This window comes from Marmota flaviventris, chromosome 4, assembly GCF_047511675.1.
Source record: "Marmota flaviventris isolate mMarFla1 chromosome 4, mMarFla1.hap1, whole genome shotgun sequence".
Taxonomy (NCBI): Eukaryota; Metazoa; Chordata; class Mammalia; order Rodentia; family Sciuridae; genus Marmota; species Marmota flaviventris.
In genome coordinates this window covers 53,239,131-53,350,079 of record NC_092501.1, presented here as the reverse complement: position 1 = coordinate 53,350,079, position 110,949 = coordinate 53,239,131, and the positions used below count along the sequence as shown (strand labels likewise).

General features: G+C 47.0%; 4 protein-coding genes across 7 annotated transcripts; 1 reads left to right on the top strand and 3 right to left on the bottom strand.

Moving 5' to 3' along the window:
- Nucleotides 1-352: 352 nt before the first annotated feature.
- Nucleotides 353-53,736, top strand: Macroh2a2 (macroH2A.2 histone). The gene is made up of 9 exons (XM_027931292.2): nucleotides 353-408; nucleotides 19,750-19,978; nucleotides 32,310-32,416; nucleotides 33,794-33,991; nucleotides 35,965-36,075; nucleotides 38,034-38,133; nucleotides 43,748-43,837; nucleotides 50,097-50,271; nucleotides 53,061-53,736. The coding sequence occupies exons 2-9, from the start codon at nucleotides 19,807-19,809 to the stop codon at nucleotides 53,224-53,226; spliced, it is 1,119 nt and encodes a 372-aa protein (XP_027787093.1). The 5' UTR covers nucleotides 353-408; nucleotides 19,750-19,806; the 3' UTR covers nucleotides 53,227-53,736.
- Nucleotides 53,737-55,340: 1,604 nt separating this feature from the next.
- Aifm2 (AIF family member 2) lies at nucleotides 55,341-70,374 on the bottom strand. Of its 2 annotated transcripts, XM_071611210.1 has the most exons (10): nucleotides 70,268-70,337; nucleotides 64,883-65,014; nucleotides 63,386-63,584; nucleotides 62,932-63,047; nucleotides 61,235-61,354; nucleotides 60,702-60,794; nucleotides 59,390-59,498; nucleotides 57,560-57,712; nucleotides 55,961-56,161; nucleotides 55,341-55,686 (listed from the first exon to the last, which is right to left on the bottom strand). In XM_071611210.1, the coding sequence occupies exons 3-10, from the start codon at nucleotides 63,561-63,563 to the stop codon at nucleotides 55,535-55,537; spliced, it is 1,122 nt and encodes a 373-aa protein (XP_071467311.1). In that variant the 5' UTR covers nucleotides 63,564-63,584; nucleotides 64,883-65,014; nucleotides 70,268-70,337; the 3' UTR covers nucleotides 55,341-55,534. The 2 variants fall into 2 exon arrangements, with proteins under 2 accessions (XP_071467311.1, XP_027787089.2); XM_027931288.2 differs by lacking the exon at nucleotides 64,883-65,014 and having other exon boundaries at nucleotides 70,268-70,374.
- Nucleotides 70,375-80,455: 10,081 nt separating this feature from the next.
- On the bottom strand, nucleotides 80,456-88,907 carry Tysnd1 (trypsin like peroxisomal matrix peptidase 1). 2 transcript variants are annotated; one of them, XM_027931318.2, is made up of 4 exons: nucleotides 87,602-88,907; nucleotides 85,819-85,949; nucleotides 84,519-84,704; nucleotides 80,456-81,224 (listed from the first exon to the last, which is right to left on the bottom strand). In XM_027931318.2, exons 1-4 carry the CDS (start codon nucleotides 88,762-88,764, stop codon nucleotides 81,007-81,009), a joined length of 1,698 nt encoding a protein of 565 aa, XP_027787119.2. In that variant the 5' UTR covers nucleotides 88,765-88,907; the 3' UTR covers nucleotides 80,456-81,006. The 2 variants fall into 2 exon arrangements, with proteins under 2 accessions (XP_027787119.2, XP_027787120.1); XM_027931319.2 differs by having other exon boundaries at nucleotides 81,080-81,224; nucleotides 84,616-84,704.
- Nucleotides 88,908-91,498: 2,591 nt separating this feature from the next.
- Nucleotides 91,499-108,945, bottom strand: Sar1a (secretion associated Ras related GTPase 1A). Of its 2 annotated transcripts, none has more exons than XM_071611209.1 (7): nucleotides 108,917-108,945; nucleotides 103,614-103,687; nucleotides 103,364-103,483; nucleotides 102,857-102,922; nucleotides 99,570-99,673; nucleotides 94,755-94,886; nucleotides 91,499-93,938 (listed from the first exon to the last, which is right to left on the bottom strand). In XM_071611209.1, exons 2-7 carry the CDS (start codon nucleotides 103,669-103,671, stop codon nucleotides 93,822-93,824), a joined length of 597 nt encoding a protein of 198 aa, XP_071467310.1. In that variant the 5' UTR covers nucleotides 103,672-103,687; nucleotides 108,917-108,945; the 3' UTR covers nucleotides 91,499-93,821. The 2 variants fall into 2 exon arrangements, with proteins under 2 accessions (XP_071467310.1, XP_027787035.1); XM_027931234.2 differs by lacking the exon at nucleotides 108,917-108,945 and adding an exon at nucleotides 108,826-108,910.
- Nucleotides 108,946-110,949: the final 2,004 nt, after the last annotated feature.

Genomic DNA, 110,949 nt, shown 5'->3' with positions numbered 1-110,949 from the left:
ACCTTTAGCCTCATCTTAGCAAGTGGTCCTCTGCGGATCCAACAGATCCGCCAGCTACGCGGAGGCCGCGCGGTTTCATCATTAACGCTCCTGAAGGACAATAGCTCATCAAGCCCCACCGAAAGCCCCGGACCCATCGCGGAGCCAGGGCTGGCGGGGGATGAGGCTGAGCGACTCCTCCTAGAGGTGGTTATGTGGAGAAGGAGCAATCCCTTCTCCCTCCTCCTCCTCCCCCCGCTACTATCCGCGGCCCAGAGAACTGCCGCTTGCCGCCATTGACACGCACAGATAAAACCCAAAGAAAGGCAAAGAGTCCTGCCCGGCACCGGCGCCGCGCGGGCCGAACCTGCGCCCGGGGAGGGGCGCGCAGAGGGCACCGGGCGCCCGGAGCCGGCGGCGCAGCACCAGGTGAGCCCGCCATGGCGATGGCATTATTGTTTAGGGGCTCCGGGGTCTGGAAACAAAACGCGCTGCCAGGGCAGTGCAGGGGCCGGACAGAGCCACCCCTTCCTCTCCCCCAGCCCCTGCGGGCGCATCCCCAATAGCCAGCCCACCCTCCGCATATAAAGAAAAATTAATAAACCAAACTGCCCAACTTGCTTCCTCGGGAAATAAGGGGGGAGGGGGTGCTAAAGAAGCGGCAAAATTCCTGCGGCCGGCGAGGGGCCGGGGGCAGCTTGGGCATTGAGGCAGGGAGGAAGGAGGGATGCGCGGTCCAGCTGCGGGCCCCGGGCGAGGCTGGCCCTGGAGGGAGCCGAGGGCTCCCAGGGATGCGGAGTTTGGGGTGCAGAAGAGGGAGGCGCCCAGTCGCCAAGGGGGGCTGCGCCGGGTGCTGGGGGCTGCGCCAGGGCCGAGGGCGCCGGAATAGGGCCGCTCGGGGCCTCCAAAGGTGCCCGGTGGGCTCCGGCTGCGCCGAGCTGACAATGGAAGGGGCGCGGAGGCTCCGGGTGGAGGGAAGGGACCGGGGTCCGTGGGCGGGCCGCGCTGGGGAAGGTCAGGCCGGGGACGCCGGGCGGCGCGGGCGAGGGCCGGGGGCTGCTGCGCGGGCGGGCGCACGCCCCGGGGACGACGCGGAGGAGGGCGCGGGGCCGGGCACTCCCCTCCGGTTCCCTTTCCGGGGCGCCCGGTGCCGACGCGCGCTGCGCCTTCACCGGGAAATGGCGGCAGATCCGCGGCTCGCCCCGGCAGTCCCGGCTTCCCGCTTTGCGCGGGAAAATAATAATAATAATAACAACAACAAGAACAGTCGCAATATAAAGAAAAAGGAAATAAAAGTAAAGTGGCTGCGGCGCCGCAAAGGGCTGTGGGGTGGGAGAGGGCTGCGCCGGGCGCACGACACGGTGCGAATCGCACTCGGGGCGCGGCGGGTGGGGACCAGCCCTGCCTCTCCAGGCGCCCGGCCGGCCACCCAGGTGCACCCTAGATCCAGTCTGGCCAGCCCCCCGTCGCGCCTGTGGGTGTTTTTTCTCGCCTTTCCTCGTGGGGGCGCCCTCCGCTCCTGCCCTCTTTGTTCCTCACAACAATGGTCAAAGGTGCATTGGTCCTCCAAGGGCCTAAGAGCCTTTTCCAGGAGTTTCCCATCGCCAATAGTTCCTAGGTGACAGGGGCCACCGTGGCTTGTTTGAGGCCTACTCATTGCTGAGGCTTTTATGGCAATGGCCCCTTGATGGGTGATGGGATGGAAGGAGCCAGAAAAAAATGGGCTGAGAAAAAGAGCGAGTCCCTGCGTGTTTGACAGAGTGCGATGGACCCAGGCTCCAGAGCCTGATTTTCGGGTATTCCGGTGATGTGATGGCGCTGGGGAACTGTTGGGCCAGCCTTGCCAGCTCAGCAGAATTCAAGACCCAGGAGCCTCTAGGGACCATCAGTCCACCATGGCAAATGGTGGCCTCACTTTTCTCATTTGTGTTTGAGTTGAAATACAATCGTTCTCTCGCTGAGCTGCACAGTTGCTACTGAAACGGGTCAATAGGTGAGAGGAAAAGAAAACATTATTAAGAACGAGAACGTATTCATTTACGTTGTTTCAAAACACAAACTAAGCTGTATATAATTCTCAGTCCATTCATATTTAACTGAAAGTCATCTCTTTCCCCATTAGCAAACTCTTCTTATATTCAAATTAAATATTCAGAGCTACAAGATTTGTACTGCGCTTGTGAATTTCAAAATTGCTTTAGCCTAAGATTATCATATAAATACACACAGCCATTGCCGGGTGGGAAAATGTATCTTAAGTTGCGCAATTCACATCTTCAAACTCCCTCTGTCCTACATCCATATTTCCTCCTAAAATAAGCCCACTTTTCCTCTCTGTTTTTTCCTACCCTAGTAATTCTGCCTTACCTGGATCCATTCCTTGTCAGACTTTGGACATTATTGATGGCTTCCACTATTTCAAACTCTATAAAAGAATTTGCTTCCTTGGATCCAGAATATCCTAAAGATTCTAACCCTACTGCCTCACCATTCCATCCTCTGTGAGTTCCCAGAGTTTGTGCAGAGCCTTTGGTGTGCTGTTTCCAGCTGGGGGGGACACCCCGCTAGCTATTGTCTGAGACAACCACAGTCTGTTTTCTCTGCCTCCTGCCAGCAAAGCAGGAGGTGAATTCTGTCGCAGGCAACTTTAAAGGAAAGATGTCTGTAACTTGTTCTCAGGGAGGGATGTGCAGAAATTCAACGGACTTTCTTAAGAATGTTTTTCATTCTTAAGAAATAACCTCAGCCAGGCTGTTGTAATCCGAGAGGTTAGGCAGGCTGAGGCGGGAGGATCACAAGTTCAAGACCAGCTTAAACAATTCAGCAAGATCCTCAGTGATTTAGTGAGATGCTGTCTCAAAAAAATATAAAGGACTAGGGATGTAGCTCAATGGTAAAACGCCTCTGGGCTCAATCCCCGTTACAAAGAAATCAAGAAAGAACTTCAAACTTAGACACAGGCTTGGGAAATGATTTTGAAAAATATGTATTGCTTAAAGATGAGCAAAAAAACTTAGGGTTGAAGATCATTCCGCAAACATTCACAAAGCACTAATTCTTAAACACCTCTGAAAGGGGGAAGCAAATGTAAAAGAAGTCAGGGTCCTGTTCTCATTGAGCTTACACCCCAAGCCTCAGAAATCAAATAGAAAGTTGAGCAAACCAAGGGGAAATGTGATGTTGGTAAACTAGTCGGGACCCAGGACCTCGGAGATCTATCGGCAGGTGTGTAATTGATAATCAACTTGGAGAGCAGTTTGGGCACTACTAAATGGATAATGAACACATTCTGAGACCAGGATTTCATTTCTTGTTATATATCCTAAAAAAAGCCAGGCATGGTGGCACATGCCTATAATTCCAGCAACAAGGGAGGCTGAGGCAGGAGGTTCTCAAGTTCGAGACCAGCCTCAGCAACACAGCATGACCCCCTCCTCAAAACTGTGTGTGTGTGTGTGTGTATGTGTGTGTGTGTGTGGAGAGACTGGGAATGTAGCTTAGTGGTAGAATGTCCCTGGGTTCAATCCTTAGTAATACAAAAAGAAAAATAAAAGTAGGTACACACGTGCTCAGCATGTATAAGGATGTTCGTTGCAGAGTCTTGGTTCATTGCTGAAATTGAAAACAACCTAACAGCCATAAATGGAGAATGACTAAATAAACTCTAGTACATCTATCTTCTGGAATATTAGACAGCAGTTAAAAAGAATAAAACAAGTGTATAAAAACTGAGACAGAGAAAGATCTCCAAGACACAACTAATGAAAAAAAGCAAAATTACCAAACAGTACCTATCATATGGTACTACTGATATAAAAACAAAATGAAACTTTAAATTTCTATAAATTAAAATGCTATATAAATGGACAAACAAGGTGCAAAAGAAGATCCCTCCTAAAAGACAAGAAGTGAAGGAACTGTCAGGAAGGGCTCTAGTCATCATTATTCATACCCATTTGTTATCATTTTTGAAATTTTACACCTTGGTTTAATTTATATAATGCTTGGATAACTGAATACAATTAATATTTTTAATAATTAATAAAAAAAGATCAGTAGATGACCTGCATTGAAGGTCAAAAAAGCTACAGTACTTTTTAAAGAGAAAAGAGAACGACAAAGGTGCATTTAAAAAGGAATCCAGGTGGACCATGAGATAGAGAATGTTTTTCCCATAGGGACACATTGGGGTGTCTATTGGGAATTAGGTTAGATGGAAAGAAAAGTATTTGAGAAGATAATTCATTTCGAAATAAATCACAGAAGGAAACTAAAGATGCTTTTGAAACAATATTTAATGTTGGTTTCCTTTACTCATTCACTCATTTAATTACCTAATACTAAGCTCATTCAGGGTCGAAATGGAACAGAATATAGGAAAAGCACCCTCACACCAGCAGTTCAGGGGGGTTCTAGGTGGGATGTCACAGATGTGGCATGGACTGGCCTTTCGATGCCCTCTGCCTCTTCCAAGCCACACTTTTCATTGTAGATAAAATAAGGCAGGGGAGTAACTCAGTCATTGACCACTCAGGTCCCTTCCAGCCTGTGGTTCCAACATGGAGGTGATTGTGAATCCCAGGCAGATAGAATTTGGAAAATATGGAATTAGATGAGGAAGGGTCCAAACGAGCCCAACCTTAGGAGAAACAAAGTACTTGCTGACCCAAGGGTGTAGATCATGTGACTTGTGCGCACCACTTCAAGCACCCTAGTATTGCAGTAGCCTACTTTGAAATGGAGTAGAAACATACTGGAGGAAACGCTAGAGCACTGTACCCCACAAAGAATAGCTCTCTACAACGGCTTCTTTTGAGGAGTAAACCCTAATGGTTGATGTTTATTAAGTGCCAGGTGCTGGCCTAAACATAATAGTGTTAATAATAGTTAATAAACTCATTTAATTCTGACAACAGCCTTACAGATAGAGAATTTTTTATACCCATCTTACAGAAAAGAGATGCCCAGAACCTGGCGTGGTGACGCACACACCTGTAATCCCGCAGCTCTGGAGGCTGAGGCAGGAGGATCACAAATTCAAAGCCAGCCTCAGCAACTTAAGCGAGGCCCTAAGCAACTCAGCAAGACCCTGTCTCAAAATAAAATACAAAAAAAGTGCTGAGGATGTGCTCAGTGGTTAAGCACCCCTGAGTTCAATCCCTGGTACAAAAAAAAAAAAAAAAACCCTGCTCAGAGTCACTACTCAGGGACTCCAGCCACGTAGCCTGACCACGCAGCCCTGCATCTCCCGGCCGGGCAGTAAGGTTGAGGAGCTACTAGCCTCCCGGGGATCCTCAGGCTGTGTCGTTTGAATACTAGGATGTGCAATTTTTTTATTAAAAAAAAAAAAAACCTTTATTTGCATCACTGTTTTCCCCAACGATGAAAAATGAAAGATAAGGAGTTTCAGATTGAGCCACATGACACTGTACTTTAAACTGTCTTGTCACAAAGTATTAAATAAGATAAATCTGGTGGTTTCTCTGAAGCCCTTACTGTTCATTTATCCGTCTCACCATCCATCATACTTTACCCGATTTATTTGACTGACATTGCCAATTTGGACCTGGAATGGAGTAAGTAATTCAAGTCAAAATTCTCATGCTTTGACAGAAATGTGGGTGAAAATATGCATCGACACCGGTCCAGGGACATCTACTCCAGCTGATCCTGCGATGGCAGGAGAGTTAGCTACGGGGACTGTATTTTTTTTTTTTAAACCCAAAATGACAACCGATGGTCTGACCAGAGATTTGGGGATTGTTTCTGGATGAGGGAGGCAGTCCTAATGATTTTTGGATTCCTAAATGGAGGGTGGGGTTTCCATGACAACAGGACAAACTTATAATCAGATAAAATCAGCCTGATCCTGGAACCCAGGCCCTGTGTCTGCGGGCCACACCCCTAATGGCATAGACAGAGAATATCGAGGTATTATTTTGAGCTGCCTTTGCAGCTCAATAAAGCATTAAAATTAAACAGTTGTGGTGGCACACAGAGGGGTCAATTCCAATAGTTTATGCGCTGTACAGCATAAACTTTTAGGTCAGATGATAATTCACCGCGTGGTAAACTTCCAAATTGATCATCTGATCAGCCTTGCAGAATGTCAATGAAGTGGTGACCCACTCCGATGCCCCTGCCCCCGGCCGCTGCCGCCGCCAGAAAAAAAAATAAAACGAATTTTTCTTCAGCTCTTCTGCCGTCCATGTCCAGGCCGTCCTAAAGCAAAATGAAAGAAAATTTTTCAGGTCCACCTTTTCTTTTCCATCAATCTCATGGACAATGAAACAGTGACTACAAAGGACAGATCCCCTGGATCTGTTTTCCCAGGTGTCACTCCTCTGTGAACCTTAGTACCAGGTGAGCACCCGCCGGGAGCATCTTCGTGGACAGCAGCATCTTCTCAGCTGGAGACCTGGGAGGCCATCAGGTGGTGGGCTCTCGGGTGAGGCTCCCTAGAGCCAGGGTGGGAAAGGGGGACACACAGCCCTCCAGGTCCCCCACCCCTCACGGTCTGTGTTATACATAAGAGCTCCTATAAATGTTCATTCAAGCCCCAAAGAAATGTTTTTAAAAACAAGGAAAACAGGGTGGGGAGGTGCAGGCAGGGAAAGGGTTCCAGATCGGCTGCCTCTGCTCAGGGCAGTCTGTGGCTCAAGGTTGGACAGCAGACACCTGGCCCTCCAGAGTGCTCAGTGGCCCACACGGATGTCTCTGGAAGTCCCTGCTGGATCGGCAGCACCTGCTGTGCGGTACTGGTACCCTCAGCCCCACCCCGCATCCTGCATCCTTCATCCCACCTGAGATGCTCTCGCAGCTCAAAGAAGCCCAGAGGCTGCTGCTGCTCACAAGGAACTACCTACTGACTGCAAACTACCAGATTCTGAGGAAGTGACATAGTTTGCCCAAAGCTCCTATTTGTCAAATTCTCCAAGAGCAAAAACACGAGAGACCAGGCTGGACCCCGTGAAGGTTTGGGGGTGTTTTGTTTTGTTTTTGTTGGTTTGTTTTTATTTTCCACGAATGAATAGATTCAAGAAGGCAAACCAGTTCATTGTCTGGGTGACTTTCTCCTGGGACGTCTTCCTAACTCAGATTCAAACAAAACTAAAATTGTCATCTCTTTCTTATCCAACTATCCCATCGCCCATGGCCACACATTTATATTAGTAAGTAGCTCATGCTAAAAATGAAGAATCAAACTGTATAGCCACAACTTCTGCCTTTTGCTGAAGAAAACCATAGCTCAAGTTCAACAAAGATTAAAAAAAAAAAAAGTTAAAGTGTCAGTGCACTGACAGCCAGGAGGTCTCCTAAGTCCCCCACCCCATGCCCCTCCCCCAGCTCCTCTGGAATGACCCAGATGGCCACACTGTTCTCTGCCTCTGAACTGCGAGGACTGTGCAGGCAGTGGAGCTTCCCACTCCAAGACATGAATGGAAATATTCATTTTAAAAAGGGAATGATTTGTTATCCAATAGTATAATTTAAGTAAATTGGATTAATGCTTGGTTCTCACGTTCATGGTTGGTTAATTTGGTTAATTTGATCCCATGTCATTTTGATGAAACCGCATTTGATATAGCTCTTTACGTTATAAATTGTTAATGTGCTTTAACATATATGACGATAAAATTATTGACTATTCTCATTCACTTAAAGGTGGCCCTAGAAGAAAATGGTTTGGAAAGTATTACTTGTGCAATAATGATTTGCCCTTGGAGTTCATAAATGGAAGTGTAATAGAGCAAGTGATTTAGCTGGTATTACTGAAAATGGTTTTTACAGCTACAAAATAATGCTAATAAACTATTATTATTTTAATACAGTACTTAGGGTAACACACCAAAATATAATAGAATGCTATTAGGTGTGAAACTAAGAGATTTTTTTTCAGACCCTTTAAAATATATTTCTACATATAGTTAATGTATTTATTTTGAATTCCCTTAGGTCCTACTTCATTTTATTTCATCTCATTTTATTCTCCCAAAGGATGGTTTTGAACTGACAGAGTAAAGATGCCTCATCGCAGCATCGGCTTCATTTTTCATAAATATTTACAATATCAGATATTCCAAAGCACAGTACTAGATGAGGGAAATATCCTAGGTAATAACAATAAATAAATTGGAAATTTTTCTGCAATTTTAAAACAGTACACGGATCCATTGGGGTTGACACTATAAATTTCATGTCCATGAACATTTCAGAAAACAGTGTTTAAAGTTTTTTTAAAAATCATTTTCATCATTAAAAAGCTGTAAGACCTCTGATTTCTAGAGTTAACATATGCAAAGGCATTTTGATCTGTATGCTTCTGAAGAGCTTGATCTCAAAAGATGTCTTATAATCTTAGATCCTGTAGCAAATGGTTCATCAGCCTGACCTTTCCTCTGGCCTGTGAATACTGCACCCACCCTCTAGTTACTGATTTCTCTCTGTGTCTCTCCCTCTGTCTCTGTCTCTCTGTCTCTCCCTAACTTCCACAACCATGTTCTTTTTTTTTTAATTTTTTTTGTAGTTGTAGTTGGACACAATACCTTTATTTAATTTATTTATTTTTATGTGGTGCTGAGGATCGAACCCAGGGCCTTGCATGTGCAAGTCGAGCACTCTACTGCTGAGCCACAATCCCAGCCCATGTTCTGTCTTTTTAAAAACCTCTGTATAGAAATTTACTGTTAAAAAAAAAAAAAAAAGGTCATTTAAATTGAAGCACTGGCCAGGTATAGTGGCACACTCCCACAGTCTCAACAACTCCAGAGGCTAAGGCAGGAGGATCACAAGTTCAAGGTCAGCCTCAGCATTTATTTAGAGTCTCTAAATAAAGTATTAAAAAGGGCTGGGGGTGTTGCTCAGTGGTTAAGCACCCCTGGGTTCAATCCCTGGTACAAGATAAAACAAAACAAAACAAAACCTCAGGGCACTGGAGGCTTCTAATGGACTATTGTGGTCTTTATCAGTTTACAAAAACCAAAAAATTAAAATGTCATGGAGTGGGGCTGGGTTTGTGGCTGAGTGGTAGAGCGCTCACCTAGCACATGCGAAGCCCTGGGTTCGATCCTCAGCAGCACATAAAAATAAATAAATAAAATAAAAGTATTGTATCCAACTACAACTAAAAAAATAAATATAAAAAAAAAGTCATGGAGTGTTTGAGGCATAAAAAAATGCTTCATTCTTTATTAACTCTTTATATTTGAAAAGAACTTATTTGAATTAGAAGAAAAAATGTTGGTCTAAAGAATCCAGACTAGGGCTGGGGTTGTTGTGGCTCAGTGACAGAGCATTTTCCTAGCATGTTGTGAGGCGCTGGGTTCAATTCTCAGCACCACATATAAATGAATAAATAAAATAAAGGTCCATGGTCAACTTAAAAAAAAAAAAGAATCTAGACTGTCTTTTTATTAAGGCATTGAGAGTGTTAAATGAAGTTAGTCAGCTCTTTGTCACCAAAAGCAATTATTCATTTGCCTCAATTATCTCCAGACCAGTTAGTTTTCAATGACTCACCTGATGATAGAAGTGGTGTTAATTTTTTAACATGACATTATTATTCAATTATAAGACAGTTGAACTATTTCTCCTTACCAACATATTCATCTCTAGGCTAATCTGCAAATGAGGTGTGTTTAAGGTATTAAATGAAAATGACTCTTCAGGCTTCCAGTTCAAAGTGACGGACTGAACACGTGAGCTGTGATTCAGCTCCTTCCCCACAGAAATAATGGGAAATAAACATTTAAGAACAAAGGAATAAGGTGTAGGTCATCAGCAAATTGACACTGTCAAGAAATTTCCGGAAGACTAAATGCACTGTCACAGGGGAAGCCACAGCTAAGAATGAACACAGGAGACAGCCGCAGTGAAGGTGGGCAGGTCACAACTAGGGACAGCTGAGTGATTTGACCTCTGTCCCTGCCCCGGGAGAATCTCTGGAAATGTGGTGTTCATTCACCAAGCAAACCACCTGAGGGTTCCGGGTAAAGAAATCCAACTACAGGACTCATCTAGAACTTCTGGGATGGAGATGGCTCTCAAAGCTCCCTCATTCTGATGTTGGGGGCTCTTATTTCCTAAGGGGATAATCTAAGCTAGGCCTGCTGGTCGGCATGACCACACGCACACCCCAAAGCTCCAAGCAGGTGCGGGCCTGCCTAAGCAAAGCTCTTCTATCTACCTGTGATAATCACTCGGTCCTTCCTTCTTAAACACAAGTGTGTAACCAGAGACTCCCGGACATTTAAGGAAAGCCGTCATGTAAGGGAAAGATGAAGATGAGTAAACAGGACAACTGCTGGGGAGAAACAGACATTTCCTTTAACACGTTCTAATTAGTTGCAAAGAGATTTGAAGAGATGGCACATTCAAAAAAGAACAGGATGCTTCGAAAAAGGAACAAACAAAACAAGGAAGAGCTCCTGGAAATTAAAAATGTGATTCCCAGAATGAGATGTTGAAAGGACTGAAAAAAGAAAGAGAAAAATAATGTAAGAGACGTAGAGAGTAAATAGGAGGTTCACATCTGGTTTACAGGTGTTTCCGGAAGAGACTAGTAAAGGGAGACGTGAGGGAAATAAAGGGGTACTGGGGTGAGGGGAGAGTCACACCTAACAGGGGGAGGTCCCCGAGTAAGGAAAACCCCCAAGTTTTCAAACTAAACAGGCTAATTGCCAAGTGCCCAGCAGAATGGATGGGGTGGGGTGGGGTGGGGTGATCGACGACTTCAATCATAGACCCCACTGAGTGATAATTCAAGATCGCTCAATTAAGACAGTTCCATTTGTGTAAGAAAACAGTCTGCTCTTCTGTACACTTCCTGAAGAGTTCCACGAGGTAGACACCAACAGAATAAGAGAAAACCAAGGAAGGGATTCCTGGGGTCAAGGATGAGCAGGAAGACACCCCAGGGTGATCCCTAGGTAAAGTGACTTCCATTCCAAACCACAGCTGGAGGCCCTCAGGAACGATGGTTCTGGGAAGAATACAGTTTCTGCAAAAAAAAAAAAAAAAAAAACGGTATAATTGTATAATTGAGAAGCTGGGTGATTTGAGGGATATGACAGTGGTGTATTTTTCTTTAATCAACAAGAACAAAGAGGAATATAAGCTGAGTGTGGCAGCACACACCTGTAATCCAAGTGACTTTGGAGGCTGAGGCTGGAGGATCATAAATTCAAGGCCAGCCTCAGCAATTTAGTGAGACCTTGTGTCAAAGTTTTAAAAAAGTAAAAAGGACTGAGGATGTAGTTCAGGGATAGAGTGTCCCTGGACTCAATGGTTTAATCCGTGGTACTGCAAAAAAAAAAAAAAAAAAGAAAAAGAAAAACAGAGTCCATTCTCATTGTTCACTGATTCCATATATGCAAATTTCTTACTGGCCAAAATGTATTTGCAACCCCAAAATCAGCACTTATGGCGCTACTGCTGTCACTCAAGGACTTGTGCTTGTACAAAGCTACAAACAGTCTGCAACTCCCATGTGCACATTCCCTGCCAAGGGTGAGCAGGGCAAGGGCCTCCCTTCTTGTGTCCACTCAGACTGTAAATAAGCATCTCTCAGTCTGTTTAGTGCCCTGCTTCTCCGCATCTTTGTGGGGTTTGTTGGTGTTCACAGTTGAAGATGCCCACATGCTTAGTGCTGCGGGCTGTCTTGTGTTTCCATATGGAAAAAATATGGGTGTTAGATGAGCCGCGTTCAGGCATGAGTTACAGCGCTGCTGACCGTGAGCTCAGTGTTAATGACCAGCAATGTATATGAGATAAGATGTCTTTAAACAGAAACATACCCACACAGAGAGCTTGGCTGGGTTCAATCCCCAGCACCGAAAAATAAAAAAGTCCAGAAGATTGGCTGAGTCACAAAATTGTGACTGTAGCCCTGCTGGAACCCAAGGCTGTCTTTCTCCCAGGAATAAGGGTGCTAATTCTGTGTTCCGGCTTCTTTGCAGAACATAACGACCACATTTAACAAAAATCAACTGTAGTTAGTGAATTCAGGGGTTCGGGAGGAAATTATGTAAGAAAGATGAGGTCCCAATGCGAAGCCAAGTAACACATGGAATGATCTCGAAAGAGAATCCATTCTTCTTGAGGCTGGACCACAGAGAAATAAATAGATGCCCACAGCCCCCTTGAATATGAAGGAAACATTGAAAAAGTCTTAGTCACATAAGTGCTGCCTATTGGTATTTAATTTTCAAAATAAATCTAGAGAAAAACTGTGGACGATTTTGTTGTGACTGTCAAACAAAATATAAAATGTAATGGACCAGAGCGATGGAAAGTCCAGGAGACGGTGGAACTAGGAGGTTGTGTGGAGGGGAGGGTGGGGAGAGAGCGGCTCAGTCCTCATCTCACGATGATGGCATGAGAAAGGCCTCGAATTGATGGAGTCGGAAATAGAGACAGAGATGGACAGTCAGTGGAGGAAATAAAACTGAAAACTATAACCATCAACAGTTGGGAAAAGGAGCTGGGTGTGGTGACGCACACCTGTAATCCCAACAGCTCGGGAGGCTGAGGGACGAGGATCGCAAGTTTGAGGCCAGCCTCAGCAGCAACTTAGTGAGACCCTGTCTCAAAATAAAAAGTGCGGGGGATGTGGCTCAGTGGTTAAGCACCCCAGGTTCAATCCCTGGTACTAGAAAAAAAAAAAAAAGGAGAAGAAAGATGAATTAATTTCTCATTCTTCTTAGGCCCAGGTGGAAACTGTGGGAAAGTGAAAATGGTCTGAGATAGATAGAGGTGTAAACTGGAGTTTGAAGGTAGTCGCCAGAACTAAAATTTTAAATTGCTACATGTAGTTGCATCTGGAAGTGAGACTGAGGATAGAAAGTAGAATGGGAGACAGTTGCTTTTCATTTTATGCATTTCTGTACCTTTTGGCTTTTTGACTCTATGCAAGTATTACTTAGATTAAAATAAACTCAAAGTCGGGTGCAGTGGTACACCCCTGCAATCCCAGCAACTGAGGAGGCTGAGGCAGGAGGATTGTAAGTTCGAGGCCAGCCTCACCAATGTAGTGAGACTCTGTCTCAAAATAAAAAGTAACAAGGGCTGGGGATGAAGCCCAGTGGTAAAGTGCTGGCCTAACCTGTGTGAGGCCCTGAGTTCAATCTCTAGCACTAAAAATAAAGAGACTAACATTAAACACACACACACAAAAACAAAACAAACAAAAAAAAAACATTAAAGTAACTCTTTTAATGTTATTTTCCTTGCTTCAGGGTAAACAGAGTATCTACAGATGTTCCTCCACTTACACTGGTATTATGATCCAATAAACCCATCATAAGTTTAAAATATCTGAGTCCAAATTGCATTCAATACACCTGATCCACCCGACAGCCTAGCGTAGTGACACAGCACACTGGAGTCTTGGTGGTTTCCTCTCGTGTTAGTGTGGCTGACGGGGACTTCAGCCCACCACCCAGCAGCACAAGAAACGACTGGACTGCATATCACTAGTTCAAGAAAAGATCCAAATTCAAAATTGGGGCAGAGGGTGCTGGGTGTCAAACCCAGGGCATCACACATGCTAAGCAGGTACTCTACCACAGAGCTACACCCACACCCCCAAATCATAAATTTCAAGCATTCTTTCTTGTGAATTCTTAAATTAATTTATAAAGTAAAACATCCTAAGTCAAACCACTGAAAGTCAGGGGCCATGGGAGTATGGTTAAGCTTGTGGGTGGTCGGCTCTAACACAGAACGCCCACACTTTCTCAGCTCACAGAATCATAGTGTCTGTTGTGTGTCCTTGATGCCACTGGACCAAAAGAAATGTCTGTCGGTGCCATTTAGGAAGTCCAAAGAATTTATGCCTACCAATGTACTAGGAGTTTGAAAAATAACAATGAATTAAAAGCCAGGCACAGTAGCACTCGTCTCTAATCCCAGCCGCTCAGGAGTCTGAAGCAGGAGGTTCACAAGTTCAAGGCCAGCCTCAGCCATTTAGCAAGGCCCTAAGCAACTCAGTGAGACCCTGTGTCTAAATAAAATACAAAATGGGGCTGGGGATGTGGCTCAGGGGTTAAGCACCCCTGGGTTCAATCCCCGGTACCCCGCCCCCAAAGAAGAATATTTTCATTCTATTCTTTTTTTTAAAATTTAATTTTATTTTTGTTTATATATTTAGGTTCTGGGGACTGAACCCAGGGGTACCCTATCACTGAGTTATATCCCCAGCCCTTTTATTTATTTTATTTTATTTTATTTATTTTATTTTATTTTATTTATTTTGGAGACAGGGTCTCACTGAGTTGCCTGGCACCTGGGACGCCCTGCCTCAGCCTCCCAAGTCACTGGGTTTACAGGCTGTGCTGCCACTCCAGCTCCAATTTCTTCACTTTTTAAATTTTATTTTACTTATTTACATGCGGTGCTAAGGATCAAACCCAGTGCCTCACCCGTGCTAGGCAAGCGCTCTAGCACCGAGCCACCACCCCAGCCCTGTTTCAAGTTTTTTAATTATTTTATTTATTTATTTACACAAATGGAGCACTGCTTTTCATTTCTCTGGTTGTACGTGACGGGCGGTCGCACCATCCGTGCAGTCATACGTGTACATAGGGGTGATAATGTCCATCTCATCCCACCATCTCCCCCACTCCACTCTTCATTAACCTCAAGGGGTGGCAGATGGGCTGTGTGCACCTGTCGGACTTTCCACCGGTTCTCAGACCTTGGAATCAGATTTTCTGTCCCGTGTCAGTTTTCACTCACCAAGTTTAATCCCAGCAACCATCAAAAACAGATCTGGCATTATTAAAAGAAACCTAATGCCACCTGAAACCCTGCCCCATCCTAAGCTGGCAGCGGCGGGGGCCAGCAGAAGTCAAGAAGCCAAAGCTCAAGCTTCCTCCAATGCTGCGGGCTCACCCAGGGGCCTCGTGAGTTTGGGGCCCGGGGCTCTCACATCTGCCTGAAGCTTTACTGTGGTTCATCATGACCTTTATTAGGGTATTACGGTTTACTTATTTTCCAATGCAACTTCATTGGAAAATATTTAAAGACAAGGATCGTGTAAATTCCACAGCATCTAATGTAGCTTCTTGTTCGATAACAAATGCTCCATAGATGCTACTTTCATTGACACTCTGGGTCATTGATTGCATGATGCATACCAATTTCTAGAGATAGTAAAATGTTAAAAAAAAAAAAAGGTGCACCATAAAATCAGTGAAATACAGTAGTTATTGGAATAGGCTGCTGTGAGTTTATTGCCCGTGTCTGAATCAGGGCTGCAATTTAATATTTACCCTGTGTTGTCTATAAAATCTAACCCATCGGTGGCCCTATAGGCTTAAAACCCAATCGGAGGAATAAATCCTAAAACAACAGAGCCTGATCGCCCTCTGACCCCAGCTCGCACACCAGCGCTGGTCTTTGCTGTGCCCTGGGGGTAGAGCGGAGGGGCAGACAGCCTGTGTTCTCCCCCCTTCTCTGCATTTGGAGTTTTATTTTCCTGCCTCCCACCGCCTACAGCTTAAAACTCTCAGATTCACTTTGGAAAGACTTACAAGAGTTTATACCTGGGTCTTTCAACAGTATGGACCAGGTATACAGATACATCGCAGATCTGAGCTTTTTTTTCTTTTGGTACTGGGGATGGAATCCAGGGGAGCTTGACTAACACTGAGCCCCATCCCCAGCCCTTTTTTGTATTTTATTCAGAGACAGGGTCTCACTGAGTTGCTTAGCACCTCACTTAACTGCTGAAGCTGGCTTTGAACTCGTGATCCTCCTGCCTCAGCCTCCAGAGATGCTGGGATTACAGGCGCGTGCCACTGCGCCTGGCAGTCTAGGCTTTACCTGGTCCCTATGTGCCCCACTGCAGCCCGGAGGATAGGGCCCCCTGACCGCCCAGTGGCCACCAGGCCCCAAGCAGTGTGGCTGTGCCTCACTGAGCCCCATCGGTCTGTTTTTTCTACAAACATGGAAACAAACATCATGTATTATAGTCTTTAAGTCTCGCCTACTCGGAGCAATATTGTTTTAGAGCAGAAGGTAAATAAATGTAAACATTTAAGTGTTAATCAGACGGAAACAAATTTCCCTGTTTCAGTGATTCTTTTCTCTTTAGACAGTAGACTATTTCAGACTCAAACTTGCAGAATGTGGATAAAAATATATTCGAGTTTTTAACTCCTGACTTCCCAAGACTGAATAAAAAAATATATATATATATGTATGTATGTATATATACATATATATATATATTTTTTTTCTTTTTGAGAGAAAAGGGTGGCCTGAAAAATAAAGGAAGTGAGGGATTGTCATTTCTCCTAACCCAAGACATAGGCTTAGGGGAGGTGTGGTCTTAGGATGCAGGGCCCTCCAGTGTAACATTCAACTCCCCCCACACACACACACTTCCCCTGGGGATTCCTGGATGTGGCCTGATCTTTACTGAGAGTGTCCAGGGCTTCATGTCCTTGACACCCAGCAAGGGCCCAGAGGTAGGCACCTGGCTGCTTAAAAGCAGCACCACACCAAGAATTCTCCGGTCCTGGTTGAAGGACATCAGTCCATCATCTCACACTGAGACCTCACCTGGGGCTGCATCCCCATCTTGTCCAAGGCCCTGATCTAGAAAACGGTCTGAAGCACAGAGTGAATCTCGGTATAAACTACTACATTTGGGATGATCCCTAAGGTTAAGCACCTTTTTGCAATTTGCAACTGGTATGTTTCTCTGCTTGAGCCCACCTCGATTTTCCTTCCTTGGCTATTTTAGCTTCATGAGTGTTCAGCGTGCAGCCTAATTTAGGCATCGTCAGTCCCCTGAAGTCACTTACTTTTCTTCTACCACTGGTCCTGATTTCTAATTTTCAGGACCATGGTGACTGCTCTTGGCTACTAACACTGGGGAATTTCCCAAGTAGCTGTATTATGTTTCATTTGAGAAAAGTGTGTGTGTGTATGTGTGTGTGTGTGTGTGTGTGTGTGTGTGTGTCGGGTGCCCTGCCCTGTGGCATCTGCACGTCATGCATCATGGTGGAAGGATGGTTCTGGGAGAGGGTCTGACCTCCGGATCCACAGGGCATGTCCACCCTGTGATGGGCTTTTCAGGTGGTTTCCTTGGCAACCAGACTCACTAATCCTCCCTCCACACAGACCCACACTTACCAGGAATGGCGGGGGGAGCACATAATTGGCTTAGTGGATTCACCAGTACATCTTTGTAAACCTGCAGTCTCTTAACTCTTGAGAGCCAGCTTCTTAAGGGGACTAAGCTGCTTTTCTAAAACCATTTGAAAGTGCATTTCAGAAAAATGAGAAAGTTTAAGACCAGAAGGACCTTAAGGATCAATTAGCCTCCTCCCTTGTTCTATAGATGAGGCTCTGGGAGCCCAAGCAAGTGACATAGTGAGCTCACATAGTCAGTTACATAGAGGTGGGACCACACTGGGGGTTCCTGCTCCCCAACCTGGGCTCTTTCCACTCCACCAAGAGCCACCTGCATTCTGAGCACCCTCCTGGCTAACATGTGCACTATGAGGACAGGGACTACTTAACACTGCTGGGCGTGTTCCCCGCCCCCAGGACAGCTCTAGCCAACAGCAGGTATTCCACGCCGTTACACACCTGGCCTTGGTTTCCTCGACACACATTGAGACAGACACCCCACACCCCACACCCCACACGGTTCTCTTCTGCTAGCAGAGCACGTCCGTCAGCGGGTTGGCTGGAGTGAGCAGCCTCCGACAGCAGCACCGGAGACTCGGAGGTTCTGAACACAAGCTGCTGTTGTCTCCCTGTGTCCTGCTGTCAAAGAGGGGACATCCTAAGGCTACTTTTGCATGTACTTAACTCATGAAAACCTACATCCTTTGGTGGCAAATGACATATAAATAGGAAAGTGATAAGTACTCGTGAGCCTTCTAAAATAATGTATGTCAATAAAATGCCCCCAACTCCCCTCGTTCACCTGGAGGACAGGTGGGTGTCGAGAAAAGGGCTTGTGCCTCATTCCAGAGTTTCTATGTAAAACTTCTCAGTCATACAAAGTCCTCAAATCCTACAGAAAGTTGAACTTTCTGTTCACGCTTTTGTCCAGATTCAGTAAGTCGCAGTTCCGTGTCCATTTCTCATTAGCTGTGCGTCTGTTCAGCCCTTTCCTCCATCAGCTTGGTCCCACTCCTGGCCCTCCTTCCTCCTGGCCACCTTGGCTGTTGGTGGGATGACCTGTTCAGAATTTACACGGCCTCCTCGGTGGGTGCCAACCATTTCCATTTACTTTGACTTGCTCATTTTCCATCTCCAAAGAATGCCATGGCTCTGGAGCAGACAGCTTTGATTCCTTAACGTGTTTCAGAGAAAGTCTCCATCTCCATCTCTTTGGTCCTGTTTTGGTTTCTTGTTGTTTTGTTTGTTTGTTTGTTTGTTTTGTTGGTCCATCATAATTTCCTTATTTTGAATCATATTGCATTTTGGGTCCCAATAGTCCCTCAACCAACAGTTCAAACACACCTAAGTTCTATTACAAATTATTTTTGACCTCACAAAGACTTGGTCCAAGAGGATGTAGCTGTTTTATTATCCCCCAATGATGGCTTCCTAAGTAGCGGTGAGTTATACACCTGCATCCTGGGGCACTCTAAGAAGCCACCTCTTCATGCTGACTTGAAATCCATCCCCCAGGTCAATCTGGATTCCCCATTCCTGGGAGCAGACGCTTGGGTTGTTTTATGGCTTTTCATTTGCATGTCTGGCTACTTCACAGGAGCATACTCAATAAAACTGCCTCTTCCGGCCTGTTTCTGGGTTTGGTTCTGTTTTGTTTTGTTTTTTGTAGATGGACACAATAACTTGTTTTATTTATTTATGTGGTGCTGAGGATCCAACCCAGTGCCCCATACCTGTGAGGCAAGCGCTCTGCCACTGAGCCACAACCCCAGCCCCTGTTTCTGTTTTTAAGATTGCTACGCCGTTGTTGAACTTAGAAAGGTGTTTCCGTCTGAGAAATGCCTATCAGCTTCAATATGGATCAAAGCTAACAATAATGGTGCAGTCACCTGGGCAAATAGGAGCCATATTTGATTTCCTGATGCTGCTGTATGATTCACCTCAAACTCAGTGGTTCCAATCAACACAGACAGGTGGGGTGCCACATGCCCGTGATCCCAGCTACTCAGGAGCCTGGGGCAGGAGGACTGCCTGAGCCCGGGAGTTCAAGGCCAGTCTGGGCAACACAGCAATTCCCTGTCTCAAAACATAAAATAAACAGTAAAGTAATGCAAATTTGTTACCTTGCACTATTGAGGTCCCACATCTAACATGTGGGAAGGTGTTGGCAGGGCTGGACCCTTCTGGAGGCGCAGGGATAATGATTCCTTCTCTGCGTACGTCTCTTTACTCACTCTGATTCCCGGTCTCTCTTGTAAGGATCCTGGTGATGGCATTAGGTCCACCCAGATGATCCACGATGATCTCCTGATCTCAAGACCCTCAGCTGTGTCACATCTGCAAAGTCCCTTTGTCCTACACAGTCACGTCCACAGGTTCTGGGGTGAGGAAATGGACGTCTTTGGGGATCACTGTTCAGCTGACCACACACCCATATCCTGCCTCTCAGTGACAGTTTACTTTGGCCTGTCCTCTCGAGGCCCTGCTAGCCTGGCAGGGAGGGGTGTTTGTGGGTGGCCTGATGATGCCTGGCTCCCCACCTGCCGCCAGTCACCGTGGTGCCCTAGGGCCACAGCAGTGTGCCCCCGGTGTTTCCGACTCCTCACTCCTGCCTTCTTTCCTCCCCAGCATTGTGAGTGCCAGGAGGCCAGTGTGTCAGCAAGCTGAGAGGGAAACTGAGGCAAGATGTCAGGTCGGAGCGGGAAGAAGAAAATGTCCAAGCTGTCCCGGTCAGCCAGGGCCGGGGTCATCTTCCCGGTGGGGAGGCTGATGCGATACCTGAAGAAAGGGACGTTCAAGTACCGGATCAGCGTGGGTGCCCCCGTCTACATGGCTGCAGTCATCGAGTACCTGGCAGGTAAGGTCCAGGTCAGCCACTCCCAGCTCTCCACCTCCAGGGGCCCCTTTCACACTGGCCAGGGAGGGACACTATGAATCACCCTGAGCCTGACTCAAGGCTACTGTGGGTAGTGACAGGGTTTCGCCTGGCCTGCTTGGCCCGGGGCCTAGGAAAGATGGGTGGAAGACCAAGAACCCACAGTTAGCTGGGCACGGTGGCACATGCCTGTAATTCCAGCGGCTTGGAAGGCTGAGGCAGGAGGATCGCAAGTTCGAGGCCAGCATCAGCAAAAGTGAGGCCCTAAGCAACTCAGTGAGACCCCTGTCTCTAAATAAAATACAAAATACAGCTGGGGATGTGGCTCAGTGGTTGAATGCTATTGAGTTGGATCCCAAGTACCCCCCTCAAAAAAAAAAGAACCCACAGTTAAATGGCTCTTCCAGGTCTGTACCCTGCAGGTGTGTCTAGATTTTAAGCAAATGCAATACCGCATTCTACCACAGAATTGTCACCATGTCATTAACATATATTCACGGGTATTCTGTGCATCCTAATCTTGCACCAAAGACAGTTTAGTAATAAATGGTTTTTACTTAATCATTTAAGTGTTATTTAATACTGACGCTTCTTTAAAAAAAAAAAAAGCTTCACATAATGGTTGCATCTCATATTTTTGCAAAAATAAAAATTTTTTAGACACAATCTGCAAGGATTCTGTGGTGAACTATGATATGTAAATATGTAGGCTCCTGAAGAAGAAACTTCAGGGAGAATTTTATTATCAGGGATTTTTCCTTTATATCAAATTGCTCATTAAACATCAGTTTTCCTGGTATATTTAAATTAGGGCTCAATGTCTATCAGTAATAGGTACCTGAACATCAAAAGCATCTTCATGTGGTTCTATAAAGCCAATGTAATGTTTGAATTTTGTCCTCTATTGAGGCAGTTCTCTGTCTTTTGTGGGTACACAGGAGATAATTTCCATATCTATTGTTAAATTATTTGTTTTTGCCAAGAGAGAGATTTTTACTGTGTGTGTTCTTTCTTCCTATTTAACTTTTTGTTACTTTTCTCATATGTAATAGTGAAATCAAAACCAAGCTTCACAATATCAGGAATGTTTTTTAAGAAATATATAGTATCTTAAAAATATAAAAATAAATAAGTGTGATTAGTTCCTCATGGGGTCATTTTCAATGAGCAACACTGTCTCTAACTTTGCCCAAGATTAAAAAAATACCTGGACACCAAGGATAAGTGCCTTGGAAATCCTACCAGGTTAAAAGCCAGACTGCCTTGCGGGACGTGGTGGTGCATGCCTATAATCCCAGCAGCTCAGGAGGCTGAGGCAGGAGGATCACAAGTTCAAAGCCAGCCTCAGCAACAGCAAGGCACTAAGCAACTCAGTGAGACCCTGTCTCTAAATAAAATATAAAATAGGGCTGGGGAGGGGGCTCAGTGGTTCAGTGCCCCTGAGTTCCCCAGTCCATCCCCCCAACCCCCACCAAAAAAAAAAAAAGCCAGACTCAGCAAACTGTCCCTGGCAAGCCCAGCCCTACACTGTACCATGCAAACCCCGGGGAAGGTCCCTGCTTCCTGTTTTCTTTCTTTCTTTCTTTCTTTTTTTTTTTTGTTGTTGTTGTTGTTGTTGTTGGTCCTAGGGAATCAAACTAGGGCCTCACTCGTGCTAGGCAAGGGGACTCTGCCACTGAGCTACATCCCCAGCCCCTGTTCCGTCTTCCCTCCAGTTCCTCCCTTGGGAGGATGGCTTCCCCTGCTAGCCACTCCCCAGTCAGCATTTGCTGAACAGTCTGCCTTGGTCCACGCGTGGACACATTCTCCCTGGGAGTTTCCAACAGGCAGGCCTCAGCACCTGACCTGTTGCAAACTGAAGGCCAGTTCCTGGGCTGAACACCTTTCTGGATCCTCCAGGAGTTGGAAAAACGACTTGGGGGGCTCCAGGACTCAGCCCATCAAGTGCTGCAGAGAAGAGCTTTTCAAAGTGGGGACCCCACAAGGGGGTCACATTGATAAAGTTGAGACTCCAGTAGTGCTGCTGCTGCTCCAGAGACCACACTTTGCGTAGCAAGACTGCAGCCACCCTCTAGCCACAAGTCCACAGACCTGGGGGACGCTTGTTTCAAATGCAGGTCTGTCTATCTGTGTCCCCAGGTGGTCTGAGTCACTGAGTCTGAGATGGCACTCAGAAATCAATGGGAACCAGGCATGGTGGCACACGCTATAATCCCAGTGACTTTGGAGTCAGAGGAGGAGAATAGAAAGTTCAAGGCCAGCCTCAGCAACTTAGCAAGACCCTAAACAACTTAGCAAAACCCCTGTTTCAAAATTTAAAAAATGGAAAGGACTGAGTATGAGTGGTAGAGTATCCTGGGTTCAATCCCCAGTACCCAAAATAAAAATAAAAGAAAGAAGGGCTGGGGTTGTGGCTCAGCAGTAGAGCGCTCACTTAGCATGTGCGAGGCGCTGGGTTCGATCCTTAGCACCACATAAAAATAAATTAAATAAAGGTCTAAAAAAAGAGTTTAAAAATAAATAAAAGAAAGAAAAATTGATGGGGAAATCCAGCTCAGGAAGGGAGTGAAGGAACTTTGAGAGAGGTCTATGAAGTTTCAAAATAACCCACTGAGTCTAGAAGACACTAAGCAACTTGAAGACTCCCTCAGCTTCCAAGTGGGGAGCTGGGATTCGGGGCCTTTGACCCCAGGCTGTGTACTTTTTTGCTACGTGACACACTGCCCCAGTGCTTTTATAAATGAAAATAATTATGCTTTTCCTATGTCTCCACTTGGTGCAAATACAAAATCTGGCCTTTTGGATACTGGCCTCTCTGTTCTTGGTTCAGATGTGTTAGATGGGAAATGCTGAGTTTTCCTACTCCACAGTATTTGCTGAGTCAGCGTTCGTTAGTCTCCGCACATCAGAGCCCACAGCAAGGCCTTGGCATGTGAGTCCTGGTGGTAGAACTGGGTCATTGATGCTGGGCAGGAAGGAGAAGTGAGAGAAGAGATTAGGTGAGCAGAGCAGGATGCCATGCCCATGACATCCTTCCCCCAGCCAGTCCCACAATCCATCCCTGTCCTCTGCCCTGGGGAGAGGACCTGTCCTCTCTGTGACTTGTGTTTTGTGCCTTTCTCCCCCACCAGGTATTAGGGATTGGATCCAGGCAAAGACTTGCTAGGCAAACACTCCATCACTGAGCTACACCCCCCAGCCCTTTTAAGTTTATTAATTTTTTTAAATTTAGAGATAGGGATTTGCTAAATTGCTAAGGTTGGCCAAGAGCCTGTGATCCTCCTGCCTCAGCCTCCTTGTTGGGATTACAGGCATCGGCCGCCCCACCTGGCTCTTTGTGCCTTTTCTCCCCTCTAAGCTTAGGATGGAATTGGAGGCACAGACTTAGATGTCACTTCAAATCCAGGTTTATCCAGGAGCTGAGGTTGTGGCTCAGCGGTAGAGCACTTGCCTAGCATGGGTGAGGCCCTGGGTTCAATCCTCAGCACCACATAAAAATAAAATAAGTAAAATAAAGGTATTGTGTCCAACTACAACTAAAAAAAAAAAAATCCAGATTTGTCCATTCATCAGCTGTTACCTCAACCTCTCTGAGCTTTGGAGTTTTCCAGAGCCAACTCATTTAACTTAATTAAATGAGGTCATTTATGTACATTGCCTGGTGCATAGAATACACTCCATAACAGTACTTCTTCTCTTCCCTCTCTTAAGTGTTGATAAAATCATTCGGGGCACAGTACAAATGACTAATTCTGTTAAGGTGGTGTATGCTTGAGCTGAATGTGCATTTTCATGGGACAAGGAGTTTTAATTCAAATTCCACTAATTTTAATTATATTGGTGCAATTGCAGGCCACCATTGACTAAGTGAAACGGAGGATTTTTGTTTGTTGATTGGTGCTATGAGTTGAACCTGGAATGTCCCCACTAAACCTCATGCCTTGAAGGCTCAGGCCTCCAATGCAGCAGGTAGGGCTTTGAGAAAATGACTAGATCATGAGGGCTTTAACCTCCACAATGGATTAATTCATTTGATGGATTAATAATTTGAATACTTCTGAGAGGTAGTAGAAATCAGGAAGGTAGTGTATGATTAGAGGAAGTATGTCACTGGGGGCCATGCCCTTGGGGACACTGGTCCCTAGCCCCTTCCTTCCTCTGTTTCTCATGCTGTAAGCTACACTCTCTGCTACACCCTTCCACCATGATGTTCTGCCTTGGCCCAGAACAAGGCCAACCAGCCACGGGCTGAAACCACAAGGCAAAATCTTTCTTCTGCAAAGTTGTTCCTTTCTGGTATTTTGGTCACAGCAATGAAAAGCTAATACACCTAGTCAGTTTGTTTTATGAAGGAGCTTCAATTGACTGTGGAAGAAAGGGTGTCCAACGTGTAGAAACCTCCTGTCACCCTTGAAATGACCTTCACATTCATGGAACAATCCTGACTGACGCTGCCTTTGGATCAGACCTTGACGATGTTGAGAAAACAGGCAGACGTGGTCCCACCTTTGCTGGGTCCACTGTCCGGCAGGGAGGACAAGCAGGAAGCACATCACAGGAGGGGAGGTCACGCTGGGCGGGGAGCCAGAGGGCGGTGGAAGGGCAGGGGTGGGACGCACCGTCTGATAGGGAGCAAGGGCCCGGTAGGCCGTAACCGGGCTCCCAACTGTTTTAGTCAGCTTTTTCGCTGCTGTGACTGAAAGACCCAACCAGCATAACTGTCGATGAGGGAAAGTTTATTTGAGGACTCACAGTTTCCAAGTTCTCAGTCCATAGACGGCAGACTCCAATCCTCCGGAATTGAGGTGAGGCAGAACATCATGGCAGAAGAGTGTGGGAGGGGAGCAGTTCACATGATGATCAGAAGCAGAGAGAGAGATCTCCACTGGCCAGGTACAAATATACACCCCAAAGCCACACCCCAATTCCCACCTCCTCCAGCCACACCCCCCACTTCAGTCACCACTCAGTTCATCCCTATCAGGGGATTAATTCACTGATTGGGTTAAGGCTCTAACAACCCAATCATTTCTCCTCCGAACCTTCTTCCATTGTCTCACCTGTGAGCTTTTGGGGGTCACCTCACCTCCAAACGATAACACCAACCCTGGCTCAAGTCAATCAATGTTAAATCATGGCTCCTAGTCCCACCCCCAGAGACTCCGAGGAATGTTCTGGGCATTGGGATTTTAAAACTTCCCCCAAGTGATGCTGATGGAGGCCAGGGTGGGAATGAGCTGATCAACTCCAATGGGATGGATGAAGTAGGAGGAAGGAAATTGGGAGAGGTGGAGTGGGGGTGAAACCCCAAAGTTCAGAGCGGGTATGTGGGCCTTTTCATGCATGTGTCCAGAACAGAGCTGAGAAATGGGTGTGGGTGTGGGTAAGAGAGGAGATGGAGGCCCCGTGGCCAAGGTTAGATTCTGATGGTCCTTGAATTATGTGAGAATGTGCACTTTTTACATGTACAGGTGTGTGTGTGTGTGGGATGGGGGGGACATTAAAGGCCAGAGCTGGCATTTGGGAGGTTTTGAGTGAAGAACTGTTGACAAGAAGTCAGTGCTCAGGATACCAGTGGGAGCTGTTCTAGTGTCACTTCTGAGAACTGACAGTGGCCAGGTCTAGGGCTGCACGGAGGGCTGGTGAGAAGAAAAGTGAGCTGGGAGATGAGCGGGGGTAGAGTCCTCTCTGGGCAGTCCTGGACAGGCCAGTGGGAGGGGTGTCAATGATGTCAGGCGTGGACTGGCTACCTTCCTGCAGGCCAGGCTGCACTGTATGTTAATCATCTTGTCATCGCTGTCCCCAGAATACCTGGCAACTTAGAGGAGACAGGTTCATCTGGGCTCACTGCTTCAGGGGTTCAGTGGATCCCATTGCTCTGGGCCCAAGTGAATCAGAACACATTGGCAGAAGGCCGGGACTGAGGAGCCTGGCCCTGCTCATGGACACGAGGAAGCAGACAGAGAGGGGAAGGAGCCACAGGGAAGATGAGCCCTTCTAGAATGTACTCCCTGGGACTCACCTCCTCTAGCCACGCCCCACCTGCCTACAGTTACCACCTAGTTGGTCCATTCAGACTAGGATGGACCGATTAGGCCACAGCTCTCATCATCCAATCATTTCACCCCTGAACATTCCTGCATGAACACAGGAGCTTTTGGGGGGTCACCTTGTATCCAAACCATAACACACAGGTCGAGGAGTGGCCGTGTGGGCTAGCAGCTAGTGGCCTGCGGCTCAAGGAGGGAGTCGAGAGGGACAGCACAGGCAGGCTGCAGGCTGCATTTGGGATCTGCTGAGTTTGGGTGTCTGTAAGATGCCCAGGAGGGCAGGGTGCTCAGGAAACTAGATCCAGCCAGGCCTGGACTCCGACTCGGCCATTTACCAGCTACGAATCCCTGGTCCCCGTGTTACTGTGAGTGCCACATGTTAGCACCTCTGCGGAGAAGGCCACCTAGGTCTGTCACAGGCCCCAGAGTGATCTCAGGGCTGGGGCACAGTGGCAGGTTTCAGGCCCTGGGAGTGAGCAAGGTCACAGAGAGAGAGCAAGCGCCAAGAGCCCAGGACCCAGCCCAGGGGACACCAGAGTGCCCAGGTAGAGGGGGAGACGTGGCAGAGGGGACTAGAGGGAAAGGCAGGAGTGGGTGATGCCAGGAAAGCCAGCGAGGGGGTGAGAGGCGCGACCCTAAGGGATCTGCCACCCCAAGGTCATGGCCACCCTCCTTGGCCAGGATGGGGCAGGAGGTCAGAGCCAAACTGCAGTAGGTCAGGAGAGAAAGGTGGAGATGAGGGAGGAGGGACGGAGGCGTTGTTGTTGAGTGGGGACAGAATTCCCACTGGGGACTCTCCAAAAATTCGAGCAACAGCGTCGATGGTTCCACAACTTTATGAATACACCGGACACCACCAGGTCGTATGCCCAAAATAATTAAAACAGGAAATTTTATGTAAAACCAAACACCTTATGAGAGACAAGGCAGCTTGGGCCTTCCCAGGCTACCAAAAGGTTAGTCCCAGCACCAACAAGTCCCAGCCCCTGCAGGATGGAGAGAGGCCGGGGTGTAGCAGACAGGGAGCTGGTGGGGAAGCCAAACCAAGGACAATATCGTCCCAGTCCACATCTCCAATGTAAGTTGGGGAAATGCACTGAAAACCAAGCCTAAATTCTGGGAAAAGCATTTTGTATTTATACACACACACATGCATATATATATATATAATATATATTGATCAACCATACATAATGTATATATATTTACCAAACATATACATATTCTGAATGCAAGATGGGGAGAATGAATTATTTATAACTATTTTATGGTGATAAAGTGTTCAGTAATATATTTTTATAGGGCAGACAAGTCTTAAAACAGGGATGAATTCCAGGGCACTCTGGTTAACTCGTCATTGACACACCATCCCTAGATAATTAGGTCTCTCCACTTAATACCAAGCATTTTCTTCTCTAAAAAATTTCATTTATTGCACTTGTATTTTGTTTTGTTTGGTACCAGGGATTGAACTCAGAGGCAAGGGACCACTGGGCCACATCCCCAGCCCTATTTTGTATTTTATTTAGAGACAGGGATTCCAGGTGTGCACCACCGCGCCCAGCCCAGGAACGATCCTCCCCAAAGGCGTGTCCTTGTGCAGTGTGTGACCTGCACAATTAAAACATGACCCTGGCTGACAAAGCACTCTTTTCAAAACACAAGTGCAGCAGCTTGGGAGGCTGAGGCAGGAGGATTGTGAGTTCAAAGCCAGCCTCAGCAAAAGCGAGGCACTGATCAACTCGGTGAGACTCTGTCTCTAAATAAAATAGAAAATAGGGCTGGGGATGTGGCTCAGTGGTCGAGGAGTGCCCTAAGTTCAATCCCCCATACCCAAAACCCAAAAAGTATACTTGCCATCAGAGTGCAAAGAATTGCACATTTGTTTTAGGGATGTCCGGCAGATGGCAGTAACCTGTCTTAAGGAAGGGGCGTCTTTTTCTTCTTTGCACAAATGTACCTATGGGCCAGCAGTGGCCTCCTTAGCATGGATCTATAGGAGGACAGAACAAGGGGTGAGGAAGCCGTTTAGATGCCATTACAATTACCTGGGCTGGAAGAGAAGAGTGGCTTCAGGTAATGGGACAAGAGGAGGATGGCGTGTGTAGGATTGGTGATGCCCGTAGGAGCCCATGTGGTGACAGGGAGAAGGGGAAAGGGGAACAGGAAGGGCAGGAATGACTGGCAGGTCTCAGGGGAGCCATATGTGGCCAGAGCTGCAGTCCCCAGAGAGGAGAGGGGGTCAGGGGATGATATGATTTTGATTCGGGGATGTGGTGACTTGGCTGGCCCGTGGACCCCTTGGTAGGCAGTCCAGGTTGCACATGGGGACGTAGCATGGTCAGGGTGGAGGCTGGGCCATGAACGGGATAGGATTTCCCAGAAGACTGCAGAGCCCAAGCAGAACAGGGGGTACAGACAGAGCCCTGGGCCACCCCTACTTTGGGGGCAAGCAAACACAAAGATAAAGGGATCAGGAGAGGAAATAGGGCCTTGAAGGGATGGCCACTCAGTGTCCCCTGTCCCAGCCCTACATTTAATGTGGTAGTTCCCATCTTCTCTGGGCTGGAGAAATCCAGGCTTGTGTGCAAGATGAAAGGTCACGGACTCTCCCAAAATAATGTGCATGCGCTTTACAACACCTTTTAGCTAAAGAAACCATTCCCTGCACTATCAGACCCTTGGCCGTATTCCACGTGGTCACTATGGCTGGACCCCAAGTGAGGGGACTGCTCCAGAGCTCTCTGGGCTCATGTGGGCGTTTCAACCACTTAGCAGAATAACAGTCTTCCCACAAATTGTTCAGCAAAACAAATATGTATAAATCCAGGCTGGAGATGTAGCTCAGTTGGTAGAGTGCCAGCCTTGCGTGCACAAGGCCCTGGGTTCCATCCCCAGCACCAAAAAAAAAAAAAAAAAAACAACAACAACAACAAAAAAAAAAATATGTATAAATCAGTTCCCTGTGGATTACCAGTGTAAAGATTCTTTTGCCCCCAGGGTCCATAAAGTAACTCAAGAATGTAGCAAACTTTATTAACCCACATAACAAAAATGTCATAATAACATTTGACACTTGAAGGATGATTGATGTCATTTAAATGGTGACATACCTGTCCAAAGATGCCCTGAATGGAATATCCGAAGAGATAAGCACCGGTTGATCTAGATTTTCTATTCTGTATTATTAAGAAGATTTTTAAAGAAGTCCCACCTCTGGTTTTGCACTAGAGCACATAATCAAGTTTTCCTTTCCACAGATTATTTCAGAAGGGCTGGTTCAAGAGTCTGGTTGCACTTTCACCGAGCTCTGCCAGCGCGCCCCTTGTTGCGATGTGCTCAGTCGCTGCTTTTCCCCTCTTCCTGTGCTGCTTTGATTGCAGCAGATTCTCTGTCTGTAGATCTAATGTCTGGGCATCTGTCTGAAAAGCTGAAAGCAACCTGATCTTCCTCGGGGGCTTCCTGAAGGCTCCAAGCATGTGGGGCTTCCCATTAGCCCTCCGTTCACAGTCTGTTTGATGAATTTGGGGAGGACGCTCATCCTCTCTCTATAAATGCAGGGAACAGGAGCCCATGGTCCACGATGCTAAGTCCAGTTCAATTACTCAGAAGCTTCAAATTGAGAGGCTCCTGGATCCCCTCTAGAAAAGGGGATTTAGAAAAAGGGGGTGAGCTGAGTTCCTTCCTCCAGAGTGTGCACCTGGAAGTGACAGTCCCCAAGAGAACAGGTGCTGCAAACCCCACTTCATGTACCTGGGACCCTAGAGTCTGCAAGCCGACTCATGCAGGTTCCATGGCCACATTTCTTGATGTGTATCTTTATTTATTTATTTATTTAGGTCCTGGGAATTGAATTCAAAGGCACTTAACCACTGAGCCACATCCCAGCCCTATTTTGTATTTTATTTAGAGACAGGGTCTCACTGAGTTGCTCAGCGCCTCGCAGTTGCTGAGACTGGCTTTGAACTCACCATCCTCCTGCCTCAGGCTCCCAAGCCACTGAGATGATGTGTGTCATTTTTAAGAGAAAGAAAAGGAGAGAGGAACAAATGGAGCAAATCAGACAATCAGCATTAATGCAGCATTAATTTCAATGATCTGTCCCATTGTCCTAATGAGCATGCTCATACTTCTTCTATTTAGAAAACATGGTCACTGTATAAATGAATTGTCGGTAAACACAATATACGTTGCTTACTAATCTGGGAAAGATGGGAGAATGAATTTGCAGCGATTTAGCATTTTTCATTATGGAAATGCCACATAAATATTTAACTCTAATGTTTATTTTATTCTAATTTTTGTTAATCACATTTGCTTAGTTAACATGGCATACTTATGCCAAGTTTTTATTATTGCCACAGATTTTAAAATGATGGCAATTTCGTGTGCTATTTTATTTGAAATTAGGTTGATTGTGAAGACTCACACAGAATAGCCTATTAATTTTAGGGCTTAGTATTTATGCCACTGTACCAGCAGATTCCCCAGCAAACACACATGCGACACACACAACATATTCACACAAGTGCACAGACACACACTTGCTCGCCCCCGTTACCAGTGAGACAGCACGTGGGCACATTGCTTCTTCTCCAAGGGGAGGAATTTTTCTTTAAAGCCTCCTTCATACTTTTTAAAAAACATTTTTTTAGTTGTAGATGGACACGATACCTTTATTTTATTTATTTTTATGTGGTGACGAGGATCGAACCCAGTGCCTCACGCTTGCTAAGCAAGCGCTGTACCCCTGAGCTATAGCCCCAGACCCCTTCATACTTTTTATGACAAATTTGATTCAGCACAAAATCCTTCTAAAATTAAGGAAGAAAGAAAAATAACAAAACAGAGGAGGAAGGAGAGAAGCATCCAGATGGTATAAACGCTATCAATTTTCACGTTTGACCACTAAATTGTGATAGCGTGTAAAAGAATGTTGGGACAATTCCTTTTTATTGGCAATTTTTTTTAAATTTTTTTAGTTGTCCATGGACCTTTTATTTATTTATTCATTTATTTATTTATATGTGGTGCTGAGAATCAATCCCAGGGCCTCACACATGCCAGGCAAGCGCTTTACTACCCAGCCACCACCCCAGCCCTTATCAATATTCTTAATTAACATTTTCACATTTACCAATTGCCATGCTTAAATCCCGAGAGATGCCTTCCTACCCAGGACTCTCGGCTCTCATCTTTAGGAATTCTTTTTTTTTTTTTTTTTTTTTGTGGGGGGAGGAAGTACTGGGGACTGAACTCAGAGCCACATCCCAGCCCTCTTTTGTATTTTACTTAGAGACAGGGTCTCTCTGAGTTGCTTAGGCCCTCTCTAAATGCTGAGGCTGGCTTTGACCTCTCGATCCTCCTCCTCAGCCTCGCGAGCTGCTGGGATCACAGGTGTGCACCACGCACCTGGCCAGGAATTCCTTTTTTAAGCTAAGTATTTCCTCGTCCCACAGGGAAAACCTCTTCTTCCACCCACTCGCTCAAAACAGAAGGGATCTGAGGAATGAGCAAAGCGGGAAGGAGAGTCTAGAGGGATCCCAACGGGTCCTGAAGGCCGACTTTACCTCTGTCCCTGTTGTCCAGAGTTGGCCCTGCTCTCTATAGACTGCAATCCAGATCCTGTGTTAGCATTCTGTTTTGGTCAGGATTCACTTCTGCTTACAGAACCTTAAAGAAGAGAGTTTATTCCACTCTCCTAGTCCCAATAGTAAGAAGACTGAGTTTCCTTCTGTCTTGTTGCTCTATCATCTGCAACTTCTTCTTGGTCAAAGATGGTTGCCCAAATTCCAGCCATTACATCCTCAGTCCACGAGTAGGAAGGGAAAAAGGGTGCAGCTCTCCTTCATCGATAGCCTCTTCTCACAAGCCCCATACCTCATAACTGCTTGCTTCCCACTGGCCAGAACTCAGTTACATGATCATGTTTATCAACAGGGAGGATGGGAAATCAGTCTTTGTTCCTGTGGTTATGGGGTCAGCCAAAAAAGAAAAAAAAATAAATCAGAGGCTGGTGTACTAAGGAAGAAGAGGGAGAATTAATTTTGAGGGACAACTAGAAGACTTTGCTACAGGATCATATGTGAGGTCTTGGTAAGGTGCCTTACCCACCTATAACTTGAGTTCATTTCAGCTTTCTGCATTTCTCAGGCCCAGGCACAAGAATCACAAAGCTATGAAGGCGGCTAACTTGAAGGCCAAAGAAAAGGCACTCCGACCCCATTCTGTGACTGTCTATTAACGCCCCCTTGTAATTTCAGCGGAAATCTTAGAATTGGCGGGGAATGCCGCGAGGGACAACAAGAAGGCCCGGATAGCGCCGAGACACATCCTCCTGGCTGTGGCCAATGACGAGGAGCTCAACCAGGTACGTCCGCAGCTCAGACAGCCCCGGGAGGTGGACCCAGCCAGCCAGGATCTTCCCTGTGACAGTTCCTAACCCCATCTATGCAAAGAAAAAAAAAAAAAAGACCTCAGACTGGTTAAGAGAAGGAGAAATTCTGCTAACTCTGTCAAAATTCAGTTGCCCCCAGAATAGATCCCATTATATGTTCCAGATCTTGCCAGACTTTCCCCAGTGAAGATGAGCTCCACATTGCTGAGAAGGGGCAGCACAGGTTCCTCTCCTGAGTTTCTTCACCCAAATCATGCTGACGATTTATTCTCTTGAGAACAGGAGACTCCTTAGTTCATGTTAGAACTGACCCTTTATATTTTGGAACTAGCTCCAAAGTCCGGTGAGTGCCCCACCCCCACCTCAGGGTACACAAGGTGGTGGGTAAATGGTAGAATTTTTATATTTGTTTTCTATCTCATTCTTCTCAAACTATGGTGGAGAACCCTTTTCTATTGCCAAGCTGTCATAGACTGATCATTTCAAACTATGGAATAAAAATGGATTACTAGAGGGGCTGGGGCTGGGGCTCAGTGGTAGAACACTTGCCTCACACGTGAGAGGCACTGGGCTCGATCGATCCTCAGCACCAAATAAAAATGAATTAAAAAAACCAAACAAACAAAATGATGTGATGTATTTAAAAAAGGATTACTAGAAAAGTTTCAAAAAGACCTACGAACTACAAGCCACGAGTGTTCATTATCAGATTTAACAGGTCTACAGTGACCAGTCAATTTGCTCTAAACATTTCTAGAGTCTTACTCCCAAATTCTATGTCTCTCTCTCATCCCAAATGGAGAACTAACAGATCAGAGATGAGCTGTGGTCTCAGATCACCCTTGGTGTCCTGATGGTTTGGGATACACAGAATATATTAGTGTAGGGGGAAAATGTCAATTATTTGCAAATAAATAAACCTCTCCGTGGGGAGGTACGTGGCTAAACGCGTTGACTGATGAACGCATGCTGGACAGTGTGCAGACTGGACGGTTGTTATTGGTCCGGTCTTTGTGTTGACCTTTGAACCTAGTCTTGTCCAGCTGGGCTCCTCTGAGGTGAAGCCCTTCATCCTCTGTTGTCCTCTGGAATTCCAGAGCCCTGGGCAGCATCCCTGGCTTCAACTGGCCTGACCCTTTTGTTTTGCTTACTGTATGAGATCCCGGGAGGCCTTGCTACCTGCAAAGAAATGCTCTCCAAGTCAAAGAGGAGAAGCCGGTTCAATATGTATCGTGTCATTTCATCAGGAAAACCAAGACCAGATTTAAGCCTAGTTTTGCCAACAGAACTGTTTTAAACCCAGAACCAGGGAGCCCTTGGCTGTATGAGTGCATGCATTTCTCTCTTCAGCTGCTCAAAGGAGTCACCATCGCCAGCGGAGGTGTCCTGCCCAGAATTCACCCTGAACTGCTGGCCAAAAAGCGAGGGACCAAAGGCAAGTCGGAAACTATCCTCTCTCCACCCCCAGAGAAAAGAGGCAGGAAGGCCACGTCGGGCAAGAAGGGAGGCAAGAAGTCCAAGGCCGCCAAGCCACGGACATCCAAAAAGGTGAGCCCAGCGCGCTTCACAGACCAGTCACTGCCCCTGCAGTGGTTCAGGTGTTTGTGTCCTCCCAAATTCATCTGCAGAAACCGACCCCCCGAGGGATGGGGTTCAGAGATTGGGCCTCTGGGAGGTGATGATCTTGATGGTACAACCTCATACACGAGATCAGAAGAGCCCGAGGGAGCTGGGCACGGTAGCTCATGCCTGTCATCCCAGCAGCTCAGGAGGCTGAGGCAGGAGGATCGCTAGCTCAAAGCCAGCCTCAGCAACTTTGCAAGGTCCTAAGCAACTCAGAGAGACCCTGTCTCTAAATAAAATACAAAAAAGGGGGTGCTAGGGATGTGGCTCAGTGGTTGAGCTCCCCTGGGTTCAATCCCCAGTACTAAGAAGAAGAGGCCTGAGGGAGCTTGTCCTGTTCTCCACCATGGGAGGACCCAGCAAGAGGGCCTCCTCCGTGTGGAAGGGGCCCTCACCAGAGCCTTGATCTTGAATTTCCAGTCTCCAGAGCAATAAAAATACATTTTTGATGTTTATAAGTCACCCAGTCAGGGGTCTTTTGTTATAGCAGCCTGGATAGACTAAGACAGCCCAGAATGAGAAAGAAGTTTAGGGACAGGATGATGAGGGCGCAGTTGGCATCTCCAGAGGACTGAGGACTCTGTAGCTTGGTGCTTGAGGAAGGAGTAGGTAGAAGAAAGGACCTTTGAGATTAGAGCTCATGTCATCCAACGGGGTTTGCCAGAGATTTCCAACCCCAAGATAAGTGGGGGTGGTTCTCAGATCCCTTTTACAGCCTCACCAAAACTGTAAGTGAAAGACAGCAGTGTGGAGTCCTGCTTCTCATCTCCCCACAGAGCCCCACTCTGCATGCTGAACAATCCCCGGTCTCCCATGGACCCTTCCCTGGGTTGGCAGGTTGCATGCCAGATGTCGTGGGCAGCTTGCTAACTAAGTGCCTTAGCTCGCTGACACCACTTATGGAATGATATTTTCTTTTTTTTTTTTTTATTTCTCTTTTTGTGATACTGGGGATCGAACCCAGGGCCTTGCCTGTGTTAGGCAAGCTCTCTACCACAAAGCTGAATCCCCAGCCCTAGAGTAATCAATATTTTCACATGCAGCCCAGTGCAGTAACCACCCGTCACGTGCGGCCATTTCAACTTGAATAAAAACTAAGCCACGTTAAAAATTCAGCACCGGATGCGCTAGCCACATTTCCAGCACTCGATAGCACTCAGCAGCAGAGACAGAGGAGCTGCATCACAGGGACAGCCTAGGACAGCAGGGCTGCTCTAGAGGTGGACTTTTCACTCTGCAGACCTCCTAATGTAAGAGATCGGGCAGGACTTGGTGCCATTACCACTGGCCCCAGGGAAACCCTGGGGAGGGGATGTTTGAGCAAGGCGCTGGGGACCAGTCACTTGGCTCTGATGTTTGTCATCAAAAGCTGCAGACAGGTGAACGCATGCAGACAAATGAGGACTCCAAGGACCAGTGAACGCCTTTAATACGCTTTATTTTTTTGCAGGACACTTTTCCTCACGTCACAGAACATCCCTTGCTTTCCTCCATCACAGAACAGCAGAGGGCGGGGGTGAGCTCAGTGGTGGAGTCTGAGCTTAGCGTACACCAGGCCCTAGGTTTGATCAAAAGAAAAGCTTCCGGGCGGGCATGGCGGTGCTCCCATGCATCCCAGCAATTTGTGAGGCTGAGGCAGGAGGATCGTAAGTGGGAGGCCAGCTTCAGCACCTTAACTAGACCCTGGCTCAAAATTTTTAAAAGTTTATAAAAAGAACTGGGGGCGTAGCTCAGTGGCACAGCACCCACGGGTTCTGTCCTCCATTCCACCAAATAAGAAAACAGCAGAACGTAACTCCTGGCGACCCCTTTCCAGTCAGAGTCGGCAGCCGTCGTCGCAGCCACATCCGACTTCCTCTGAATTGTTCTCATCTGTCCTTCTGATTTTCTACCAACAGTCCAAACCAAAGGACAGCGACAAAGAAGGAACTTCAAATTCCACCTCAGAAGATGGGCCAGGGGATGGATTCACCATCCTGTCTTCTAAGAGCCTTGTTCTAGGGCAGAAGGTAATAAAGAGAATCGTAATGTGCTGTAGTAAAACACGATTACACTTTTATAACCTGCTGTTTACAAGCAATGATGCCGCCTTCGTCCCTCCCTTCCTTAATGCGACTTCCACTCTAGTCTTGAATTATTCATTTTTAAACTAACGAACTATGGTGGTTTCTGCACCATGAAAATGAACACAAATATTTTAGTGCTGAGGTTGTCCATGCCGACCTTGGTCAGCCAAAGTAATAGAGAGAAGCTTTCTGGTCAGTAGATAGGATGACATGATGTCCCCCAGGTCCCAGATAGCTATGGATATTTTGGGTGGGTGCAGAACTAACTGCCTCCAACAGCCTCAGAGAGACCTGTCTTCATGGTCTGATGTCATTTATCAGAGAAGGAAAATAGAAATATATGCTTCCTGAATACCCCTGGTGTTCGAAATGAATTATTTGCCAATAATTCAGTCTGCCTGCCTTCCCTGGCTGCAGAAAGAAAACAAACAGGATTGTGCATTTGAACAGTCTCTAGCAACACAGCAGCCACCCAGTCAGACATGCAAATAATTCATTCCCAAGAGCATAAAGTTTACTGAGCAGACAATTTATCTACCAAGTCAACTGATACTGAAATAAGACACACGAGGAGAGAGCCGGTTAATCATATCTCCGGCCTCTGAGCTTTCGCAGCCTGCCAGTGGAGTGCACCGCCAACGCAGCAGCTGGGAAAGCTTGTGGAAAGAAGAGCATCAATGTGGCCGGTTCCTAATTCATCTCTGATGAAGCAGAGCAGGAAGCTAAGAGGTGGAATTTATGTCCCCTCCAGGGGTTCTCCCTGGTTACATGAGGTTTAGCTTTCTCTCTCTTATCTAGGGGATGGCCAAGTTCTTGCTCTCCTGGAGAAACAAAGGAGATTTCCCTTAACTCCCCACCAATGTGGTCCCCAAAAGGCAAGGTAGAGCCAGGCGTGGTGACACACGCGTGTCCTCCTAGCTGCTCTGGAGGCTGAGGCAGGAGGATCGCGAGTTCAAAGCCAGCCTCAGCAAAAGAGAGGTGCTAAGCAACTCAGCGAGACCCTGTCTCTATATAAAATACAAAATAGGGCTGGGGTTGTGGCTCAGTGGTCGAGGGCCCCTGAATTCAATTCCCAGTACAATAAATAAATAAATGGCAAGGTGGCCAGACAGAGGTAGGTTGGAAGCCCAGAGCCAAAATTACATCCCTCCTGCAAGATTCTAGACCTCAGTGCCCTACCCCAAAACTTCAGGGCTGCTCAGGGGGAAATGCAGAACCCTGGGAAGAGAAGGCAAGCCCTGAGCATCTCTCCCTCACAGGAGCTGCTCAGAGGGTGTTGCACCCAAAACCAAGGCCACCAAGGGTGGGAGCCAAAGGCACAAACAATAAAAGAAAGAAATGAGAAGTTCCATTCTTGTTCCCGAAAGAGAAGGCAGATTTGTTGCATTCTCTAGCCTCAAAGTGAAAAATCCACTGAGCTCACAGGAGCCTCTTCGAACCCAAACACCAGCTGGGCGCAGTGGTGCCATGTCTCGAAATAAAATAAAGTCAAATAAACAGGGCTGAGAATGGAGTTCAGTGGTAGAGTGTCCCTGGGTTCAACCCCCCCAAAATAAAAATAAATGTAAAGGGCATGGTGGCACATGCCTGTAATCCCAGCAACTCAGGAGACTGAGGCAAGAGGATGGCAAGTTCAAGGCTAGCTTGGGCTACTTAGCAAGGTCCTGTCTCTAAATAAAATGAAAAGGGCCTCAAGTGCAGTTCAGGGGTAGAGCGCTTGCCTAGCATGCAGAGGCCTTGGGTGCAATCCCCAGCACCATCAGAGGAAAAGAAACCTGGGAAACGTTTGCTCCATGTGCAGTCCTTGTGTCGATGTTTGGTGTGAATTATTGAGAGTCAGTGGGAGATTTTCCATGGGATTTGATCTTTCCCATATTTTCCATCTTTTCTTCCTAACTCAGCTGTCCCTGACCCAGAGTGACATCAGCCATATTGGCTCCATGAGAGTGGAGGGCATTGTCCACCCAACCACAGCCGAAATTGACCTCAAGGAAGATATAGGTAAGGTCCTGAGACTTCAGGAGAGGTGCCATGGGGTGGCACCTGTTCACGCAAGTCCTCACGAAGTCAGCCATTGTCCACGGGGTCCCCTGTCAAGCTCTGTCTTTGTACTAATGGAACAGCATCACTACAGAGTAACTCAGCCACATATTTCGAGAAATTTATATTGAAATATAGTCTAGAGACAGATCATTACTGTACAATTTGATGAAATTTTCTCAAAGCAAATACCACCGGGCAACCAGCACCTAGGTCAGGAAGCAGACCCTATGGCACCCAGCAGTCTCCCCAGACCCCTCCCAGCCATCATCTTCTCCAGGGGGAACCACTATCCTGTCTTCTCACACACGGAGGGGCTTCATCTCTTGAACTTGTTTAAGTGAAATCGTGGACTCTCCCAAGTCTGGCTCCTGTTACTTGGCAGAGCGTTTGTGGAATCCAGCTGTGCTACTGAGTGTGGCTGTGTCCGTTCATTTTCTGTGTGGAAGACCCCAATTTATCAATCCATTCTGCCATTGATGGCATCTGAGTAGTTTCCAGATTGGAAATATTCTACATGTTTTGGACGAAACCTCGTGCACTTTTCAAGTGTAAATATTGAGAATGCTCTTGGTAAAAAGGAAAGAGAGCGCTAGAAAAACTTCGGTGGTCTGTAAGGCCGCCAGCACTGGGTTATTTCACCAGTGGTTTTCCACCTGTCCCATGAGTGGGGAGGGCATTGCAAATAACAGCACATGAAATGGGTACACCTCACCCATTTTTACAAGACAGAACGGCCTCTACTCCCCACTAGAAGGGTAAAGTGAACAAAGGAAAGGCCTGTTGTCCCTGGGGTGCGGATTGCCTCTTGTGGGGGTCTGGAGAGGAGAGATGGGTGGAAAGGTGGTCAGGTGGTTAAGAGAGCAGATTTTGAGTCCACCTGGTGTGTGTCCCGGCTTTTACAAATCCCTTCCTAGGGCTGGGGATATAGCTCAGTTGGTAAAATGCTTGCCTAGCAGATATAAACCCTGGGTTCAATTTCCAGCACCAATAAATAAATAAGCAAGCAAGCAAACAAACAAGCGCCTCCTAGCTCTGTGACCTTAGGCAGTTTTCTTAACTTGGCTAACCCTCAGTTTCCTCATCCGCAATTGAGAATAACAAGAGAACTTGCTATGAAGATTAGGGAGGCATACTTGGGGCTTGGCCAAGAGTTGAGCTCATTGGCATTTAAAAATTGAGAGTCTTTATTATTGCTGCTGTGTTATCAGGAGGCCCACCCATCACCATTCAGTTCTCCCCCACCAACCCAAACCAAGCATCCCATGCAGCTAAGACCTTTTTTTTTTAAACTGCACTAGGAATTGAACCCAGGGGAGCTCTAACCCAATTTTTAGGTCTATATTGAGACAGGGTCTCACTAAGTAACTGAGGCTGACCTCGATCTTGCAATCTTCCTGCCTCAGCCTCCTGCGTTGCTGGGATTATAGGCATGCATCACCATGCCCAGCACCATGCTTTATTCTTTTAAAATATTATGTTAGAGGCTGCAGGTGTAGTTCAGTGGTGGAGTGTGTGCATAAGGTCCTGAATTTGATCCCCAATTCCCTCTGCATGCAAAATAAAATGAGTTATTACAAAAATGTTTAAGCATACACACAAACAAGAAAGTGTAATGAACCCCTCTGCAGATGCAATAATCAGTTACGAGTGTGATCAAGCGTGTTTCAGCTTTTAACACCTCCACATATTTCCAGACAACATATTATTTTAACTGTGAGTAGTTCAGAACAACCTCTAAAAGATAACCAGTGCTGGGCATGGTGGCACACGCCTGTAATCCCAGCAGCTCTAGAGGCTGAGGCAGGAGGATCACGAGTTCAAAGCCAGCCTCAGCATTTAGCAAGGCCCTAAGCAAGTCAGTAAGACCCCGTCTCTAAATAAAATATAAAAAAGGGCTAGGGATGTGTCTCAGTGGTTAAGCACCCCTGGCTTCAATCCCCAGTGCCAAAAAAAAAAAAAAAAAAGATAAGGGCTAATTTTTAATAACATAAGCATAGTACCATTATTACAGCTAAAAAAATTAACTTCATATCAACTATAATGAATGTTGAGATTCCAATTATGTCATGAATATTATTTTTTAAAATTGATTTAGGACCCAAATGAGTCCACAGACTGCAATTGGTTGATAAGTCTTTGAACTCACAGGTTCCCCCTTTATCTGTCTTTTTTATTTCTTTGCAATTTATTTGTTGAGGAAACCAGGCCATTTGTCCTGGAGGGTCTCACACAATCTGGATTTTGTTGTTTGCATCCTCATTAAACATCTTTTCTTCGCTGTGTATTTTTGTTGTTTTCTTTTGTTTTTATAAGTTGGTAGTTAGAGCTAGAAGCTTAATGAGATTCAGGTTCAAGAAATTTGGGACTGGGGACGAAGCTCAGTGGTGAAGTGCAGGAGGCCTTGAGTTCAAGTCCCAGCGCCATAAATAATAACTTGAGTAAGACTCCTTGGAAGTCTTATTTTTGGAACAGGGTGCTTGTTGTCTCTCTTTGCATGACCTTAGCAGCCGCAGATGCCCCTTCCTGGACTGTCCGTTTGCCCACGGTTGCTAAGTGTGGATCCTCTAATTCTAGCGTTCCTTCATTTCTTCATGGGAATGCTTTCCCAGAGTGAAGCTGCCTCTCTGCTTCTCCAGCTGCTTTGTTCTTAAGTGTTTAGTGGACAGGATGCACTCTTCTTGCCTTCTGCACATCTCCACTGGGTCCCTGGCCTGAATTCAGGGACAGCAGCTTCAATTTCTCTGCTTCTCTGTATGAATGAGCTACCACCTTGGTTACCAGGCTTCCTCAGGTTCTGGACCCAGCAGATCAATACTGACCGAGAGTCTGGGAGCCAGAAAGAAGACTCAGAGGTGGTTGGCGTAGCCTGCAACCACCATTTCCTAGTCATATCATTGAAACCCAAGTACCAGCTGGGCGTGGTGGCACACACCTACAATCCCAGGGACTCAGGAGGCTGAGGCAGGAGGACTTCAAGTTCCAGGCCAGCCTCAGCAATTTAGTGAGGCCCTAAGCAACTTAGGAAGACCCTGTCTCAAAATAAAAAAAAATTAAAAGGACTGAGGATGTAACCCAGGGGTAAAGGTCCCCTGGGTTCAATCCCCAGTACCAAAAAAAAAGAAGAGAAACCCAAGTACCTGGCTGAGGAGCAAAGCAGAGGAGGGAGGCAGCAGGTGAGACTCCGAATTCAGCAGCTGCAGCCCAAGCCCGAGGTTCCCGCATGCCCTGTGGTTTCACACAAGTGCCCCGCTGGCTAGAGGAAGATGCCAAGATAGTGACCAGCAACTACTTAGGACTCACCCACAGCAGGCACAGCTGTGGCTAAGTGTAGCCAGGAGCTAGTTCAGGTGTAGCCTGTTCTCGTTCAACCACAGTTGCTAGCTCCACTGTCCATCGGGCCCCAGTAGTGCTCACACAGTTAGTGCTGCCCAGGCACCCGCAGCCACCACGGCTGCAGTGGCCCGGCCCAATCCTACAACAGCTGCTGCTCGCAGAGCCTTCCCCACAGCACACACAGCACCTGCTCTGACTGCACCCACCACCACCCCCAGCAACTACACAAAACTACCAGGACTTGTGTGTAAGAGCCACAGCTCCTGGCTGGGTGCAATGGCGCACGTCTGTAATCAGAGCAGCTTGGGAGGCTGAGGGAGGAGGATTGCCAGTTCAAAGCCAGCCTCAGCAACTGAGCAAGTAACATAACCAAAGTAGTGAGACCCTGTCTCTAAAAAATAAAAAGGGATGGGGATATGGCTCAGTGGTTTAATGCCCCAGGGTTCAACAATTCCTGGTGCAAAAAAAGATCCACAGCTCCTGTTGTAACTTACAACAGTAAGCCATTCAACCAACAGCCAACAAAATTGCTGCTGCTGTGGCTGCTGCTGCCCAGCCTCAACTGTCTATTGCTGAAACCTACTGTCACACAGGTCCCAAAGCAGGTGAGAGCCAAGGCACAAGTCAGTATACTCAAGCCCAGGAAAAAGGAAACACAAGCACCTTCATGAAGAAGCCCCTCCCCAGCCCCATGGAGAGTGACTGCTAGAATAGACATTTGTCCTAAATAAAAATGTGCACAAAGTATTGTGGCTTTCCAAAGATACTTGAGTGTCTTGAGTGTAGAAAGTCTATCCCTGAGGCCCTAGGGAAGCCTCTGAACAGATGAGGATGGTGGTGGTGGTGGCTGAGTAGTCCTTATCCAAAATGTTTGGAACCAAAAGTGTTTCAGATATTTTTTGGTTTTTATTTGTTTGTTTATTTGTTTGTTTTGTGGTGCTGAAGATTGATCCCAGGGCCTTGTGCAAGGCAAGCTCTTTACCAACTAAGGTTTATCCCCAGCCCGTGTTTCAGATTTTTTTTATGTTTTCAGATTTTGGAATATTTTCACATACACAAGATATCTTGTAGAGTGGACCCAAGTTTAAATACAAAACTATTTAGATTTTATATACACCTCATACACATAACCTAAAAGTAATTTTATACAATATTTTCATTGCACTTGAGTTTTGACGGTGGCCCACCCATCACGTGAGGTCAAGTAGGGAATTTTCCATGTGGTGTCATGTGGATGCTCAGAAACTTTTGGATTTTGAAGCAATTTAGATTTGGGATTTTCATATTAAGAATGCTCAATCCATAATGATAATTAATAAAGAGAGATCTGAGACTCTCCCCAGATGGCCAGATGGCCACATTCACTAGGAGATGGGAACGTCTGAGGGCAAACACCTTGTCTCCCGTGGAGAACAGCCGTCACCCTAGTCCGAACACCCATGTCATCTCAGACATGAATGAGAGCGTGGGAAGAGGTGCTGGGTCCCCTGGTGCACTCAGGTGAGGTTCCTGCTTGACCGGGAACCTCTGTAGAGGCCAGACCCTGAGATATTGCAGAACTTGCCCTAACAGCAGTGCCTGGGATGATGTTCCCACAGGAAGTCCGTGGAGATGAGCCTCCCAAATCTCTGCATGTTTCCATTGCAAATCAAGGCCTCAGTTGGAAGAACAAGATATTAGGCTGCCCTAGGCCTGTGTCTGTCCTCTGACCCAAGGGCTTACAACTTGCTGCTGAACCTGTAGAACAGAATACTGGCATCTTGGCCAAAATAAAGAATGAAATAAATCATCTCCAGGACTGGAAATCACCCCTTAAAAGGTCCTTTAAAGTAGCTTGCTAACCAGCTGGACATGGGGGCACATGCCAGTAATCACAGCAACGTGGGAGGCTCAGGCGGGAGGATTACAAGTTCAAGGCCAGCCTCAGCAACTTAGCACGACCTTGTATCAAAATTAAAAATGAAAAGTCTGGAGATGTGGCTCAGTGAGAGTGCATCCCTGGGTCCTGTCCCCAACACCAGTACTGGGGGAAAAAGAGAGAGAGACTTACTAACTAAATCTGTTACACCAGAGGCCCAAAGACCCCTAGACCAGCAATCAGTGGCAGACCAGGATGACAGCTGGGAAGTGAGATTCCTAGTGTCTAAGGATGCCCTCCCCCAGGCCTCCTGAGAATCTGTCCTACCGGGGGATTATGTTGAAAACACACCACGTGGCCTCCCCCTGTTCTCCTTTGCAGGTAAAGCCCTGGAAAAGGCGGGGGGCAAAGAGTTCTTGGAAACAGTGAAGGAGCTACGTAAATCCCAGGGCCCTTTGGAAGTGGCTGAAGGTAAGCATAGACCTGGCTCCGCGACCCAGCACGGCCCCACCCTGTCCCCGCCAGTCTCTGGCCAAACTCACAGGGATCCAGTCTCTGCCACGAAATATGCCCTAACTATCCCAAAGCTATTTCAGCATCTCTGATGATTTGAGCAGGCCCCTTGAGGTCATTCCATATGCTCTGGGGTCTACAAGTGTCTGGATCGTTCATGTTCACGTACATACCTCAGATCCCCCACAATGATCTCGAGCCATTGGGTTGATTTTGTATGTGTGCAGTAAGATACACAGGGCTTAAGTCTTGCCATTGTAACCATTTTTTTTTTAATTTTTTGGAAGTTGAATATGGCAGCATGTCTTTATTTTATTTGTTTATTTTTATGTGGTGCTAAGAATCGAACTCAGTGCCTCATATGTGCAAGGCAAGCACTCTGCCACTGAGCTACAGCCCCAGCCCCATTGTAACCATTTTTCAGTAGCATTAAGTCTTTCACAATGTTGTACAGCCATCCCCATGACCTAGTTCCACAGCGTTTGGATCACCTTGAAATTGAACAGAAGCCCTGTCCCCATTGAGCAGTCCCCCCACCTGCCTTCCCCAGGCCCTGGCATCCACTCATCTACTTTCTGCCTCTGCACATTTGCCCACTCTGGACCTTTCACGTAAATGGAATCATACAGCGATGGGTGGCCCTTTGTGTCTGGCTTCTTTCACTTAACATGGGATTTTTTTAATATTTATTTTTCAGTTGTAGGTGGACACAATAGCTTTATTTTATTAATTTTTATGTGGTGCCGAGGATCGAACCCAGGGCCTCACTCATGCTAGGCGAGCGCTCTACCGCTGAGCCACACCCCAGCCCTTAACATGGTACTTTTGAATCCCACTCGTGTGGTAGCATGTGTTGGTACTTCTCTCCCTTTTATGGCCAAATGATATTCCACTTTGTTTATCCACTCAACCGTGGATGGGTGTCTGGGTTGTTTCCAACTTTGGCAACTGTGAATGGAGCCCCTGTGCACATCTGTGCAGAGGTTTTTGTGTGGGCACCTGTTGTCATGGCTACTGGTAAGTGATTCCCTTTCAGAGCCATGTTCCCACCACACCATCCCCAGGCCATTCCCTGTCTGTGCTGCACTCATGCTACGACTGCCGAGGACAGCGAAACCTCCTGCTGTCCCCAGACACAATAAACGGGCACCAAGAGGGAGCCCTTGGGGGAGGAGGTGCAGCCCACTGGGGGACTGTGGCCGTGGACATGAGCAAGCAAGGGGGAGAGAACAGCAGCCAAAGGTGAGTCGAGCCTTTGGGGCTGTGTGACGGGGTTTGGATCTGACTATCTGGACCAGAAAGGCCACCTTGAAGTTAAGGCAGGGGACTGTCATGATCAGACTAGATTATTAGAAAAATAATGGGAGCTCCCAGTCAAGAAAGAACAAGAGTCCACACTTGAGAGCTGGTACACGCCCCTCCCCAGACATGCAATGGTGGGCCAAATTTCCTTTTTAAATTTTTTAAGACAGCCACCCTCAAACGTAAGATCGGCATGTGTGTAGACGGAAGTAAAAGACAGGCAGCAGCAACGGGGGAGTTGCAGCCCAGGCCACCGGGATGCAGGGCAGGGACTATGCAGAGCCACTAGGCCACTCTTGCTTATAAAGGACTGCAGTCACTGGTGGAAGGAGCAGGGCCAGGCTCGCTGCTCACAGCAAGGGGCTGGAGAGAACTCCTTGGCCTTTCTGAAGGCAAAGTTCTGACCATCCCCCAGGGCTATGGCTTGGGTAAAACTGGACTTTCTAGGGTAGAGGAAGGATCCGATCCCCTCACCCAGGCCCAAGGCCACATTGCCCACTGACCTCAGAGTCTGGAGGACCCTCATCCCCATGACCTTGAGACAGAACTCAGATCAGCCATTTAAGAACTGCACCTGGTCTGGGGGCTTGGGTTTGGGGGAGGCTTCCAGCCAATTGCCTGACGGGGTGAGGAGGAGAGAAAATAGCTGCTCTCCACAGAATGAGGGGTGCTGGCGCATTTCTCAACAGAGTCCCAGAGGTAGAAAACAGAGGTGTAGAAGCAGTATTTTAAAAGATCGTAGCTGGGAATTTTCTAGAATTAAACATGAGCCCTGGGGTTGAAAATAGCAGGCATTATAAATAAAAATAGACCTCAAACCTGACCCATGATAATGAAGGGTCAAAGGTTCAAAACCCAAGAGAAACCTCCAAGGCAACCCAAGAGAAGAGGTAGATCATCCGTAAAGAACTGAGAAGTCTGATGGCTACAGACGCCTCATCAGCAACCCGAAACTGGAAACAGGAAAGAAATGTCTTCAAAGCACTGAAGGGAAACACGCCACCAAGAATTCCACAGTGCTGTTTTTCATTCAAGAGTGAGGGCCAGGGGCTGGGGCTGTAGCTCAGTGGTAGAGTGCTTGCCTGGAAATATATATATATATATAAAACTGCACATATGGTATGACGCTACATTGTGTATAACCAGAGAAATGAAAAGTTGTACTGCAATTGTGTACAATGAATCAAAATGCATTCTGCTGTCATATATAACCAATTAAAATAAGTAAATTAAAAAGAAAGTACATATATATAGTGCACAATTTCAAACATGCAAAAGTTGAGAGGCAGCAATTCAGACCCTTCTGGAAGGAACCAGAAGTCAATCTGAAGTAAGTAGAGGGCTTCAGGAAACAGTTGTGATTTGGCACAAATATGTTGAGTCTAAGTATGTGTAGTCTGGGGCCTTCAGGGCTAGAAAGAACACGAGTCCACATTTTAAAGTTGGTACATGCCCTGGGAAGAAGAGAAAAGGGGAGACGATCCTTTAGGATCTGACTTCGTGTTTCATTTAATTTCAAGACACCATCAGTTTTAATATATGCCTTTATTGTTTGGGCCACTAAGATTAAACTTCATAAGTGGGCTAATAGGAGACCCCTCATGAGGCTGGGACATTCAGATTAAGAGCATGGTGACCCACCCTGCAGAAAGGACAGCAAGTACATGTCTTGACTTTGGTGTTGGGAGGAAAGGCCTCTTGCTGGCGAACCTGAACTGCAGGCCAGTACTTCTGCAGGTTTACAGCCAAATCCAGTGCTGCCCAAAACCTCAGGCAGAGAAGACAGTGGCGTGCAACCTCCGTTTGGTAGTGTCCCCAAGTGATGTAGAAGGAAATGCAACTTTATCTCTGAAAGAACTCAGCTTCAATCTTGGCTGACAGCAACTGTAAGATGCATCCTGATTTAAAAAAAAAAAAAAAAAGTTTAAATAAGTAAAAGGATATTAAATGGCCTGGGCGTGTGGCTCAGTGGCAGAATGGTCACCTAGTGTGCAGGGCCCTAGGTTCAGTCCCAGCACCACCACAACAAAAAAGATGATAATGATTTTTAAGTGCATCTTGGGGTGGGCAAAGCAGACCAAATACAGTGCAGGTCCCCGGTGCACAGGGTGTGGAGAGGGTGCGTCAGGAAATATTTTAGGAGCAGCACCAGTGAGGGGTAGCACCAGATAGCGGCTTCGTCGGAAGGAGATGCCGAATGAGGAAATGCCACATGCTGCCCTGGGAAGTGACAGAGGCTGTGTGGTAAACACATCCATGAATTTGTCGTAAGGGTAAGAGCCAGTTTGTGTTAATACCTTCAGTGCACACTGTAGGGTGGGAACACGGGATGTGGTTGTGAATGAGGCCCCTGAACATTCCTTTGGGAACTTGACGAGTGAACGATAATTTTGCTGGACACACACTGGGCCTGGGGCACCAGCAAGGTCACCAGTGTGCAGGGTGCTATTGAAAGCTGAGGGGGCGATGGGGCTGCAGATGGTTGCTTAGCAGCCAGGGCTGAACGCCTCCTGCAGCAGGGAAGAGCAGTGGACCCCGCAGGCAGGAAGAACAGAGGTTGCTCTGGGGAACTGAAGTCCACGGTGTCATGGTGGCCAGGGATCAATGGTAGCTCTCCAGCAGGACAAGAGGCCACCCTGGGGTCCCTTTTTTGCTATGGTGATGCCTAAGAATATGTCTGGTCTTCCACACTGCGATGATCACCAGAGGGAAGGTTCTAGAAGCTTCTAGCAGCAGAATGCACCTAGTAGGTGAAAGAGTTCCACCAGGGGGCATCACATCAGATCAGAGATGGCTGCGAGCCATTTGGTTAGCAGCGTTAGTCGGTGCTTATAACAAATACCTCCCAACAGCCTGACCCCTGTCCTTGGCACCTCCAGAGAGCATCACAAACCACAGCAGCTGTGAGCCGCGTTTCCCATCTCCAGTTGCCATGGAGATGCTTTGCTTTGGATTGAAATGTTATCAGGGGCTACCTCGAAAATCATTTTCTTCCTTGGTTGGTTGTTTCACACCACCAGTAAACACATTCCTCTTGTTTAAAAATGACTTTAGATTCAAAAGAATATCATTCGGCTGATAACATGACTATCGTTTAACATATATATAAAATAAATCAGCCGTGGGTGTGAAGAACCAGCTTCTCCAGCACATGAGATCAGTAAGAGCCTTGGAAAAATTGCCCCGATCAGGCCAAACCCCGGGGTCCTAGGTTCTCTGCAGGACAGTCCCAGGTTCCGGGTTCCAGGGCCCATTGTCCAGGCCCAACAGCCACATTCCGCATCTGTGTACAGACCCACAAGGCTGCAGGGTCAGTCCTCGAGCTGTGAGGCCCCCTGTTCACACGTCTTGCATGGACTGGCTCATTCCTGTCTGATTGTCTTTAGACCCACTCAGCGCTGGGAAGGCGAGGAGCTCACAGCACCCCCTCCCTGACCCGGGTTCCAGCAGCTCAGTCCCCACCCACCCAAGCAAGTACAGTCACAGCGCCTCTGACACCGTCAGGTCCCACAGACTAGATGAGCATTGTATATTTCAAATAAATCTTCCAAGCCAACCCCACACACAGCTCCAGAGCCTGGCAGATACATGCATGTCACACACACTGCCCTAGTGGCCATGACTTCCCCAGAGCGCCAAGGCTCCCAGGCCCTGGCCACTTGAAGAGGACTAGGGACCCTTGGGGCACAGAGCCCAGCTCCGCCAGGTAGGTGGCTTAGGGACAAGCAGCATGGGGCAGGGGATGGATAGTCACAAGGACTTCCCTGAAACTCAGCAGCCACAGCGCTTATCAGCCCTGTCGCCAACGGGAGCCATGTCCAGGGGGGTAAAAAGGAAGGCAAAGAAGAACAGGACCAGGCTGGCATCACGGAAATTTGAAATTGTGGGGCCAGGCTGCATGGTTCACTTTGAACCCCTGCTGTTGGCAGGATACACGGAAATGATCAAGTACATGACTGTCCAAGGAAATCAAGTGAGGTGGTTCTCAGCTCAGGGAGGGCCCCAGAATTCCAAGAGCACGGCACAAGCCTACACCAGACCAAGTCAGGATCTGTGAGGGGGCTGGGCTCAGAAACGGCTGTTTTTAAAGAGCCAGGGTGTCTTTTTCTTATGGCTGCCCCCACAAAGTACCACAAACTCGGTGGCTTCAAACATGACTCTGTTCTTCGAGTTGTGAGGTCAGCAGTCTGCAGCAGTCTTCGTCTAAGGGCTTAGATGAAGGTGTCACAAGACCGGTTCCTTCAGAAGGTGCCTGGGAGAGGCCTTGGCCTTTCCTGGCTTCAGGCCTTGGCCCCTGGACAGGGCGCCCCAGTCTCTGTTTCTGTCACCACCCTGCTGGGAATGTCATCCGGTCAGGTTCCCTTCCACTTCCTTGTCCCCTCACCACTTTGGGCCTTCCGGCCTCCCTCTCACAGAACCCATAGGATTACATTTCAGGGCCCAGCCAGACAATCCAGGAGAATCTCCCGTTTAGTCACATCTGAAAATTCTCCCTGGCCATGTCAGGTCACATCCACAGGTCACATCCACAGGTCCCAGAGGTCAGGGGTGGGTGTGGTGGGGAATCCATTACTCAACCTACCACAACACAGGAGACTCTGTGGGAGTGATCCTTTGACTTCAGCCACTGTGGGCAGGTCCCTACTCCGGGCCTGGCTGGCAGACCAGAGTTGACGAGCTGTCAGCATTGAGGCTTTCCCCTGAAGCTCGTCCTGACCGTCCAGGGCAATCCCAACAGCTCCCGCTGGGAAGCAGGGAATGCCATCCGGTCAGCTTCCCTTCCACTTCCTGGTCCCCCGACCCCACCCCAACCCACCCCGCGGACCTGACATGTAGACGCGCTGTTTGGCCTAACTCCCAGCTGAAGGCAAGACTTAGGAAATGACCTGCAGCGTTCCTCTCTCCCATGTCCCAGCCGCCGTCAGCCAATCCAGTGGACTTGCAGCCAAATTTGTCATCCACTGTCACATCCCCCAGTGGGGCTCCGACAAATGTGAAGAACAGCTTGAAGAGACCATCAAAAACTGCCTGTCAGCAGCCGAGGACAAGAAGCTAAAGTCTGTCGCGTTCCCACCCTTCCCCAGTGGCAGGTAGGAGGCTTCCTCTGGAGTTGGTTTCTCCAGGCTTTTCGCTGGGAACCAGTGGCTGTTCAACTCACACGTGGTCTTCCATTCCAGAAGACGCAGCCAGGGCTCGCCAGCACGGTCAGCAGGTAGCCAGGCAGTAGAGTAAGGAACCAGCTTCCCACCTCCAAACACAGGGAGAGACGGGCCTCCTGGTCGGCCAAGAGGCTGCTGTCCATGGCTGGGGCCAGCCCCTGCCTCCTGATGTCCAAGCCCAGGCAGAGAAGTGGCTGTAGGGAACATACTGTGGCAGAGCAAGGTGGCATGTCAATTTCTGAGAGCCTGCTGTGTTCAAGCCCACATCCCAGCAGCTACCCACGTTCTAGAATGCACGATTGGAAAACACCAGGCTTGAGTCGGGCACAGTGGTACACGCCTCTACTCCAGCTGCTCAGGAACCGGGGGCAGGGGGACCACAGGGCTGGGCAACTGTGGACCTGTGTTGTAATCCAATTCTTGGCAGCGGCTTCTGTGACCAAAAGACCTGACAAGAACAATTTTAGAGGAGGAAAAGTTTCTTTTGGATGCCGCAACACGTGACTAAATCAGCCAGGGTCACTCCAGGTGAATTGGGCTGGCTACTATATAATCACACAGACACAGAAAGTACCTTTTTTCTTGGGGCTCAGCAACAATGGCTCCTCGGCCCCAGCTCCCACAAGGAAGCAAGAGAGGCAGACAGAGGGAGCGTGCCTGAAGCCCTATGTATTGAGGAGAGCCTTTCAATAGAACATTCCATCCAAAAAAGGTAAGGGGTAGTATTACAGAGGAACCAGAAGGCAGCCCACTCCCCCCATTGCCTCACTCCCCTTCTGAACGGAGATGGGGATCCACCTGCTTCCAGGCAGAGGAAGCCAGTCTCCACATTTCCATCACTCAAGGCTAGGGGGCGCTCAGCTCCTGGGTGGCAGCTCCCGACATTTGGTGCTCACAGTTTCAGAGATCTTGGTCCATAGACAGACCAAGATCCATTGCTCTGGGCCCAAGGTGAAGCCAATCATCAAGTGGATAGGTATGGCAGAGAAAATTGGTTCAGGTCATGGAACCAGAAAGCGAAAGAGAGAGAGACAGAGAGAGAGAGAGAGAGAGATCCCCTTACCATGGACAAAAATACAAACCCTAAAGACATGTCCTCAGACCCTCCTCCTATAGCCACACCCTACCTGCCTACAATTACCGCTCAGTTGATTCAGTGGATTAAGGCACTGGTTACTTAAGGCTCTCCTAACCCAGTCATTTCACCTCTAAACTTTCTTGCGTTGTCTCACCCATGAGCTTTGAGGGATACTTCATACCTGAGCCACAGCACCCTGGGGGATGTAGCTCAGTGGTTCAATCCCCAGAGGGAGGGAGGAAAGGAAAGAAGGAGAAAAGAAACGAATGGAAAGGGGAAAGAAGGGGGGGCGGGGACACCAGACTTGAAGGCCTTGCTACTCCAGTGTGGTCTGTGGAACAGAGGTGGGGACATCTCCTGGTTAGAATGTGGAACCTCGCCCCCATCCTACATGTCCCGCTGTGGGATTCCTCTGCTGCCCCGGGGTAACAGCAGGGCCAGGACGCTGAGGTAGGGTAGACACTCCCAGAGCTATGAAAGGCGTCACCGAGGGGCGGAGGCTGGGCTCTGTAACCTAGGCAGGCACATCACTGGAAGAAGAAGAGAGAGCCGAGAGGCCTAGGTCCCTGCTGTAACTGTGTCTCCAGCACAGCCCCCAGCTCTGGCCCTCCCCAGTCCAGCCTAGGCACTGCAGGCTACATGGTCTCTAAGTGGGCCTTAGGCAGCGTGTTCCTCAACAGAATGCACACACACCCACACGCACATGCACAAGAATCCACATGGGGCAGGCCCATCCTGGACCTGTGCCAGGGGTCATTAGTGGCTGACCCCAAGTAACCATTATGGCTGTATCTCATGAGGCCAGTGGACAGCACTCTCGATGGCTCCCTGGTGCTTGGGACTCTTAGCAAACTTCCACCGGCCCAGTCCTACCCAGAACCACTGTCAAAATCACATGGGCAGGTCCAAGAGCTCATGAGAAACAGTGAGGGCGTGGAAAGGAATTTTGAAGACAAGCTAGTAAGCATGCATTTTTGCTCTTATTAAACAATCTGTTTAGTATTGAAACCAATTTTGAGGAAGCTAATAAAAACCTACGTTTGCTTTTATGAAGGCCAGGTATTTTAATGCAGAACTGCTAGATTTTGTTTGTTTGTTTGTTTTGTACCAAGGATCGAACCCAAGAGCACTTAACCACTGGGTCACATCCCCAGCCCTTTTTGACTTTTTATTTAGACACAGGGTCTCGCTAAGTTGCGTAGGGCCTCACTAAGTTGCTGAGACTGGTTTTGAACTCGCAATCCTCCTGCCTCGGTCTCCCGAGCTGCTGGGATTACAGATGGGTGCCACCGTACCCAGCTGAATTACTAGAAATTTTTAAGCCAAGTTCTACCTGATTCAGGCAATACAGCTTCAAAAACAGGGCAACCTCACCTGGCAGCCCTATGATGTTGGCCAAAATCATACCCGTCAGTGTGGGACCTATAAAGTGAGGACGAAGTCTCCCACCAACCCCTCCAAATGACCCTTTGACTAGGTCAGAGGTGACTCTATGCATAGTGATGCCCCACTCAGTACAAACAAGAGCCCAAAGCCAAAATCAGAAGGAACCCAGGGCTTTGCCCTCCCAGGCTGAGGGAAGAGTTAGGACCCTGGATCTTGGGACCAAAATGACGTGGGCTCTCCTTTTGCCTTGGTACAGAAACTGCTTTCCCAAACAGACGGCCGCCCAGGTGACCCTGAAGGCCATTTCAGCCCACTTTGACGACTCCAGCGCGTCGTCACTGAAGAACGTGTACTTCCTGCTCTTTGACAGCGAGAGCATCGGCATCTACGTGCAGGAGATGGCCAAGCTGGACGCCAAGTAGCCGCTGTCCAGCAGGGATCGGAGGAAGAGCCACATCATGAGAGTGGGGTTTTATTTTTGAAAAGGAGAGAGGAAGGGGAGCAGAGGGCAGCAGGGAGCAGAGGCAGGAGCAGGTCCTGCCACCGAGGGACCCTCTGCATTTTATATTCTCCTTACAAAGGGCCTTGGTCCGTATTTAACCAGGTCTCCACCAGGGGTTCTTCCCATGTGTTTTCTTCCAGTTGTTTTAGAACTTTTTTTAAAAAAAACACAGACCTCGTTTTAGATTTATAGCATTGACTTTTACACACACTCACACACACACAAAAAAAAATCCTTTTAAGATTCTTAAAAATCTTTTGTTCCTCCTTTATCCAAGGGAAGAGGGCGTGAGAGTCAGCTGGGCTTGCTGGCGTGTCCGTGGTGGAGAGAAGATGGGGATGACATCGCTCTGGTGCTTTTCTCTTCTGGTTTAGTGCCCCTCCCCCCTTCCCCTATGACATCTGTAACGACTCCTCAAAAGTTCTTTGCTTTGGGCTTTTTGTTTGTTGGTTTCATTTCATTTTTTTAAAGAAAAGGAAAAGAAAAAATAAAAGATCCAGTGTCTTTCTTATAACATATTCTTTTATTGCAATATTTTCCTCTATTTGGAAAACTGTGTCCCCATGAACGGATACCTCTAGAATGTTCTAATAAATAGAACAAGGCCTGTCACTGACTGGCGGAGATGCCCGCCATGCTAGGTGATGTCCATGGCCTGTGTGGTCAGGTGGCGGACCTGCCTCTGGGAAGAAGGAGCGGTGATGAAGCCACAAGAGGGGTCACCAACCTCCGGGAAGCAGGATGTCTCACTTAGGCCTTGGCAACAAAGTGGAACAGACGGCGGGGTATAGCCCAAACGTGGGATGGGCTGAGAGCCCAAGTGAGTCTGGTGGCCCCAGCACTCTGCCCCAGTCCCCAGAGGCCACCATCAAAGATGAGCAGGGATGGGGAGGGCAGGGAGAGTCAGCCTGAATTTATTCATGTGAGCTCATCAAGTTCTACCACGGAGATTTAACCTAGGGGTTCCAAGATAGACTCTTCCACGTTGGAATGTCTCTCCCAAATACAGGAGTCTAAATTTTAGACATTACTGCTCTAAGCTGGCCCTGCAGACGAGTGCCAGGGGTTGTCCAGGAAACCAGAAGCACAAACCTCAAGGACCCCTTCTCACCCCCAGGAGCTGGAGTTTTGTTACTTATAAATTCGCCAGTCAACAGTGCCTGGAAATATACTAGGAAGCCCCGCAGAGCCCCCTTCTGCCCCCTGAAGGGTAACAGACGCACCCTACCATCAAATTCTGCTGCCTTTCCTTACCCCGCTCCAGAAGCTGTCAAGCCTGGCTTCAGCCTTGACCCCTGCCCGCTCTGTAAAAACTCACTGTCGGGACAGGTTAACCAGAAGGGGTATTCTGTCTTTGTTCTTAAATGCACCTATGGTATGTAGTCACGATCTTGAAATCACAAAGCTTCAGGGGAATTAAGGCCTGAAGGGACTAGCCACCTGTACCTACATGCACCTGTCATCCCGGCTACTCAGGAGGCAGAGGAAGAGGACCACTTGAGCCCAGGAGTCTGACACCAACCTGGCCACCAGAGTGAGACCCCATCTAAAAAGACACCACAAACAAATCTAAAATATAGGCACCAACCATAAAAAGGAGTTTAAAATGAGGCTCCTGATTGTTGTGGGATGTAGAGGCTTCACCACCCCACGTGACGGAAAAGGTTTGGGGTGCAAGCCATCTCCCCACACCGGGGCTTCTTCTGTGGCTGGTCTCAATTTGCAGGTTCTCCTTCCTGTTCTCACAGATGGACACCAGGCTCCAGGAGCCAGCTCTCCGCACCACCCTGAGAGCTCTGAACACCACACCAAGCCCACAGGCACACACACACACACACACACACACACACACACAGCACACCTCACACCAAGCCCACAGGCACAGGCACACACACACCCTCGCTCACACACACACCACACCAAGCCCACGGGCACAGGCACAGGCACACACATGTCCCAGAGGAACCTGCCACTCCCCACCCCCCCAGGCCCTCCAGCCAGCGCTGCTGCAAGCAGACCTTCCGCACCCAGAAGGAATCCTCTAGGACACGTCTTTTTAATGCCCCCCTCGCGATTGGTTTTACATGCGTCGTGCGTCCACACAGTACATCACTGGCATCTCATTCCACAGGAAGAGCCTGTGCTTTGGCACTTGTCAGCCGGGTGCTTTTTGTCCAGAGGCCCGTCATCATCTGCAGTAGTGACACGTCTGCCACATGGCCTCCCCATCAGGGTGGGGACTGCCTCATGGTTTTCCAGCTCGTGGAGACAAACAGGTCCCTGCTCTTGGCCAGCCGCACCATGAGCCGACCGACGTAGAAGCCACTGATCTGGCCCACGCCATCGTTTCTGCCCATGGACAGGAGGAACGTCAGCGCACCTGGGGAGCACACACAAAGCAGAGCCACTGAAGGTCACGGGCCGCGACTCCCAGGGCACACCTCCTCCTGGGCCTTCCGACTCAGGGCAGGAAGGGGGGGTACGATTTTGGAAAGGCAAGGGAGTCCCCAGCTTATTTTTAAAAAGCTTGAGAAGGATGTCTCTATCATCGGTTTCGAGGGTGCGGTCTAGAGGCCAGCCTTCGTACAGCACTAGAAGTCTTCCCTATCTAACCCCAAACTCTCAACACCAGGAGGCCCCTGAGCTTCCCTCACCTGGCTTGTAGGCCTTGAGGGGCCTCTGCTTCATGGAGTTGACGAGATTGGTGACAGCGATGTTGGCATGGAGGCCGGCATGGTAGGCCATCTTGGGCTCCTTCACATCAGCACAGTCGCCAATGGCATAGATGTTGCTGTAGCCCTCCACCTGGAGGAACTCGTTCACTCTCAGAGCGCCATTGCTGGCCAGCCTGCTCTCTGTGGGCAAGAGGACACCCAAACCAAGTCCTGAGCTGCTGCACTAAGCAGCCACCAGACACGGGGGATGAGGACTGGGTGCTAGTTCAGAGGCCCCCAAGGTGCATGCTCAGAGGCCCATCCTCCACCCTCAGAGTTCCTGCTGGGGTCCCCACCTCGGACCCCTCCTGCAAAGACAAGTTCACAGCTCCAGGGCGGAGACCATCAAAACCCCAGCAAGCTGCCTTCTCCAAAATGCATGGGACTCTAACTCCTGATACACTGCACTGGCTAGCCAAGCTTTAAATTTCCTTTTGAACATAGATTCAGAATTTTAAAATAAATGCAAGGTTTTAATAAATGATAAACTGAGCCAGGCATGGTGGCACCTGTCTATAATCCCAGTTGCTCAGGAAGCTGAGGGAGGGGCGGATTGCAGGTTCCAGGCCAGCCTGGGTAACTTAAAAGGACCCTGTCTCACAATAAAAAGGGGTGGGGATGTAGCTCAGTGATAAAGTATCAGGGGTTCAATCCCCAGAAACACAAAAAATAAAATAAATGATAAACTACTTTAAACAGTTTTTCTTTTTTAACAGATTAAGAGAAATTTTCTTTGACATTACATTAGGACACCCGCCCGGGCATGCTTCCTCTGGAGTTGAATCATCCCTCCTGCTGGGCACAGGAGCTCCTTGACAGGGAAGGATGTTCAGAAGTAAATGATGGCACCCGGAGTCCCACAGCGTCCACACTGACCCCTGGAGGCCTAAACACATCAGTTCCTCCCCCCCCCTCCCAGACTTCCAGGTAACTCAACAGCTAAATACTGACTTGTAAGAAAAGAGGGCGCAGCCAGTGGTGGCGCACGCCTAGAATCCCAATGGCTCTCAAGGCTGAGGCAGGAGGGTCGCCAGTTCAGAGGCAGCCTCAGCAACTTAGCAAGGACCTAAGCAACTCAGAGAGACCCTGTCTCTAAATAAAAAATAAAAAGGGCTAGGGATGTGGCTCAGTGGTTAAGCCCCTCAGGGTTCAATCCCCAGTACCCCCCCCAAAAAAAGAAATGAGGGTATGTTATGGCCTACTCCCCAAAGGAGTCAAATGTTCAGATTTGAATGTGGAGAAAACAGGGACTGTGAACAGAGAAAGGCCTGACCCAGAACTTCTCCCACATACCTATAAAAATAGCAGGAAATGGGTCTTTCTCATCTCTCAGAAGCCTGTTCCTATCTCTTACCACTAGGGGACAGTCCCAATGCTAGAAGATTCTGGTCTCCTAACCTAGATCCATAGAGGTCACCATTCAGAAGAAAGCAAGTGGGCAGCTAGGAAATGGACAGGGGCGCTGGTTCAGGGACACGGACTACAGGGCATTGCAAAGAATGCTGGAGACTGAGGCGGTGGCCCGGGTCACCTGCTTACCAAATGCACTAGAGTAGGCAGAACTGTTGATCTTGATGCCATTGCAGAGAATCACCAGGTTGGTGGCCACCTCCGTGCCCTTGTCTGTCTGCACTTTGATGTACTCGCGATACTCGTTGAGAGGAATTTCCTCCAGGTTGCTCACCCGCTCACCTGCATGGGAGGGCAGGGTGGTCCCATGACCAGGAGGTGGGCAGAGGCTGGCAGAGGCTGGGGCCGTGCCAAGGCTGACGGTGGGAAGACCTGGGCTGCAGCGGCCCAACTAGGCAATCACTCCACCCCCTCCCCCACCGTGCCCTTCCCTCGGGCCCTTCTGTGTGGACATTGGCCCCAGGGCATCCAACTGGAGGAAAGTTCCAAGCAGCTGCTGGGGGAAGTGAAGCTTGTGAAGAAGTTCTGGGAAGAGTTATTCAACAGAAAACCTCAAGCCAGCCTTGCTGAATGTCAGCAGTCCCCCTGTCCGTCCCAGCACACCACTGGCAAGGCAAGGACAGGGAAAGGCAGAGAAGCCGCCTTCCTGGACCCTCAGCCTGAAATCAGGGCACTAACTGTCCTTCACAACCAGGGAGGGACTTTCATAGCAGATGCCTCGCCACCTTACCCACAAGGCACAGGATGTCAAGGTCCAAGTGCAGTCAAGCATGGGTGTCCCACCACTGGGATCAGAGCCCCCTCTAAAATGCTGGGTGGGCCAGGCACAGAGGCCCACACCTGTAATCCCAGTGACTCAGGAGGCTGAGGCAGGAGGACCACAAGTCCAAGGCCAGCCTCAGCAACTTACTGAGATCCTGCCTCAAAATAAAAAATAAAAAGGGCTGGGGTACGGCTCAAAGGTTAAGTGCCCCTGGATTCAATCCCCAGTATCACAAGAAAAAAAAAGAAAGAAAGAAAGAAAAGAAATAGAATGCAGGTCTCTCCCTCCCCCCAATCTATATCAAAGCCACATTCATTACTCTCAAAATAAACCAACAAAACTATTCCCTCTAGCACAAAAATATCGAATTTTAGGGCAGATCCTTCAAATGCACTTTTTTAAAAAAAATCATTCAGTGCTGCAAGTGGTAGAACCATCTGTCATCAGCAACTTGGGAGGCTGAAGCAGGAGGATTAGTAGTTTGAGGCCAGCCTCAGCAACTTAGTGAGACACTATCTCAAAATAAAAAATAAAAAGAGCTTGGGCCAGGCACACACCTGTAATCCCAGTGGCTCAAGAGGCTGAGACAAGTTCAAAGCCAGCCTCAGCAATGACGAGGTGCTAAGCAACTCAGTGAGACCCTGTCTCTAAATAAAATTAAAAAGTGGGCTGGGGATACAGCTCAGTGGTTCAGTGCCCCTGAGTTCAAACTCTGGTACCCCCCCCCAAAAAAAAAAAGAGCTGGGTGTGGGAGTACCCAATCCCTAATACCAAAAAAAAGCTTGATATATATAAATCATGGGCTGGCGCTCAGTGGTAGAGCGCTTGCCTCGCATGTGTGAGGCACTGGGTTCGAGCCTCAGCACCACATAGAAATAAATACATAAAGCTATTGTGTCCTTCTACAACTAAAAAAAAAATTTATATATATATATACATCATTCATTAAAGAAGTATCCCACAGCACCACTTAGCAAATAGATCTCCCCCGTCTTTCCTGTGCCCTAAGCACAGCAAGCATTGCTGCCTGCATGACATGGCCCTCCAGCTGGACGAGGCGTCAGTGGGCTGTGACGCTTAGGACTGTTCCTGGTGCTTCAGGCTGATCCCCAGGAGGCAGAGGAAGGGAGACTGGGTAACTGTGGCTGGGCTCTGAGCCGTCCCAGTAGGTCAGGGGGGCTGAAGTCCACACGTACTCAGCAGCAGCTGCACGCCCTTCCTGAGGAGGATCTCCTTCACTTCCTGCCGCACACAGGGCAGGAGCTCCTTGTCAGCCAGGGGAACTTGAGAGTGAATGAGAGTGACCTGGGAACAAAACAAAACATCACTCAGCGCTCGCCATGCCCAGGGCAAGCCAGGACATTCTCTCTCCAGGTGCCGAGGGCTCTCTATCCCTGCCCCCTGCACCCCTGAGCATCAGAAAGATCAGTGCAGGCTGAGGCCACCCTCCTGTGGGCAGAAGGCACTGCTAGCCAGTTGATCCCACGCCTGGGCAGGCAAGGGTTTGCCCTGCAGGCTCCCACCACGTGGCCATCCAGGGCAAGGGCTACCCCATCAGGCAGGGACCAAAAACCAACTGAGTGTGTCCTTGTTCAAGTTGGCTGTCGGCAAGAAGAGGTACTCAAAGTCTAGGTTTTATTACCAGGGCTTAAATTCTGAAGGTGACACAATGCACCTTTTTTTTTTTTTTGGTTCCAGGGATTGAGCCAGCAACACTTAACCACTAAGCCACATCCCCAGCCCTTCTTTATATATTTTTTCTTTTTTTATTGATTTTGTTATTTTTTTTTAAATACACGACAGCAGTGGAATGCATTACAATCCTTATTACACATATAGAGCACAATTTTTCGTATCTCTGTATATAAAGTACGTCAATTTATGCCATTATACATGTACTTTTTTTGCATTACAATTCTTAATACACATATATACCACAATTTCTCATATCTCTGTTGTATATAAGGTATGTTGACACCCAATTCAAGTCTTCATACGTGTACTTTGTATAATGATGACCACCACATTCCACCATCCTCGCTAATCCCCTTCTCCCTTTCCCTCCCACCCCTCTTCCCTATCATTTTATTTAGACACACGGTCTCACTGAGCTGCTTAGTGCCTCACTAATTTGCTGAGGCTGCCTTCAAACCCGTGATCCTCCTGCCTCAGCTTCCAGAATCGTTGGGATTACAGGCGTGCACCACCGCGCCCAGCTGACAGAGTTCACCTTTACAAGACATCTCCCTGGGTCTGACCCACGGGGTTGGCCCGGAAAGCAGGACCTCTCCAAGAACAGGACACCCCCAGAGCAGGTCTGCAGAGTCAGTGGCAGGATCCTGGTTCCCTGGGAAAAGTCTCTGCAGAATCTCTCTTTAGCACAAGACAGGAAACACACAAGCATGCACAGCTTCTGTGAGCAGGGTTCTGACCTCCAGAGCCCTCAGAAAATTCCTGATGCTCCTCAGGTAAAGTCAAAGAAGCTCCAGGCCAAGGTGGCCGCCTCACCTCTTTGTCAGGGTATTCTGTCTTAATCTCTGCTGCCATCTCCACTCCAGCGGAGCCGCCTCCCACCACCACGATGAACTGGGAGCGCTGGACCTGGAGAGAACAGGGACACAAACACACCTACATATCCACCCTCCGCCTGGCGGTTCCACCTGTGGTGTGGGCTCCCTGCCCAAAGAAAGGTAGAGATCTCTCCATATTTGGGATCCCAGTAGCCTCCTCCTAGGGTCACTGTGCCAACTGACTGCCATCACAGGAACTGAGCCTGCTCTAAAACCCCAAAGCGCTGGGCAATCAGGAGGGCAGGTGAAGGTGAAGGGACAAGTCTGGCCACACCAAGCAGAGCCTGAGCAGGTCTGGGGAGCTCATGTCCAGGCCTCTGTGGCAGGCCCAGGGCCTCTCCCAGGGACTGTCTTCCAATCTCCAATCTCCAGCTGCTTCAGCAGCTCTGAAGTGCCCACGGTCTCCCTGCTGCGGCCCCAGCTGTTCCCTCATCCACCTACACCTCCCCACGCCTATCCGCAGCAGCTCACCTGCTTCACCATGTCCTCATAGGCCTGGATGGCAGCCTGCTGACAGGAGACCTTATTAAACTTGCCAGGGAAGGGCCCACTGCTGCCCGTAGCCAGGATAAGATGGGAGAAGGGCAGGGCCTGTGAGGGACAAGAAAAAGAAAGATGAGCCGGGCACAGTGGCGCCTGCCTGTAATCCCAGTGACTCGGAGGCTGAGGCAGAAAGATCACAAGTTCAAAGCCAGCCTCAGCAACTTAGTGAGATCTGTCTCCAAATAAAAAAATAATAATAAGAAGAAGAAGGGCTGGGGATGTGACTCAGTAGAGTGCCTCTGATTCAATTAATCCATGCTACCCACTCCAAAAAAAAAGAAAAGAAAAAGAAAGATAAGGGTAAGACAACGTGGGGAGGCCTGGGTTTCCATATCTAACACCAGAACCCCAGTATCCAAGGAGCACCAGGCAGAAGAGGCCCGTGGGCACACGGAGGACACCATCCTTTTGGAAGGAAGTGAAATCACCAAACCAGGGGGGCCAAGGGATGGCACCAGAACCCAAAGACCTAAACAAGCAGATTTTACCTCCTGCCTGCAGAATACATGACCCACAGCGCCAGACCCTACGGGAGGGGAGAGGCCCCACTGCAGAAGGCAGGTCAGCAAGGAACAGGAAATCAGGCACAGGGAACGCGCTTCCAATGTGGAGTTTAGAATCTCCTGGACAGCTTAGAAGGCTCTTCCCACCCCTACCAAAAGAACAGAGTGGGGAGGGGGAGGAAGGAAAGAACGGAGGGAGGGAGGGGAATATTGTTTGGAGCCTAAGTATATAAAGGTGTTCCAGTGGGAGGGGGACCAGAGGCCGTCTGGACCCACTCAGCCCCTGCTTTTGAGCTCCGAGGTGCCCTCACGGACCCTTCCAAGGCTCTGAGAAGCACAGATCAAAACTGCAGGACAAGAGACACTCAGTAATCTTTCCAACTAGTGAGTCTCAAGAGCGAGTGATTCACACTAAGGCACATACTCATTGAGGATAGGAACTTGTCTCCCACTTCCAAGCCCCATTTAGCTTAGATACTGCACTGGGGGCTGAGCTAGAGCTGTCCGTCAATAATCCATCCTGAGGGCTGGTGGCTGCTCACTGACAGAGCTCGGCCCTCTGCAGGCACATGCCAGGCAGCATGCTTGGTTCCCTGGGGCGAGGATCATGAAGATGAGTGAAGGAAACCTCAGCCCCCAATGGCCTCCCCATCTGGGGAACATGGCATCATGCTTGTGCCTAACTTTTACTTCTAGATAGTGAGGACAGTTTCCACGGCTGGCCCGGCCTGGTCCCTGTCCAGGACACTGGCTTCTGGAGCAAGGACTCAGGGCTGAAAGTGCCCGGATTCCCATCTTGGCTCAGTCTTTTGCCAGCTCAGCTGGGGGACCTGAGGCAGGCCGTTTAATGTATATGAAAAACGAGGATCCCACCTGCCTTATACCGTCATGGCAATCACCAAATGAGATTTACATGAAGGATCAGGACAGTGCCTGGCATACAGGAAAAACTCAAGAAATGCCTGCCACCATACTCTGTGGCTGCTGTGGTCCAGCCTCTCTCCATGAAGAACCTATCTGTCCCGCAACAGGCAGAGCTTGGAGGCACAGAGGGCACTCTCTCAGCCCTAGAGAGACTGGTCCTCCAGCTAGAGGACAGCTGGGTCAGCCCACCGCACTCACCTCACCACCCTGCAGCAGCACCATCTGATTCTTCAGGTCTATCCCGACCACCTGGCCCTGCCTGAAGTTGTCCTTGAAGGTCACTGAGTAGGAAATGAACGTCTTTTTGGCAAACCCTGGGGAACGGACACAGAAGAGTTCACAGTGCAGAACCAGGCTGAGCTTCTCCTGAGCCACATACCAACAGGGGCACCCCTGGCCACAGCTAGGTCAACAGGGGCACCCAGGTCCCCCCGACTGCTAAGTGCCAATCTAGGCCCCAGGTCTTTGGAAAAGCCCAAGCTCTGACTGCGAGGCCTTGTTATGGCAACTGCTTAAGCCACTGACCGGAAAGAATCTATTGATGACATTTAGGAAACCCGCCCTACATGGAGAAAATAGGTCCCTGAAATTAGGTCCCACTGCAGTGACAAGGCCATGCTCACAAAGGCAGCCCCAGAAAGGAGCCCATTACCACTCTCCACGGAGGCCCGGAGGGCGGCCACGTTGTGGTGGAAGGAGTCCTTCATGTCCACCAGCAGGAAGGGGATGTTCAGCGCCTGCAGCTGGCTGGCGGCCGCGATCCCGCCGAAGCCCCCACCCACGATCACCACGTGCAGGGCTCCCGTGTCCGCAGAGACCTGGGACCCCATCCTGAACCAGGCACTACTGGGCTGGGAGAAGAGACCAAATCAGAGTCAAGGTCAAATGTCATGAACTGACCTTCACAAATGAGGTCAATCCTTCATGAATGAAATTCCAGTTTTGTAAAATGTGAATTAAATTCAGAACTGCACCTCCGCCCCATCCCCCACCCAGCCTGCTCCCTTCTCCAGAGGCACCCACTTTTACCACGTGTGCATGCGCCTCCCCAGAGATATTCTTTGCACCTACAGTTCTGACAATTTTTGCACATGTTTAACAAACTATTCTGCACTTTTTTACCCAGTATATTTCACCAGACTTTGGAAGAGGGTAATAATCACTCAACAACATTTACATGGACCTTCTACTGACATGCTCTTGCTGTGGCCCCTACTTTATAATGGCAGAGCTTACACAGTCAAAGGATCAGGTGGATAATGTAAATGGTGTGGGAAGCTGGGCAGGTGAACAGTAGGGAACGGGGAACAGGCGTGTGGAGAACTGGCCGACACGGGCACAACTAACAGACAGAAATTCCTCAAGCCTTGCACCAAGCAAACACTACAACCACACCTTGCTAGGCTTACAGGCTATGGCCCAAATCTAAGAAGGTCAATTAGCAGGGTCTGACGAGATGGCCTCAACTTCTAGCTCTTTTCCCAAATTTCAGCTCCTCTGAGACTCCTCCAAAATAGAATGTCGCTATGATTTGAATGTATCCCCAAAAGCATGCTGCAACTGAACACAGGGGCCCACGACCCGCCATCCCAGCCACTCAGGAGGATCATAAATTCGAGGCCAGATTTAGCAACTTAGTGAAAGTCCATCTCAAAATAAAATTTTGCAAAAGGGCTGGGGATGTAGCTCCATGGTAGAGCATCCATGGGTTCAATCCCATAGTATCATTTAAAAAAAAAAAAAAGAAGCGTGTGTTGGAAACTTAATCCTCAATGTGACCATATTGGGAGCAAATGGGAAGTGCTTGCATCCTTTAGGTTCTAATCCATGAATGGATCAACAGTCATGTAAAAGACCTTGAGGGGCCGGGGCTGGGGCTCAGTGGCAGAGTGCTTGTCTAGCATTCGTGAGGCACTGGGTTCAGTTCTCTGCACCACATAAAAAATACCTAAATAAAATAAAGGCATGTGTTCATCTATAACTTGAGCCGTTCAAGGCCAGCCTCAGCAACTCAGTGAAGCCATAAGCAACCGTCTCAAAATAACAAGGGCTGGGAATGTAGCTCCATGGTAAAGGGTTCTTGGGTTAAATCCCCAACAAATAAATAAATAAAAGGCCTGTGGCTTCGTTTGGTCTCTTGCTCTCTCACCCTCTTCGGCCTTCTGTCACGGGATGACACAGCAAAAAGGCCCTCTCGCGCAACCCTGCCCTCCTGGACTCCCAGCCTCCAGAGTGTGAGTCAGTCAGTTCTGCTCACTCCAAACGCCCCGTCCGTGGTATTCTGTTGTAACAACACAAATGGGACTAAGACAGATGGGGTGTGACAATGGGGTGGGGAGGAGGAGCTGGCACGGGGCCAGGTCCCGCTCCTACAGCTTTCCTGGGACAGTCAGGAGACATACCCCCCCAAAATGGGGACAGCAAAAAGTCCTTCTGGGCTAAATCTCCAAGGAATGTCTGCGGGTGAGAGAGACGGTCAGGAGAAACGGTGTCATGCGGACTCCTCGGTGAGAGGTGAAAGGGGACAGCAAGGACCCAGGGACAGGTACGGTCATGTAAGAAGCGCGTACAGGGCCAGATCTGCAGGCTGGACTCACCCCAGGCTCACACTCACCGGTGACCAGTTCCCAGCAAACTGAGAGAAAACCTTGATTAAGTCTCAGGGGAACTGGAATTCAGGAACCCGTGGCCCAGAGCCAGAGCTGGGGCCATCTGAGGCTGAGGAAAGCAGTAGCTGGGTCACTAGATGCCCAAACACCGAGGTGGACAGAGGGGAAAGGAACCATAACCACGTGGCCAGGCGTTATGGTTAAGACATGAGGTGTCCCCCAAAAGCTCAAGTATTAGACGAGGCAAGAATTTCGGAGGTGAAACAACTGGGTTGTGAGTTATTACCCTGCTCAGTGAACTAATCCACTGATATCAGTGAACCAGGTGGTAAGTGTGGCAGGTAGGGTGTGGCCCGAGGAGGTGAGCGGGCCTCTCCTACTTCCTGCGGACCATACCCTGAGCGGCTCTCCTCCTCCAGGCCTTTTCACCCTGCTGTTTGCCTCACCTCAAGCCCAGAAAAAGGGAGTCCGCCACCTGTAGACTGAGACCTCTGAAACCATGAGCCCCAAATAATATTCCTCCATATTGTCTTAATTAGGTCTTTGGATGCCAGTAATGGAAATGCTGACTAAAACATCAGGGCTCCCCCAGCCCACCTGGGAGGCTGTGGACAGGGTCACCTGTAGCATCCCAGTCTGCCCCTAGGGAGGCTGAGGGACTGGGGCTCTAACCAGGGATCTTGTCTCTGGCCAGCTGTACCCCAGAGAAGGACACATACGGTGTGCAGCCTTCAGTCAGAGGAAGCTGAACTCCTAAGAGCAGCCGGGGGCTGTTGCGGACACTCGCTCAGTGACAGGCAACCAACCACACCTGCTCCCAGACTGTGCCAAGTATAGGTGAGGGCTGCCGAGGAGGCGCCGGGGAACAAGCAAGGGTCACTGCACAGAGAGCATCGAGGCCCAACAGCCCTGCGAGCTTCGGGGAGGAGGAAGCTGACAGTGGGAGGGCAGGCAGGGCTGTCAAGGAAGGAGGACATGCACTCTGAGGTCAGTCTTGAAGTTGCTGAAGCTTCATGGGGGTGAGGGCTCCAGGGGACCTTCTGGGGTCACACTGCAGCACTGGTAGGTCACTGCACTGTCCTGATCATCAGTAGCCTAGAGTTCAGGCCTCTCTAGGCCTCAATTTACCTCCATCCGCGATGGTGCTCGCCTATCATCCCAGCGGCTTGGGCGGCTGAGGCAGGAGGATCCCAGGTTCAAAGCCAGCCTCAGCAACTTAGCAAGGCTGTAAACAACCTTGAGAGACCGTGTCTCAAAACGAAATATAAAAAGGGCTGGGGATGTGGCTTAGTGAATAAGTGCCCTTGAGTTCAATCCTTGGCACCAAAAACAAAAAAAAAATGTACTCCCTCTCATGAGTCGGGGCTCTAAGGCCCCACCAGCTCTAACACCCTGAGCTGTCATTGGACACGTGGGGTTCCAAGCCGTGGTGACCCCAACATGGTCCCCCAATCTTCCCACAGCCAGGGGTGGCTTACAGTCAGAACTCTAGGCATCTTCATGGACGTTCAACTGCCCACTGCCAACCTTTTTCCCTGAGGGACAGAGGAGGTTTGGAGGTGATTTCCAGGTGTTTCCCATTGGTCAGATGATCCCAATGCGTTGAGGTTGGAGGATCCCTCCCATTTAACTGAACCCTGGGCAGGGCTGGGACCAGGATAGTACTCATGGGGACAGGGCTCTCTTCACAGCCCCATATCCTCAGAAAGGTTATCCAGAATTGATCCCTAGTATTCCTCAGGCTTACTCTTCCAACTGGGCCAGAAGAATGTCTCCTGGGAGCCAGGAGCCAGGAGGGCTCAAGGTCCCAGGCACAGGTAGGAGAGGGCACCAGGAGCTAAGCAGGGCCTGGGACGTGGGAGGCATCAGGCAGGCCACAGGTGGAGTGTCTCACCTGCCCCTTCAGTGTGGGAACCCCTGTGACGGGCCCTGCCCTAGGGGCTGGCAGCCAGTGATAAGGTAGGAAAATACCCAGAAAGCCTCCCTTCCAAGCTGGTTGGGCACGGGCTCTGAGAGGCTATGGGGGGCAGAGGAGCCACTGGGTGCTAGATCACACTGGGCCACCCAGGGACTCAAAGGCAATATCCAAGAGGTCTGAAAAGGAGCGAGGGGACAGCATAGGCCACAGCCCTGGTGGACAGCAGTGGGAGTTATTCAGGGTACATGTGGCAGAAGGGGTAGGGTGCGCAGGAGGGCAGGGGACAGGGGCCAGCACAGATACCACTGCGTGCCTGTCAAGGCAGCTTTAACTGCCAGGTAGGCAAACAAGGCTGTGACCAGCCCCTCAGGGGACACTTCCCTGTGCAAAGAGAAGCCAGCAGCCCCAGGGCAGGCCTCACAGGCGGTACTTTGACCAAAATAGTTTAGCAAAATAGTTTTCCCTCAGTCCCCAGGGGTCCTTAACCTTTGCCTCACCCACCAAGGCAGGCCGCCCCCTCAAGGCAACCGCTTCTCCAGAGTTGGGGAGGCCTGAAGGCACATCCAGACCTCCAAGGGCAGAAGGCAGGGTTATGGGACAGGAGGTGCTCTTCCACTTCCTGCTGCCTGAGGCCTCTCCTGGAATCCGTCTTTTTCTCCTCTAATGACCTCTGACAGCCTCACTTGGGGATACGAACCAGGTACTATCCAGCACATTCCACCCTTCCTCGGCAGCAGCCCCTCACCTAGCACTTCTGGACACCCCCACTCTCCTCGGCTCTTGCAGTGTCAATTCTTACCTGGCCCCTAAGGACGGCTGGACTCCTCTCTGCTGGGCCATGACCTAGTTAGCCAGACAGCTCAACCAAGGGCTGCACTTCAGGCCACCTACCCAGTAGGTGCTCAAACTATATGCATGGAATGAATGAGTGTTCAATTACCTGATCTAACAAGGCAATAGTACAGGCAAACCTCAATCAATGAGAGACTCCATTAATCCATGAAAAACTCCATCAATGGGAGAATACAGCACAGGACATATATATCCACCCACTGGGGAAATCACATCTTTGTTATTATTTTGAGACAGAGTCTCTCTAAGTTGCAAAGATTGGCCTCAAATGTGCTATCCTCCTGCCTCAACCTCCTGAGTAGCTGGGATTAAGGCACTCAGCCTTATCCCCAACTTTTTCATAGACAAACTTTTCATGTGGTTTGCACTTGGAATTGCTCAGTCAGACATGAGCCTGATCCCAGGGGGTTCTTTTTTAATAATAAGAGGCCTTTAGGAATCCACTGGAAAGCAAAGAAGTCACATTTCTGCCAAAGCTGATGAGAGGTCAAGGCTCAGAAGACACAGTAAGAGACAAGCAGGCCTGATCAAGGCAAGAACATCGCCTGCATTGCTTCACAGAGACCACATCCAACCCAGGACTTTTTAAGTCATCATGGCTTCCTCTGAGGGTAGATTTCAACACTGGCCTTTGGATAGTCATGTTTCTGGAGTGGCCACCTTGGATGATCAGGCCACTAACGTGTGACTCGATGGGCTCTGAGCGTCTCCTCTTCTACCTCAGGGATAGAGAAGAGCAGGAGACCTCCCTCACTGGACACTAAAGGCCAGGCTGAGAGTGGGCACTCCAAGGCCAGCCCCCCCAGGGAACCCATCCCAAATATATATATATATATATATATATGACCAATTTCCAAAAGGGACTCAAAGTCTGAAGACAGGCTGGGTGCCATGGTGCAGGCCTGTAATCCCAGAGTCTCCGGAGGCTGAGGAAGGAGGATCACAAGTTCAAGGCCGGTCTCGGCAATTTAGTGAGGTGACCAAGCTTCTCAGAGTCAGTCATTTTGATATCTCCTTCACTCTACCATGGTCTGCTGCATGTGCTCTGGGACCCTGCTTAAGCCTGGCCGGCCCCAGAGCGCCTCCCACCTGCCCAGCTCCATCACTTATGGGCAGGGTAGTCCTGGGCAAGGCCCTGCCCTGGTTTGGGTTTCTGGTCCTCAGTGAGATGGAAGTGGTTTTGAAGAGCTCTCTCTAGGAACTGAGGTGAGGCAGATGTCCTCTGAGGGCTTGGGGAGCCCCAGCAGCAGGCATCTGTGCAGAAGCTAAAACCTGATACTACCCTGAAGTACAGGGGCAAAGCCCCTTCCAAAACTCACCCTCCCAAACCACCTCATTCTCCCCAGCTTCTCCTTAAATCCCAGGGTCAAAAAGAACCCCCCTCTTTGGCACTGAGGATTGAGGGCGCTTTACTAATGAGCTACATCCTCAGCCCTTTTTATTCTTTAGCTTGAAACAGGGTCTTGTTAAATTGCTGAAGCTGGCTTCGAACTTGCGATCCTCCTATCAGCCTCGGGAGCAGCTCGTCACTGGGATCACAAGCATGCGCCTAAGGCCCAGCTCAGAGACCCTTACTGGGGAAGGAGGGAAGGGAGTATTCGGTGTGGGTGACATTGGGAGGGACGCGTCCAACACTGCCCACTAGAGCAGTTCCAAGTTGACTTGGAACTGCTTGAGAGTTAGTTCAGCCTCTGCTGGTCTTCACCCCGCAGAACCTCGGCCTCCTGATGCACCCCAAGTCGATGGGCACTCGGCTGTCTCCTGTCACTTTCCTTTTGAAGATTAAGGTTTCCCTCTGCCCTCAGTACTCCAGGACCTCCCAGGACCCGTGTCACACCCGCGGAACCTCAGCTTCCCCGCTGTCTCCGGCTGGCGCCCACCTTTCTTGGCAAGGGTTCAGGGAGAGGACAGGGCGGAGAGCCCCCTGCGCTGTCTCGCGGGTGTGGGATGCTCAGGCCTGCGCCGCGTATCCTAGGCAACCGCCCGCTGCACCCCGCGACCTCCCGACCTCGTCCGCCGTCGGCCAGGCCCCCGCTCCGCGCCCCTGTTGGGGTCCCCGATTCGCCCGGGCCGCTGGGGACCTTTCCGAGCACTGGCTGCGCGACCCTGGGCGCAATTCTAGCCCCATTCTTCAGTCACGCCAGCGCGAACTCACCAGCCGCCGCCGACCCGGCTCCTCTCCGCTGCGATCGGATCGGATCCTCAGGCGTCTTCCGGCGCCCGCCCCGCCCCGCCCCGCGACCGCGACCGTGCGGACAGGGCGGACCCAGCGCCGCCCTCCGGTCCAGCGGCCACGCCTCGGCGGCCCGGAATAGCTTTCCCCACTCCCGCCTCAGTGCCCTGGGCTTCGTCCCCTGCGGCGCGTGGGACTGACCTTGACCGCGGGTGAACTCTCAAAGTTTGAAACACGGTCCCTAAGGCTGCCTGCCGGCGCCCCCAGCTCCAGCCCTGCCCGGGCCGCTCCACGCTGCTCAGTTGCTGGGTAACAGCCCCAAAGCTTCTCCCGCTGGCAGGCTTTACAACCCTGGGCACAACATCCACCTCCTTTCTCCACGAATATGTATAGTAATTTCGTTTGAGCACCTACTGTATGCCGGGCACTGTGCTAGGGACTGGGGAGATAAAATGAAAAGCAAAACACACAAGGTTTCTGCTTTCATGGAAGCGATAACCTAGGGAAAGGCTAATGCTAAACATCACCCCCCAAAACAATTTCTTGTACCACCATTTGCAGTCAAGACTGCAGGCAAACAGATGTCCATCAACAGATGAATGGATTAAGAAAATGTGATAGAGGGCTGGGGCTGGGGCTCAGAGGCAGAGTGCTTGCCTCACACATGTGAGGCACTGGGTTCGATCCTCAGCTACATACATACATACATAAATGTATTGTGTCCATCTACAACTAGAAAAAGAATATTTAAAAATAGAAGGGCTGGGAATGTGGCTCAAGCGGTAGCGCCCTCGCCTGGCATGCGCGCGGCCCGGGTTCGATCCTCAGCACCACATACAAACAAAGATGTTGTGTCCGCCAAAAACTGGAAAATAAATATTAAAATTGTCTCTCTCTCTCTCTCTCTAAAAAAATATTTAAAAAAAATAAAAATAGAAAATGTGATATATATGTATGTATATATATATATATATATATATATATATATATATAGAGAGAGAGAGAGAGAGAGAGAGAGAGAGTTTTATTCAGCCATAAATAAAAATGAAAGTATGTAATTTACAGGAAAATGGGTGGAACTAGAGACCATCATGTTAAGGGAAAATAAGTCAAACAGAAGGTCCAAGGGTCATATGCTTTCTCTCCTATGCTGGAGCTAGAGAGGAAAAAAAGGAAAGGAAAGGTGGGGGCAGATCTCATGAAAATCAAAGGGACATCAGCAGAGGAAAGGGACCAAGAGGTGGGAGGCAGGGAGGGAGGGGGACATGCTGGAGAATGGTATTGGCCAAATTCTCTTGTTACATGGTGTGCATATATATATAATAACCAATCCCATCATTATGTACAGCTATAAGGCACCAATAAAAATGGGGAGAACAACGACTGGAAGCAAAAAATGGTGCAGAGATCTCTCTTGTAAAATGGGGAGTTAGTTCTGGGCAAAGAGTAGGGAAGTGGGGGATCTCAGAGAAAGAGACAGACCCTTATTAGATGGAGACCCCAACTTATCAGGGTAACTAGTCATGCTTATTTCTTTGGTTAAGTGAACAAAACTTCCCATGGCGGCTTGTATCAGAACATGAACATAATCAACGTAAATGTCACCAGACTCAAAGACCTATGCAATGTGCCCACTTAGGACTTAGGACTGCTTAACCCCCAAAAGACTTTCCAAATCCCAAATATCAAATGATTGACATGGGATTTGATTTTCACAACAACTTGCCTGGAATCCAGCACTTTTCTTCCAAGAAAAATCCCATTTATAGTGAGAATTCAATCCTATGTGCTTCACTCTTCTCCGAGAGGCCAGGGTCCTCTGCACCCTGCCTGTGGGGTGTGTATACTTTGTTGTCCTTTAACAAATCTTTGCTTGTGCCTTGCTTTTGATGCATCCTGAAATTCTTTTCAGCCATGTGAGTCAAGAACCTGCTTGGGGGGCTGGGGTTGTGGCTCAGTGGTAGAGCACTTGCCTTTCAAGTGTGAGGTGCTGGGTTCGATCCTCAGCACCACATAAAAATAAAGAAATAAAAATAGTGTGACCATCTACAACTAAAAAAAAATATTTTTAAAAAAATTTTAAAAAGAACCTGCTTGGGCCAAGTTGAGGTCCCATTGCCCCCAAGAGGGACCACTTCAGACCCCGGTCTGGTGACACGATCACTAATGTGAAGTGTTTTAGGGTGATACCAGGCACAGGGCAACTGATTACAGTATTATACATGTTTTATATGTCAGATGAGCTCGTCTAAGGCCACACAATTTTTTTTTCACTTTTTTTGGATATATGTGACAGTAGAGTTTTAATTGTTGGTTTTGGATATACATGAGAAGTAGAGTGTGTTCGACATATTAAACATACATGGAGTATAACTTATTCTAATTTGGCTCCCATTCTTGTGGTTGTACATGATGTGAAGTTTCACTGGTTGTGTATCCATATATGAACATAAGAAAATTATGTCTAATTCATTCTACTGTCTTTCTTATTCCCATTCCCCTTCCCTTCCTCTGATTCCCCTTTGTCTAATCCAATAAACTTCTATTCTCCCCTCCCCGCTTTATTGTGTGTTAGCATCCGCATATCAGAGAGAACAATCTGCCTTGTTTTTGGGGGAGTGGCTTATTTCACTTACCATGATAACCTGCAGATCCACCCATTGATTGGCAAATGTCATAATTTCATTCTTCGGTATGGCTGAGTAATATTCCAATGTGTATATATACTACAATTTCTTTATCCATTCATCTGTTGAAGGGCATCTAGGTTGGTTCCATAGCTTAGCTAATGTGAATTAAGCTGCTATAAACATTGATGTGGCTGGGTCACTGTAGTATACAGATTTTAAGTCCTTTGTGTATATATCAAGGAATGGGATAGCTGGGTCAAATGGTGGTTCCATTCCAAATTTTCTGAGGAAACTCCATACTGCTTTCCAGAGTGGTTGTACCAATTTACAGTCCCACCAGCAATGTAAGAGTGTACCTTTTCCTCCACATCCTCAAGGCCACACAATTCTTTGGCAACCTCCTCAATGCTCAATGATAGCCCAACACTCTCTCACACACACACACACACACACACAGTCTTTCTGCCTCTCTCTCTCTCTCTCTCTCTCTCTCTGGCACTGGAGATTGAACCCACAGATGCTTTACCACTGAGCTACATCCCCAGCCCTTTTTAAAATTTTATTTTGAGACAGGTTCTTTCTAAATTATCGAGACTAGCCTTAAACATATGATCTGTCTGCTTCAGCCTTGCGAATTTCTGGGATAACAGGTGTGCAACACTGTGCCTGCTCTAACAGTCTTTTGAATACTACCCTCACCTTCCCAGTTTTCACTGACAGTCACACAGAGGTAACCATTCCTGTATCTTTACTACAAACAGTGGTCCAAGACCTTCATATCCTGTACTCCTGATATAGGGAGTGAAGTGTTTCATTCCCTCTAGGAGATGCCGGTGCCTGGAATCATCTCTGTTTGAGAAGGAGGTTGGTCATCCCACCAGCAACGGGTTCTCACAGACCCAGCCTGCATCCTCCAGTTCTCTGGAATCCTGCCTCTCTTCCTTTACTGGTTATACCTGCCTTCTTCTCTAAGCCCCTGGAGCTACACAGAAACCAACAGCAAAGTATGAGTGTGGAGAGCCGTAGGCCCTGCCTGTTCTAACGCTGTCCAGTGGTCCATTGGGGAGTTATCAGGAAGCCACTGGCTGGACATGGGGGTCCACTGGGTACAGTGAATCTTGCCTTTGTCCTGGGCTTTGCTAATTTTCAAAAAGTTTTTTGTTTGTTTGTTTGGTACTGGGGATTGAACTCAGGGGTGCTTTGCCACTGAGCCACATCCCCAGCATCCCCGGCCTTTTTTATTTTCAGACAGGGTCTCCCAAATTGCTGAGGCTGGTCTTAAACTTGCAATCCTCCTGCTTCAGCCTCCCAAGTCGCTGGGAGGACAGGCTGCACCACCATACCCAGTCCAAAGATTTTTCATCTCCTTTTTCTTTTCTTAAACTCTGAGGAAAATAGTGTTACAAACTGTGGTCAAAGTGCAGGTTTTTAACTGTGACACTAAGACAACAAGGACATCTCAGGCCAGCTTTTTAGGGAAGAGACCTCACTTGGCTGACTGTGTGTTACCAGTGTCTGGCACTGACCCCAGCATCTGGTTCCCTGGGCAATCACTAATGTTTGCTAAATGAATGATTTTTTAAACTAATATTTTAATTTAATTTTGATTTACATGTCATGAAATTTACCCTTTCAATATACAGTCATGAGCTGGGTGCAGTGGCTCATGCCTATAATCCCAATGGCTCTGGAGGCTGAGGCAAGAGGATTGAGAGCTCAAAGTTAGCCTCAGCAACTTAGAGAGGCCCTACACAACTCAGTGAGACCCTGTCTCTAAATAAAATATAAAAAGGGCTGGGGGTGCATGTATTCAATCCCACGTACTAAAAAACAAAACACAACGAAAAACAGCATACATAATCATGGTGGTAAGGTTGCACAACCATCATCACTATTTAATCCCAGAGCATTTCCATCATCCCCAAAGAAATCCCATATCCATTAGCAGGCACCCCCATCCTCCCTGGCCTCAGCCCCTGACAACCAGAATGACTCATTTCTATTGAAACAGTCTATCCCGCACTCTTAGAAAAATAATAGCTAATATTTATTGACACAAATGAAGTACTTTGAATTCCTTTTCAAGTTCATCTTTCACATGGTTCTTGCAAGACATGTCTTATTAATTTCTATTTTACACATAAGGAAATAGAGGCCCCCACAGGCTAAGAAACATAGGCAAAGTCACTCAGCTAGTAAAGCAGAGCAGCTGAGATTTGAACAATATAGGTGGCAACTGTGACCCGAAAGCCAGGAAATCCTCTGGCAGGGTAGCACCCTAAGAGAGCTGGAGGTCACTGAGCAGGCAAAACAGTCTCAATTGTGGCATAAGGCGAGCATGGGAAATTTCCTGAGTACAGCCCAATAACATGTGACACAGAGAATAGAGACTCTCAGGCCTTCCCTGGGTCTGGCTAGGTTACACAGGAAGCACTCAAAAGCACAGCAGGAAGGTAAAGACAGAAGAGAGCAGAGGGAGGTGGAAGGGGGAAGAAGTCGCACTTGGGCATGGCACGTCGGAGCTGGTATGGCCCGTCCCTAAGGATCTGCTCAAACCATGAAAATCAACAAGTTGTCCTCTTTGCCACCCAACATCTTATTGGCATGCAAAAGACACCCTCTCCAGGAGAGGGGACAGGGTCTCATGCAATCCCTTTTGTGCCCTTTCCGAGGCAGTTCATGACACACCTCTCTGCCCATCAAGTAATGCCCAAAGCTTTGGAATTGAAAATCAGGGGTTGGGCCTAACCAAGGACCTGTGTCTTTGAATTTCTTGGTGCTAGGGGTTTTAGGAAGGCTTGGTGGTTTGGATACCAAAACACTGGCAATTCCAGTCCACAGAACTTTGATGACTGGTGGGGACAGCAGGCAAATTATCTGACATCAACAGAATCTAAAAGGAGGAAGAGGTGTTTATCTAACCCCCAGGAAGCCTGGGCCTGAGGACCTTTCTGACAGACAAGGGGCTGTATTGTTCTTCCCCAGGTCACAGGACCAGGATCAACTCAGGAGCCTGGGAAGAAGCAGTAACCCTACTTAGGAAAGAGGCAACCATCAATTCTGAAGAGCTTGGTAAACATTCTCCTTTTCTGTCTGAAGTTCCAACCGAATTGGTAAGACTCAAAGGATAGAGAGGCCCCATTTCTGCTCCCCCCAACATTTAGTTGGGTATAATGCTCCCAGCTGGGAAAAGACTGTATTAGAGTAGATTCTGCTGCTATGACAAATAGACCCCAAAATGGTACAGGAGTGCATTTCCTGCTGGAGCATCAGTTCTTGGCCAGTAGACTGGTGAATGAGGCTGCCTCCTATACAGTCATCCAGGGACCAGACTAAAAAAGGTTCTATTCACTGCAATATGTAGCTTCCAAGTCTCTTTCAGGTGTTTCCTTCATTCCCACCAAGAGGAGGGGGGTCATTGCTTAGAGAAGTCCAGGCAGAAGTTTCTTGTAGGCCAGACTAGAATGCTTCACTACCTGCTCCCTAGATCCAGGAGTTGGAATTCAGAGACATGCCTATCTGTGAGGGTGGCCATGAAATGCAGGCTAGTATACTCCCGAGGAGAAAAGAAAATGGACTTTGCTAACATCTATGTCTGTCTCTGTGGCCTGGGTCTTAGGCCTCTCTAGGCTTCTTCCTATGACTCTGCTTGTCACTTCTCAGCCCATTGGAGGCTCCCACTTTGCCCCTGTCTCTTAACCACTGTTGACCCTGGCCCTTTGTGGCACCTACTCCTTCAGTATCACCTCCACTCCCCAGCTTCATCTGTAGTCCAGTCAGGCCTATCCTAAATGGACCCACCCTGCCACAGTTCCATCAGAAGGCACAGCCCCAGATGCAGCAAGGTGTGGGCCCAATTAGCTCTTTGTTCCACTGGGCATTTGTGTGGGAAATTTGAGAGGCTTCCTGCCCTCTTCCTATTGAAGTAAAAATGTCACTGGGCAAGCATCAGGCATGGCGGCCCAGGCCTGAGATCTCAGTGACTTCAGAGGCTGAGGCAGAAAGTTTAAGGCCAACCTGGGCAACTTAGCAAAAATAAAAAGGGCCAGGGCTGCAGCTCAGTGGTAGAGTGCCCCTGGGTTCATCCCCAGTGCCAGAAAGAAAGAAAAATCACTGGGCAGGCTTGGGTGGAGCAGCTAGGGTGGCCCCTGCAAGGACAGAATTAAAACAGGGAGCCTGGGACAGCACGGAGAGGTCAGGTAAGGAGATGGCCATGTGCTGGTAGTGGAGCAAACAAGTCAACATAGTGAGAACAAGTGAGAACTGAAGCTATTTGTGTGAGCTCATGGCGTACCACAGAGAGAAAGCAATAGAGATAAACAGATGTCAAGAGGGCCCAGGAGCAGCAATGTTTCTAAATGCCATTTTCCACTAGAAGAATCCTGGAGAAATGGCTGATTCTAAGAAAAGGACAAAGAGGCCTAGACCATTTTGTCATGAAGGACGTTCTGGAATAATGATGGGGAGATGCCACTTGAAGGCAGGCCCGCTAGCCAGATCCAGAGCAATATGGACACCAAAATAAATGACATTTTAACCCACCCAATAAAATATGAATCCATAAGTCCACACAGATACAGAGAGAAGGGAAAACTCTGACAACAGAATGCCACCTCCTGTGTGTAGGAGGAATGACAATACAAAGTTACCACTTGGCAACCAGTTCAGTTACTCAACCAGCAAACAGAATAGGTACAACACCTAACAGGTAAAGGTGGAATAAGGAACAGTAGATTTACATAGTCCCAAAGTACCTCTGCACAAATTTTGGGGTAGGTACCAGGAATTGAACACAGGACTTCATGCATGCTAGGCAAGTGCTCTACCCCTGAGCTCATCACCTGCTCTTTTCATATTATTTTGAGACAGAGTCTCATTAAGTCACCCAGACTGGCCTTGAGCTTGTGATCCTCCTGCTTCAGCCTCCCGAGTTGCTGGGATAACCGGCCTGCACCTCTGTGTCTGGCTCAAATTATTATTATTATTATTATTATTATTAATATTATATTATTATTAATATTATATTACCCAGGAGAAATGAGAACTTTACAAAGGAGAAAGTTGTAGTCAACATTAGTATCATCTGTAATCGGATAAATAAACATTGTGTGCTACTCCAGAGGACACGCAATGAGAAGACGTCACTTCTGTGACTACCCTGCCAAAGATGCTTGGACAAACCTAAGTGAGGAGACAGTCCATGAAATGACAGTCCTGTTGTCTTCAGAAAGTCAAGGGCATGAAGTTCAAGTAGAGCCTGAGGAGCTGTTCCGATTCAAGAGAGAACAGAAAAGTGGCATGTGGGTGCAATCCGTGACCCCAAGTTAGATCTTTTTGTTACAAAGAACACCACTGGGGCACGTTTGAAATCGAGTGGGGTCTCTGGGGGAAGGATATTTAGGAATTCTTGTGAATTTTCTGTGTGCTTAAAATTATTTCAAAAAATATGTGTGTATATATGTATGTATATATATATATGTATATAAATGTTACATATATATTATATATACATATGTTTGGGGGGTACTGGGAATTGAACCTGGAATCATTTAACCACTGAGCTACATCCCCATCCCCTTTTTATTTTCCCAGTAAAATCTCTTTATTCTTACAGATCAATGACTGTTGGCAGAGATACATTGCAACACAGAATGTCTATATGATTAAAATATTCTTTCTTCCCATTGACACAGTTGGCAGTTTTGAAAGAATGACAGGATACATATTTTTATCAACATAAAAAAATCAACTTTTAACAATAAATATTCAGAGATGGCTTGGAGTTGACTGTCATGGGTTTGCAGTTGGGTGTATTTCATGAAGCAGGGATCCTTTCTCTTCTCTTCCCCCAACCAACAGGCAGGTAGAGGACCTGATGGAGAACTCTAGGACCCCAAGACCCAACATCAGAGCCACAGGAGGGAAGGAAGCAGAGCCCCTCCATCTTACTGCACAGGAGCCAAGCTTCCCTTCTTGGTCAGACACTACTTTGATCTTGACGTGAACAATAAACTCTTAAGCCCTGAGATGGAGGGCACTTCCTCCTCACTATCTAACTCATCTGCTCCTCAGCACCCTGCATTCTCAGACCTCTACTTGAGGTCTCAGAGCCCTGAACTTGTCATCACCTCATTGTTGTCCCAGCCAGAAATCCAGGCACCACTGGACCTTCCTCCCTCTGGGACTCAGCCCTCCATCTGGCCATTTCAGCCTCTTGTGGAACTCAATCCTCCCATGCCCACCGTCCTGCCTGTCAACTTCTCTCTCACCAAGGCCATCATAACTGGTCCTGGGGCCTCAGCCTTTCTCCTTTCCAATTTGGGAGCACTCCCAGAACAAGGGCGTGGTTGCACACTTCCTTCTCCCACTTCCCGCTGTTCTTGGCTAGAATACTGTCCCCATTTCTAGTCCACTTGGTACACTCTGAACTCTCGTTTCACAGAACAGCACCTGAGTCACCTTGATGAAGCCCCTCTCTGGTCCCCGGACATATTCTCGCACGGCCAGCTGCTCTGCGCATTGCACTCTGGGCCAACACACCAGTCTCCCAGGAACAGACTGAGTGCCTTGGCCCCATATGCTCTGGAATAGATACTCCCTCCCACCCCCAGGAAGGCCAGACCTCAGACCCAGCTTCCTGCTTCCCCTGACCTACTGTAGGACTTCTCATGCTAACCTCACCCCCTGGGCTCGTTCCCACTCTGTAAAGGCAAGAACCACCATGACGGTAGTCTTCTGCAGTTGCCCAGAGTCCACTAAATATTAGAAGCAAGATACTCCCAAGGCACTCTTCCTGCCTAGATCAGCCCCCTAGCCATCTCCAAAATGGCACTCAACCTGCAAATGAAAATCATTTTTTGCAGAGGTGCAGGGGTTTACTGTATATTGAACCCAGAGGCACTTTACCACTATGCTACATCTCTCGTCCTGTTGAGACAGGGTCTCCTTAAGTTGCTTAGGGCCTCACTAAGTTGCTTAAGCTAGCTTTGAACTTGCAGTCCTCCTGCCTCACCCTCCCAACAAAAATTATTTCTTGAGAGCCCTGGGCACACAGTGCACAGCGTCAACTCACAGTTGGTCTTAGCTCCTGCAAGTTGCTGTGGCTTCCTTGGAACTCCTACCCAGCCTGGAGCCCAGCCCAGACCTCTGCATAACCCAGGAATTTTCTAAATAGCTGCTGCCAGGGGCTGGGGATGTGGCTCAAGTGGTAATGTGCTCGCCTGGCATGCGCGGGGCGCTGGATTCGATCCTCAGCACCACATAAAAATAAAGATGTTGTGTCCACCAAAAACTAAAAAATAAATATTAAAAAATTCTTTCTTAAAAAAAAAAAAATAGCTGCTGCCAGGCCAAGACCACTACCCTCTAGGACCCACAAGCCCCAGACAGCACTGACTGGGACATGACTAGTAACCAGAGACAGTCTGGCAGGAGACTCCTGTGAGATGAAACCCTGCCAAGAAAACAGCATAGAGAGGGGGCATTCTTTACCGGGTGCTTGTCTACTTCTGATTGAACTCTTAGGAAAAAGAGTCGGCTATAGAGAAGTAGTAGATTGTGTTTATTCCCAAGTCCCAGCCACATATTCAACCCCCAAGATCCCTGAGACCCAGGATGTGGGCTGGAAAATGAAGGCACTGCATGAGTGAAGACCCAGGTGTCCTGGCCAGGGACCTGACTGCCCATAGGTGTGGCAGAGCAGGGACACACTGTACCCCAACCCTTTGTCTCTGGCCTTCAGAGTAGGCCCTGTGTGCTAAGGTCTTTTGAGCAAGCCCAGAGTCCTTTGCCAGCCCCGACATGGGGAGACCAGGAGTCAGCAGGACTTCCGAGCAGCACGCGACTACCAGGACCGGAGTTCTGTGTAGCTGGCTCGAATCCCCAGGAGGGAAAAAACATGATTGAGTCTAGTGCTGGAGAAGTAGGGGGGTCAAGAAAGCCCCCCAAAACAGGCTGCCAACTCTGAGGCCCATGGGACTGGAGTCCTGGAGCTGGGTGGGCCTTGGATCCTAAGGTGGCCACAACCTCAACATCACTTCTATGGCATAAAACAGTCACTCTTCTTCTGCGGGGAGAGGGGATGACACAGCCTCAGAGCTTGCTCCTAGGGGTCTCGGGCAGGGGCCGCTGCAGCCTCCACACCACGCTGACTGACTCAGCAGCACGGTTCAGGTCATGGAAGCCCCCCAGCTCGCCAGTCTGAATGTACCGCTGCAGGGCTGGCTGAAGCACCGTGATGGGAATGCTGAAGTTCAGGTGGGGGTAGGTGGCCCCTGTGTTATTGTCCCGGGTGTTGCTGGCGACAATGCCTGTTGAGTCAGAAAACAAAGAGGATATGAGCCAGGGGTAGCCCAACCAGACGTGGGAGGAGGATCATCTCTATTCTGGAACCTCCAGGTCCTGGGGGAGCTCAAAACTTCCATCGTAACAGATGCCACCGAGTTTCCTGTAATAAGGCAGCTGTACCTCACACCCCACCGCTAACCACAACCCTGCTCTAACACACTGTGTATTTCACTTATCCGGTCCTCCCTCTCTCCCAGTGGCCATGAAGGTGGCTCTTGAGTGCTTCATTCATGAAGTCTCCTCAGGGCCGAGAAGAGTTCCTGGCAGAGCAGGCCCTCAACAAACACTTGCTGAATGATGAATAGACAAGTCAGACCCACAGACAGATTTTGGTTGGCCTGCTGTGTATTTTTTTTTTAACCTTTATTTTTTATTTTTATGTGGTGCTGAGGATCGAACCCAGCCCCCCACATGTGCCAGTCGAGCGCGCTACCGCAGAGCCACAACCCTAGCCCTGTATTTTTTTTTAACAGACAATTTCACACAGAGAAGCCTTGTCCAAACAGTTCCTGTATGCCTCTTACCCAGCTTTCCCCTATGTGATAACTTACTTTATCATAAAATGTTTATGGAAATTAGGAGATTAACTTTGCTAGAGGGGCACAGTGGTGCATGCCCATAATCCCAGCAACTCAGGAGGTTGAGGCAGGAGGATTACAAATTCAAATTCAACCTCGGCAATATAGTGAGGCCTTGTCTCAAAAAAGAAAAAAAAAAAAAAAAACTGGGGATATGGCGCAGTGGTTAAGTCCCTCTGGGTTTAATCCCAGATACAAAAAAAAAAAGAAAAAAAATTAACTTTGCTTCTATACTAAAATGAAGAACTCCTTTGGATTTCACTCATTTTCTACTAATGGTCCTCCTTCTGTTCCAGGATCCAACCCAGGATCTCACATTGCTTTAGTTGTCACATCTTCCAAAATCTCTGACAATTTGGGCTGATTCCTCAGCTTTTCCTTCTTTCATGGCCTTGACACTTTGAAGAGTATAAGACAGTTATTTTGTACAATGGGCCTAAATTTATCCCAGGGTCAATGGGATTTACATTATTGGGAAGAATCCCAAAGAAGTGACCTGTCTGTGTTATTAGGAGGTGGCTGATGTCTATTATAGTACTGTTTGTCCTTTGTATGACCATGAACCCACACAAGGCAGCGCTCTACCATTGAGCTACTTCCCCAGTCTGTATAGTGGTACTTTTGGTGTTGACCTTGACCACTGGCTAAGCTAGTATCTGCCAGGCCTCTCCACTGAAGAGAGGATTCCACCTTTATAAATTCTAAATATTTGAGGAGCTATTCTGAGGCTATGCAAATACTCTGCCCACTACTTTCGACATCTGTCCATTTAGCTCTTGTCTGCAACTGCTGCTGTGGTGTCTTGTGAATCCCTGTTTTCCTCATTTCTTCTCTACATTAATTAATTAGAATTCTGTAGGGAAGAGCTGCTGCTTGTCTCCATTTCTAACTTCTGTGGTTCTCTTTGTGTCAATGTGGACTCACAGATGTTCAGTCTTTTCTTTGGGTTATAATGTGACACTACAGATATTTGTTGGCTGTTTGAGTTGTTCAATGGGAGCTCCAGGGTTGGTCCTGTCCTGTCAGCACTTGACATGCCCCATCATTCTTCTTATTAGGACTTCCTTTTTTGGGATAAGACACTCCTATCTTGGTTTTTCCCTGCTCCCGCCCTGGGATCATCCAGTTCTTGGTTCCTTTTGTTAAGGAATAGTATTTAGAAACCAAGGTCTGGGTTCCAAAAGCGCAAATGGAGTGAAAGTATCCCTGTCCCTCTTGGTGGACAGAGTAGGAGATACAGACTGTGCAAGGGGAGTGGGGGGGACTAACTTATGCACACAAATCTGAATTTTATTTCTTCATTCACCTATTTGTATATATGGCTTAAAAAAGCAACCAGGATGTGAGGAAACATGGAGAAAAGTTGTGACTCTTATTACAAATAAATAACCACAATGAAGGAGAGAAACTGAGCTAAGTACCTTTGGAAAGCACTGTTCTGACTGACACTGTAAGGTCAAAGACAAAAACAATTGCACATGAACACACAACACTGTACTAGCTGAAACTGGTGCTCACCCTTGTGAGGTTTTTAGGAATTCTAAAGCTGTTTATACACGAGAGTTGAACAAACAAGTAAAAATACTGTAGATAGAAAAAGTAAGGTTACTCACTATAAGAGAAAAAAGTTAGAAATAATGAAAAGCAGTGCTGGGCGCTGTGGGGCACACCTGTAATCCCAGCAGCTCAGGAGGCTGAGACACGGGTACCACAAGTTCAAAGCCAGCCTCAGCAATTTAGCAAGGACCTAACCAACTTAGTGAGACCCTGTCTCTAAATTAAAAAAAATAAAAAGGGCTGAGGGTGTGGCTCAGTGACAAGTGCACCTGGGGCCAATTCCAGGTACCAAAAAAGAAAAAAAAAAAAAAGTAGAACTAATAAAGGCTAGTAATAAACAAGTAGTGCTATACACAGAATCCTAGCAGTTTCTGACTTCCAGTGCTTCTCTCTCCCTCTTTTTAAATAGCTAAATGGATTTTAAAAAACAACAACCTGATATTACCAAAATTTTAAAAACAGAAGATTAAACAATCCAAATTTTTAAAAAAGTTCAGAAGGGCATGGTGGCTTATACCTGTAATCCCAGCAGCTTGGGAGGCTGAGACAGGAGGATTGCAAGTTGAAAGCCAGCCTCAGCAAATTAGTGAGGCCCTAAGCAACTTAGCAACACTCTGTCTCAAAAATAAAATTAAAACTAAAAAGGGCTGGAGAAGTGGCTCCATGGTTAAGTGTCCCTGGGTTCGATCCCTGGTACTAAAAAAAAAAAAAAAAAAATTCCCAGCTTCTTGTTAAATACTATCAGGCCACAATCTGCTGCAGCTGAGCAGAGTTAATCCTAATTGACCCCTGACCTCACCCCTCCATTTCCTCTAGTCACTCATTTATTCACTTTACCTGCCTAGGAACCATAGGCTTGAGACTGACTTACCTAAGGTCACACAGCAGAGTAGTGGCAGAGAACGGATCAAGGTCCAGATCTCTTCCCTTCCAGCTCAGCCTACCTCCCTCTCCACCTTCAAAGGCAGAATAGCCTGAAAACTCGGTTGAACTAACTGTGGGCATAACGCCCACCATCTTCCCAGGCAGAGGGTCCTCCCAGGGCTGGACACAGAACATTCACAGGGCAGGACTGAGGCTCTGGCAAGGGGAAGGGTGAGAGGGGGCCAAGGAGCTGGTTACCCAGGAGGTCCCCTGAATGGGTGGAAAACAGGGGTCCCCCACTAGAGCCACCGTGCACAGCACACGTGGTCTGCAGCATCACTGGTGTGTCGTCCACCTGCACCACAGCTGACAGGATGCCTGAGGTCATCGAGGGTCCACAGGTTTGGCCAAAGACACCGAAGCCCACCACACTGACAGCATCTCCTGCAAGGGAGGGAAGGAGGGATGAAGCAGGGGAGGACTCACTCCCAACACATCCCCACCCTCCCCAAAGGTCCCGACTGTCTCTGCCCCTTGAGTTTCTGCTTAGATACTCCCATGCCAAGGAGCCTTCTTTCCCAGGTCCTCACTGCAGGAAGACCAGCCAGTCACATTTGGGGTTCTTTTTTTTTCCTTTGGACCAGGGATTGAACTCAGGGGCACTCGACCACTGAGCCACATCCCCAGTCCTATTTTGTATTTTATTTAGAGACAGGGTCTCACTGAGTTGCTTAGTGCCTGGCAGTTCCTGAGGCTGGCTTTGAACTCAGAATCTTCTGTCTCAGCCTCCCAAGCCTCTGGGATTACAGACGTGCACCACGGAACCGGCTTTGCGGTTCTTTTCATGTATCTAGGTGCTCAATAAATGTCTGTGGAATTAATATTCATCATCTCCTGGGATTAAAAAGTCTCCTGGGAAAAGAAATAGTGATGAGGGCTATAAAGTAGCCACCACCTTCCTCCCCAAGTGTTTTGAAGGTACAGGGCAGAGCCTAGGGTTAGATGCTTTATAGGCACATCTCAAACAGTCTTCACCACACCCAAGATAAGGTGCATGGATCCCATTCTGCAGATGTGGTGACCCAGGCAGAGGACAGTTTAGCAGTCTGTCCAAGGACAGCAGTGGCAGAGGAGAAGATGATCCAGAGCATCTGTCCTCTTCATCACTATATCACACGGTCTCCATGAAATGGGACATCTCCCACCATGTGGCAGCATCTCGGAGCCATTTACCTAATCATGCCATGGGAGCCCTCCTCTGACCAGCCTGAATGCATTAGGAGCCCCCCAAACCCAGCCCCCCAACACTACACTGCTGCAGAGCCTGGGGGTAGGGCCACGCCTTACCCTTCACAGGGTACACCAGCTGCCCCCAGCACCTGGGGCATTCTGGAACAGCCTCCAACAAGAACCTCACAGTGCCACCCTGACTCATTACCTCTGCAGGCAGGGGAAGGGAGCTGCCACCTGGTGTGGCATGGCTAGTCAACCCTGACTCTCCTACCTGAGGTCCAGCCCAGACCAGAGGGCCTGCCTTCAGGTACCCTTTGTCCTTTACCTTCGTGGAAGTGCTCAGTTGGCACAGGCATAGGGACACCTTCTAGGTCCTCCTCCAGGTTCAACACTGCTATGTCATAGGGAGATGTCTCCTGGGTGGCAAACACCACATGTCCCCAGATGGCCACACTCCTGGAAGCAAGGGAAACAAGTGACAGGCTAGTTTTGCACTGGGGAGAAAGCAAGATGAGAGTGACAGCAAAATTCATGGACTTGGGAGTCAGAAGATCTGGGTCAGTCCTGAACTTAACCAGCCAGGCAGCTCTGGGTATGTCACTTAACCAAACATGCTTTACAAACAATAGAACACTTGTATGCAAAGTTTCCTGTTCCTTGCCATGATAATGAACACCTGATACCTGCTGAGCACCACATGCCAGGCCTGGTGCTGATGTCTTGTGGACATCATTTCACTTAGTCCTCTGTGACCCTGTGAATTAGGCACTGATACAATCTCCATTCTTATTTTTCATTTTTGGTACTGGGGCTTGACATTGTCTATTTTATATGGTATAGCTGAAGCCCAGAGGTTGAGTGACATTCCCAGGGTCACATGACAAGTAGTAGGAGTTGGGCAAACAAATGGGAACAGTTCTTCATTGCCTCCTTATGGGTTCATATATTATTGGGTGGCATGATAGATGGCATGATGGGCTTCTAGCCCGCTTAGTGCTTGTTTATATACATGCTAGTGCTTCCAGAGCACACTGAGTGCCAGTCTCTGGCCCAAGAATTTACATGTAAGCTCACTTAGAGGGGGCAGGGTGAAGCTTACACACATTTAGTGACTTGCCCAACACGGCACAGGGACATCCTGCTACGTACTGAAGGGGTATTTTCCTACAAACCCCGTGGTTTTCTTAGGAACAAGAATAGAGGGGTGAGGAGTTGGGGGTCATCACCAGGAAAACCTCACCATCAGCTTTCCCTGTAAAATCATGGTTGTCTAAAATCATGGCTGTCTGGTCAGCCACCCATGGGGCCCTCTGTGGCAAAGCTGGGCTGGGTTAGCCACACTGGGCTAACCTTGGGAATTCAAAAGATATTTAAAAAGGCTTGCAAGGTAAGGCCAGGCATTAACATCAAAGTGCTATACTGCTTAACTTTGGCCTGGATTAAGCACCTGGGGCTACAACAGAAACAGAAAAACCAAGCCTGGAAGCCAAGGCTCTGGCCCAGGGAGGACAAGGCTACTTTTGGCTACACAAGGAACTAGTGACTATCTGAAGTCAGCCCAGCTGCCCACCAGGATCATCTAAAAATTGTTCACAAAGTTATCCATCTGCCTGGGCCTCAACCCTTCATTTACTTAGGTAGAACTATACATTTGTAACTTTCACCCAGAGAGGCAGCCACTGCTAAATGGCAAGAGATAATTAAGATTAGAAGGTCTATCTCATCACCCCTAGAGGGCAATGTTCTGGGTCCCTGAAATGTCAACGTTAGGGAATGGGATCAAAGGGCTTAGTGAGAGGTGTGAGGTCCAGGGCTAGGAGACAAGAAATTCAGACTGTGAAAAGGAGCTCAAAAATGTCCAGTTCTGTATGTAGGGAACGGCCCCACAGCTCCCAATTCCAAATCTGCTTGTATCTTGGCATCATGACCAAGTTCTAGTCAGGCCCTGCCTATCAAGAATGAGGGGGAGTCACAGGCATCTACTCCCACTACATCCCCAAAGCACCAACATAAGACCAGCAGAAAGGCCCCCACAATCCTCCATGTGGAAGGTCTGGGTCCACACCTGAAACCTGGTGAGGAGCAAAGGACAGTCCTGAGGCCCTTACTTGGGGGTGACAGAATGCACCAGGACTCTGGTCGCCTCCCGAGGGGCCACGTGCCGGCAGGTCACCACGAGGCGAGACGCCACAGCCACTCCTGAGCCCCACACGGTGCCGCACTCCACCAGCACGGCTGCGGCTGCCCACGGGGGTCCCGGGTCTTGAAGGGACAGGCCCCGCGGGACGCCCACCTCGGGCGGCAGGAGATCTGCCAGGGCAGCGACGTCGGGCTGGAGGTGGGCGAGCGCTGCGCGGGCGACGCGAAGCAGCGGAGCTGCGGCGCAGAGCAGAGTGAGGCCTACCCACTCGCGGGCCTTCCAGCAGAGTGGCGCCGCCACCAGTGCCACCAGCGATCCTCCGGGTCGCGCAGCGAAAACGCCACCGCCCTCAGTGCCTGGCAGACAGCGAGCGTCTGTAAGCAGCAGCGGGCCGGCCACATTGCTGAGCACACCGCGGCTCAGCGTGTTGAGGAAGATGTCTGGGCAAAAAGCCCCGAACGGGGAGCCGCAAGCCAGCAGCTGTGCGCCCTTGGGCACAATCCCGAGAGGCGCTACGGTCACCGCGGGCCCGACCTCCTCCTCCGCCTCCTGGCCGGGCTGCACCCGCAGCAGCGCGAACCAGCCCAACGCTCGCAGCTGATCCTCCTCCTCGTCCTCTGACACCTCATCGTCAGGCGCGGCGCTCGCGAAGCGCCACTGCTCTGCCGCCTCGCCTCCGAAGAGGCGCACGAAGTGGGCCCGAAAGGCCGGGCAGCTTAGCAGTAGCAGTAACTCAGCCCTGCGCGGCGGTTGCAGGGGTCGTCCGCGGGGCCGCGCAGCCAGGCCGGGTTCGAGGCCCGAGCATTGCGGCGTGCACAGTCCGGGACGACCCGGCTCCGCGCGGCCGGCGGGACTCGTGGCCGTTGGTCCCCATTGTACGTGAAGGCGCAGGTCGTCACTACAACTGTCGCCGGGCAGGGTGGTGGTGCCGGCCGCGGTCAGGACCCCGCTACCAGCCCGCAGGAAGGGGGTGAAGATTCCCCCGTGGCACAACACCAGGCCCGGGTTGCAGCTCAGGATTACCCCGCTGCAGCTCCAAGAGCCCGCTTCCGGCTGTCCGGCCCTGGAGGCGCTCACCACGCAGCCCGCCTGCTCGGCCGCCTTCATGGAGGGCCCCCACTGCCGCCCCATGGTTCCTGGGACTGGACTTCCAAGGTTTCCCCAAGAACAAGCCAAAATGCAAGATAGGACCGGGACCCGCCAAGCCACGGGAATTCGACTCAGCGCTACACACAACTGTGAGCTAGAGGCGAAAGCACTGACTCAGGTCTTCCTCGTCAAGCCCGATTGGCTAAGCCCCAACTGACCCGACCCGATTGGCTGGGCATGGGGCCGAAGTCTGATTGGCTGTGTATCTCCTTTCCCCGCCCTCTTTGGATTATCCAATTTGTGGGATTTCTAAGCAGCCATCCCACTAGACCAGCCCCAGGAAAGAGTGACAGGCGTGCGTCACCGGGATTTGTGGTGAGATGGCTTGAGGGATCCGCCCTCCGACCCTAATTTTTGGTAAATAGAAATGAGCACTTAAGTAGCTACACATGCCTATGCCTTTAGAGGCCAGATGCAGATGATCCTTAGTCTCTGACCCGGGATAATGCGGCCAATTTACTAGGTATTTTGAAAATGCTGTTATTTTTGTATTTTGAAATTTTTCAAGTAAACCTTAAACCGGGAGCGGTGGCACAAGCCTGTAATCCCAACGACTCGGGAGGCTAAGCAGGGGTATGTAAGTTCGAGGACAGCCTCAGCGATTTAGCAAGACCCCTGCCTCAAAATTAAAAAATAAAAATAACTAGGAATGTAGATCAGTGCTAAATTTCTCTGGGTTCAATCCTCAGTACAAAAAAAAAAAAAAAAGTAAACCCTAAGCAATCCACCAGGGGGCACAGAATTCACAAAATTACTCCTAGGACCTTTTGTTGCTAAAGTGCCAACTTGACAAATCTCATGGAAACTGGATTTGCTCTAAATTAAATTGTCCTTTAAACTATGATAATAGTTTATAATATTAGCTAAAAGTCAAAATTTTTCATCATGCAATTCTATATTTTGCAGTATGCACATTTGACATAACATTTATAACCACCACTCAGGATTTATGTAGGCCAGCTAATCTTTTTTTTCCTGAAAAAAAAGCAAAAATGGAAATAGTTCAAGTTTTGCTGGCCATATCTTTGTCACAAATACTCAACTCTGCAATTGTATCACACAAAAGCCAAAGGAACCATGGTGGCTGTGTTCTAATAAAACTTTATAAATTTTGCAGTGTATAGTATAGCACACCTGTAATCCAGCTGCTAAGGAGACTGAGGTGGGAGGATTGCAAATTCCAGGTCAGCCTCCCCAGTTTAGCAAGACTCTGTCTCAAAAAAAATAAAAAGGGCTAGGGATACAGCTCAGTGGTAAAGTACCCCTGAGTTTAATCCCCAGAACTATATACACACCAAAAAACAAAAATTACAAAATTTGAATTTCATTATTTTCATGTTTCACAAAATAGCATTCTTAATTTTTTTCAACCATAAAGTGTAAAAATCTTTATTAGCCCAGAGGCCATACAAACACAGCCAGCAGGACAGATTTGTCCCTCAAACAGTAGTTTGCCATTTCTAATCTAGGTTAACATAAAACTTCCCTACTTTTCCAAAGAAGTATCTTGAGAATAGGCAGCCCTGGGAGGACTTCGTGATACTCCAAAGCAGTCACCACAAGCTACACATTTTATGAAGTCTTCTTTATCACTGTGTCACTAAAATGTTAATCTTTAGCAAGATTACTAGTACACATCTAAGTCAGCAATAATGAAAAAAGTTACTATATAAATTACATAAACTTCTTGCATAACTTCTTTGAATAAAATTAATGCTGCTTGGTGTATTCGCAGCACAACACATAATAATGCTTTCAATGTTCCTGGTGACACAAATCAGTTTGAAGAAAGGATTGACCGTGGTATATGAGGCAGATCTGAAATTAAGCAGCCTTCCCACACCAGGCACAGTCTTCTTTTGGTTTTATGACACAGAAGATAGCTTGTTCACAGCAAAATCTCCCCTAATTCAACTTCTGAGCAATTAAGACTTTCTCTCTAGAGTCCAGTGATTCTCCCCTAATGACACTCAAGCCTCTGGCATGAACTGTTATGCGTCAGGATTTTTTGTTTCTGTGTACAGAAGTCCCAAGTCACAGCCAGCAGTAGCCAAGGTGAGACCCACTGAGTGCTAGGCTCATCTTTGATCTTCATGCTGTACTCTGCCTCAAACAAAACAATCCCATTTCCCCATAGAACCCATGTCATCCTTTCATATCAATAGGAACGAAAGGACATTTCCAGTGGTTTAAGTCTCAGTTGTAAAGAAACTGTTTCATTTTATTTCCCATTCTATTTGTCCTGATTTTATTTTGGAATCTCTTTTGTAGTTTTCTAAAAGCAAGGCTTCTGACAAAGTCCACTAAATGCCCAAGGAGTCCTTCCCCTTATTTGACAAGGGTATCATTCAACTGATTCTCTTCAAGTCGTATAAAATGAGTTAAATAGAGCTAAAATGGATGCTTCCCTGCCAGCTTGTAAGTAAGATTTTGCTTACATATCTACCATCCCTCTCCTGTTGCAGAAATGACAACAACCCTGGGTCTACAAGACACTTCAAGGTTCCCAAACAGTACTAAAGTTCTTCTACCAGCCCAGCCTTGCTTATTTCTTTCTGAAAACAAAATTCAAGATTCTTACACCCACCCTAAATGTTTCTTCCTCTATGAAGGGAAGAACTCTGCTTTTCCTCCCCCAAACAGATGATTATATGCTCAAACAGAATAAATCAATGAAAAAAAAAAAAAAATGAGAATAGAAAAAGAAATAGCAAGGTTGTTTTAACTTTTTATTAAAATGCTTAGGATACAGATTGACTTTCTTTTGTAAATTAATGTTTTACTTTTCCTGAAGTAGGACATATATGCACTCTGATAAAACAGAATGAAAGGTCTCAGCTTGTGGGAGTTCCTGTACAAGGCTCTGCTCATCTGTCTGGAGCTGAGCTCCTCCAGTAGCTTTCTCAGCTATTGTATGATAAGAACAGTGTTCTGTGGGGCAAGAAATCAATGGGTGCTGCTTGACTTTTCAACGCCCTCTTCCTCCAGTGGCCAAAATAAACCACTTTCACAAAGAACTGTCTTATGTAGAGACCACAGTTTTCTAGCTTACTACAAACTGATTAGGGACAAACGGGGTGAGAATGGAGAAACAGAAAAGAAAACTAACACTGAAGCCTCATGTCTTTGATAGAAAATTATGGACAACCTTTAAGCCAAAGGAAATAAAAAGTATGCAAGTTATCTATCTATAACTAGTTCATTTGCTGTTAGCTAGATTTGTTCACTTAAGGCTTTGACCCCTTTCCAAACCAACAATTTTGTCTTAATCCAGCTATGCTTGCTATAAACACAACATATGAACCTCCCAGACATACTTTATGGAGCCTCTGCATTTGGGACCTGGCAGTGGAAAAGAATGCTTTCCCAACAATAAGGTACTGAAGACCCAAGAATGAGAAAGCAACTAAAGAATGATCCTGTCCCACCCCAGGAGTGTATTATCCATAGTCTCCCTACCCTTCCATTAAAGTCAGAATCTAGTGAACTGAGTTCAATCTTTTGCAAAAAAGTATCATCATCACAATTTTCAATTTTGAAGAAACTATCTTCAATCTTTTATTAAAGAAATTAATATAGATACCTCCCACCTTAAGATGATTTCCTATCATCTTTCACCACACTAGAATATAGGTTAAGATCATGAAAATCCAATTTTACACGTGGCACTATGAAAATGGAATGCTATAAAAACAATGCCCATTGCCCTCATGGGGATGCTGATGCTTTCATACTGATGTCAGCCACAGGAAGAGCTCTGTAGGATGTTCCTGGGTTGGTGTTTTTCCCCAGCTTATTTTTGGAACAACAAAAAGCAATTTCATACCAAAAAGACTGGAAAAGCTGCAGATAATAACCTTTACTTTAAACACCAACAAAATAGGTAACTGATGAGAAGACGTAAGAAAGAGAATTCATGAACAAGAGAAATCAAATTCTGCAACTGTTTTTTAAAAATTTTAAAGCCCACTGAGAAATCTTTCCTAGATTCACACAAGTGCTGTAATACCAGATGTCTAAGTCCTCAACTCACAGAATTAAGAGCCCTTAAGCTGTTAATTTTGTCCTGTGTCCTTCTATTCAGAATAATTCCCCCCTTAGAATCTCTGCAAAAGTAACTCAGACACCCCTGCAGTATGTGACTATATGAGAGATGTTTCGACTCTTGAAGCGAAATTCAGTTTGTTTTTTTTTAACTGAAAATGAGAAAAGATACTACAGAGAGCAATGAAATTTCACAATAGTATTAAAGCAAAGATTGGCTGAAATTTGTAACTTTATAAGTAAAAATAATATAATAATAACCCACTCTATAATTAACTCCTCCACAGTGAACAATCTGTTACCCACTCTGTGATGAGGAATGACTCCAGCTGACCACAGTGGAAACCTGCCACAACCATAAGGCCAAGTTTCTGACCTTTTTTTAATTCTCCATGGACAAGCTGATGCCACCTCCTACAAGGCAGTTACAGAGACAAGGGAGCTTAGGGGAGCTTCTCTCACCAACCTGCCACCTCAGCAGGAGTAAGTTCACTCTCCTGAACTCTGGACTCCAATGTGTAACTGTTCATAATTTTATGAAGTATCTAAATGTCATTCACTAATTAAAAAAAAAAAGAATAGAAAACTCTGGACCAAGGAAATTGTGAACTCAAAAAGTCAAGAGGGATACCAATTACATTAACAACACTTTCTTTAAAAAATAGAATCACTTTCTTTTGAAATCAACCACAGTGGTGAGACGTGTTTTTCTTCTCAGGTGTCCTGTGATGGCACACAGCCTTACCCGGCAAATCCTGCCAGCTTCCAAGTCCGGGGATACTGACCTGCACCAGCACATGGGGCAGCGTTACCTCACAACAGTATGGAGAAGAGCACATGTCACCACTGGGCATAAGAGTTGACAAAGACTCTTGGCTTCTCAACGCCAGACATGGTTGGAGAGCTTTCCTTGTTCTATTAGAAAAGTTCATGAGGAAGCTGTGAATAGGATCAGTCCAGAGGAGTAAAACTCTTTTATTTTCACTGTCCAAACATCAGTCAATATACTGGGAGAGCCAGCGGAAACCCTCGCCGTAGCCTTGCCTCTTGAGCACACTGCACATAAACACTTCCATGGGGCGGGCATTCAGTTCCTTCAGAGTCACATTTCCCTAAGGGAGGCAAAGCCAAGAAAGGGCAGTTAGCATCTCTGTGGTGGAAAAGCTTGAAAGGGTGATCACTAAAGTCTGTTACTCAGTTCTTTAAATGCATATCTAAGTGGGTATTAATTACAGAAATGTGGTTGAGGCCATCTAGATGACTTCCCTAGGGCCTCTTGCTTTCAGGATATAATAAGTAGCATAGTTCTATTGCCAGCCATTCTCTCTCTCTGTCAAGAGCATTTGCTTTGAACACTTAACATTCATCTAGAAAGTCATGGCAGCAACCAAGAAACAGCCACTGGGAGTCATGGAACCAGCATGTATTCTGATGGACAAGAGAGGTCCGGGACTGATTAGAAGTCCCACTGAGAATAATCAAGTGCTTTGATTCCAATGCTTGGAATGTGATATAAACGACTGCTTCTCTTCAAAACCTGAAATCTCCAGCCCCCAAAACAACAATAAAAAAACCCCCAAAACCCCACTTTCTGGCTAAGAAGTGTTCTTTTAAAAGATTGCTTTTCTACTAATTCTCCAAATTCCTAAGGAATAAAGTATCAGAAGGTTTAAAAAGGGGCTGCGGACACAACTCAGTGGTATAGTGCTTGCCTAGCATGTGTGAGGCCCTGGGTTTGATTGCAAGCACCACACATAAAAAGAGAGGTTTAATAACATGCCTCTGCCTTTAGTGAGCTTACACAATTACTTACACTAAAAGAAATCCTAAGCCTTTAAACTTTTGAAAGGAGACTCCAGAGTGCCAAACATCAGTGTTTCAGATGTCGTGAATGTCCTTTCTAGGCCTCCTAAAGACTTTTCTCTTACCTTTCCTGTGGTCTGTCCATAAAGCCCAAATATCTCGCGAAGTTTTTCTTCACTGATTGCATCTGTTCTGTCAATTTTGTTTCCCAAGATAAGGATTGGCACATTGGATATTGTTTCATCAGTCATTAAAGCCTAAAGACAGGGTTAAAAAAAAAAAAAAAGCTAAGTGAGGGACCAGATAGTGAAAACTTTGGGACGTCTACTGATCTTATAAGGCATTATATGCAAAGTGAAAAATCTGAACACCTCTATATCTGAATAAAGACTCATCATAACAGTTGGTAAAAAATCCTCTAACTACCTCAAAACAATTCCAACTTAAAGTCGTCTATTTATGAGACAGAAGAACCGCCCCAACCTTAACTTTTAGCTAGTTGGCTTAGCCACAAACCATCTTCAGATGGTCCTGCCTATTTGCATAGTCCAGAAGAATGAATGCTGTGGCTACATAGCCTTAGAGATGACCACAGGAACTACCCAAGTTATGAGTATCCAGTATGTGCAAAGCCCCATCTTGAACACAGCAAGAGATGCAGAATGAAGGATTAGAGAAGACACCCCAGTCCATATTCTATGTCCATATTTATGTTAAGAAAACTAAATAGTAACACAATGTAGTAGACTGTCACAATGAATGGGGACAAACTAGTAACAGTAAAACAAGTTCAGGGAAATAAACAATTTGGGCCTAGCAAAACTGGGCTCTAAAGGAAAGGCAGGACTAACACAAGTGCAAAGAAGGAAGAACATAAGCAACCGCTTTGGAGTAGGATAAGAACTGAGGAAGCTACATGAAGTATTGCCTGGTGCAATTAAAGCATTTACACTGATATGCAGCAACAAAGTAAGGACAACCCACGTTATGGTGCCATTCTGAAAAGTTAGCTGCACTAGATCTACAGACCACAGACCAAAAATGTATACACATAGGACAGTGAATTTACAAATAGTATCTATCTGTGGTGCTCATGTAAGAGATGATAATATCTGCAAAGTAGCAAATTTAACGAATTGTGCAGGAGACATTTTAGAGAAGTTAAGTGAATTCTAAATGACAGAACAGACAAAAAAGGAGTTAAAGTCTGTGGAACAGATTTCAAGACTGGGCATCTAAGTTTTAATTGATGGGAAAGCTTGGAAAGAAAGAAAGAGTTGAAGCAATAGGGGAATATGCTCTGACCATTTTGAATTCCAGGAAGTGTTAAGACAAAATCAGAGTAAGGATGCTACTTTATCATGTAAATACTGATAAAGTGCTTAAAATGTGTCCAGTGCTAGGCTGGGGATGTGGCTCAAGCGGTAACGCGCTCGCCTGGCATGCGCAGGGGGCTGGGTTCAATCCTCAGCACCACATAAGAAAAATAATAAAATAAAGATGTTGTGTTCACTGAAAACTAAAAAATAAATATTAAAAAATAAAAAATGTGTCCAGTGCTTTGCTGGGGCAAAACAATAAGAAATAAGACAAAGTCTGTTTTAGTTAGTTTTTGCATCATTGTGACCAAAATACCAGAAAGAACAAATTAGAGGAGAAAAAGTTTATTTGGGACTCATGGTTTGAGGTCTCAATCGACAGATGCAGTCACTACTCTGGACCCGGGGTGAGGCAGCACACTGTGGGGGAAGGGCCCAGTGGAGGAAAGCTGTTCATGGGTAGGGTCAGGAAGCAGAGAGAGGGAAGAAGGGAAGGGGCCAAAGGGGAGATGTACCCTTCCAGACCCACCTCCTCTAGCCACACACCACCTGCCTAGTTACCACCCAGTCAGTCCACTCAAAATAGGTTGGACTGATGAGGTTACAGCTCTTACAATCCAATCATTTCACCTCTGAACATTCCTACACTAATACAGGAGCTTTGGGAGGTGCACCTCATAGCCAAATCATAACAAAATCCCCACATATAAGTTTATAGTCTTGGGGGACAATAGACATGCAGCTACAGAGAGACAATTTGGTCTGAGAAGTCAGTGATGGCTTCTCAGAAGTGGTCATACCTGAAATATGAGATCTCTCAAAGGACATTTTAAAATTTAATAGCAAAAGGGAGGCAGGCTGGATACTACAGTGACACAGCCACATCAATGTTCATAGCAGTACAATTCACAATAGCCAAACTGTGGAACCAACCTAGTTGCCCTTCAATAGATAAATGGATGAAGAAACTGTGGAGGGCTGGAGTTGTGGCTCAATGGTAGAGTGCTCGTCTAGCACGTGTGAGGCCCTGGGTTCGATCCTCAGCACCACATAAAAATAAAGATATTATGTCCAACTACAACTAAAAAAAAAGCAAAATATTTTAAAAAAAAGAAACTGTGATACACACACACACACACACACACACGAATATTACTCAGCAAAAAAAGAATAAAATTATGGCATCTGCAGGTAAATGGATATAGTCAGAGAATATCATGCTAAGTGAAGTAAGTCAATCCCCCAAAACCAAAGGCCAAATGTTTTCTCTGATAAGTGGATGCTAATCCATAATGTGGTGGGAGGTGGATGGGATGAGTGGAGGAACTTTGGATGCGGCAAAGGGGGAGGAGGAGAGGGGACATGGGGATAGGAAAGATGGTGGAATGAGACAGACATCATTACCCTAGGTACATGTATGATTGCACAAATGTTGTGACTATTCTTTGGGTACAACCAGAGAAGAAAAAATTGTGCTCTATTTGTATACACTCAATCAAAGAGCATTCTGCTATCATGTATAACTGATTAGAACAAATAAATATATCATTTTAAAAAAGGAAGGCAGGCTGGGAATAGGGAGGGAGGAGGGATAGGTGAGGAAGCTAAGTGGGGAATGGCTACTTATGCATATCCAAGGAAGGACAAGTTGTTCTCTGTTTGGAATGTAGTTTAAGGTAGGCAGTAGGAAAAAAAGGAAGATAAAGAAGAAAAATAAAAACAGAGTGAGAATCATGAAAGATCATATGTTATGCAAAAGATTTATAGATTTTATCATGAAAGTGATACAAAAACCAAGCAGGGCAATGCCAAATCCAAGATAATTTCCTCTAGCAATATAGTGCCTGGCAGAACAATGGAAGAATCTACAATAATTCAAAGGTTTCTGGACTGCTTATCTAGGAAACAGGAGGGGAAGATGAATAGCTTCCTCCTTTGAGAAAGCAGGATCAGTAGGTGGAATTATCCAGCAGGAAGCAATTATGCATGAGGCTGGGGTTCAGAAGAGGTCTGGATGAGAGAAGTCCATCTGGAGGTCATTGACATGTGGATGGGAGATGAAGGAATGGGGAATAGATGAAAGTAGCCTGAGAGAAAGTAGAGACTCTGGGGAACACCCACATTCAAAGGCTAAGCAAAGGAACAAGTACTTATGCAAAAACTGAGAAGTATAAGCTGGAGAGACAGCATCAAAATCAAGAGTGTAAAGGGGAGTTTAGAGAAATAAAAAATGGCCAATGCCAACAAGTTAAGTAAGGTGAAGACTGTCCTGTAGGCAATTCCACAAGACCAGAGCTGGGAATTATCAAGCCAAGAAAATGCAATGTTAGCCAGGCCTAGTGGCACACGTCTATAATCCCAGCAACTCAGGAGGTTAAGTGAAGTCAATCCCCCAAAACCAAAGGCCAAATGTTTTCTCTGATAAGTGGATGATAATCCATAATGGGGTGGGAGGTGGATGAGATGAGTGGAGGAACTTTGGAGTGGAGGCATGACAACTGCAAGACTGAGGCCAGCCTCAGCAACTTATGGAGACCCTGTGTCAAAATAAAAAAGGGTTGGGAATATAGCTCAGTGGTTAAGTGTTCCTGGGTTTAATCCCCAGTACCAAAAATAAAATAAAATAAAAACAATGGACAAAGGAGAAAACCTGCAGTGAGTCCTTGATAGTACTGAAGGATGCATGTGACCAAAAGACTGAAGATTGAGAACAGACTATTAAGATCTAGCAAGTCATTCAGTGGGAGGGCACATAGGCACAACCTGAGAAGGCAGATTTAAAAATATAGCTGGGTACAGTGGTGCACACCTGTAATCCCAGTGGCTCAGGAGGCTGAGGCAGGAGAATAACAAGTTCAAAGCCAGCCTCAGCAAGTTAGCAAGGCACGAAGCAACTTAGCAACATCCTATCTCTAAATAAAATAGAAAAAAGGATTGGGGATGTGGCTCAGTGGTTAAGTGCCCTTGGGTTCAATCCTCAGTATCATAGATAGATAGATAGATAGCTGGTGTCTTTTTTGGGGTTTCAAGATACCAATATTATATAAAGACTGATACATAAAATGTAAGGCTATTAACTATGCTGGGACAACAGGCATAAACTGAGCAGTACCCTGAGCAAATTGGGCCAAAAAGTCACTGTATAATATAAAGCAGAAAAATCATTTAACTTGAAGCTGAGGTTCCCCAAGACATTGAAAAACAATACCTTGGGATTTTTTTTTTTTATACCAGAGACTGAACCTAGGGGTGCTTTACTACTAAGCTACATCCCCAGCTCTTTTTATTTTTTATTTTGAGACAGAGTCTCACTAACTTGCAAGTAGCTAAGGCTAGCTTTGAACTTGCAATCCTCCTGGTCTCATTCTCCTGGCCACTGGGATGGCTTCCACCACTACACCTGGCACATCTTCGTTTTTGAAACATATTTTTTTGTGTGTGGTGCTAGAATTGAATCCAGAGCCTCACGCATGCTCGGCAAGCCCTCGATCACTGAGCCACAACCCCAGCCCATTATGACTTGGACTTTCATTGTGTAAACTGGAATGATTAAATATTGGCACTATTGAGCTATATTCTTTAGAACATAGGCCAAAAAAGGAGGGGGGGAAAAAAACATACATTAAGCTCAATTTTGGATTCCATGAGGCGAGAATGATCTGCACAGTCCACCAGAAAGACAATCCCATTAATTGCTGGAAGATAATTTTTCCAAACCCGACGAGCTAGAAGACAAAATTTGTAGTTGCATCAAAAAACATATACTTTGATAAGGAATAACCTAAATGATCTATAAAATGAGCAAATCTTAGGCAGTTTCAGTAACATTAGACTTCTCCCTGTGGATTCTCTAAGTCCTGGGCTGTATTAAGTCAGAACAGAGGATGCAAACTGATGGTCTGTAAGCTGAACCTGTTTTTCTAAATTTGCCAAAGTCTCCACTGTTCCTATTGTCTTATGCTCAATTAATTTGACTCACTTAAATGACCTGTCTTGTCTATGGAGTCAATTTTGTTTGCAACCTCTGAGTTAAAACATGAGTGTAGGGGCTGAGGTTGTGGCTCAGTGGTAGAGTGCTTACCTAGCACGTTAAAGGACCTGGGTTCGATCCTTAGCACCACATAAAAATAAATAAAAGTATTGTGTCCAACTGCAACTAAAAAATAAATATAAAAAAAATAAAATAAAAATATGAGTGTAGTACCTGTCCATGTAACTATTTATTTTGGTACCAGGAATGGAACTCAGGGGTACTTTACCACTGAGCCACATCCCCAGCACTTTTTATCTTTTATTTTGAAACAGGGTCTGGCTAAGTTGCTTAGGGCCCCATTAAGTTGCTAAGGCTGACCTCAAACTTGCAATCCTCTTGTCTCAGCCTCTCAAGTAGCTGGGATTACTGGAATGCACCACCATGCCCAGCTTGTCCATGTAACTTTTTCTAATGCCTTACTAACTAGAATGTGGGTCTGCTGACATCTACTCAGGTCTCAGGGGCACTCACTCAGTCTCCCAAGTCAGTCCTTGTGTTTTTTGATTGTTATTTTATAAAAAGAAGTGAGAAAGGCTGGGAAGAAGGCCTTTAATTACATTATATTTCTCAGCCATTCATGTCTAGTCCTTGAATGGCATGAACAACAAAGTGTCTCTATATCAAAGGATTAATAACAATTACTTGGATACCTCTGAATGTGGGGCAGGGAGAGACTGGAACTGTCACTTTGACTTTCTATATTGCTATACTATTTTGTTACATTGAGTCTGCACTACTTTTAGAAGTTAAAAGTTTTGTTTTTCTTACAATTTTATGTATATTTTTTGTCATTATTTTTTAATTCTAGGACTGAACCTAGGGCCTTATACATGCTATATAAATAATCTACCACTAAGCCACACCCCCAGCTCAAAAGTTGAAATCTATGCAAATAAAAAAAGGAAACTCCAGATGTGTAATGTTTTAGTAACTTCTATAAAATGGTGGCTTCGACTATGAAAAGGTGCCTCCATTAAACTTTCCTCATTCTGTTAAACAAAACGATGTACACCAACAAGTTTCCCTTCCCTTCTTACTTTAACAAAACATGAAAGTGAAATTTATCACACCAAATAATCTACTATTCCCAGTTCAAGTATCTAAAGACATCTGGTGTCTATTTCTTCAGCAGTCTCCAGATGGTCTAGGTTGTCTTATCTGGCTCTGAATTTAAATATGTAAAGCGTTACAAAGTCTTTTTGGAAGGAGAAAAGATACCAAATGCCCAGTGTTTTATGTGATTGTGACCATAATATATGTAGGATTATTCAGGATATAAATATTAAATGAGTAAAATTAATATAATATTCTAATGAACCCACCAATTATAAAATTATTAGGCTAGATAATTAAAAACTACCAATATTCTATTTTAACTGTTTTTTAAACTATATTAGATTTTCTTAATTATTTATTATTATTATTTTTTAGTTGTAGATGGACACAATACCTTTATTTGATTTGATTTATTTTTATGTGGTGCAGGGGATTGAACCCAGTGCCTCATGCATGCCAGGCAAGCGCTTTACCTCTCAGCCACAATCCTGGCCCCGCTAAATTAGATTTAACCTAATAAAATGCTCCCAAAACAGATTTCTCAACTCAATAACGATTGAGTAAATCTTACAGAATGTCAGTGGTTTCTTTTCCCTACCTTCTCAGAATATTTATTCCCACACTTAAATGTTTTACTCCTATGCCTAGAGTCTTGCCAAATGTAAACTCACTACCCAAGAGATAAAGATGCCCATTTTGTAGATCTCAAAAATACATAAGACACCTGATGGGAAACTGTGAACCAAAAAGACATAGCCTGAATAAGGAAAAAAGACTCAAAAGAGAAAAGCAAAAAAATTGGAAAAAACAGTTCCAACTGTCCCAAATGGGTAGAGCATATGAAATATCAGTTTAAATCAGAATGGTCACAAGTAGTCACTGTATTATGTTGACAACTTTTGACAAGTTTAAAATTACTTATGAATAAAAGAGACTTGACAACTGAATACAATCTGTGATATTGTACTGGTCTATTCAAGAGGAACAAATGCTAAAAATGGAGATTACTGGGACAACATACAAAAAAGGAATATATGAGACAGATTAAAAAAATTAAAATCTTACATTTTACAACTACAATGATTACGTAAAGGAATATTCTTTTTCTTTAGTAAAAGGCATGAAAGTGCTAGGGAGTAAAGGAGCATGAGGTATTCACAAACTGTTTAGAAAAATATAAATTTTTTTTTGAGAGAATTTTAATATTTATTTTTTAGTTTTCAGCAGACACAACACCTTTGTTTTGTATGTGGTACTAAGGATTGAACCCAGGCCGCACGCATGCCAGGCGAGCGCGCTACCGCTTGAGCCACATCCCCAGCCCGAAAAATATAAATTTTAATGTTACTAGAGAGACTAATAAATCTGGACAAAAGTTATAAATGTATAGAATGTCCTGTATCATTTATGCAATTTTTGACAAGTTTGAAATTACTTAAAAATAGTAAGTAGATAAAAAAAAGTCAATGAAGTAGTAAGACTGCAATCCTAAAAATGGGCACAGTGGTACCTGCCTGTAATCCCAGAGACTCAGGAGGGTGAGGCAGCAGGACTGCAAATTTAAGGCCAGCCTCAGCAACTTAGCAAGACCTCATCTCAAAAAATAAAAACTGATTGGGGATGTAGATAAGTGGTAGAGCACCCTGGGTTCAATCCCCAGTACCACACATAAAAAATAAATAAATGAATATAAAATAAAAGTCATTCCAATCATAAATGCAAGCAATTTAAAAGGTAAAAATGACACACTATTTGGGGAGCGTGGGGTGAGTACACAATGAACCATAAGTTAATGCCATGCCTTCATTAAGTCTCTTACCTTGCTCATGCCCACCAAGATCAAAAGTTGTAAAAGTCATTCCAGCAATTGTCAGCTCTTCTGATGCTGAAAAATTGTCAAGAGGAAATAAATAAACTTTTCCATCCAAAGGTCCAACTATTAATACTATAAGCCAATACTAATGCAAAAACCTAATAAAGCTTTCACCTTGTGAAGAAAAAGATACAGAAATGAAAACTTTCTTAAAGAGAGTCAAAAGTTTACTTTCTAAAGGTCAAAAGTTTACTTTTCTCCAAGATGTGTTGTTTCATAGGAGATACGGGAGATGTGTCCCATTTTAGAACAAGAGAGAAGAGACAGTGACAATGTTCCAGAAGTTTAGATCTATGATTATTTGACCTTTTGTATGTACTAAAGGTTACTTCAAAGTAAGCTGGCTTCTGGGGCCTCATTTAATAAAAGAATAACATTAATTGGAGATTCACCCCTCCAATCTTGACATTGACCTTCAAAGGTCAAAAGAGCACCTGGTATTTTCAAACATACTTGGATGTAGTGTTGGAACATGTTGGCCCAATCTGTCATCTTTGAGCATGTGAAGAAGAGTGGTTTTGCCTGCATTGTCCAAACCCAAGAATACAAGTTTTCCAGATTTCTTGTAGAGTCCTAAAAGAGAACATAAATTTTTAATGTAAATTCTCTCCCTATATACCAAAGGCTGCTTATATTTAAATTGCTGGAGGAAATGCAGTGTGAAACCTGTAATATATTTAATATTTAAAGAAAATGGCTTTACCTAGGAACTGGAGCACACTGCTGAAGCCATTGTAGATCCACTCAAAGATGAAAGACATTATTAACGCTTACTACCTGTATAAAATATGAAAGTAGCAAACATTAACTTTTTAAATACCAGTATAGTTCTGGAGAAGTTAACTCTTATTCCCTGGCTCAGATGCATGTTCAGAGTCTCATGTTTTCTGGCCTAACAAAGAAGATTAACTAATCTCCTTTACCCTTAAGACAAGGATTTTGAACATTGAAGGGAAGCTTCTAGGATCCTTGCATCTGCACGAATTCATTGTTTCCTAATAGCTATCAACCTATGATACTCAGAATTATTAGTTAATGACATATGTTCCTCTTTTATTGTGTGACTCACTCCTCCAGGCAGCCGCAGCTCATTCACATTCCTTAGATACCACCAAGGTCTATCACTTAACAACACCTGTAGGAAATCAGTCTCATTAATAACCTGGATCAAATGGACACATAGATATGTGGAAAATAAGAAGAAAAGCATATTAACCTGTCTGTGCACAGCTCTAAAAAACAAAGCCAAAATTGTACTGGCTAACTTAATTTGTCCTGGTCCATTTACAACCTCTTTATCCCTACTGGGGATCGAAACCAGGGCCTTAAGCAAGCTAGGCCCTGTGCTCTAACACCAAGCTATATCTCCAGGCCTTTCTTAAATTTTAAGACAAGGGTCTCATTAAGTTGCTCAGGCCTGCTTAAGCCTACTGTGGATTACAGGTATACACCACTGAACCTAGCTAAATATTATCTCTTCTTTAATAAAATTTGTCTAACCCCTTTTGCAAATGTTTCAACTTATAAAAAGAAAAGACACTATTTTATAGAAACAAAAAGGAATAGCATAATACTTTCAAATATAAATAATCAAGTTCAAACCCATTTTATAAATTCTTATTTTCTTTAAGTAAGAAAATTCACTCATAAGCAAGGTGAAGCAGCACACCCCTGTAATCCTAGTACTGGAGAGACTGAGGCAGGAGAATCGAAAATTCAAGGCCAGCTGCAGCAATTTAGCAAAACCCTGTCTCAAAATAAAAAGGATTGGAGGCCGGGTGCAATGGTGCATACCTGTAATCCCAGCAGTTGGGAGACTGAGGCAGTTGGATCACAAGTTCAAAGCCAGCTTCAGCAAAAACAAGGCACTAAGCAACTCAGTGAGCTATGAAGCTATATATCATTGACCAAATTTTGAGTGAGACCCTGTCTCTAAATAAAATAAAATAAAGGGCTGGGGATGTGGCTCAGTGGTAAAGTACCCCTAGATTCAATCCCCAGTGCCAGAAACAAACAAACAAGCAACAACAACAACAACAACAAAAAACCCAACAACTCATTCAGAATACAGTAGTAGCTTTCTAAGCAAGTACATATATTAATTAGCACTAATTAATATAATGAGCAAGTATATATTTTAATTAAACAAGTACAAATATTAACTAAGCAAGTACATATATTAATTAGTAATTAATTAACTTAGTTTCCCACAGGCCTAGACAAAACAATGACCCTAAGCTACTAACAGGTCTAAACACACTGGTAACAGGATCTCTGAGTGAAGTTAACATGGAAGGGATCTAGAGACATTGGTGAGTCTAAGGTGTGTGAGAGTTAGCATTTTCTGGTTACAGTAAGTATTTGCCTCAATATCTCAGATTTAGGGCAGGAAAAAAAAAAAAAGACCCTCATCCATCAACAAAAATATCTGTACACAAGACTTTACATGGGATCAACTATAATCAAACAAAAAACTTTCATGAATAGTAATGGGTAAGAAGGTTACACACAAAATATTCTTTTCTGTTGCCCAAGCTGGCTTTGAACTCCTGGGCTCAAGCCATCCTCGTGCCTCAGCCTCTCTAGCAGCTGGGAAGGCAGGTGCACTCCACACATAGGCTGCACCTATATGTTTCAAAGAATGCTAGACGGAGAGGAAGCTGAAAAATGCAGACGGTATGTTTTTTCTTTTTCATTCAATTACTGGATTTCTGTCAGGGTTGGGTATTGACCTATAAACTTTAGAGCTTCCTTAACACTTTTCACAGCTCTTACCACAGAGGGACAAATAAAGCATGGAAATTTGGGTGGAGGTACAGATTGAGGGAAAAGGTTTTATGAAAATAAATTAAATGAAAGCTTTTTTCCTCCCTTTTCTGTAACATTCAATTTTATTTTGGTAGAAAGACCATATTTGGCATGTTAAATAACACTTTTGTTTAGAAACTTAGTCTACACTTTAAGTCCAATAACTTAAATGCACTTACAGGCTGGGCATGATGGCACACTTGTAATCCCAGTGACTCGGGAGGCTGAGGCAGGAGGATTGCAATTTTGAGAGCAGCCTCATGAACTTAGGGAGGCCTGAGCAACTTAGTGAGACCCTGTCTCAAAAAATAAAAAGGGCTGGGGAGTAGCTCAGTGGTTAAGTGCCCCTGGGTTCAATCCCCAGTACCAAAAATAAAACAATGCATATACAAAACTCCCATGCTAAGTTTCTTTTACTACAGGCAAGCAAAAGGACAATGTGCCTTTCTGTATAGTCTCCTCAAAGCAGATACCCTTCCCTATTTTTCCTCAATCTATTGCTTGGAGAAGCATAATTCACATTTATTTATTATTTATTTCGCTGGGATTACAGTAGTGTGCCATCATGCCTGGCACAACTCATCTTTAAAGAGTGCCCTTCAATAAGTTACTCCCTGACCATCACTCCTTTACAACACATCTCTATTAATTTGTACTACACTGGTTTGCAGTCAATACTTTATAGATTCTCCCCCACTGCTCCCCCCTCCAAGTACTGGGGATTGAACTCAAGAGCTTTGTGCACACTAAGCAAGTGCTCTCCAACTGAGCTACATCCCAAACCCCTAGATTCTTTTACCACATCATTTTCAAAGTACTCCCAACCGGGCTGAGTAGTTATAGCTCATTGGTAGAGCGCTTGCCTACCATGTGTGAAGCACTGGGTTCAATCCTCAACACCATGTAAAAATAAATAAATAAAGGTATTGTGTCCATCTATTAAAAAAAAAAAAAAAGTAGTAGTACCCCCAACCAGTGAATTCTGCAAAGGTGATGAGGGGAAAACCTCACACTTCAAGGAATTTTTCACAGTACTTGAACTACTCTGATTTTCCAATTTATTTTCCTTTGACATCACTGCTTAATGGGCGCAGTATGGCATGCCTATAATTCCTGCTACCCACAAGTCTGATACAGGAGGATGGCAAGTTTGAAGTCAGCCTAGGCTTAGTGAGACCCCGTCTTAAAATAAAAAATCAAAAGGGCCGAGGATGTAGTTCAGTGGTACTGTGCTAGCCTGGCATGTGCAAGGCCCTGGGGTCTACTTCCAGCGCTGCAAACACTAAACAAAATTATCTATGGAGAGTGAAGAAACTTCAGGTGATGTTTAAAAAAACAAACAAACAAACAACAACCAAAAAAACCCTCCAATTTTTTACTGGACCCAAAGGATTGGGTTCCACTGCTACCCAAAGTTAAGCAAATGGCCTTGATGTCTCCTCCATCCTTGAATTCTCAGAATTTATACCAACTCAGTCATTTTAGAGATTAGAGAGACACCTCATTTCATCCCTACACCAACTCACAAGCAGGGCTTATTAGCCTCATTTAACAAGATGAAGATGCTGACACTCCTAAATTAGCTGCCTTGTTCAAGACTACTTAGCTGAAAATCTCACAGTTCCAGGACCTCACACACATTAGGCAAGCACTCTACCACTGAGCTACATTCCCAGCCCTTTTTATTTTTTATTTTGAGACAGAGTCTCCCTAAGTTGCCAAAGCTGGCCTTGAACTTGCAATCCTCCTGTCAGTCTCCTGCGTAGCTGGGATTACAGGCATGGCCACCATGTTTGGTTTTATTATTTCTGAGACAGGATCCTGCTAACTTTCCCAGGCTAGGCTTGAACTTCTGATCCTCTTGCCTCAGCCTCTGGAGTAGCTGGAATTAGAGCCACCCAGCTTAAACCCTCCTTTTATAACACCAAAGCCAAAGCCCTTTCTGTTAATATTACATAAAATTCAGATCCAAATCACAAAATTTATTTAAAAACTTCCTTAACCCATCTACTACATAGATCATAATCTTTTAAGTCTTCTTTATAATTCATCACACTTTTTGGATGGTATTTTAATAATTAGTATTTATTCCCTTTACTATCACATTATGGCAAATAAGAGTATTCTAAAATTTAAGGGTTCTAAAGACATCAAAAATACTGCTGCACCTAAAACAAAGACTTGCAAAGTTAAGTTCTGATTCAAATAAGTACCGAAAGGAGAAACACCAAACAGATTATAACTCATTTTTTAAAATTCTGCATCATTTCCTATACACACTCAGAACAACTTTGAGAGACTATTCCAAACAGATCTGGGGTTTTAGCTAGGAAACCATTTGGCTGAAGGAGTAAATGTCAGCCCATGGCAAATCTCCCTAAACCTTCTGTCTACACCTAAGCAAAAGGACTCAGGGTAAAGACAAAGAAGAGGACCAAGAGAGAATATTTATAGAGGCAATTTGGTGCGACCTTTACGATTCTGACCCCCTCAGCTAGAATCGTAAAGAAAATAGAAATCTGTGCCGAACGCACATGAAGAAATTTTTCCGTGCACCAAAGAGGGGGAAAGAGGGAGGCGGAAGGAGAAAACACGGGGTTTGACACACGACATCAGATGACAACAGAGAGCTGACGTGGGGAGGAGCCCTGAACTAGGAGCCTGTAGACCTGGTTCAAGCGCTCACAGTTGCCAGCTGCGGGGACTTGCCAGGCCTCAGTCCCCGAGTCTGTACAAAATAAGGATGATCAAAAGCTCCCAACCGCCTCACCGAGGACTGAGGCACCTCCAAGATAGGAGACACGGAGCCGTTTCCTAAATTGGGGAGCACAGTACACACTAGGAAACTGTTATCCAGCCCGGCAGCTGCAAGACCCCGAGAAAAATGCAAGTGAACTCAAGAGCCCGGAGGTCGGCAAGGGACAGAGCAGACCCGGCCGAGTCGGCCCGTCCCCGCCCAGAAGCAGCCCGGTGGCCCCAAAGAACCGCCTGCGTGTCACTTCCCCCCCCCAACCCTGCCGAGGCCGGCCTCCGCCCCGACCCCCTTCGCGGCCCACCCCAGCTCTCTGGGCCCCGACTGCCTTCTCCGTTACCACCCCCTGACTTACAGCCCGAGGGGCTCCTCCGAAGGCGGCAAGCGGCTGGGACCCTCCCTCAGAACACACAGACCAGCACCACCCGGGACCGCCAGCTACTCACCGGATACACGTCATACCCCTCCCCCGGAGTTTCCGGGAGCGTCCTTGCCCCCGCCCCTAGCGTCACGCTCTCTTCCCAGGTACCGCCCTACCAGCGACTCTCGCAGCTGAGGGGCGGGCCTAAGGCGTGACGTGCGCGGTCGAGGGCGGTCCCCACCTAGGCTCCACCTACTCTTGTGTAGCCAGCAGGCTGCGCGAGACGTGGCAGTACCTGGCTTCGCAGGCTGTGGTGGGATCCTCGAGTCCAGCGGCGGTCTTGCTCGTTCTGCTCCCCGGTTTCCTTTTCTTCGGTGCTCCTAGATGCACCGATAAGATCAAAAAGGGCAGACGACGGGTGGGTAGACAGGTTCTGCAAACAAAAGTTGACCTTAGGGCCGGCGACCTCAGGTGGTTGCCATCAGTCTTTTGCTTTTGTGTTATCCAGCCCCCAAACTGATCTCCCAGGAAGGAAGTGATCCACACACGGTTAGCGGTATTCCAATAGGGAGCCTTTATTACTGGGGCTCGCTCCACAGCGAAGGAGAGTGACCCCCTACCGGAGTTAGGGTCGGGTTTAAAAAGGAAAAAAAATCGCAAAGCTCAGTATGGGTGGCATCTCTCTTTTGTCCTATCAGCTCTCGCCAAGCAAGCAACCTACTCACAGAAACAGAATTTGCGGTTAGTCAGGAATTTTTGCAGGTGCGCTAAGGGTCCTAGTTTCCCCTTTTTAAGGGTCCTAATTCCTCCTTAGGTGGAAATTCCCTTCTGGTGGTTATTCTAGGAATTAATGCCATCTTTCTCTCTTTGGTGCTGGGGATCGAATCCAGGGCCTTTTGCATGCAAGCCAAGCACTCTACCAACTGAGCTATATTGCCAGCCCCATCTTGTCTCTTTATACAAACTGGAGCTAGGTTTGCTGTCACACTTTAAGTTACATTTTCCCTGTCGTGGCAAAGCCTGTTGAGTGAAAGAGCTAGTATCTGTTCAACACTTATGCTCCCAGCAGTCCGCTGGGTACTTGGAGGCTTCATCTCATTTTACCCTCCTTACGATTTTCTGAGACAGATACCATTATCAGCCCCATTGTACAAATGAGAATCGAAATTCAGATTAGCCAAGTAACCAAACTTAAATTCAAATGATAAAAAATAGCAAAGGAACGACATGTCGCCCCACTATACTTTGCTTCACATACATTTTCCTCATTTGATTCTGATGACAACCCTGTGAGATTGGTATTAGTACCCATTTTACAGATAAAACCAGAATGGAAAGATGATACTCTGGGATAGGAAGATTTCGGTATCATAAAGATGTTAATTCTTAAGTAAAATTATAAATTTTATATATATTATGCCAAAGTCTGGCTGGGTACAATTCAGGAGCCACTTGTCAAGCAGAAACGAACTTTATTTTTAGAACACACATGCCACACCACACAAGCTCTTCAGGAATTCCCTCAGAGCCCAACTGCCACCACCAGCTTCCCACAAGCCTCTCAACCTCCCCCACTCCTCCTGCTCTTGAGGCCCATTGGCTGGGTCATGTGGACGGAGCCAAAAAAAAGTCCCCCAATGAGCAGCTCCATGGTCTGAAAGGGCAGGGAAACAGCCCAATGATCATCACTGCAGAGGAGCCAATCAGTTGGCAGCTAGAAGTTTGCTGGGGCCGCTGTTAGCCAATCATCAGCTGGCAGCTGGAAGTTTGCTGGGGCCCCTTAGGCTGTGGCTCTCAACAATATTATAAATTTAACATAATCCCAGTAAAAGTACTAGTAGAATTAATAGGTGTGTGTGTGTGTGTGTGTGTGTGTGTGTCTAAACTACCCTGTTTCTAAAGTTCATATGGGAAAATAAATAAGGCTCTGGAAAACAGCTAGGAAGAAGCAGCTACCACTATCAGATATTACAGCATTATAGATCTAAGTGTGGTGGTACACTCCTTTAATCCCAGCAACTCTGAAGGCTAAGACAGGAGAATTAGTATTTCAAGACCAGCCTCAGCAACTTAGCGAGACCCTCTTTAAAAATAAAAAATAAAAGGGAGTGTAGCTCA

Excerpts from the sequence above, each read along its gene's own strand:
- Sar1a (XM_071611209.1), bottom strand. The coding sequence starts at position 103,671 with ATGTCTTTCATCTTTGAGTGGATCTACAATGGCTTCAGCAGTGTGCTC. Across the intron at positions 102,923-103,363 it reads TGTTCCAACACTACATCCAA|CATCAGAAGAGCTGACAATT; the intron begins GTATGTTTGAAA and ends ACAATTTTTCAG. Across the intron at positions 99,674-102,856 it reads TCTTGGTGGGCATGAGCAAG|CTCGTCGGGTTTGGAAAAAT; the intron begins GTAAGAGACTTA and ends TTTGTCTTCTAG.
- Macroh2a2 (XM_027931292.2), top strand. The coding sequence starts at position 19,807 with ATGTCAGGTCGGAGCGGGAAGAAGAAAATGTCCAAGCTGTCCCGGTCA. Across the intron at positions 38,134-43,747 it reads TGACCTCAAGGAAGATATAG|GTAAAGCCCTGGAAAAGGCG; the intron begins GTAAGGTCCTGA and ends TCTCCTTTGCAG. Across the intron at positions 50,272-53,060 it reads CCACCCTTCCCCAGTGGCAG|AAACTGCTTTCCCAAACAGA; the intron begins GTAGGAGGCTTC and ends GCCTTGGTACAG.
- Aifm2 (XM_027931288.2), bottom strand. The coding sequence starts at position 63,563 with ATGGGGTCCCAGGTCTCTGCGGACACGGGAGCCCTGCACGTGGTGATC. Across the intron at positions 60,795-61,234 it reads ATGAGGACATGGTGAAGCAG|GTCCAGCGCTCCCAGTTCAT; the intron begins GTGAGCTGCTGC and ends TGTTCTCTCCAG. Across the intron at positions 56,162-57,559 it reads TGCCTACTCTAGTGCATTTG|AGAGCAGGCTGGCCAGCAAT; the intron begins GTAAGCAGGTGA and ends TCTTGCCCACAG.
- Tysnd1 (XM_027931318.2), bottom strand. The coding sequence starts at position 88,764 with ATGGGGCGGCAGTGGGGGCCCTCCATGAAGGCGGCCGAGCAGGCGGGC. Across the intron at positions 85,950-87,601 it reads GTGCATTCTGTCACCCCCAA|GAGTGTGGCCATCTGGGGAC; the intron begins GTAAGGGCCTCA and ends CCTTGCTTCCAG. Across the intron at positions 81,225-84,518 it reads CCATTCAGGGGACCTCCTGG|GCATTGTCGCCAGCAACACC; the intron begins GTAACCAGCTCC and ends CTGACTCAACAG.